We start from the raw sequence: 121896 nt of genomic DNA on the forward strand, positions 1-121896 counted from the left end.
ATGGGAATGCTCAGGAATGACTATGGTTTGTTAATTTTCTTGGGGTATGGTAGGAATATGTTGGAAGCAATGTAGCTATTTTAGGTTATTTGTTTATACAATGATTCAATAATAATCATCATCACTTAAATCCTAACTTCTCAGTTGCGAGCCCACTGACAGCACTGATCCCACCAGCCTTTCTGACTTGGAGTTGCTGGGATGTCCCTGCTGCCAGGACGTTTCCTTCATGGCTCCAGCAGGAACCTTCGGGAGCGATGCCTGGGCTGTGATAGGTGTGGGGAGCAGAACCTCTCAGCTTCATTTCTGGCCTGGGTTGCCAAGAGTTGGAAAGAAGCCTTGGGGATCCTTGGGAAAAAAAAAAAAAAAAGACAGAGGCTGACAGGCTGTTAAAAGAGAAAGATAAGTGTATTAAATGGTGTCTATAAGAAATGAACTTTAAAAATAAAGACAGGTTAAAAATAAAAGAATGGAAAAGAATTTCTTGCACAATCTCCACCATAAGAAATCTAGATTATGTATATTAATGCCAAACAAAATAGCCTTCAGAATAAAAGCATATTGCTGAAGATAGAGAGACATTTCATAATGATAAGTGACTTTATTAAGAAGAAATAACCATCTTAAATACATATGCACCTAATTACAGAACCTAACAAAACTGAAAGGAGAAATGGACAAATCCACAATTGGAGATTTCAATACTTTTTCTCAGTAACTGAATTTAAAACTCAGCAAAAATATAGAAGAGTTGATCAACACTCCCAAACAACTTAACCTAATTGACACTTACAGAGCATTCTACCCAATAACATCAGGAATCACATTTATTTTCAAATTCTCACAGAACACTCATTATACCAGAATATATGCCATCTCAATAAATTTTAAAGGATTGAAATCATATAGACTATGATCTATGACCTCAAATATATTAAATCAGAGCTCAATTTAAAAAAAATATCTGGAAAATCCCCAAAATATTTGGGATTTGAACCATACACAAAACAATCCATGGATCAAAGAATAAATCACAAGGATTATGAGAAACTATTTTGAAATGAATGAAAATGACAGATCAGCATACAACAATTTGTGAGATGCAGCTAAATTAATGCTTAAAGGGATATATGTAACTTTAAATGTTTATATTAGAAAAGAAGAAAAACTCAATGATCTAAGCTTCTACCTCAAGAGCAAACTAATCTCAAAGTTATTTATGATTAATTCCAAATTAATTCCAAAGTTTTAATTCCTTGAAAAGATCAATAAAATTGTTAAAACTCTAGTCAGACTGATCAAAAAAGAGAGAGAAAATTAAAAACTACCAATATTTGGAACAAAATAGGAACATCACCACAGATCCTACAAACATTAAAAAGTATAGTAAGAAGTGAAAGAAGATGGTGGCATAGAGAGGAGAGGATGTTAGTTAGTCCCCCGGAATAACTGATAAACAACCAGGAACAACTAGTAAATAATCTGGAATAACTGCAGGGGGACAAAAGGGACTGTCCACACATCATACACCAACCTAGATTGGGAGGAATGCCTGAGATCACAGCATAAAATCTTTAAGTAAAGACTGCAGACCCATGCCGAGAGCCCCTTCCCCATGGCAGCCTGAACTGCAAAACCTCACTGTGATAGAGAGAGCACTCTTTGAACAAGTGAATATACCTCAGTCCAGCTCCAACTGGGGTTTTGATTAACAAATGTGGACTGCTCAATACAAGCTCCAAATCGCCAACAAGTAGACAGAAGTTTTTAGTGACAACTGACCTTAAAGAGCTGACGGTCTTCTTTGTGCCAGAAGGGTGAGCCCAGAGGACCGGGTGTATCTCTGGCCAGCAAGTGAAGCTGGGGGGACTAAGGACTGGCCCTGAAGGGGGACTTTCTGTCCCTTTTTCTCTCTCTCTCAACCTGGGTGGCTCAGTGGAGAAACCCACAGCCATTTTCAGTGTGCAGCTCTCTGACACAGACAATGGTGGAGATAGCAGAGTCAGAGAGACAAAGAGCCTATTTAAACGCAAATGAAAACTCCCTAGGGGATGTATCTTCCTGTTCCAGTTTGCTAATGCTGCTGTTAAGCAAAATACCAGATATGGATTGGCTTTTATAAAAGGGGGTTTATTTGGTTGTACAGTAACAGTCTTAAGGCCATGAAGTGTCCAAGGTAACACATCAACAATCGGGTACCTTCACTGGAGGATGGCCATTGGCATCCAGAAAACCTCTCTTACCTGGGAAGACATGTTGATGGTGTCTGCTCCAGAGTTCTGGTTTCAAAACAGCTTTCTCCCAGGATGTTTCTCTTTAGGTTGCAGCTTCTCTCCAAATGTCGCTCTCAGTTGCTCTTGGGCATTTGTCCTCTCTTAGCTTCTCCAGAGCAAAAGTCTGCTTTCAAAGGCCATCTCCAAAATGTCTCTGTAAACTGCAGCTCATCTTTCAGTTCCTGTGCGTTCTTCAAAGTGTCCCTCTTGGCTGTAGCAAGCTTGCTCCTTCTGTCTGAGCTTATCCAGTGCTCTACTAAACTAACCAATGCCCACGCTGAATGGGTGGGGCCATGCCTCCATGGAAATTATCTAATCAAAGTTAACACAGTTGGGTGGTCATGTCTCCATGGAAACACTTAATCAAAGAATTACAACATGCCTCCATGGAAATTATCTAATCAGAGTTAACACTTACAGTTGGGTGGGTCACATCTCCATGGAAACACTTAATCAAAGAATTACAATCTAATCAACACTAATGTGTCTGCCCACACAAGACTGCATCAAAGACAATGGTGTTTTGGGGAACATAATACATTCAAACTGGCACACTTCCCTAAGAGGAATGAGGTGGTGCCCAGCCCTTCTACCGGCCTCCCATTCAGAACCAGTCCCCAGAGCCTGGGGGAAAACAGCCAAAACAGAAACTAAGGACTAAGGGGCCACACGTCCTTACACCAGTCAGAAACTACAGGCTGACAGGCGCAACCTGCTGGGCAGGTTAGGAAAAGCACAGTGGCCTGAGGCCTCACAGGGTGTGTCAATCTTCTAAGACACACCCTCAGGGAAACGTGATACTGAATATTGCCCTCTTCTGAGATCCGAGCCCATTCTGGTCTGCGAATACCTGATTGGAGTAAACAAGGAAACCAGATGCCTAGACAACAGAAAACTACAACCTACACTAAGAAAAACAAAGTTATGGCCCAGTCAAAGGAACAAACTTACACTTCAATTGAGATACAGGAATTGAAACAACAAATGCTAAATCAATTCAAAAAGTTTAGAGAAGATATGGCAAAACACATGAAGTGTATAATGAAAACACTGCATGAATATAAGGTAGAAATCAAAAATTCAAAAAAACTGGCAAAACCTATGGAAATAAAAGGCACAACAGAAGAGATGAAAGGCACAATGGAGACATACAACAGCAGATCTCAAGAGGCAGAAGAAAACACTCAGAAACTGGAGAACAAGGCACCTGAAATCCTACACACAAAAGAACATATAGGGAAAAGAATGGAAAAAATATGAGAAATGTCTCAGGGAATTGAATGACAACATGAAATGCAGGAATGTACACGTCATGCGTGTCCCAGAAGGAGAAGAGAAGGGAAAAGGGGCAGAAGCAATAATAGAGGAAATAATCAATGAAAATTTCCCATCTCTTATGAAAGACAAATTACAGATCCAAGAAACACAGCATACCCCAAACAAAATAGATCTGAATAGGACTAGGCCAAGACACTTAATAATCAGATTATCAAAAGTCAAAGACAAAGAGAGAATCCTGAAAGCAGCATGAGAAAAGCAATCCATCACATACAAAGGAAGGTTGATAAGACTATGCGAGGATTTCTCAGTAGAAATCATGGAGGCAAGAAGGAAGTGGTGTGATATATTTAAGATACTGAAAGAGAAAAACCACCAACCAAGAATCCTATATCCAGCAAAACTGTCCTTCAAATATGAGGGAGAGTTTAAAATATTTTCTGACAAACTGACAATGACGGAGTTTGTGAACAAGATACCTGTGCTACCGGAAATACTAAAGGGAGCACTACAGAGAGACAGGAAAAGACAGAAGTGAGAGGTTTGGAACACAGTCTTGGGTGATGGTAGCACAGCAATGTAAGTACACTGAACAAAGATGACTGTGAATCTGGTTGAAAGAGGAACGTTAGGAGCATGTGGGACACCAGAAGGAAAGAGAAAAGATCAAGACTGGAACTGTATAACTCAGTGAAACCTAGCATGCTCAACAATTGTGATAAAATGTACAAATATGTTTTTGCATGAGGGAGAACAAATGAATGTCAACCTTGCAAGGTGTTAAAAAAAGGATGGCTTTGGGGGGAAAATACAATCAATGCAAACTAGAGACTGTAAGTAAACAGAAACATTGTATTATGCTTCCTTTAATGTAACAAAGGCAATATACTAAAGCTAAATGCATGTAAGAGGGGGACATAAGTGAGGGGTGTGGGACTCTTCGTATTGGTGATGTTGTCTGACTCTTTATTCTACTTTAGTTTAATGCTATTTTTCCTTTCGTTGCTTATTAGCTGTCATGTTTTTTTCTCTATTTCTTTTTTCTTTTTCTTTTGTCTCTCTACCTTCTTTGACCCTTCCTCCTGTTTTATGGAAGAAATGGAGATGTCCTTATATAGATAGTGGTGAGGGAGGTAAATACATAAATACTTGACTATACAGGGAACCGTCAATTGTTTACTTAGGATGGACTATATGGGGTGTGAACAAAACCATCTTTAAAAAAAAATGGGTTGATGAAGAAACCCTGAGGACACTGTATTGAGTGAAGTAAGTCAGATATATAAGGGCAAATATTGCAGGGTCTCACTGAAATGAACTAATTATAATATGTAAACTTATAAATATAAGTTACCAGGATATAGAATGAGGCTAAAAAATGGGGAGCGGTTGCTTATTATGAGCAGAATTTTCAATTAGATTGAACTTAAGTGTTTGGAAAATGGACAGAGGTTATGGTAGCACTTTGTGAGAATAACTAACAGTGCTGAATGGTGTGTGAATGTGGTGGAAAGGGACAGCTCAGAGTCACGTATGTCACCAAAAGGAAAAGTTAGAGGTTAAAAGATGGGAATGTATAAAACAGTGAATCCTGTGGTGGGCAATGTCTGTGATTTACTATACAAATATTAGAAATCTCTTTCATGAACTAGAACAGATGTATGACACCATAACTAGAAGTTAATAATAGAGGAGAAAAGTATACCTATTGCAAACTATATACTACAGTTAGTAGTATTTTAACATTCTTTCATCAACAGTAACAAATGTGCTATACCAATACCATGAGTCAACAATGGAAGGGGTTGGTTAGGGGTTCAGGAAGATTTAAGTTTCCTTTTTGTCTTTGTCTTTATTTCTTTTTTGGAGTAATGAAAATGTTCCAAAAATTAAAAAAACAATTAATTGTGTTGATGGATGCACAGCTGTATGATGGTACCAGGGCAATTGATTGTACACTTTGGATCTTTGGATAATTGTATGGAATGTGAACAATCTCAATAAAAAAAATAAAAATAAATTTTAAAAAGTACAGTAAGATAATTTTATGAACAACTTTATGCCAATAAATTTGACAACTTAGATTAAATAGGCGAATTATTTGAAAGATATAAATTACCAAAACTGATACAAAACAGAAATTGAAAAATCTGAAAAACACTGTATCTATTAAAGAAAATCAAATCCTTCATTAAAAACCTTCCCAAAAAGAATTGTCCAGGCTCAGAGGGTTTCATCAATGAATTCTATCAAACATTGAAAAAGAAATATTACCAATTTTACACAAACTCATTCAGAAAATAGAGGAGAAAGGAATACATCTCAACACTTTTAAGAGGCTAGCATTACCCTGAAACAAAAAATAAGCAAAGACATTATGATAAAGATAGAGTTCATAATTTGGAAAAGCCAAGATGGCTAGACTTAGCAGGACAGAATAGTGGAGAGCAAAGTAGAAAGACCTCTGGAGTCCCACACAAGTTTCCTCTCAAGTATTCAGCTGAGTATTGATCTGTACATATGTGTGTGAGGAAACTACCCAAGAAGGGGAAATAAATACCAGAAAGGAGCATGCCAAACTCACACAAAGCTAAGTATAGTTAATGTTCCCAACATCTAGAGTGGAGAAATCATGGAATGCATAGAATATTGGGCTGAGGTCTCAGAAAGGCAATGTCTCAGCTGTGAGCCATTACAGCCCTGGACTAAAGGTTGCTCTCTAATCCTAACAAAGCTTTAAAACAAGCCTCAAAAAGATTGATCATTTTCCAGAAAGTTAACTGTGCAGAAAATTCAAAATCATTTAAATAAATACAAAAAAATCCAACAGCCTAAAATTCACAATGCCTGGCATTCAATAAGATATTATCAGGCATGCAGAGAAGCAGGAAAATATGATTGATAATGAGGAAAGAAACAATAGAAAGATTAATTAATGACACAGATGATAGAATTAGTAGAAAAGAACATTAAAACAGCTATTATAAATATATCCCATATGTCCTAGAAGGTAAAAGAAAACATGAGCATGTTAAAGAGAGACATGGAAGATATAAAACAGGCCCAAATTGAATTTCTAGAAAAGAAAAATACAATGTCTGATATGAAAAATGTACTGAGTGGAATTAAGATCTGATTTGACACTGCTGGGTATTAATGAACTTGAGGACATAGAAATAGAAATTACCCAAACTGAAACATACAGAAAAGACTGAAAAAATGAACCAGGCATCCTTGAACTGTGGAGCAAACTTCAAATGAACTAATATAAGTGTAATTAGAGTCCAAGAAAGGGGGATGGGCAAAAAATTTAGAAGAAATGATGGCCAAAGTTTTCCAACTTTCTTGAAAACTATAAACACATAGACCCAAGGAGCTCAATAAACCCCAACCACAAGAAACTTAAGAAAATTACACCACAGCACAACATAGGGTACCAATGCTTAAAACCAGCGGTAAAGAGAAAAGATTAAAAGAAGCCAGAAAAAAAGACATATTATGTGCAGAAGAATATAGATAAGAATGGCAGCAGACGTCTCATTGGAAACAATGCAAACCAGAAGACAGTGGAGCAACATCCTTAAAGTACTGAGAGAGACAAAAACTGTCAACCTAGAATTCTATACCCAGTTAAAACATATCCTTTATTTTGAAGGTGAAATAAAAAGTTTTCAGACATACAAAAACTGAAAGAATTCATCACCACATATTAGTACTACAGGAAGGTTAAAGGAAGTTCATCAGGAAGAATAAACATGATACCAGATGGTTGACTTAGAGGAGGGCACAGCTACCCCTTCAGTCCTTTCTTGACCACTCTATTGAGTTGCTCCAGGTGGGGACTCTGGAGATGCCTAAAGAGTCCTCAGAACTACCTCAAATTATCTCTGGGGCTCCTTCCAGGTCTCACCTTTTAAAATGACTTGATTATGGATTGTGCGTTTTCTTTTGGTCACTTTGCCTGTAATCAGAATGAACAGGCATCAAATAAATAGTAGTGTTTTGCAATGCAAAGGGTCAGGGATAGTAATTAAATTAACAAGGTGATTATCCAAAAATCACCCATTTTCCAGTACTGTTAATATATACAAAGAATTATCTTTAGCATCAACAATCAGAGGGTATGACAGAGGAAGTACAAAGAGGCATAATTTAAACTAGAACTCAAAGCTAGACAAAATTAATCATAAAAATCATGGTATATAGCAGTTGAAAGGATACTGAAGCGACTCTTAAGAAACCTGAGTGCTAAGTCAGCTCTGTAACTAGTTGTATAACCTTGAGACTCAGTCTTGTCTTCTGAATCTCAGTTCCTTCATCGTTATAACTTGGAATAATGGTTCAATGACTCTGAAAATTCTTCCAGTGCTAATTACCTGTGATTCTATGAGTGTGACTCAATTCAGACTAATATCATCTGGTCCTTCTCAATTTGACTAGTTACCAGCAGGGAAGTCCCCATAACCCCAAAATAACCATTAATTTTATAATTCAAAAATTAAAATGTACAACTCTTAAGTTTGAAAATCATTCAAAATCTTTATGTACTATAATGTTCCTGTAAAGGCAAAACTATGGGGACAGAAAACAGAGCAGTGATTGCCAGGGTTTGGGGGTTGAGAGAGGGGTTAACTATGAAGGGGTAATTTTGGGGAGTGATAGCACTGCTGTGTATCTTTAATAGATGTAAATACTCAGAACTGTACACCACAAAGTCTGAACTTTACTGTATGCAAATTTAAAACTAAATATTTTTTTAAATGAACAGGGCAGCAGTCTCAGTGGTGATTCACATCCCCTAACAAAAAAGTATTCATCATTTAATATTCTAGGTGATTTCCAAGTATTAAATTTAACTTATTTGAATATATAGTCTTAAAAGTATTTTGATGCTTAGCACATACTTTAAACACATACAATCTATAATGTAAAAGAAATACATCACTTTAAAAATAAGAGTGTGTGATCTTAAGTAACTCTTAAACAGATTTATTGAGATATAATTTATATACCATAAAATTCACCCATTTTAATATTATGATTCAATGACTTTTAGTAATTTAGAGTTGTGCAAGCATCACCACAATCCAATTTTAGAATATTCCAACTCCCCTTAAAAAAATCTCTCATGCCCCTATGCAATTTATGATTTTTTAAAAAGAGTGGCCAACTTAATGACAAATTTGCCAACATGGAATCACCATATTTTCAGTGTTGGAAAGCTCTTAAGGTTCAAACTTTTTACCCCGTATACAAATGCGTATATTACATGCCTGATGTGTTAGTTAGACAACATTCAGTGATAAGTTAAGTCATTACCATACTAACAACCCATTTCAACTTTGATGAGGTCTTTTTATTACACAGTCACTCCTTACTTTGAAACATTGAAGACTTACATGGAAAATTCCCCCATATGCTCTAACTTAACTTGGCTCACTAACTTCAGTAAATTATCCAGCAGTCGTAAGACTTTGTAAAAATCAGAAGTACCTCTGTTCTAGGAGGATGCTGGGAATCTTTGGGACTTGAGAATTACATCAGTATCCAAAAAAGATACCAGAAAGGTTTAAAAGGAATTTTTCTTAAATGCTTGAGATCTAAACAGAAAGCTAAAGTAAAAGAAGCCTGCAAGCTTCAAAGTAGAAGAGAAAGTGGAGGGTATTGAGCACAGTTTGAAGATGGGCTGGATCTGGAAGGTGGCTATAGAGCATTTCTGGGTTAGGGGACAAGAAGCAACAGAGTAAAAAGGTCAGGTTATGCCAGCAGAAAATGTCAAGGGACTGCTTAAAACCCTTCAAGGTATACAATCACTTTGGAAGACAGTTTGGTAGTTTCTTACAAATTTAAACATTAGCTTACCATATGATCCAGCAATCGTGTTCCTAGGTATTTACCCAAATGAGTTGAAAACTTAGGTCCACACAAAAACCTGCACATGAATATTTGGAGCAGCTTTATTCATAATTGCCCAAAATTGGAAGCAACTAAGATATCCCTCAATAGGTGAATGGATAAACAATCTGTGGTACATTGATACAATGGGATATTATTCAGATTTTTTTAATGAGCTAGCAAACTATGAAAAGACATGGAAAAACCTTAAATGAATATTGCTAAGTGAAAGAAGCCAGTCTGAAAAGGCTGCATACTGTATGATGTGTCTGTTACATTCTGTAAAAGGCAAAACCATAGAGACAATGAAAAGATCCATTGTTGTCAGGGGTTCAGGAGGAGAGGGGGAGGGATGAAGAGATGAAGCACAGAGCCTTTTTAGGACAGCAAAACTATTCTGTTTACTGTAATAATTGATACGAGACATTAAGCATTTGTCAAAACCTATAGAACTGTACACCACAAAGAATGAGCCCCAATGTAAACTATGGACTTCAGTTACCAGTACGGTATCAATATTGGTTCATCAATTATAACAAATCTATCAGGCAAAGGTAAGATGTTAATAAGAGGGAAAATTGCAGGGATGGGGAGAGGAAAGAGGAGTATATGGGAACTCAGTACTTTCTGCACACATTTTCTGTAAACATAAAGTTTCTCTTTAAAAAACAAAGTTTATTTTTTTTAAAAAAAAGAAAACCTTCAAGGCAGAATTTTGAAGTCATTCCAACCAAGAGACCTGTCAGTAAAGTACACAAAAACACTGCTATGTAATTAAAAATGCAACTAAAACTGACATTACTTTGTTAATATTACACTACCCCCCGGATTCTGTCACTTTTTAAGTGGACAACAATTTAAGTGACTGTTCTCTGTGTATTGCATTGGATGAATGGATAGATTGGAGGAGAGATCATAACCCTATAAGCCCTGTGGGATGCAAGGAAAGTGGATATGCTGGGTGTCTGGGAAATCACAGTCTGGAAACAAACCCATCTGGGCCAGCTACATTGGCATGAAATCTGTGCAATCACACAGGGCCTACACTTAGAAGGGGCCCATGTTTTGTTTAATACTCTGCAGTTGGCATCTTGAAATACTTAATAATTTTTTAACAAGGAGTCCTGCTTTCATTTTTTTTCTTTATTAAAGAAGTTTTAGGTTTATAGAACAATCATGCATAAAATACTGGATTCCCATATACCACTCTATTATTGACACCTTGCATTGGTACGGAACATTTGTTGTAATTGATGAAAGCACATTTTTATAATTGTGCTATTAACTATAGTCCACAGTTCAACTTAGGGGTCACTGTGTAGTGCAGTTCCAAGGATTTTTTAAAAAAATTCTTATTCTGTACCATATATACAACCTAACATTTCCCCTTTTAATCACATTCAGATATATATTTCAGTGCTGTTAATTTTGGTCACAGTGTTGTGCTACCATCACCATCATCCATTACCAAAAATTTCCAGCATTCCAAATAAGAACTTTGTGTATTTTAAGCCTTAACTTCCCATTCCCTATCCCCAGCCCATCCCCTGGTAACCTGTATTCCAGATTCTGACTTCATGAGTTTGCTTATTCTAATTATTCAAATGAGTGAGATCATACAATATTTGTCCTTTTGTGTCTGCCTTATTTCATTCAACATGATGTCTTCAATGTTCATCCATGTTGTTGCATGTATCAGAACTTCATTCTTTTTTATGGCTGAATAATATTCCACTGTATGTATATACCACATTTTGTCAATAATGCTGCAATATCTGTTCAAGTTCCTGCTTTCAATTCCTTCAGGTATATACCTAGTAGAGGGATTGCCAGGTCATATGGTTGTCCTATATTTAGCTTTCTGAGGAACCACCAACCGTCTTCCACAGTGGTTGCACCATGTCATGTTGCTACCAGCAATGAATGATTGCTCTGCATCCTTTCCAACACTTGTTATTTTCCATTTTTTAAATAGCAGCCATTTGGGTGTGAAATGATCTCTCATTGTGGTTTTGATTTGCATTTCCCTGATGGTGAATGATGTTAAACATCTTTTCATGTGCTTTTTGGCCATTTGTATATCCTCTTTGTAGAGATGTCTATTCAAGTCTTCATTGAGTTGCTTATCTTTTTTTGTTGTTAAGTTGAAGGATTTCTTTAAATATCCTGGATATTAAACCTGGTACTGTGACAAGGACAGACATATAGACCAATGGAATTGAATTGAGAGCTCAGGAATGAATAGTCACACTTACGGCCAACTGATTTTTGACAAGGGGGCAAAGACCACACAATTGGAGAAGAATAGTGTCTTCAACAAATGGTGCTGGGAAAACTTGACCCCCATTTGCAAAAAAAAAAAAAAAAAAAAAAAAAAGGAAGGAGGACCCCTATATCACACCTTATATACCTTATACAAAAATCAACTCAGAATTGTTCAAAGACCTAAATATAAGAGCCAGAACTATCAAACTCCTAGAAGAAAACATAGGGAAGCAACTTCAGGGCTGTGTTAGGAAATGATTTTTTAGGCTTTACACCTAAAGCACAAGCAGCAAAAGAAAAAATAGATAAATGGGACTTCATCAAAATTTAAAACTTTTGCACCTCAAAGAACTTTATCCTGATAGTAAAACAACAAATTACACAACGGGAGAAAATATTTGGAAACTTGCTTTCATTTTGCACCAGGCCCCACAAATTATGTAGCCAATTCTGAAACCTACTCGCACCTGTGGTTGGGGGCTGACGAACCATGCATCACATTTGCACAGCCACGTAAGGTTTCAAAGTCCTTTCAGACACACCTCACTTGACCCTCATAACCTCTCTATTAGAGAGGCAAAAAAGACGAAGAATTGTGGTTTGTCCGAGGGCTCAGAGTATTTTAGAAGAGATATTATCAATTGGTTTATCTCTCCTGTGCTCTCTTTTTACAAATAAAAAATCAGGTTCAGAGAAGTTATAAGACTTATTCAAGATCACAGTGAGTACAATAACAGGAAGCAGGTCTTTTCATTTCTACCTCAGTATTCTTTCCACTATACCATCTTAGCTCTAAGGAAGTTCTAGACTGTGAACTCCTTGAGGGCTGGGACCATGTGTCATTTGTTTTGGCAAGTCGTGCAGAAAATAGTGATATAGCTAGAGAAAGGGCCCCGATTTTCTTGCTTCCAGGGCCAGTATACAAACTTCTACTGTCACTACTCCTCTGGTTCTCTGTCCTAATTCACTGTTTGGTGCCTTGAATTATTCCCTTGTTCTCTCCAAAGTATCAGAGTCTGAGAGCCAGCTCTTGAAACAGTTACCAAACATGTAGCACTGAACAGGGTGGCTTGGGACAAGGCATCGAATGGGAACACAGCATCTGGGGGAGCTTACAAATTGCTATGAATGTAATAGTCTGCCTAGAACTAACCCTAGGAAGTTAAGAAACACTTAGTGCTGATTATACTTTAGCACTTTTTGTAATACCATTATTAATTTGTAAAATAACCACATGGAAACAATAAATGGGCAAGAAGAGAGAGAAGGTATACACTGTTAGTTAAAAAATAATTTCATTGTTCCCAAATTTGTACAGGAAACATTGATTACACATGGTGGAGAAAATAGTGGGAGAGTGACATACAACATAGGAATAGTGCAGATCAGTGGGAAAAGGTAGATTGTTCAAAAAATCACACTGGAACAACTGGACCCCTTACCTGACACCATATCAATCCCAGGAGGATTAAAGACTGAAATGTAAGAGGTGAAATTACAGATTTAAAGACAATATAAGAGAATATCTTCAGGATATTGGAGTAGAAAAGGACTTCTTAATCAAGACAAAAGCATTATTAACAATAGAGTATAATACTCATACGTAAAATATTTTTTAAAATCTGTTCATCTAAAGAAACCACAAAGAAAGGTAAAAGCCAAGCCATAAACTGGGAACAAATATTTGCAACACATATAACTGACAAAGGACTAGTATCCATAAACAAAATGAACTCCTATGAATCAACACACACACCCACACCCACACACAGAGAGACAAAAAATAAGAAAAGCAATAAAACGTAATAGAGGCAGACATGAACAGGCATTTCCCAAAGGTGAAATCCAAGTAGTCAAGCAACATTAAAAGATTGCTCAACCTCTTTAATAATCAGGGAAATGCAAATTAAAACCACAGTGAAGTACCATTACACAGTCTGCTTAAACCAATGTAAGAGAGGACATGCGGCAATGGAAACTTGGTGCAAGTTATAACTGCTGCGTGGAGAGTCATTTGGTATAGATTGGGCTTTTCTTCCACTCAGTAACTCTACTTGTAACTATATGATTCAGGTTTGGAGGAACTCCTGCTGTGTGTACCAGGAGACATGTGTGAGAATGTTCACAACAGTGTTGTGCTTAACAACCAAACCCAGAAACAACCCAAATGTTCTTCAACAGTAGAAAAAATAAATAAATTGATTTCTTCACATAATGACTATCATACAATGAAAATAATAGCTTCCTGTATCATTCTAGAGCAACCTCACAAATCTAACACCCAGTGAAAAAAGCAAGTTACAGAAGAGCATAAGCAATATGATCCTTTAATATAAAGACACAAAAAGCAATACAAAGCTATGTTTTTATGGATGCCAACATGGGTGTTAAACTATAAAAAAAGAACTGATAATCACAAAAGTCAGGATAATGCCACCTCTTGAAGAGAGGGAGGGGCTTGTATTGGGTGGGGCACAGAGAGAACAAAGTTCTATTTAAACTATGTATTGATTATACAGGGGTTTGCTTTAACTTTAAACTAGTTCATTTAAACGGTATATATTAAATCATGAAATTGACATTTTATGGGTCAACTGAGGAAATATTATTTCACATGGCTCAACATAAAGTATGTATGTGCTTATGTAATATGAGCTGAGTATCACATATTTCATAATGAACAAATGTAAAAAGGAAAAAATTAAGGATCACTGAATAGGAGGAACCAAGAAACTTAGGTTCTACAATGAATAACTGGCTTCTATTCTGGGTCTTACGCAGGAACACCTTGGTCCCTGTTTCTGTAGAGAAGCAGAGTAGAACTACTGAGTAAGCACTGGAGCTCTGGAGACAGGAAAACTCAGGCTTGAATTCCAGTCCTGCCACTCTCAAGCTGGATCACCTAGGCTTAATTACTAGGCTTATCAGGCATCAATTTCCTCATCTGTAAAGCAAGGGTAATAATAGTACCTATTCATAGAGTTTCATGAATATATATAAATGTAAGTATAATTATAAATGAAATATTATAATAGTGTATATAAATTGCTTAGCCCAATGCCTGCACTTTGTAAATAGTTGATAAATGTTAGTCATAGTACTGAGGCTTATTCTCTTCTGTCACATTTCTTCAGTTTCAAAATGGAGCTAAGGAAGAAATGTGTGAATATGCTTCAAAATAGCACAAAATTCTGTGCAGGGGCTATGACTATCACTTATTATCTACTCACACATCCACATTAGTCCATCATCATATGTCACAAAAGCAATGATGCTGCCTTGATGACATTAGAGACAAAGTGGCTGGCAGGAGTTAGGATAGAACCACCACCGCCCTCCACCCCATGTCGGAGATCAACCAACACCTGCGTTTCTCAAAGGAGAATTAAACACCATCCTCTTCCTAACCTCAACCTCCCAGTACAAAACTAAGATTCTTGAACTACAGAGGACAAAGATCACAGACTTTTCAAAAAGCCACCTAAAGGTCAGCCTGGGGATGAATCTGGACCTGGCCTTGTGGGATTGAGAATGTCTTCTTGACCAAAAAGGGGGAGGTGAAATGAAACAAAATAAAGTTTCACTGGTTGAGAGATTTCAAGTGGAGTCGAGAGGTCACTCTGGTGGACATTCTTATGCACTATATAGATAACACCTTTTAGGTTTTAATGTATTGGAATAGCTAGAAGTAAATACCTGAAACTACCAAACTCCAACCTAGTAGCCTTGACTCTTGAAGATAATTGTATAACAATGTAGATTACAAGGGGTGACAGTGTGATTGTGAAAACCTTGTGGATCGCACTCCCTTTATCTAGTGTATGGATGGATGAGTAGATAAATGGGGACAAAAACTAAATGAAAACATAGGGTGGGATGGGGGGGATGATTTGGGTGTCCTTTTTTACTTTTATTTTTTATTCTTCTTCTGATTCTTTCTGACGTAAGGAAAATGTTCAAAAATAGATTGGGGTGATGAATGCATAGCTATATGATGCTACTGTGAACAGTTGATTGTACACCATGGATGATTGTATGGTATGTGAATATATTTCAATAAAACTGAATTTAATTAAAAAAAAAAAAAAAATGATCAGCCAGCCCAACCCTTTCAAGTCACAGATAAAGAACCAAGGCCCAGACAGGGCTCTAAAACAAATCTCAAGTTGCCTTTCAGGGGTCATAGCTGTGCCGGTAAGGCATGATCACATGATCAGCCAAGCTGTCCAGGGCGCCTTCCCAAATGTGCAAGATCCCCTTTCAGATGAAGAAGCGCAGACTAGGGCGGATTTCTGCCTCATTAGAACAAACAGATGGCTTGGTTTTTCCACTCTGAAACTTTTTTTTTTTTTCAGTTTGAAGTTTTACAAACTTTTTCTATATAAGACATTTAAAAAGAAATAGGAAGTGGGAGGTATCTGCTGTGAAACAGGGTGGACCATACCACCCCACCCTCATTAGCCACACCACCCCTGTTATCAAGAGGCACCAAAGGCTAGAAGCTCATTTTAAATCTGGGACCAGAAGAACTCTTAAAAATCCCTGGCAGATCTTATATTCAGCCTCAACCAGGCATACCAGAAAGAAGGTGAGCTGTATAAAAATGTAAGAGTAGCATAGCACGGCTCTCTCATTCATAATTTCAGGTGAGAAGCTCAAGTTTTATAGTATAATTTGGCTAGTACTGCTTGAGCGAATTAAGAGAAAGCCATAGGCTTTCTAAGATTCAAATTAGAGTACCCAGTTATTCCCTTCCAAAAAATTCCTAAGATGCCCTCAGCCCATGATGTCATAGATATCCAGGTTTAATTCCTGAGCTACTGTTTTGTGGAGTTAATCCTTTATTGGAGTAAACTACCCTCAGCAATCCCCACCATAAGTTATGGCCCAATACTATAATAGAAACTAAAACAAAAGAAAACAGTATCCAAACACTGATAAAAAGTTCAAAATGAGCATAAATATTAAAACTAGTTTACACATTACTCTCCCTTCATTTAGCTAGCATTCTTTTACACAGAGGATGCGTTTTCAAGACTATGTTTGCATGGGTGGGTGTGACTCTAGCTGCAGTGGCTAGACTAGTCACAGATGACTACTTTCTTCAGGTAGTGATGCTGGTGAACCCTGGAAAGTGCGGCCCAGAAGCCAAAACCTGTCAATGATCTTGCTATTGTTGAGTTACCTTGTGAGGACTACCTTCAAAGGTGATCAACGTAGAAATACTGTATGGATTCTTCTCTGTCCTAGGCTTGCATGGAAATAGCCCTAGGTCTTCAGTTGCACAGGCCAAAACTCATCTTGATCCAGTTCCTTAGTTACTCACAAGCACCTACTCCAGTATTTAAAAATGAGTGAAGATTATGGCCTGGCTGCAGGCAATAGAAGCATACAAAGAAGGTTATTGTTTATCTATTAAATCCTGTTCCAGCCTGAGATTGTGATAGTAAAGCTAAAATTGAGATATCACCCATTAGTCATTTGCTGAGCTTGGAAAGGCATGTTGCAAATGAAGGGAAACCCAGTGATTCTTAATGACCTCTTATCCTCGATCAGTCCACTTCAGGGATCCCAAGGCAGTCTGTACTATTACTTTCACCTAGTCATCAGCTTGCAGGGGATGAGGGGCACAATGATAGCCAATTTTTTAAATCAAACACCAACCACTCCAGCCCTCCTTCTGGGATGCATAGCTCTTTTGCAGCTTATGATATTGAATTCCATGTGGTGAACCTGTTGAGATCCCAAGGGAACACCTTACTCCTTTGGGCAATAGTGAAAGTTTTCCTGGGGGAAGGCCTTGGGTTTGCTATGGGGAAGTTATTGGAAAGCTGTGAGTCCATTGTTGGGCCGGAATGGAGTAATGAGAGATGCCCATGTATCTATTTGGGGAAGAGGTATGGGTAGGTATCTGGAGTCAGGCTACGCAGTTCCTATGAGAACCTCCCTACATTGGCAAATGTCATTTTTTTAAGCAAGTCAACTGATGTCCTTACAACCAATGATGGAAAAGTATGTTGTGCTGTGGATTAAATAAAATAACATGAAAATGCTTTGGAAATTTAAAAGTGTTATTCAAATATTCAATTAACTTAAAAGGGCAATATTAAGTGCTTCGATTTAGTACTCTTTTATAAAGTCCTAGATGTTTGTTTCCGAATTCTCTATAGATATTAATTCATGGGATTCAGGAATGAGAAATAGAACTCCTGGAATTTCTGAGAAACCCCCAGTCATAAATTATTCTTTAACTACTTCCAACATTCTTCATATTCTTTTAGGGATAGCTAAAAAATGTGTTTAATAAGTAAGAAATATTAACCATGTCTTATAGTGAATATTACAAATTGGAAAACACAAGTGAACATTATTGGAGAATATGAGTAATGTAACATTTGAATTTCCTAGCAAAGTTAACAGCATTACCCAGAATCACACAGTTTTTTTGTTTAATATTTCATATGAATAAAATGTATAAAGGATAATAACAAACACCTATATGATCAGCACTTAGTTTAATAAATAAAATATTGCAATATAAATTACTTTTCCTTGAAAGTTTTAGACTGTACTTGCCAAATGTTTCAGTTTCCTGGCAGCTGAAGCAAATACCATGCAGCGGGTTGGCTTAAACAACAGGAATTTATTGGCTCACTGTTTTGAGGCTAGGAGAAGTCCAAAACCAAGGTGTCATCAAGGCAATGCTTTCTCCCAGAAGACTGTGGCTTTCTGAAGCTGGCTGCCAGCATTCCTTGGTCCTTGGCTTTTCTGTCACATGACAATGCACATGGTGGCCTCTCCTGGCTTCTACTTTCACTTCTGAGTTCCTTTTACTTTCAGCTTCTGGCTGCTGTCACTCTCCTGTGACCTTCCTATACGCCTGCAGTAAAAGGATTAAAAATTTTATTCAGCTGGGTCACACCTTAACTGAAGTAATCTCATCAAATTTCCTATTTGCAATGAGTTCACACCCACAGCAATGAGTTCACACCCACAGCAATGGTTTAAGAACATGTTTTTCTGAGTTACAAAGATTCAAATCACCACACCAAGTTCAACAAAATATAGTTGAACCCACCATGACTATTCTTCAAGAGTTCTCCCTATACCCAGGTATACCACTACCCTGAATTTGGTGCTTATCATTCCCATGCATTCTTTGGACACTGACTACATTGTACTCCCAAACAATAAAAGGTATTATAGTGGATGTTTTTAAGTTTAAAAATGATATGCTATATGTATTTTTCTGTAAACAATATTATGTTTAGGAGTTTTATTCATGTTGATTCACATTGCAGTTTGTTTTCACTGCTATATAGTATTCCACTATATGAATAAACAACAATGATGGATATTTAAGTCGGGTTTTTAAATTCATTTTGCTTGGTTTATTTAAAATAGAACTGAAATATACATCTCCTTGTGCACATGTTCAAACAGTTTCTTTAGAGCCTCTGCCTAAGAGTGGAATTGCAAGGTAGTCAGGAAGAGGATTCTTCAAGATTACTAAATGATATAAAATCATTTTCCAAGTCCTTGAAGCAGTTCTGACTACCACATGAAGGGTGCGAGGATTCCCATTGCTCCTCTCCTCGCCGTCTCCTGATGTTGCCAGACTTCAATTTTTGCCAATCTGATGAGTATAAAATGAACTTCCCTTGTGCTCTTTTATGTAATGTTTTATTAGAAAAGTTGTAGGTTTAAAGAAAAATCATGGAAAAAAGACAGAGTTCTCAAATACCCCACCCCTATTATTAACACCTTGTATTACTGTGAAATCATTCAAGTCTTCTATTTCCTTCCATATAGATGTTCTATCCATTATTTAAAATGAGTCTGTTGAAGTCTCCTATTATTAATATGTAAACATCTATTTCTCCCTTCAAGTCTGTCAATATTTTCTTCATATTCATATGTGTTATGTCTATATATATACAAATAATTCTTATGTATTCTTGTTGTTGAATTTACCTCTTTATCCCATTATTGCATTACCCATAATGACCTCCTTTGTCCCTCATAACAGTTTCTGACAGTCTATTTTATAGCTACCCCAGCTCTTTTTTGCTTACTATTTGTATGCTGATTTTTTTCATCCTTTCACTTTCAACCTACTTGTGTCTTTGAATTTAAGTTGAGACTCTTGTACACAGCATAGAGTTGGATCATGCTTTTTTATCTATTATGCTAATCTCTGCCTTTTGACTGGAGAATTGAATCCATTTACATTTAAAGTACTTACTGCTAATGCAAGACTTTCTTCTGCAATTTTGCTATTTCATCTTTGTAAATATTATACTTTTGTTGACCCTCAATTCTTCCATTAATGCCTTCTTTCATATTTATGTCATTTTTTATATTGTACCCTTTTGAGTTCCTTCTAACTTCTTTCTGAATATATTTTTCATATATTATCTTTGTAGTTACCATGGGGTTAAAATTTAACATCCTAAATCTATATCAATCATGTTTGATTTAATACCAACTTAACTTCAACAGCATACACATACACTGTCCCTGTATCCCTGTGTCCCCCCACCTTTTTATTGTACTTGTTACAAATTATATCTTTATACATTATATGTCCCAAACCATGGATTTATCATTACTTTTTAGGCATTTGCATTTTTGAGCCTGTAAGAAGTAAACAGTGGAGTTACATACCAGAATACAATACAATAGTACTAGCATTCATAATTACCCATATGGTTAACATTTACTAGAAATCTTCAATTATTATACATCTTGAATGTGAATATTCATGTTTTTCATTAATTTGGGGAGTTTTCAGCTATTATTTCTTTGAATATTCCTCCTGCCCCTACTTCTCCTTCTCTTTCTGGGACACCCAAAATATGTATATTGTACATTTGATGGTGTTCCACAGGTCTCTTAGGTTCTGTTCACTTTTTAAAATTCATTCTTTTTTGTTTCTGAATCATTTAAATTGTCTTGTTTTCAAGATCACTGATTCTTTCTTCTGCCAGCTCCACTCTGCTGTTGAAACCCTGTAGGGAATTTTTTCATTTCAGTTATTGTAGTCTTCAACTCCAGTATTTCTGCTTGGTTCCTATTGAGTACCTCAAAGTGATTCTCATATTGTACATTCATTGTTTTCCTCATATCCTTTAGTGCACTCTCCAAGTTTTCCTTTATCTCCTTGAGTATAGTGAGGATCATTCTTTTAATTTAATTTTATTGAGATATATTCACATACCATACAATCATTCAAAGTGTACAATCAACTGTTCACAGTACCATCATATAGTTGTGCATTCATCACCCCAATCTATTTTTTTAACATTTTCCTTGTGCCAAAAAAAGTAAAAATAAGAATAAAATAAAAAAGTAAAAAAGAACACCCAAATCATCCCCCTTCCCACCTTATTTTTCATTTAGTTTTTTGTCCCTATTTTTCTACTCATCCATCCATACACTGGATAAAGGGAGTGCGATCCACAGGGTTTTCACAATCACACTGTCACCCCTTGTAAGCTACATTGTTATACAATCGTCTTCAAGAGTCAAGGTCACTGGGTTGGAGTTTGATAGTTTCAGATATTTACTTCTAAGTATTCCAATGTACTAAAACCTAAAAAGGGTTATCTATATAGTGCGTAAGAATGCCCACCAGAGTGTCCTCTCGACTCCATTTGGAATCTCTCAGCCACTGAAATTTATTTCATTTCATTTCACATCCCCATTTTGGTCAAGAAGATGTTCTCAATCCCACAATGTTGGGTCCAGATTCATCCCCGGAAGTCATATCCTGTGTTGCCAGGGAGATTTACACCCCTGGGAGTCAGGTCTCACACAGGAGGGAGAGCAGAGTTCACCTGCCAAGGTGGCTCAGCTAGAGAGAGAGGGCCACATCTGAGCAACAAAGAGGTACTCAGGGGGAGACTCTCAGGCACAATTATAAGAAGGTTTAGTCTTCCCTTTGCAGTAACGAGCTTCATAAGGGCAAGTCCCATGATAGAGGGTTCAGCACATCAAACCGCCAGTACTCAATGTTTGTGAACACATCAGCAACCATCCGGGTGGGGAAGCCCAACACCTCTGCATTTTCCCCCAGTGAGGATTATTTTTTTAAAGTCTTTGTCCAGTATGTCCAAAGTCTGTTCCTCTTTGTTGATGGTTTCTATATTTTTATCTTGTTCCTTTGGATGGATCATCATTTCCTGTTTCTTTGTTTTTCTTGTAACCTTTGCTGTACATTATACATTTTAATATTTTAAAGTGTTGATTCTGGGATTTAGATCCTGAGGTGCCTGTTCTTTAAGTTTGTTTCTAGCCAGTTATATGACTGAACTTTCCTTGAGTGCCAGGAACCAAGAAAACAAACAAGCCAAAGCTAAAAGCACCTTTCACAGTCTTTGCAAATTGATTCTGCATTGGCTGGTGGTTTCCTTCAGAGCTTAGCCCCCCTACCAAGATCAGCCCAAGGTGAATGCAAAGTGCAGGGTGTTCTCTGTCTTATCTGAGCCTGCATAAAGCCCTGAAGCTTGGTTCTTTTCCTGGGCTTGTGTTTGTTTGTGGCCTTAGGATTTCACTCATGTACAATTTACAGGATTTTGATTGCCCCCTCTACTCCCTTTGAAATAGATTTTCACTCCCTCCTGGGTGCTCTATTTTATGACTTAATGCAGGTAGACCTTTGCCCCAGGCTGCTTTGACTTAATTGTTTCTTATACTGCTTAAGCTGTCTGCAAGCTGCCTCTCTGCCTTCAGGGCAAAGTCTGAAGCCGAAGACAAGGCCCAAGACAAGTTTCAGTCTTTCAGGCTTCCACTGGATAGATCGGCCCTGACATACAGGCACCCTGGTATGTGCTTAGGAATTACTCTGATCCCTCTGGAACAGGGCTTGTGATCCACACTGGAAGAACAGGCTGGCTCCATGCTGCATCAGGGGAGGGGTGACAGAGAGCCCAGCAAAGGCACCACAGGCTTTGCCTACTGTTTTCAGGTTGCTTTATCTTGATTCAACATCTACCCAGTACTGCAACTCTTTAACTGTCTTCCAGAGTTTTGAGGAAGATGGCTCTCCTAGTTTTTGCTTGTTGTTCAAAGATTCTGTGGAGGGATGGCATCCTGGAGTGGCTTGGTCAACAAAAATTTGTCTCATTATAGTGTGGCACATTTGCTATAATTGATGAAAGAATATTATAATTGTACTATTAACTATAGTCTATGGTTTACATTAGGGTTCACTGTGTTGTATGGTCCTATGGATTTTAAAAATTTTACTTTAGTAATACATATACAACCTAAAATTTCCCTTTTTAACCACATTCAAATATAGAATTTAGTGGTGTCGATCACATTCACAGTGTCAATCACATTTATCACCATCCAAAAACCTTTTCATCATCCCGAACAGAAATTCTGCACCAATTTAGCATTTACTCCCCAGTCCCTGCCCACACTCCAGCCCCTCGTACCCTGTATTGCAATTTCTGACTCTATGAGTTTGCTTATTCTAATTATTTTATATCAATGAGATCATACAATATTTGTTCTTTGTGTCTGGATTATTTCATACAAAATGATGTCTTCAAGTTTCATCCATGTTTTCACATATATCAGAACTTCATTCTTTTTTAAAGAATATACTGTTTTTCATCTATTCATTCATCAGTTGATGGACTTGAGTTGCTTCCATCTTTGGGCAATTGTGAATAATGTTGCTGTGGACATAGGTGTGCAACTATCTGTTTGAGTTCCTGCTTTCAATTCTTTTGGATATATACCTAGAAGTGAGAATGCCAGGTCTTACGGTAATTCTATACTTAACTTTCTGAGGAGCCACCAAACTGTCTTCCAGAGTGTTGCACCATTTCTCATTTCCATCAACAATGTGTGAGGGTTCTTATTTCTCCACACTTGCTGTTATCTCTTTTCTTAATAGTAGCCACTCTAGTGGTTGTGACATGGTGTCTCACCGTGATTTTGATTTGATTTTCCCTAATACCTGAGGTTAAGCCTCTTTTCATGTGTTTGGCAACCATTTATATATCTTCTTGGGAGAAATATTATTTCAAGTTCTTTGCCCATTTTTTAATTGGGTTGTTTGTCTTTTTGTTGTTGAGTTGTAGGATTGCTTTACATAATCTAGATAGTAAACCCTTACCAGATATGTGCTTTCCAAATATTTTCTCCCATTCTGTAGACTGTCTTTTTACTTTCATGATGAGCTTCTTTGATATGCAAAATATTTTTTTTTAAATGATGAAGCCCCATTTATCTATTTTTTTCTTTTGTTGCTTGTGCTTTGGGTTTAAAGTCTAAGAAACCATTGCCTCATAAAAGGTCCTGAAGATTCTTCCATATGATTTCTTCTAGGAGTTTTATAGTTTTCATTCTTATATTTAGGTCTTTAACTATTTTGAATTACCTTTGCATTTTGTGCAGTAGGGGGTCCACCTTCATTCTTTTGCATAAGTATATACAGTTTTCCCAACACTCTTTGTTGAAGATACTGTTCTTTCCCCCATTGACAAGACTTGGCTTTCTTATTGAAAATCAGTTGGCCATAGATGTGAGGATTTATTTCTAAACTCTCAATTCAATTCCATTGGTCTATTTGTCTGTCCTTGTGTTAGTACCATGTTATTCTGATTACTTTGGATTTTTAATTATAAACTTTTAAGATGAAGAAGTTTAAGTCCTCATACTCTGTTCTTTTTGAGATGGTTTTGACTATTCAGGGCCCTTTACCTTTCCATATACATTTGATGATTGGCTTTTCCATTTCTGCAAAGAAGGATATTGGAATTTTGATTGGGATTTTGTTAAATCTGTAAAACACAGAATTGACATCTTAACAATATTTAGTCTTCCAATTCATAACATGGAATGTCCTTCCATTTATTTAGGTTTTCTTTTATTTCCTTTAGCAATGATTTTTAGTTTTCTGTGTACAGGTCTTTTACATCCTTGGTTAAATTTATTCCTATATATTTGCCCCTTAGTTACTATTGTAAATGGAATTTTTTTTCCTTGATTTTCTCTTCAGATTGTTCATTACTGGTGTATAGAATTACTATTGAATTTTGCATGTTCATCTTGAATCCTGATATGCGGCTGACTACTTCTAGTAGCTTTGTTGTGGATTTTTCAGAATTTTCTGTATATAGGATCATGTCATTTGTGAAAGTTTTATTTCTTCCTTTCCATTTGGATGACTTTTTCATTTTCTTGCCTAATTGCTCTGGCAGGAACTTCCAGTACAGTATTGAATAACAGTGGTGATAGTAGGCATCCTTGTCTTGTTTCTGATCTTAGAGGGAAAGCTTTCTGTCTTTCACCATTGAGTATGATGTTAGCTATGGATTTTTCATACATGCCCTCTATCATAGTGAGGAAATTCCTTTATTCCTAGTTTTCTATGTGTTTGTATCAACAAGGGGTACTGGATTTCTGCATCAATTGGAATGATTATGTGTTTTTCCCCTTGGTTCTGTCAATGTGGAAATTTATATTTACTGATTTTCTTAGGTTGAACCATCCTTGCATAGGTGGGATAAATCCCACTTGATCATGGGATTAATTCTTTTAAAGTGTTTTGGATTTGGTTTGCTGGTATTATGATGAGGATTTTGCATCCATATTCATAAGGGATATTGGTCTGTCATTTTCTTTTCTTGTGGTATCTTCACCTGGCTTTTGGCATTAGGATGATGTTGGCTTCACAGAATGAATTAGGGAGTGTTCCCTCCTCTTCAATTTTTTGGAAGAGTTTGAGCAGGACTGGTGCTCATTTTTCTTGAAATGTTTGGTAAAATTCCCCTGTGAAGCCATTTGGTCCTGGGTTTTCTTTGCTGGGGGGGAGGTTTGATGTCTGATTCAATCTTTTTACCAGTTACTGGTCTGTTGGGATCTTCTATTTCTTTTTGAGTCAGTGGAGGTAGTTTGTGAGTTTCTAGGAATTTGTCCATTCTATGTAGATTATCTAATTTGTTGGCATACATTTGTTCATAATATCCACTTATAATCCTTTTTTTATTGCTGTGAGATCAGTAGTAATGTCCCCCAGTTCATTTATGATTTTAGTTGTGGCCTCTCTCATTTTTTCAGTTCAGCTAAAGCTTTGTCAATTTTATTGATCTTTACAGAGAGATAACTTTTGGTTTCATTGATTCTATTATTTTTTATCCTCTATTTCATTTTTCTCTGCTCTAATCTATATTATTTCCTTTCTTCTGCTCAAATTCAGTTTAGTATTTTCTTTTTCTAGATCCTACAGTTGTGAAGTTAGGTCTCTGATCTGAGATTTTTCTTCTTTTTAATGTAAGCATTTAGAGCTTAAAAAATTTCATTCTCAGCACTGGTTTTGCTGCATCCCATAAGTTTTCATATGTTGTGTTTTCATTTTCATTCGCCTCAAGATATTGCCTAACGTGTCTTGTGATTTCTTCTTTGACTCACTGGTTTTTAAAGAGACATTTTGTTTAATTTCCACATATTAGTGAATTTTCCAGTTCTCCTTCAGATATTGATTTCTAGTTCATCCCATTGTGTCAGAGAAGATACATTGTATCATTAAAAAAAATTTTTTTTTAGATTGTTTTGTGACCTACCATATGGTCCATCCTGGAGAATGATCCATGTGCACTAGAGAAGAATGTGTATTCTGCTGCAGTTGGGCAAAGTGTTCTACATATGTCTCTTAGGCCTGGTTGGTTTACAGTATCACTGAAGTCTTATAATCTTTTAATAGTTTACTGACTATTGGGTTCCCTCTTCTGTGAATTATCTGTCATCTCTTGGCCAATTTAACTGAGTTATTTTTCTTTTGACTTTTGATTTATAGGCGATCTACATATGTAGATCCTGTATAACAATACAAGTGTTTGCATTACAGGTATCCTCTCCCAATCTATGACTTAACTTTTTCATGGAACTTTTTGATAAAAGTGTGTTTTTTTTAATGTAGTTACATTTATCAGTATTTTCTTTTACAGTTTGTCCTTTTTTGTATCTTGGCACAAGGTATAAAACAGTGTAGGTAAAAGATGTTACTATTGTTTTCAGAGGTGGGTAGGGGAAGAAGATATAATTGTATTTCGTGTACATATAAAGAAACTTTGAGAGGATACATAAGAAATTCTTAACTACGGATATTTGGAATAGAAAGTAGTGGTGCAAGGATTGCACAGGAACAGAACTGAGTAGATTGGCGACAAATTACAATCTAGTTCAGAACTAATAAATGAAGTCAGAAGCAAGACTTTTTGACAGTTGGGCAGGGTGAGTACTGTTCCGCTAGAAATTTTCTTGAGTTTCATCAATTGTTGCAGATTTTATGGTCAGAATTAGAGCAGAAGGCCTGCCAGCTGTCCTTGTGGTCTCAGAGTACCATCAGGAACTTCCTATAAGTTGTCCCATAAGTCTGAAACTCAAGAGAAAGATGAACTGGTTGTTAGTTCCATGTTTAAGGAAAGACAGAGATTAATAGCAAGGGGCTATTTAAATGGGAGGGAATGGGTTCTGAGGCCACCCACCTGGGCCAAGCAGTGCAAGCCATGCTGGCCTTCCTAGCATGGTGAGTTACCTGAATCCTTGCGTGGTGAACTGTGGTACTGGTATATCAAGCTTGGCTATGCAGGCAACACTGAACCACAGTTCATTACACCTTCAAGTATTGCCATCAGAGAGTCAGCAAAGGTGGTCGACCAAGCCCAAAAGAGAGTATTGAGGAGAGTTGATGACCTTGACTTTTTCATAAGGGATAAAGCCATAGACAAGCCAACATATAATACAAAGTGGCCAATAAGACATGGTATAATTGAAGACTGAGATCTTATGGAAAGGTTCATGGAACAAGTGATTTTTAAATATCTTCAAGCTGAACCCAAAGATCATTATTTTTTAATGACGGAACCTCCACTGAATACACCAGAAAATAGAGAATATCTTGCAGAAATCATGTTTGAATCATTTAAGGTACCAGGACTCTACATTGCAGTTCAGGCAGCATTGGCCTTAGCAGCATCCTGGACATCTGGACAAGTTGGTGAATGTACATTAGCAGGGATAGTCATTGACAGTGGTGATGGAGTAACCCACATTATTCCAGTGGCAGAAGATTATGTAATTGGAAGCTGCATCAAACACATCCCGATTGCAGATAGAGATATCACATATTTCATTCAACAGCTGCTAAGGGAGAGGGAGGTGGGAATCCCTCCTGAGAAATCACTGGAGACTGCAAAAGCCATTAAGGAGAAATACTGTTACGTTTGCCCTGATATGGTAAAGGAATTTGCCAAATATGATGTGGATACCCAAAAATGGATCAAACAATATAGAGGTATCAATGCAATCAACCAGAAGAAATTCATTATAGATGCTGGTTACAAAAGATTCCTTAGACCTGAAATTTTCTTTCATCCAGAGTTTGTCAACTCAGACTTTATGGAATCCATCTCAGATGTTGATGAAGTAATACAGAACTGTCCCATTGATGCATGTTGTCTGCTATGTAAGAATGTTGTCCTTTCAGGAGGTTCAACAATGTTCAGGGATTTTGGATTCTGACTATAGAGAGATTTAAAAAGAATGGTGGATGCCAGATTAAAACTTAGTGAAGAGCTCAGTGGTGACAGAATAAAGCCTAAGTCTGTGGAGGTTCAGGTGATAACACATCATATGTAGCACTATGCTGTTTGGTTTGGAGGTTCCATGCTTGCCTCAACTCCTGAGTTCTTCCAGGTTTGTCACACCAAGAAGGACTATGAAGAGTATGGCCCTAGCATTTGCCATCACAATCCTGTCTTTGGAGTCATGTCAGTGTTTTCCTTGAAGTAGTCATTCAAGTCATGTTAGGTGGGTGGAAGAGTGTCTTTCTGAAACCAGAGAAGACTGTAGTTCCTGTAAATAATGAGATTTGGTATCACTGTCCATGGAGTGAGCTTGCATCATGTAGCACATGAGGCACAACTCAGAATCACTGCAATAAAAGTGATGTATGTGCCAACTGTATGATACCCATTCCTTCTTCCTTCACTGTTTCCCTTTTAATTCTCCTCATTTTCTCTCCTTCTCTCCACTTGAGCTTCTAGTTGACAAATACAATTCTGAAGGAATTCAAATGTTACTTTAAAAATTGTTAGAAAGATGGAATAAGATGGTGGCATAGAGTGGAGTGGAAGTTAGTCACCCCAGAGCAACTAATAAACAACCAGGAACCACCACTAAATGATCTGAAATAACTGCTGGGGAACAAGCATGACTGTCCACACATCATGCACCAACCTGGATTGGGACGAATGCCTGAGATCGCAGCAAGGAATCTGTGAGTAGAAACTACAGATGCAAGCCAGGAGCCCCTCTCCCATGGCAGCCTGAATTGTAAAACCTCACTGTGATAGAGCAGCACTCTCTGAACAAGCAAATGTACCTCAGTCCAGCTCCAGCTGGGCTTTTAATTGGCAAATGTGGACTGTCAATGCAAGCTGCAATTCCCCGACAAGCAGACAGAGGCTTTTAGTGATGACTCACCTTGAAGAGCCAGGGGACTTCTCTTTCCCAGGAGGGGGAGCCCAGAGGACCAGGTGCTACCTCTGGCCGACAGGTGAAACTGGGGGCTGTGGACTGACCCTTACTGGGGGCTTTCTGCCCCTTTTTCTCTCTCTCAACCTGAGCAGCTCAGTGGAGAAAGCCTCAGCCATTTTCAGCTTGCAGTGCTCTGCAATAGAGAAAACCTCAGCCATTTTCAGCTCACAGTGCTCTGACCCAGACAAGAGTGGAGATAGCAGAGTCAGAGAGACAAAGAACCTATTTATATGCAAATGAAAACTCCCTAGGGGGTCATATCTTCCTTAAGAGGAAAGAGGTGGTACCCAGATCTACTACCCACCTTCCATTCAGAACCAGACCGCAGAGACTGGGGGGAAACAGCCATGGGCCACACCTCCTTACACCAGTCCATAGAGACAGGCTGACAGGTGCCACCTGCTGGGCAGGAAAGCACAGTGGCTTGAGGCCTCACAGGGTGTACCAATCTTCTAAGACACGCCCTCAGGGAAAGCAGATACTGAGTATTTCTTCCTTCTGGGACCTGAGCCTGTTCTGGTCCGGGAAAACATGATTGGGGTAACCAAGGAAATCAGATGCCTGGATGACAGAAAACTACAATCTACACTAAGAAAAATGAAGTTATGGCCCAGTCAAAGGAACAAACTTACACTTCAATTGAGATACAGGAATTTAAACAACTAATGCTAAATCAACTCAAAAAGCTTAGGGAAGATATGGCAAAAGAGATGAAGACTATAAAGAAAACGCTGGGTGTACACAAGGTAGAAATGGAAAGTTCAAAAAAAAAAAAAAACTGGCAGGATCTATGGAAATGAAAGGCACAACACAGGAGATAAAAGACACAACAGAGACGTACAACAGCAGATCTCAAGAGGCAGAAGAAAGCACTCAGGAATTAGAGAACAAGACACCTGAAAGCCTACACACAAAAGGACAGACAGGGAAAAGAATGGAAAAATATGAGCATGTCTCAGGTAATTGAATGACAACATGAAATGCAGGAATGTATATGTCATGGGTGTCCCAGAAGGAGAAGAGAAGGGAAAAGGGGCAGAAGCAATAATAGAGGAAATAATCAACGAAAATTTCCATCTCTTATGAAAGACATAAAATTACAGATTCAAGAAGTGCAGCATACCCCAAACAAAATAGATCTGAATAGGCCTACGCCAAGACACTTAATGATCAGATTATCAAACGTCAAAGAGAGAATCCTGAAAGCAGCATGAGAAAAGCAATCAGTCACATACAAAGGAAGCTTGATAAGACTATGTGTGGATTTCTCAGCAGAAACCATGGAGGCAAGAAGGAAGTGGTGTAATATATTTAAGATACTGAAAGAGAAAAACCACCAACTAAGAATCGTATATCCGGCAAAACTGTCCTTCAAATATGAGGGAGAATTCAAAATATTCTCTGACAAACTGACAATGACAGAGTTTGTGAACAAGATACCTGTGTTACAGGAAACACTAAAGGGAGAACTACAGACAGACAGGAAAAGACAGGAGTGAGAGGTTTGGAACACAATTTGGGGTGATGGTAGCACAGCAATGTAAGTACACAGAACAAAGATAACTATGAATATGGTTGAAAGAGGAAGGTTAGGAGCATGTGGGACACCAGAAGGAAAGAGAAGGACTGGGACTATATAACTCAATGAAACCTAGAGTGTTCAACAATTGTGATAAAATGTACAAATATGTTTTTTCTTGAGGGAGAACCAATGAATGTCAACCTTGAAAAGTGTTAAAAATAGGGAGGTATTGGGGGAAAAATACAATCAGTGTAAACTAGAGACTATAATTAACAAACATTGTATCATGCTTCCTTTAATGTAACAAAGGCAATATACCAAGACTAAATGCATATAAGAGGGGTGTATAAGGGAGGGGTAAGGGACTCTTGGCATTGTTAATGCTGTCTCTTTATTTTACTTTAGTTTAATGTTATCTTGCCTTTTGTTGAACCTTCCTAGCTGTTGTGGGTTTTTTTTTTTTTTTTCTCTTTCTTTTTTCTTTTTCTTTTGTCTCTGTACCTTCTTTGACTCTTCCTCCTGCTTTGTGGAAGAAATAGAGATGTCCTTATGTAGATAATGGTGAGGGTGGTGAATACATAAATATGTGACTATACCGGGAACCATCGTTTGTTTACTTAGGATGGAATGTATGGTGTGTGAACAAAACCATCTTAACAAAAATGGGTTGATGAAGAAAACTTGAGGGCACTATATTGAGTGAATGAAATAAGTCAGACACATAAGGACAAATATTACAGGGTCTCACTGATATGAACTAATTACAATATGTAAACTGATAGACATGAAATATAAGTTACCAGGATATAGAACGAGGCTAAAGAATGGGGAGTGGTTGCTTATTATGAACAGAATGCTCAACTAGGTTGAAGTTAAATGAACAGAGGTGATGGTGGCACATTGTGAGAATAACTAACAGTGCTGAATGGTGCATGAATGTGGTGAAAAGCGGAAGCTCAGCATCATGTGTGTCACCAGAAGGAAAGTTGGAGGCTAAAAGATGGGAATGTATAAAACAGTGAACCTTGTGGTGGGCAATGTCCATGATTAACTGTACAAATATTAGAAATCTCTTTCATGAACCAGAACAAATGTATGACACTATAACTAGAAGTTAATAATAGAGGGGCATATAGGGAAAAAATATACCTATTGCAAACTATATACTACAATTAGTAGTATTTCAGTGTTCCACCATCAACAGAAAACAACTGTACTATACCAATACTATAAGTCAACAATGGAGTGGGGGTGGTTAGGGATATGGGAGGATTTGAGTCGCCTTTTTTTGTCTTTATTTCTGTTTCTGGAGTAATGAAAATATTCCAAAAATTGGAAAAAAAATTAATTGTGGTGATGGATGCACAGCTGTATGACAGTAGTGGGGGCAATTGATTGTACACTTTGGATAATTATATGGTATGTGAACAATCTCAATTAAAAAAAAACAAAAAAAGAAGCAATGAGAATGTTCTCAAATTGACTGTGGTGATGAAAGCACAACTGTGATTATGCAAGAGCCACCGATTGTACACATTGGACGAATTGTGTGGTGCGTGAATAAAACTTACTAAATTTTTTTAAAAAAATTGTTAGAAAAAATACTAGAAAATGGCATAAAATAATTCCTCCCTAGGAAAGGTGTAAACCCTTTCCTTCCCAGCCTATTTTTGTAAATAAAATGTTATAAACTTGAAATATCGACCAAGAACTGGGGGAAGAGATGATATTTCCTTATCATGGGTGGTGCTGAAGTCCTGCAACAGTTCTCTTCAGAATTTCCAATACCTCTCTGGTGCTGTACTTACTAGTACAGATGCTAATTCATCAATTTGGTCTGTCCTACCTGAAAGGTGCCTATACAGATGACCAACCCATTCCCAAACTAGACCTACTTGCTGCTATAAATTAATAAATTAACATTCTGATTGTATGTATGACTGCCTTAATTCCATGTCCAGAACCTAATTTGCTTTTAAGTAATTGATAAAAAGAGAGTGTCTGGACCAGTAATGATCTTCTGAGATTCTAACACCAAGTGGGGTCCTACCTGAAGCACCCAACAGGCCTTCCTGGGCAACTCTTTAGCTACAATATGTGCCATCCCAGGAACCCTAGAAAGCAAAGCTCCCATGTGATTGTTGAAAATCATGGGAAAATAAAATTCTGAGCTGAAAATGCTTAACTAGGAATTCTCAAGCAGTAAATACTGTTTCAGCAACTGTTGATACGTTTTGGCAAGGCTAGTTCAACAAAAACCCCACCCTCAGGAAGAAATGTGGCAACTGAGAAATAACAAGGATCTGGTACCAGCTCTGAGGTGTATACATGAGGGTTTCCACAAAGTTCCTCCTCTCTTTAGTACTGAACAATTGGTGTAGTACACCAAGTATATATAAGCACCGCATATTAGATGCTCCGATTCTTCCTCCCTCCCTTTTTATCTTATTCTTAGAACAAAAGTTTCATTTAGTTAACTTCTAGTTCAGTTGCCATAGCAGAGCCCTAATAAAATAATATTGACTTATTGCTCTAGGAAATCTACTGACAACTTCCTAAGTTCCACTGATTTTGACACTTCTTAGACAGCAATTTCTTGGACACAGTTTCTTTATTGAAGAGAAGGAGGAAGGTCTTTGTGGTTAAAAGTCTTTTGCATCCCACTCTTCCAAGCAGAAGAATTTCCATGGAGCTGAAATGACGTTGCCAAGGAAACTCTCTGACGGCCCTCAACCTCCCACCAGGTTAGGCTCCTATTATAATGTCCATATTCCCTAAACTGCTTTATTACATTCATCACAATTTGAAATTATGTGATCAATATCTGAGAACAAAGACCACATCTGTGTGATTCATTGTCATATCACCAATGCCTAGCATAGTTCCTAGCACATAGAAAAATATTCCTAGCACAAGTATCTGTTGAATGACTGATTAAAAATCACTGAACACAGATAAGACAGCTGCCAGCAAAGTCAACTATATGATTTTGAAGTCTTCACAGTAATCACAATGACTTAGGCAAAGAAACTTGAGAAGGTTTCTAAGTTAGTGATATATGATGATTCTAGTTTACTTTCATTCTATACCCATAGCCATTAAGTAAGTATGGACATATACTCAGGAATCTTATCTGGAATTCTCTAAACTTGGTGAAACTCCTGAATTTCCTCTATCTATTGCTCATGCTGGGAAAAGTTTCTGTCTGTAAGTTATTGATATTGTCTAAGCTGCTCCCTTATTTCTGGCCTTTGATGATAAAGTCTCATCAGCCTGGCTCTTTTTGTGTCATAAATGTCTCATTTGGATCAGTTAAGGATCATTTGGATCATTAAGCTGTTTTGCAGGAACTCCACATATAAGGTCATCTCACAGAATATCATTTGAGTCTCACTATATCACAATTCGATACAGATAGTACAATTCTATAACATGAGCACAATTACTTTACCAAGCTATTGATTACATTCATGGAAGTTAGATCTCTAAAAATTTTTTATCTCTTGAACCAAATATCATAGTGTTATGTAAGACATGTTTGGGTCTCGCCAAACTTTGTGGGTACAGTTTCTTTTAGAGCCATGTTTACTCAAAGGTCTGCAGAACAGCAGGGGCTGTAGCATCACCCAGGAGCTCCTTGGAATGGTGAATCTGGGCCATGTCCCAGACCTGTTGAATCAGAATCTGCATTTTTACAAGATCCCCAAGTGATCTGCACATGGGTTTAAGCACAAATGAAATCTGATAAGTTCTACTTTAAGGACTTACTTCAAAAGAGAATAAAAACTACCTAAACAGTTCATTCCAGGAAGCAGCTTGTCTGGCACAAAATTCTTCAATACACTCCAAATCAGAAGGACCAAATGGTTTATTAGTCCTTGAAAATGCAGTAAACCAGGTCAGCTTACCCTGCTTTCGTTTTAACTGGATTTCATCTTTGAGAACACAGGTGCCATGTTAGGATATAAGTAAACAGGCAGAAGACAAGCAGTCCTTCAACAGTTCTTCACTGGAGTAAAAATTATCCCAGTCAAACCCACCCTATAATCACACATTCATCTATCAAAAAGAATAAAACATTAACAGGAAAGGAGCAAAAAATCCCCACCAAGTTAAACCACACGTCTCCTGACCTATTTATGCCAGCTCATGCAAATTTTTGGTCACGGTGTTGATGAATATTGTGATCACCAGACCATCTTCTTCCTCTTGAGTTGTCTTTATCAGCTTTTCCAGCTCAGCTTGAGGGGTCCAGAGAAAATATCACTTTCACTTTCAACCATGTTTGCCGTGGGTGAAGCAGCAGCATGGACTGAGTGTGTCCAAAAGCAAACAGAAGGGACAGGACACAAAAGAGATACTCTTATACTCATTTTTTTTTTTTGGGGGGGGGGGTGAAAGTGATCTGCCTTGTACGATATCTAAGAATGCAGATGTCTCTTTTTGAGTGGTAACATCAAAACAGTTTACATATCAAGCTCAAAACACTCCCAGAGTGTTGGCTTCAGGCCGCTTCTTGCTGATGGTACTTACCACCTCTAGGAAACAGTTTATTTTCTTCAGTTGGCTACAACAGATTGCAAAATAATACAGTTTCCCAATTTTACTAGTAAAAGTCCCATTAACTCCTAGAAGACATAGCAAATTTTATTTAGCTTTGTATCTGGTGCCTAGCACACAGAAGTGTCCTCCAAAAATTTCTTGAGATGAAATGAGGGAAGTCAATGCCTGCCCAGGTTTCCCAACTATAAACCCCTACCTTCTCCCACTATTCAATGTGTACTTAAGTTTGGCATTTCCTCTTAAGAGCTACTAAGATATCATGTCTTCTCTGCCCTTTGCCTGTTGTTGGTAACAAGAGAAATGGACTCAGCTCTCAGCCTAAAGAAAAAATGGGAGCTGAATGGGAATAACTGTTTCCCAAGAACTTTCTACTATTTGGATGGTCCTATCCTACCTCTCTAGCATCTTCCGTGACTTCTTGTGCACTCATGCTGTAATGGTTTTCCAAAGGCTGACTTCACCCCACCCCAGCCTTCCCAGCAATTGGAAGAACATTTCCACTGCATGCTTGAAATGACAGATAAGAAGCCAGATGCTATTTTAAGCAGTAGGCTTCGTGTTCTGTAAAAGTCATTAAACATACCTAAACAAAAAAAAAAACAAAACTAATAGGGAATCACTAAGAACTGGGCCTTCTGTATCCTCACCCAGAGCTCCAGTCCCCAGTTCCCTTTCTTGGCTGCATTTAGAAGGCAGAGAGTAGAAAACCACATCCGGGCAATGATGTCAAGAAGTCCCTGGCATGAACTTGACCATCTATCTACCAAGCTGAGTTCCTGCCTTGAGTGATATGTGAAGTACTTCCATGGAAAACACACCCTTTCAGCCAGAAGTTACAAATGCCTTTTGTTATATGACAAATGGTTGGGGTTATTACTTTTGCTTTCAGCAAACTCCTAGAGAAAATATGTTCCCATAGATCAAATATTGAGATCTGGTATTAAATCTATTAATTCTTGGCTAAAGTTAAGAGAAGGGTCCGTGAGGTTAAATACAGACTCCTCAAGGGTCCACAAAAGGTTAGCTCAGAGAGGGAAGCACTGTGTCCAATATCTTTACCAACCAAAGCACCTTGGTAACACAGGCTGGGAACGTCACAGGCATTGAACAAAGGCATCCAACTAAAAAATATCTAACATATTTGGCCGATAGAAGCAAGAATAACTTCAGAGGCATGCTGGGGTGGAAATGTGGTCACAATAAGTCAAAAGTTGGCTTCGAGGTAAAGTACTGAAAACAACATGAGAACTCCCTTTCATAAGCCTGTTTACAAAAAGAAGGACAGATCCATGAGAAAACTTCAAGGGAAGTTTTTGGCTTGTTTTCGCATGAGAAAAATTAAAGTGCAATTTTAAATGAAGAAGAAGCAGGTATATGATCCCTTTCATATGCCCCTATCATATTGTTAGTTTTTGTGTTTTTTTTAATTCATTCAACTTATTGAGTACCAGCTCTAAGCAAGGAAATGTTATGGATGCTCAGGATACTTAGATAAACAAAATAGATAAAATCCCTTCTCTCATGGAGTCTGTTTTATCCCTCCTTGGTTCATAAACGCTCTAGATTTCTTGAAGGAGAAAAGCTCCCCGACCTCCTTGAAATCCAGGTGCAGCTTATCTCTACAGTCTGCCTGTGGATAGAGTCCATATAGCCATTAGGTTATTTGGTCTGTCGCCTCCTGTAGTCTGGGTGCTCCTCCAGGACAAGGACTGAGCTCTCTTATCTTTGCATCCACAGAGCCTGACAAAGTATGGGATAGAGGAGGGGTCAACTCCACACAGGAAAGTTTACTTTTGTTTGCTTTTAACCTTAGAAGGCCATTTACATGCCAAGCATTTTGCCCAAATTCACAGTTCCAGGCAGAGCTGGGAGAAGGACCCTTATCTCTTAATGATCGATGACAAGCACCACAATGCAAAACATTTTCATTTTAAATATACAACTGTTGCTAGAATATTCTTTTGTGTAGCATCTGTAAAGTCAGAAAGATAATGGATATATAACTTTATATATATATATGACATACTTAAGGAATTTTTCTTAATGAAATTTAATGAGCAGATCATGATTTATTGACTAAAAGAACTAATTATCCTCTGAGAAGCAACTGCTTACCTGAAACTCCTATGGTGTTGTGATGGTTAGGTTCATGTGTCAGCTTGGCCAGGTGATGGTGTCCAGGTGTCTGGTCAAGCAAGCACTGGCCTAACCATTACTGCAAGAACATTTGTGGCTGGTTAATAAACCAGAAGGCTGGTTTATTAAATCATCAGCCAATTGGCTGCAGCTGTAACTGGGCACATCAACAAAGGATGTGTCTTCCATAATGAAAGAATGCAATCCGCTGGATTTAATCCAATCAGTTGAAGACTTTTAAGCGGGACAGATAGAGGACCTTCACTTCTTCGGCTAGCCAGTGAAGCGTTTCCTGAGGAGTTCATCAAAGTTGCCAGTTCGTTCCTGAGGAGTTCATCAAACATGTTCATCGAAGTTGCCAGTTTGCTGCCTGAGGAGTTCATCGAACATCTTCATTGGCATTGACAGTTTGCTGCCTGCCCTATGGAATTTGGACTCGTGCATCCCCACAGTTAAATGGGACACTTTTATAAAATTGTATATTTATAGATATCTCTTGTTGATTCTGTTTCCCTAGAGAACCCTAATACAGGTCTCTTGCATCCTAATGATCCCACTCCAATCTCTCACCTGGTATACGAGGTTGCTCCAGAGGATCTGAGAAAAAACTTTCCTTCCTCTTTCCTCTTTTATCCTTACAACCACCCAGGGAGCTGCTAAGTAAGTCCTTATGTGCCTATGTTTCTCTCTCCTTAGAATCAAGGTTCAGAATAAACAATTTTCTTCTATATTTTCCCCATTTCCTTCCAACACATCCTGAGGAACGATGAAGTGAGGACAAGCTTACACTGCCCCCTCCTGGCCCAGCCGGCTCCCTGAAAAAGGAGCATATATTCACTCTTCCTTGCCCCTCCTTTGCTCCCACTCCTGTAAAAAAAGAAAAACAACAGAATGCCCCCACAAAAGTCAAATGTCTTTATTTTATATAAAAAAATTTATACAGTTTTAGTTCCTATGTTTAAGAAAAAAAAATCCCTAAATTTGCCATAATGTTTAGCTCCACTGCAAACTGTAAAAACAAGCTTTTTATATATTAAAAAAGAAAAAAACAAGAATTTACATTTTACAATTTTCTACATGCATGCACAAGATCTCAGCTCTGTAACCCAAAAAAGAAAAAAAAAAATCTAGATCCAATGGTGGAAAATTCTACATTTACAATCTCACTTGGAAGGGACTCAAGAAACCCCTTCCTTTCACACACAGAACAAATCACAACAATCACACACCAGGACCAAATCCCTCAGCAGACACTGCCCCATGAAGAGGGCAGAGGAAAGAGGAGAGAAGCACAAACCCCAGGAAAGAGATGTTTCCAATGAGCAGATTCCAGGATCCTGATGTCTCATCACAGATACTGTATCAGGGTTTGCAACAGGAATGGTGGGGGGTGGGGAGGGAAAAATTAAGGGCTGAAATGAAGGGGACTTGAAGAAGAAATGAGAGATTATGGAGAGAAATAAATAGAGAGAGCACAAAGACTAGTTTAGGAGAAGGGACCATTGGAGACAGTGTTGGAGTGGCGAGGTAGGTGAAGGACTGAGGCACGGTGTGGAGGGAAGGCGGGCAAGTGTCACACGGTGATGGAAAGAAACTCCTAAACAGGCATGTGGGATGAGCCAGGAGTCCAGGTAGAGAAAAGAGCACTGGAGAGGCCCAGCCTCAGCATTCCCTATGGTAATATGAGTTGGGGTGAGGAGGGGAGGTTTGCAATAGGAGGGAGCAGCCCCCAGTGGATGCTCAGGTGGAAGAATGGGACAATCCAGCGAGTGGTGAGACAGGCGTAGTGTGGGACACTGCCCATGAGACTGAGTCAGCTGCATACCCCACAGTGGTTCACAGCATGAAGCCAACTTCCCATATAAGAGAAGCAGAAGACAAACACACATCCATACACTCAGCCATTCACTCTGACATCTTAAAAATAATAATTATAATAATAATAATAAAAGAAAACAAAGATACCACAGTTCTGACGCAAAGGACGAAAACGCTACCATTCTCAGTCACAGCCCTTAGTGCTTAGAAAGATAGTTGGGGTGGGGGGGGGTGGATTTTCTTTCTTTCTTTCTTTCTTTTTTTCAGAAAAAAAGAATGAAAAAGTCACAGTGATAAAAAACATGACAGGTTCTCCAAAATAAACACTCCCCCACCCCTATGCTAGGGCAGCAACTAAGATCCCACAGACTTTCCCTCTCTCTACCCCAATCCACTCCCCACTCCTGCCCCACAAAGGCAGTGACTCCAATCACCATCCAGGCCCCCTTTTCCAGGACAGTGAGGTATTTATAAATGTGACCCAGAATTGACTCCTCTGAAACCAGGTTTTTGAAGAGAAGAAAAGATACCTTCCCAGGACCTCCCGGACAGAACATATTTCACACAGGCCCATCCAAAGACCCAACAGCCCCAGCCCAAAGCTGACCCCAACACCCTGCTTAAGTCAGCCCTGCAACCCACCCCCCATGGGGACAAGGTAAGCATTGGCTGCAGAGCCCTTCTCTAGTAAATGGTGGATGAACAGATAGGCCTGGTCCAAAAGGGCAGCAGGAGAAACCTGACCAGGGAGCACTGCCACAGAGAGTGAGAGAGGACATCTCCCTGATGATAGATCAGTGGGGGTCCTATCCCAGGGTCCCCTCCAAAAGGCAAGTACCAATGAGTTTTCCAGGGGAAACAAGGGCCTACAGAGGGGCACTGTAAGCTGCTTAGAGGACTGGCCCAGGTCCATGCTCTATCCCAGCCAAGGTCCTGCAAGTGATCCTGGCTGGATGTATATGGGTGTTTCCTATTTCTATACCTCTTGGCTAAAACTATGTAATTTTAAGGTGACTGGGCTCAAATTACACTGAAATATATATTAGAGGGCCAGTGAATTTTGCTCAAAATGAGAACTAAACTATTGAGACTCTGGATTTGGTACAAAGACTATGGAAGCTAAATGGGGTGAGGGGCTAGGTGCCCATAAAAGGCAGCAATCCTGGTCCCTCACAGTAATACAAAGGGAGCCCAGAGCCCAGAGAACCAGGCAGGGAGAGAAGAGGAGGGGACCCTGGAAGGCCAAGGAAAAGAAACCCCTGAGGCAAAGAACTGGACTTAAGGCAGGGGATGAGGAGGAGCTGCTGGCTCCTCCCATAAAGAGAGATGAGGCAACAGGTCCCCAGATGAGAGAAGAGACAGCGGGACTGGGGGTGGTTGGTGGGTGAAGGAAAGAAAAATGCTTGTGTAAGTCCACGAGGGCTGGGTCGGGGTCTTCAGGCCATGAGATCTGCACAGGAGTCCACACGCCATCCTTCACCAGGAAGGAAGAAACCAAAACCTGCCCCACCAAGGCAGGAATGAAGGGGAGGGGAGGTTCAGAGGGCAGCGGTGAGTGGCCTTCACAAGCCTCTCCAAGGCCCCAGGGATCCATCCTGCCTGTGCCCTCAGGTACTGCCTTGGAAAGATTCACTGGGAAAAGGTACCTACCTCCAGGAACCAGGAACAGTGGCCACAGAGGGTTTACACTTCAGATCTGCCTGTGGTTACCCATGACCATACAAATCAGAAAAGAAAAGGAAAGTGGGTAAAGGGTAGGATCTTCCCTTGCTCTAAATGTGTGTGGATGAGAGACGAAGGTGCTAGCAGCTAGAAGCAAATAATCTTGACAGGAAGATTCCTAACTTTGGGGTTATTGTAGGAGGACCCAGGAGTATCCTTGCCCCCAAAACTCAGGGTTTGTTATGGGCAGGGCATGTGGGATGTGGGAGCAGCTGTTGCCCTGGAGGAATTTGGCAGCATGATTCCTGGTGTCATGTCCCTGTCCCCCACCCCAGAGACCCTGTCAGGGGCTCCTGGAGAGAGCCACTACAAGAACCTGGGTTGTGAGTAGGGTTTCAGGTGAGAGACGGTATAGTCAGGAGGACCCTGCGTCCTTTAAGAAGAGACTATCATCCAGGAAAGTTTAGGGAACGGGGAAGGAGAGAGGCACTGATTCCTGCAGGCCTGGAGTAATACAAAAGTGAAGGAAAAACAAAAGAGGCAGGGTCTTCCCAGGTACTGTTGACAGCAGGACGGTCTCTCCAGGTTCACAAGGGGTAGAAATAAGGAAGAAGGGAGAAGATGGGGTGAGGGGTAAGTTAATTCAAGTAAAAAAAACAAGAGCAAGGGGAAGAGAGGTGGCAGGAAATCTGGTTGGCCTGAGAACCAGGCCCCCCACCACCACCATCAGGAGCCCCCAGAGTCTCCCACTCCCCCAACTGTTGCACAGTCACACCGAGGTCTCAGACTGCAGCCTCATGACAAACTTGTGCGACTTGGGATCCACAAATTCCTCAGAGAGTTTGAAGAATGGGACTTTCTTGGTGCTGACCACCAGGCTGAAGTCCTGGCGTTTTAAGAGGAAGACGATGCCATCCTTGAGCCCGTTGGTCACTGGCTCCTCGCTTACCAGTGTCCACTGTTTGGCCAGCCAGCGCTCTTTGTGGTACTGGATGGTGGGTCCAGCCACCAGGTACCGCTCCAGGAAGGCCTGAGGGAAGGGAGAATGGGCTGCCTAGGAATCTTTCCATCCATCTCACTCTCCTCCATCTCTGCAGCACAGCTTCTAAAGACAACCAAGATTCACCACCACCACCACCAAATCATTCTATGTACATGAATTAGAATGTTAGAATGTCAGAGCAGGAAGGCGCCTGAGATGTCTGCTTCATACCCTTGTTTTATGAATGAGGATGCTGGGACCCACGGAGATGATGTGTGGCTCAGCAGGGTCAGCACTAGAACTTGGGTCTCCCATGCCCTTCTCCCTACAGTCATCACACCATAACCTCGGCAAGCCCTCCTTAATTCTTCTTTCCTCTCCATAGAGCTGGTATGGTTAGTGCCAAGGTGGATGGCACCAGAAGGGAGCCAGAGTTGTTGCAAAGTGCAACATTTTTAGTCACCTGCTCACCAAGGATGACTCAGGAGAAGCAACTCAGCAAATAGCAGTAAGTTATGGGGTGGGCAATGGCTTAAAATGAGCACAGAGCAAAGATCATCTGGTGGCAGTGAAGGGGGTAAAGGTGGGACTCTGGGTCTGGATAAGGAACATGGAAATTCCAGGGCCCATATAGAGATGGGGAGGATAGGGAGGGGTCTCAGCCATCCCCACAATAGTCCTGAAGCCCCTCCCCCTTCCTTATCCACCTAAGAATTTCACCCCATGCAGAAAGAAGAAACTATAAGGAGGTGAAGAAGAGAGATAAAGATGGAGGATGAGGAAAGACATGAGAGAATAAGGGAAAACAAAGGTAGAAAAGAAGGGTGCCAGAAGATAGGGAAAGAGAGAGGATGCTGGGAGCAAAGCTGACCTACCTTGGGCGTCATGTCATGCGTGATGCAGAATTCAAGGTGCTGCAAGATGCTCTCCATGGTGTGGTAAGGCTGCTGCTTGGTGGTCCGAAGGTACTTCTGCATGGCACGGGCCATGGATGCGAAGATGGCCTGGGCTGCCTCCCGGGGGTCCATCACCTCCCTGGGGTTCTTCTGCTCCTCTTCCTGCAGCCGCTTAATGTGCGTGAAGGCCTCCTCCACTGCCACCACAAGCCTGGGGACAGGAGGGGTCTGGACCAGATACCCACCTCTCATCTGCCTCCCAGCCCCAGCCCTCCAATGGCCTCAGCAAGATCAGGCCTTTGTGCTCTCCCCAAAGTAACACAAGTCCACCTGGAAGGAGGGCTGGACTCCTGGGGGCTGTGTGTGTGTGTGTGCGCATGCGTGCGTGCCCGTGCGTGCACACGCATGGTGGTGAGGGAAGGAGGTTCTATCCCCCCAGGGATGGTAATCAGCTGTAGAGCTGAGGGAACCCAACCAAGGACTCAAAGAGGACATACCCAAACCCAGAGAGACAACCAGAACCAGACTACGGGAAAGACCAAGCATTCCATCAGACCTGGGAAAAGCCTTCTTAAATAAGACTTCAAAAGGTGAAAAACCAATAGATAGGAGTACATCAAAATGACACATTTCTACTCTATACACGATAGCACAGGCAACATTAACTGACATCTGATGGAAGAAAAGTATATGTAGCATCTAAAACCAACAAAGACTGATGTCTAGAATATACAAAGGATTTGCTTCAAATCAAAGAAAAAAAGACAAGACCCTATAAACAAATGGGCAAAAGAGGTGAGCAGACAACTCGCAAGAAGCCTGAATGGCTAATACATGAAGTATTCCATCTTTAGTAACTGGAGAAGTACAAATTAAAACACTAATAAGATATTACTTATCTATCAACATGGACAAAAATTAGAAAGGTGACTATAATCCAAATATCGGTGAGAATGTCAGGAGTATAGCAAACCAGATGTATATACAACAAGGGGGAAAACAGGAAAAAAGTAAATTTCCATTAAAAACATAGACACACTAACCAACCCTAACTTTTACAAGGATGCATACATGTTTTAGGGAAATCAGATGCTCAGAAGTAAGTATCTAAAATGTGGAGGTGAAATGAGAGTGGGGATTAGGGAAAAAAAGCAAAAGCCAAAATAAAAAATGGAGAGGAGCCCTGTGAGGACAATGTGTTAAGAACCGTGAAGTTCGATTAACCCAGTTCTGTGCACTGGAGGTCCAAAAAAATAAAATAAACCCCACCTGACCTAACAGTAGGAGACACTTGAGGTGACAGGAAAAGGAAAGGAAGTGAGGTCTTTAAGTCCAGGAACGCAGAAACCCAGGAACCTGGGAACTTCAATTAGCTTAGTATGGAATTCTGGGCTAAGTAAATGTGTGGATCTGCATGCATGGACATAGTTCTGCTTTTTATTCTTTTGCTTCCCCTGAGTTTCTCAGTAAAGTTCCCTTTGTCCCAGGTAAACCAAGGGAAAAATATTTCTTCTGATTACAACCAAGGTAACGGGGGAAGGAACGTGCAGCACAGGAGACAGGAGGTGAAGGGGGCGGGGGACGGCACCACTGGTTCCCTTCCCAAAGGGCCATTTCTGAGACCACTGGAGATAGACTGGCCTGTCATAGACATGGGGTTGCTGATCTCTGTCCTACTCTGTGACACCAGCGTCCTGTAAGAACAGGGTAAGAGCTATCTTCCCTCCCTTGAAGCTTGGAGATCATGTGGGAGGAGGAACAGGGAGTAGGGTGGATGGTCAAGTCCATGAGTGGGAAGGGGAAAGAAGCACTCTGCTCCTCCCCAGTGAAAATCCTGATAGACCCTGCAGGACCTGGAAAGAAAAGGCACTAAGAAAGATTCTTCAGACCTGACTTAAGTTCACTTAAAAACATGAACAGGGAGAAGGGAGGAGTGAGGACAGCATTTAAGAATTTATCAAGATATAGGTACTAGAACCTCATATCTTTTTTTGCAGGTAAAAAAGGCTCTATCTGCTGAGCCAGACTTCAAGATCTTCGGGTAGGAAGCGTAGTCTAGCTGTAGTCCCTGCTGTTGCAGGTGAGGCTCGTATCTCTTTCCTTGGTCCCTACCCCACTGTGATAGGAAGAATTCTAAAGATGCCCACCTCCACACCACAAGATCCTCATCCCCTGACAATTCAAGAATCAAGGTACACTCTGCAAATGTAAATTAAAGTCCCAAGTCAGATGACCTTAGGGGACAGATTATCCCTGGTGGGCCTGATGTAATCACATGAGCCCTTTAAAAGCAGAGTTTTCTCCAGCCAGTGGCAGAAGAAATCAGGGAGACGTGTTCCTGCTGGCCCTGAGGACTAAGTGAACTACCAGGCTGTGAACTGCCCACGGGGCTATGTGCCAAGGAATATATTCAACTGATTGTTGAATTCCACCAACAACCAGTGAGCTCAGACGAGAGCCCCAGCCTCAGACGAGAATAGTCTTGACCTCAGTCTGTGAGACACGAGCAGCAGATCCAGCTAACCTGGACCTGGTCTCCTGACCCACAGAACTGTGAGACAGTAAATATGTGTTGTTTTTCAGCTGCTGCATTTGTGGTAATTAGTTACAGTAGCAAAACAAAACTAATACACATACCTACCCATAGAGTCATGGCTCTTAGATTTTCAGCAGTTACAAAAGCTCCCTCCTGTCCTCAGCCTCTTCACACACAACAACTCACCCCCAGGCACCCCCTCCGGCTCCCCTTCTCCCGCGGGGACCCACCTGGCCCTTCGCTTGCGCACCCTCCGTTCGTGCTCAGCCTCCTCATAGTAGTACTCGTTGTGGCTGTTGTCCCGCCTCCGGGCTGCCGCTGCAATCACAGCCCGGGACTGGCCCGTGGAGTTATTGGTGCTGTTTTCTGTACAGGAGCAGGATAGAGAGAGGATGGTCACACTGGAGCATGGCTACTCCTCCCACTCCAATAGCTCCAGAGACAACAACCTGTCACCTGCCAGCCCAGAGGAAGCTATTCCCACCACCCAGCCATGCTTCCCATTCCCAACCCTCCTGGCCACCTCTGGGAGAGGCCCATGGGAAAGCAGTGAGGAAGGCGCTGGAAGGACAGGAGTCCTGCACATGTTCCTCCCCAGTTCCGGAGGTACTGGAGCTCAGACAGTCAAAGGGCTCAGGACCAGGGCAGGTGAGCAGACACAGAGAAGCTGGATTGGGGAGACACACCATAGCATAAAGGGACAGTGAGTGGAATCAGCACCTAAGACCAGCCACCTGGAGTCAAGGGAAATGACAGAACAGAAGGCGGGACACGGGCTGGGGAAGGAGAAAGCAAGGGAAGAGAGGTGAGAGAGAAACCAAGAGGTGAGAGCTTGGAGTCCTGTTTGGGAAGAGCCCAGGAGGGGTGGAGGAGCAGGGCCGCTCACCCTCTCCGAGGGAGTACACCTTGAAGCCAGACACTTTCTTGGCCAGGACGGACTTGGGCAGGTTGAGAAGGGCAGGGTTGTAGACAGGGAAGTCATGGTAATACTTCTCCAGGATCCACACTGCCACGCGCTGGATGCTGTGGGGGGAGACGGCAGGAGAGGGAGGGAGAAGGGACAGACAAAGGGTGCAAGGGAAGGGACACATCAGGGCAGGTTGGCAGGGCAGGAAAGGACACGGGAAGGAAACAAGGTGCTTCCAAGAGGCCTGGCTCAGGGCCTGAGGTCATTCTACTTACCAGGCTCCCAACTGGAGCCTTTCCCAGGGCTGGGCCTGCTAGTCCTTCCCTGCCGTACTGAAGCCCAGGGAAGAACGGGCATTGGGCCTGGGTCTCCAGCCAAGGGTCTCCCCAAGATTCTCTACAGGACCCAAGAGATGCTACCAATACACTGTATGCCCTGGGTGGGGAGGGGGCAACCCTGGGGGCTGTTGAGCCCACAAGTTTATGAGGAGCTGAAGAACTCCCCATTTCTCCTCTGGGAGCTCACGTGGCCCTCTACTCCTCATCTGGCCAGCTCATTCCACTGATCACTCTCTAAGGGCTCACAAGATGCTGTGACTCCAAAAAAGGGCTAGCAAAGAGATTCCAAAAAGCACCTGTTCATACCCCCACCTTTCTCCCCAATTTGGTCCAATCCTCGCTAAGATCTCCAATCTCTAATTGCCCATCCATCTGTTCACTTTCAACTTAGAACTCCATCTCATCTTGCCCCAAGTCCCTGCACATGACCCTCCCACCCAGCAGCAAATATTGGTGAGGACCTATTATGTGCAAAGTACTTAACTCCTTCCTGCACAGCCCCCCATCCCATCACCTCCAGGCCCACCATCAGCCTTTTGCCCTAACAGTCCCCTCCGCCTCCCCCATGCCCATTTCCTGCAGTAAGCCTTTTCCAGCTCCATTCTGCCCCCTCCTTGCTCCCCCACACCCCTACCTGAGATGGCCAACATTGTAGAAGCGGCTGGCCCCATCAGTGGAGCGCACGACCTTGAGCGTGAACTGAGGCTGGAGCTGGCGCAGCTCCAGCAGGACCACGGCCAGGTAGTGCACAAAGAGCAGGGCATCCACCAGCGACACAGCAAACTGCACCACGCCCTGGTAGCTGCGCTCCCGGGCGTCCAGGATGCGCACACCGTAGAAGAGCCAGTAGGAGACGACAAGCAGGAAGACGAGCACCATGAGCAGGGCGCGCAGCACAAAGACGCGGGGCAGCGAGGCCTTGGGTCGGCGGAAGAACAAAGCCCAGCTGCCCAGCAGCAAGATGAGCAGCTTGAAGGCCACGGAGATGAAGAGGCCCTCACAGGCCGTCCCGCACGGCTCCAGCTCCTCCCGCCACAGCAGCGGGGGCAGCAGCAGGAAAGCCAGTGGTGTGAGGAAGGAGAGCAGGGCCAGAGTGGCCCCTGCCGCCACACCAAGGTGTCGGGAGCAGTCCAGCGGGACACTGTCCTCCATGTCCTTGGCGATGCGCGTGAGGTCATCATGGGAGATGCTGTGCTCTGACGTGCCCGTGACTACCGTGGTCGTTTCCCCCCAGTTGTCATCCTATAGGCCAGGGGGCCACAACAAAGAAGGGGAAGGGACCGAAAGGCGAGGAAGAGGAGGGGAAATAGGAGAAAGGAGGAGCGGAGACAGAAAGGCATGGGAAAGGAGAAAGCAGAAAGAAGAGAGGGTAATCAACAAATATGCAACCACCAAAGTTTTTACTGAGCTCCATGTGTGTCTGAGCCTGGCCCCTGCAGGTGGTGGAAGGTGAGGCTTGGGACCTTGGAAAGCTTTTACACTGATCACTGAGAGAGAACGCAGGGAGGACCCTCAGAGCCGAGGGCATAAGATAAATGCCGAGGGAGCTGCTCAGTTCAGTCTTGCCAGGCAAAGCGGGCAGGATTCCAGGGAATGGTGGGATCTGAGCTGACCCTTGGGGGAAGGATCGGCGAAACTGCTGCAGCTGTGATGTGACATGAATATGTTGGGCTGAATTAGTGGTTCCCAGCCCTGCTACACGCATCAGAATCCCCCAGGGAGCTTGGAAAGAAATATTGATGTCTGGTTCACACCCCAGGGGTGGAATCTGGGTATGTATCAACCTTTTTTTTTTTTTTAATTAAACAAAAAAGCTTCCCAAATGATTCTACTGTTCACCCAAGATTGACAATCATTGGACTAAATGATCTCTAAGGGCTAGTGACTCAAAAGGCCATCGGCAGACCAACAGTGTGGGCATCACCTAGGAGCATGTTAGAAACACAGAATCTCAGGTTCAACCCCACATTTTACTGAGTCAGAATGTGCATTTTAACAAGATCCCCATGAGTGGCTCAAACATTAAAATTCTAGAAGTACAGTCCCGCGTCCTTGCAGTGTTACAGCATTCCATGATTTCAGCAGGAGCTAGAGAGAAGCATTCAGGGGCAGGGAGGGCATGGGCTTAGGCACTCAGAGGACTGTCAGCAGCTGATCCATGCACAGGAGCACAGCAAGGTGCAGCCAGGCAGGCAAGGGGGGCAGCAGCCAGGTCGAGCTTGCACAAGCCATGCTGCAATGCCAGGCTAAGCAAAGTGCATCTATTCTCCAGGCATTAGAGAGTCACTCAAGGCTGCTGATTAAGGAAGTAACCTGACAAAAGCAGCAATGGGGAGAGAAGAGAACACCAGAGAAAAGAGAGGGAGGAAGGTGAACGATTAGTGCAGGGTGTGGGAGGGACAGGTGCAGTCTTAGGGTCATCGGGTCTCTAATCTGCCCAGCCGGCTCTGCTTGGACCATTTGAATGCCCACAGCACAGAGGCAAGAGGGTGGGGCAGGCTGAAATCCCCAGATGCCCCTCTGGATATGGTCCACTTGAGCTGTTTCCCTGCAGTGGCTGGAGGACCATCCCACAGAGCTGTCCTAAGACCACCAGGGGCCTCCGGTGCCCATACTCTCCCTCCTGTCTAGCCTGGGCATATGGAGTCATATCCTGCCACCCAGGAGACTTCAGCTTCAGGACTGAGATACTGGGCATGGGGAGTGTAGGAAACAGGCAAGCAGGGTCAGTGATTAGGGAGGATCTCCCTAATCTCCTCCCCCACAGAGAGTACTGTCAGGCCCAGGCTGGGAGAAAAGAGTCTGATCTGAAGATAAAAACTGGATGACATGGCCACTTTCAGCTCAGGGAACTGGGCCCACTCCTCACCCTACTTCCCCCAGACATGCTGCATATGCTCTCCAAGGATCAAGGGTTTGGGACCTCTTCCCAACAACAGGGGGGGTTGATCATGTTTCATCGTCACTTTTAGAATTCAGGAGGCCAGGAACCAGGGAGATGAAGGGATTGAGAAAGAGGGAAAGACATTTCCCTCCCCTATGGATCTACTCCCATACCGGGGAACTCCCAATGTCAGTCACAGAGATTTGTTCTGAGTAAAAGGGAGCTGGGAGTCTCCTGCAGTTTAAGATGCTCCCAAGAAGAAAGAACAGGTGGAAGGAGACACGAGCAACTTCAGTATCATCTTAAAGCCTTCCCCTGCCGTATTCCAGGACTGTTCTGCTTACTGTCCTCCCTACCAGGCAAGCACAGTGGGCCACAGAGGTTAGAACAGAAACAACCTGCTCAGCCCATCCCAGGTTTCCCCTCCGTTCTCTAAGCCGCACTTCTTCTCCCTCCCCCTTTCTCCATCTATTCCTCCCACACCTTTCCCTGAGACCTAGGTGGTGTTATTCTACAGGTTCAGACCAGAGGGCACCTGAGTCTCCACTCCTTAAGGCTCAAGGAAAACTCCCTGGCTGCCCAAACCCCACTCCCAGACCCCACCCACCACCCTCCTCCCCCAGATTCCCAGCTGACCTAACTAGCTGGCATCGGCTCCGGAGGAACCAGCCAATTCCCATTATACTTCCCAAGTTAGCCCCATCTCTCCAGATATAAGGAAGGAAGAGGCTTAGCTTGAGATGCTAAGCAAGGGAAGAATGACACAATACAGCCTCCCTGATCTGGCCTCTGTCCTAAGAGACCAGGCTTCCAGGCTCTTCCCCTATCCTCCAAGGACCAGTCCAGACATTCCTGGTCTGGACCACTTCAGCCCCCAAATGCTCACCCGCTCATCCCCTCGCGTGGACTCATTGTCCAGCAGGGGCTCCCCGGGAGCTTGGATTGTCACCGACTTGTCTCCACGGCTCCCATCTCGGCTCTTAGAGCGGTGTCGGTCCCGGCGGTCCCTGAGCGGAAGGCAAAGGGAATAGGCACAGAGAGTCAGGGGGAGGAGCGGGGTCTTCTCAACCCCACCCCACCACCCTTGCACACACCCACCTCTCAGTGGCCCCCCAGCCCTCCCTTCACCACCTGTATCAGCCCCACACATGTGCCCACCTGTGCTTGCGGGAGCTGCGGGAGTGGCCTGACTTGTAGGAATAGCCCGAGTACTGGGACTCGGTGTCCATGGCGTCTGAACGCCGCGCCTTGTAGCGCTCCAGGGCCGCAGGCTGGGGCCTCTTGCGGGGCCCCACAGCCACCTCCTTCAGCACCGGCTTCTTCAGGCCAAGAGGCACCTTCAGGAAGTCAACCGTCACCCTGAGGGACTCTATCTTGCTGGACGGGTGGGCTTGTCTCAGAGAAAATCAAGCGACGCTCCTGATGAGAGGAAGCAGCTGGTTAGAGGTAGCTAGAGCTCCCTGTGGAGCAGAGAGGAAGACAATCTCCAAACAGCAGCCACAGGAAGCTCAGATTGAGCCTAGCCAGGGCCCGAGAATGTTTCACTCAGGTTCCTGCTCCAATAAATGGGTCCAGTTCCTCTTGCTCTGCCTCTCAGAAAGATCATCTCCAGACTCTGCCAAGGGTTCAGGAAGACCCACCCAGAATCACCCAACCCTGGACCCTCTGCAGAGGAGAGCTAGGGCAGTGCTTTCCTATTCTCAGCCAGGAGAACTGAGGCTTACAGGGCAAGTTCTGGCCAGGCCCACAGACTGAACCAACGGAGACTTTAGAGAAAGAAAGCAACTGGCTTCTGTCCAGAGACTGTCCCCAGGCCTCTCCCTCCCCTCTCTGCCCTCCCTCACACTTTCTGAGTGTGCCACAGGGAGCTGCCTGTGGCTGCTTCTCTTGGCATCATCTCCTCAGCTTCTGTGTCAAACACACCCACAGCTACTGGCGAGGTCAGGCTGGCTGCTCTCCTTGAGGCTTAGTATGTGTGTGTGCACATGTGGGTCTGTGTGTGCATCTGCACATGTTCTAGGGGGTTAGGGATGAGGGATGGAGACTACTGATAATGTGGTGGGAGTGGGAGTTAAAGGCAAATAGAAATCAGTCCCCAAAAGCCTAATGTCCTGAAAGAGGCCATGAGTTCCTGTGGCTACTGATGGACTGACGGGCAACATCTTTCTTCCACACTCTTACTTTCTAATTCTGCAGAGAAGGAGAATTCTCCTCCTCCCTCTTTCCCCAACCCCACTTCTCCTGATCATTCTTCAGTCAGGCCCTATCCCGATAGAAGCTCCCCATCTGTCTCGAGCACCCAATGCTATCTTCCCCCTCTGAACCTGACGCCACCAAGTCCTCACCATGCACTGAGCACTTATTTCCTACCTTCGTTCATTGATTCAACAACTCTTTAGAAGCACTTCCATGAGCCAGGCTCTTTTCTAGGCTTTGGTGGTGAATCATACCTGCATTTACAGTCTAGCCAAGACGATGCACATTAAACAAGTAAATAGGTAAGCGTATATGACTCCTTGCAGGAGAGACAGGAAGGAAAAGAGCAGGACAAAATGAGTGAGAACTATGGGAGCAGGGGCTGCTTTGAACTGAGAAGTTCTGGAAGGTCTCTCTGAGAAAATGACACCTAAGCAGAGACCTGAAGGAAGAGCAGGAGTTCACCAGGCAAAAAGTGAAGGGAACCACATCCACATGTACAGGCCTAAGGCAGGAAAGATGTATTCAGGAACAGAAAAAGGTCATTGTGGCTAGAGCTGAGGGAGAGGGAAGGTGGTAGAAGCTGAAGCAGAAGAAGCAGCCAAGGGCCTAGTTACTGCAAGACCCTGTGGGCCAGATGAAGAGCTTGGGTTTTATTCTAAGGGCAATGGGAAGCCATTCTAGCTATGCAGATACAGATGGGAAGGAGGGAAAAGTAGAAACAGGGAGCTCAGTAAGGAGGCGAATGAAGTATTCCAGGCTTGGATCAGGGTGGAGTCATGGAGGTGGTGAGAAAGAGATATGTTTGAGACATATGTTTGTGGTAGAATCACAGAACCTAAGGATTGGTTGAGGGACGTGGAAGTGTCAAGCAGCCCTGGCCCGAGCAAGGGGGTAGATGGTAGTGCCACGAATAAGGTAGGGGAGACTGGGGAGGAAGCCAGTTTGAGGAGGAAGACGAGGAGTTCAGTTTTCAACATGCTAAGCTCATGGCTGTGAGGCAGGTGGTCAATGAGCAGGCAGCTGTGTGCACAAACCAGGACGCAGAGGAGAGTCTGAACTGGAGGTATCCACGGGGTTCAACGTCATGGGAATGAATAAGATCACTGAGGCAGAGGATGTAAAGAAGAGAAGAAAGCCCAAGACAGATCCCTGAGAACTCCAATAAGCAAATATATCCAGAGGCAAAGGAGCAGGCAAGGAGCTGAGAAGGGGAGGCCAGAGGAGTAGGCGGCCCAGAGGGTGTGGCTGCATGGCAGCCAAGAACTTCGAGTGTTTCTGTTTGGGAGCAGGAATAATCAACCAGGTCAAATGCTGCTGAGAGGCTAAATGTTAAAAACGAAAATGGATTTGATTCGTAGAGTCGTTAACTTTTCTCCAACTAAACTAAATCATCAGCAACTCAAGAATAAGAAATAAGATCGATAAATTTGTTTGCATTCACCACCCCTCCCGTGGGCAGAGACCAAGTAACTGATACTGACCTAGTAAATGAATATGGCTCTCTGACTCTCAGGGAAACCATGACGACTGTAAGGAGATGAAATCAATGCTAAATCCATCTATTTATTCTCCTAACACAGTTACCTGGAGGCAATCCATGGGGTGAGTGATGTTTGTCAATATCCCCATGTCAAGGCAAAAGTATGTGATAGGAACACATTTAGGGGACAGAGACAGAATACCTTAACTCAACCCTAAGCCTTTGTCATTCCCCTGTCAGCAAATTACACAGGGGGCTCTTCTCTGTACCTCCTCTCTGAGAACCCACTCTCCTGGTTCACTCCTTAATATAGTTTGATGTCTCACCTGCATCTCTCTTGCTGTTTTTTCCAGCATATTCTTGCTAGTCCTTCTTTTAAAAAGTGAATTCCACAAGGGAGGCTCAAAGAGAACAAGTGGGTCACATAGTGAGGGTGAGGAAATAAAGGGGAAAAAACTGCCATGGATTAGTTCTAGACACAGATACTAGAACTCAGAATCACCTCCTCCTCGTTCTCACCCAAGTATACAAGTCCACCAGAGCCAACAGCAAAAGGAGCCTGGGATTTGCACCCAAGGATCTGGGCTCAAAACCTAGCTCTCCCACTGACTAGCTGTGTGACCATGGACAAATTACTTAGTTTCTCTGTGCCTTGTAGCCTGGTAAGCTCAGAGGTAAAATAGGGAAGATGATGATACCTACTTCATAGGGTTGTTTTAAGGATTATGGGGGTGAAAGAAGGGCTTTATAAACTGCTCAGCCAGTAATTAGTTAAGCAATTAATACCAGGATCCCCAGACACTTCCTCTGAGACTGGGGAAAGAGATAGTATAAATAAACCTGTTGTTTGGATGACTAAATAAAGAAGTCACACTAACACACACTTACAAACACACACACTATCAGAACACACCCAGGAGGGAAGCTGATGCCACTGTGTTTCCTCTACCGATAAATTTCAAACCAGACAAGGGTGCCAGTCCCCTCTGTTCTGAGCTGCTCAGCCTAGAGCCCCCTACCACCTCCCCAGCTACTTAGTAAAGGCCTAGCATAGACCCTGCTCCTCTGGCCTGCTTCTCCCACCCTTTCCAACCCAAGTCACGATGCTGAGAAAGCACCAAAATATGCTTTTCCTTCCTGCATGAAACACTAGGGGCCAAAAAAAGAATCAAATTTCTGAGACCCCTGTCTGCTGTCCCTTCACAGGGAACTGACCCAAGCATTGGGGAGGCTGTGGGAGAGGGATGGGAGATGAGCAAAGCAAAGGGCAGAAGTTCCGTTTATTTAATCAGGGGTTTGGAGGGTCTCCCGGGTGGGCAGCGTTCCCAGGGAAGAGCGTGGGGGGGAGGCAATCGCTGGATGAGATCAACAAGTGGAAATGTCAGAGGGATGACGAGAGGGGAGCGGGAAGGGAAGTCCAGACTTGGTGCCAGGCAGCAAGGGGCTGGGGACGGGGAGTGGTGGGGGCTATAAAAAGGGATTGGGTCCCATTGCTTTTCACCTTGTCCCCCACCCCTCAGGACACACAAACACAACATGCACTCAGTCCCCTGGTCAAACCAACCATGGATTATCTGGGGTTAAAAGGAGGCCAGAGAGGAGAGAGGGAGGGAACACAGAGCTGGTCACAAAAAGGAGACCCTTCTCCCCTCCAAAGTCCTTTCAGAAATAAAATTAATGGACTGTGTCTCAGTAACATCCCAAGGGGACTGGGGGGAAGGGCTGGGGGGAAATGTGGGGGCCTTTGTCCTGGCTGCCCAGCTTCTCCCACATTGATCACCATGGCAACCAAAGCCCCCTGTTGCCTAGGTGATGGCAGCTGGGTCCTGGAACCCATACCCAGCATCCAAAGCGAGGGAGGTTATGGAGGTGGGGGTGGGAGGGTTAGGGGATAGAGGGGGAGAGAATGGGGTTTCTTCTCTGGCAGCCCCAGCTTTTGTCTGAGCTCTGGGATCAGGTTTCTTCAGGAAACAATCAAAGGGCTCTGGAAAAACTACACTCAGAACCTGGCAACGGGCAGAGGCAGCAAGATCCTGGGGTATGGGAGAGGGGAGATTGATGGTGGCCAAAATGCAAACCAGGAAGGGACCCTTCCCCAGCCGCCCCCTCAGGGGACACAGCTCAGGTGGACAAGGCCTTGGACGGACACACACACACACACACACACACACACACACACACACGCCTTGGACGGACGGACGGACACACACACACACACACACACACACACACACACACACACACACGGGTGGGCACCCCCAGGTGAGGTGCGTCCTGAGGCCCGGTGGTCAGATGGCAGTCAGCTGTGATCATCACGCCCTTCTCCCACTGCTGTAGTCCTGGTCAGCCCAGCGCCAGCTCCTTTGGGCCTGCGGTGGAGAAATGAGGCAGAGCAGAGACAAGGGCAGAGCTGGGAGAGAGCTTTGTAGAAGCCAGGGTGACTCGGCTGGAGAAGAAAAGCTGGGGAGGGGACAGAACCCAAACATGTACCCAAAGAAGGGTGCCCATTTTTCTTCATCCCTACCAAGGTCATAACTGGAGGTACTTCACCTACAGTGCAGCAGAATGCACTTGGGTGTGATTCTAGAAAGGACTTCCAGTCAGAGGAGTGAAGATGGAATTGTGGACAAGTACCCAAATTTCTCCTCTGACAGGGGCAGATCTCTGAAAGGACAACATTTTAAACAAATGTCTTTCCTAAGAAAGGGTCTAGGGAAGGGTGATTCTGCCTGGACACAGGGAAATGGGCATGCTTACCTCTTCAGAGCCCTCCTGGTATGACCCTCACCCATTAAAGGTCTCTGATTCCTACACAAGAGCCTGGGTCTTACCCCATATGCTCTGCGCTCTCTGCCCCACTACAACCCAGGGATGGTGTGTGTATTTGGGCACCCCAGCCTGTTGACTCCCTAATCTTCACCCACCACAACCCCTCAAACCTGGGGAAAGTGGGGACAGTGAGAATGTCCATCCAGACAAGAATACAAATGCCACTTCCTATCTACCCCTCCCCGACGTCCAAGGATGTCGATGCAAGTGTGACTCACTGTGGAGTGTGGGTGTCCCACCTTCCTGAGGCATGGGGCAGGGTTGGGTGGGGGGGACACGAACCAAGCTAGGAGTCCAACCTCCTGGTCAATATCCAAAGAGCTAGGTGTCTGTCCAGAGAAACAGTCAAAAGGCTAGTATGGGGCAGAACAGAGATTAGAAGACACAGATGTCCCACTGCACAGCCCTTCGTTTTTTTCCCCTTTGCCATGTTACTCTCTTAGTTTCATAGATGTTCTCCATCCAGGCAGCCCTGCCAGGCATGGGTAGGGAGGTGGAAGGCATTTGGTGTGGGGTGACAATGTAGGCACCTAACCGTGCTTCCATGGAGGTGAGGGAGTTACCGGAACCTCCAACCATGAGCAGGTCATTCCCTGAGCTGCCCCTTCCCCTCTCGCTCCATGAGGAAACGGGGGGTTGGCCCACACACTTAGCGCATTCCAGCTCTAAGCTGGAAGAGGCCTTAGAGGTACAACCCCAAGTTTTACAGATGAAGAATGCTAGGGCCCAGAGAAAGAAGATGACTAGTCCATGGTTACAGGGCTACTATTTGAACACTTCCAAGGACAGGGGGCTCACTACTTCAAGGCAGCCCATTTTTGGCCTCCTCTCATTGTTAGGAAAATTTTGTTAGCACTATGACTTTGAGGTGTGCTCCTCTTGGAGTGAGATCGGGTTCCTCATGAGACTCCTTCAGGACTCTGGTTCTTTAAACAACCCTAAGTTTAAGAAGACCAGGATAGGAGAGAACGTGTTGACTCCTGCCCTACCCCCTCTTCTCACCAGTGACAAAGGGACAGAGACCAGACAGCCTAAATCATGAGAACCCCAAACTGAAGAGCCCCCAATCCCCAAAGGGATGGTTTCCTGCACCCACCCATCCAACACTCCTGACTGAGGACCTTGGTGCTCCTTCATTCATTCCCACCCAGCCCTGGCCCTGGAAGAGCCACCCATCCCAGGGGACCCATGCTGGGTTTCCCCATCACAAAAAGAAGTAAGGCACAGAGCAGGCAAAGGCCAGTTCCCGGCCTAGTCCAAAAGTGGGTTGGGGAGTTTGCTCCCACCCTTATTCCTGTACCCTGAAAAGGGCCCCAAGGTCCTTGGGTGACAGTGCCATCTGGGAGACCAGAGAGGATAGCCGGATCTCAGTGGACAGAGGGGTAGAAAAGCGTCAGGCCAGGGAGCCCGGGAGCTGGCACCCGAGTGCCCCCGCCCCTGCCCCCGCCCTGCTAACCAGGCTCTCTCCCAGGACAGCCTCAGACATGAGCTCACCACCCTCCCTCTGTATAGCCCCAGGGCAGGGGGGGCAGGATCCCTCTCCCCACTGAGCTGAGTAGCTGGCGAGGGGCCTTACATGGGTCACCTGGGTGTCTATGCTTCCAGAGCAGCCTCTCACCACCAGACCCTGGCATGGGGAATACCGCAGGGGAGGGGCCCTGGCCTGGCACCTGGCCAGGTTACCTGAGCTAGAATTCCAGCTGAAAAGGAGCTGATGAAGCCAGAGCCAAGCCCCTCTTCACCTACTTCCTTAATATCTCTCGGTCTAAGCCAAGGGGTGACGCTGGGTATCCTCCAAATCCACAGACACAGACACACTTGGACACACACACAGAGACATACACCCACACTCGCATTCCCCCTCTGAAACCTGGAATGGTTCCTGCCTGCCCCACCCAGCTCCAACCACCCTGGCCAGGCAGGTTCTGTAGAGACCTGCTCTGCTTTCTCTCTGGCACCTCTACACCCCCACCTCAGCTCTCAGAAGGTCCCTGCCCTCAACACACCACACGTAGATGCCAAGTGTACACATACTCATACACACACACACACACACACATACACACATACATGCTACAGGACCCCATTCCCTAGCCTCCCCAAGACCCGTTCCCAGTCGTCTGGCAGGAGACAATGGGAAAGGGGTGCAGGAGAAAGGGTGAGTAATCCCTCTGATAACTGTCCCAGGTGAGGGCCAGAAGAGGGTCGACAGGACACTAAGTGGCAGGAAGGTCACCAGGACTTCCAGGTGCCTGGATGTTCTATTTAATTTCCACCAATGGGAATTCCACTCACCAGGCTCCGAGCACCCCCGCCCCCGCCCCGCCCCCTTCAGCTGGGGCAGAGGACTGGCCCCTACCTGCCTACCAGGTGAGCTGTGGAAGAGTCAAAAAGGAAAATAAGCACCTCGAGTTGTCCTCAGGGTTGGGGAGAAGGTGGACAAGAGGAAGTGGACAAGCTGTGCTGATCCATAGGGCAACTTCCTGTGTACCCCATACTCCCACCCCCATTGAAAACAAAAATTCCTCTCTCATCACAGCCTACTGTCCGAGGTAGGTCCCAACTGACCCTGACCCCAAGAGACCCTCAAAGCCTGCTCACCCAGCTCCTTTCATGGACTTGAAGGAGATATAAGGCAGCTAACTAGGTGGGGGGAGTTAGCCAGCCTTAGGTTTGCATGTGGATGGGGAGTTGTACCATGGGGGAGGACCAGGTCGGGGGCGTTGTCAGCATATATATATATATATATATATATATATATATATATATATATATATATATATATGGGAGAAGCACTGGGGTGGGCCTGAGTGTGAGGCACAGTGTGATGGAGAGTGGGCGGGTGGCAGGTCCAAGTCTCCACATCCTGAAAACCTCCTCCTCCTACAGCCCAGGGCCTCAGATCTGGCAAATGAGCCAGCTCTTATCCAGGAAACCTGAGCCAGATGGAAAGCCCAAGTCCAGTCCCTACCGTCTCAACAAACCCACCCTCTGAAGTTTTCCTGAGGAGCCTTAACCACACCACCACCCCCACATCATTCCGCACATCTTCCACCTCCACTCCTGGAGTAAAGCAAGTGACAAAATCAGTGTTTCTGTTCACACTCAGTTGTTTTTTAAGTTGCCGCATTCACGCCTTGGGCTCAGCACCTGTTCCTCTCCACCCTCCACTTACCCTAAAAAGCCAGGGCCCCCCTCCCCAGACCCACACACAAACGCACTCTTCTGGTCAGGGTGGGGGAGCCAGGAACTCTGGTGACAGCAGGGGTCTGAGGGACATTGTTAGGGGGCTGCTGGAGAACCGTATAGAGAAGGAAGGCCAGGCCCCTCCCAATCACAGACAAGACCCCATGGAAATGATGGGCACAGCCTACAGTCATTGTCTCACACAGCCCCATCCCCAACAGTGCCCCCCACCCCCCACCCTCCCAGGGAAGAAGAGGCAGGCCCAGGAGAGGTTCTGCACCAGGTGGCAGTCCGGCCCGTAGCTTGTGACAATGAGGTGCTCCTCTTAGTGGGGAGACCAGCTTCCTCCATGACCCCAACCTCAGGGGGAGACTCTCCACCTGGGCTTCTCTGCTCCTCAAGCCAACATCTGGACTCATGTCTGCTTTTCACAGGGACAGGGGGATGAAAGGATGAGCAAATCTGACTGGAAGGCAAGTCAGGAAAGACAGAGAGAACACTTTGGAAAAAGGAAGAGCAATAAAGACAGATAGAACCCAGCACTGCTTCATATAAACTACATAATGTTAGATGAGTCATTTACCATCTCTAAATCTCAGTTTTCTGATCTGCAAAATAGGGCCTACTTCAGAAGGTTAAGAGTATTCAATGAAACAATGTATAAAGAATATCATGGAGTCTGGCACATAATAGATGTTCAATAAATGTCATTTCCCACTTCTTTCTCCTTTAGGGGGTACAAAGCCAATCTCCTCCCTTTCCTGTTCCCAAAGCTTTGTTGTGAGAAATAAGACCCCACCCAGAGTAAGATAGGATCACCCCAGCTCCCAGATGACAGCCCCTCCCTAACTTAGACCATACCCAGACTCTGCCTGAGAGAGCAGCCAGAAGGCCTCTTCCCACTCTCTGCTGCTTTCCCCAGGGGCTCCTGGATGTTCCAGCCTCTCTTCTCCCCTCCCTTCTTCCACACTTTCAGTGAGCCTGGGCCCCCATCACCTCCCACCCCTCTAGGCTATAGGCCCAGATGTGTATGGAGAAGCAGGGAGAGGGAGTCAAGCCTCCCACCCCACTCCACCCCACCCCAATCTTCAGTTCCTTCCCATTCTCCCTTCTCACTGCCCCACCCTGATTACCAGGATGTCCACAGCTCTGCTGATTCTGCCTGCTTCTTCCAAACCCTTTCCCAGTTGTCATCTATAATTACCAGCCTCACTGGGGTCATCAGACAAGCATGGCAGCACCTCCTTCCTAAAGGGCCATTATACAGGGCCTCTGTCTCTCACTTGGTACCAAGCAGGGCAGAGGAAAACGATGTAAAAGATTCTCCTTGACCCACCTCAGCTCTAACTAGATCACACTAGAAAGAATGTAACAGAGGGCTACCCCAGGCAGATCACCAAGAGACTGGATACCAAAGGGGAGGGCTCCTGAGTGGGGGGACACCACAGGTCAGTGAGTAGGATTTACTACCACACCCTTCCTTCACCTGTGCTGCCAAAATCTCATAACAGGGTTATTCACCTGGAGAGGGTGAGAGGAGAAATTTCAGGTCAATTCAGAGGGAGGGCAAATTGATGCCCAGAAAAAATGGGAAGATAGGTACCCCCAGGGATGAGGGCAGATACATACAGGAGGGAGATGCCCAGGAAGAAGGAGGAAAGAACAAGTTGAAAAAAAAAAAAAAATTCCCATCCCCAACATAGACCCTGAGAACGGATAACAACATTCTAGCCTCTCCCCTCCCCTAATAACTCCACGCCCAGCAATCCCAGAGACCAAGGAAGGAAAGGGATGATTAACCTCATTTTATAGTCAGGGAGACTGAAGCCAGATCCCCACTTCATAATTCAAGATCCAGTAATACCAAGCTGCAGGTGGTTCACCAAACACCCATGCCCCCTTTTGCTCAATCTCATCCTCAGTCCCCTCTTTGCCTACGTAACTCATCCTTTAAAATGCAACGAAGGGTACATCTCCTCCAGGTCCTTTCCCTGACAGCCCACCCGGGGCCAAGCACTCTTCCTCTGCTCCAGAGGCCTCCTGGACACACCTCTACCCTACACTCACTCAGTTACAGGGAGTCGATGTCTTTAGGCACCTCTCTGCTATGAAAGCAAGAAGCATGTCTTCTTCGTTCCTCCATCCCCTGGACTTCATGCACTGCCTGGCAGATAGTAGGCACTTGAGAGGAGAAGTGACTTACCGAACGGGGCCTGCCAAAAGGAAAGCAGAACCAAAACCTAACCCTCCTGCTCCGCTACCCAGGACTCTCTCCCTTGCAATAATCATCAATCAGAATTTGAATCCTAACAACTAACATTTACTGAGTGCTTCCTATGTGCCAGGCGCTATGCGACATGCTTTCTCTATATTATTTCATTTAATTCTCATAAACGTAAGAGGTAGGGCCTATTAACACCATTTTATGGGAGACGCTTCAAGAAGATGTCTGCTTTGTCTGAGGTCACAGAGCTAGGAAGTGGCAAAGCCAGAATTCGAAAGCAAGCTGAAACTCAGGGAAGGACAGGGGAACTGGGATTCCTTGTGGAAGGGCTCAGTCGGGGGTTGGAGCATGGTGCCTTAAGACAGCGATGAGGCTGAGGAATGAGGTCAAATAACTTGCCCAAGGTCACAGTTATTAAGTACTAGTTCCAATCAACTCCCCCCTTCAGCCTCACAGTCTGGGGAATTGTTGTGGGAATAAGCAAAGGAGAAAACTACAGATGAAGGAAGTCCCAGATCTCTTCCCTATTCCCTCCAAAGCTTCTGTCAGCCAAGTTCACTCCCCCTCTAACTGGAAGGATTTCTTGGCATTGAGATGAACAGATAAAAGAGTATCCCGTTCTAGGGTCAGAGAAGGTGGCCCCTTGGACCTAGAAGGATCTGAAGGAGCAGCAGGACACACACCACAGGGGCCTGCCCAGGAAGAATGAGAGGAAACAGGAGGCAGAAGCAAAACAATGGGTAGGAGGGGCCAAAGTGGGCACTAGTTCCCAATCTGGAAGTACTTGCAGAAATGGCACTTCCTATTGTCTGACCACAATTCCTCCTCCTTGTAATTCCTCCCCACCAGTATAACATATCATGCATGAGGTGAGTGTATACAGAGCAGACAAGGTATCCCAGAAGACCAGAGCACACCATCTTAGGTGCGAGTGACTTGCTAGCCCTGGGAGCCCTAACCATCCTACAGGTGTCAGGTTTAGGGGATCCTGCAATTAAAAAAAAAAAAAATCTAGTCTTTTTCTACTCAGCTCCCCATCCCTGGTACGGATATTTTCCAACCCCCACTACTCCACTACTTTTATCCCTGTGCCTTAGGAAGGGTGGGGAGCCCTAAGGTTGAGGACCAACTGCCCAGAGACCCTTAGTGGGGAAGTACAACACAGCCTTGGTTCCTAAATCAGAGTGTCTCGACCTAACCTCTGGCAGCAAGAAGAAAATGGCTGAGATAGTGGGGATGGAGGAACAAGCATGTGTCCTAAAGGAGATGGTCTGTCTTCCTTTCACCCCAAAAAAGAAAGGACAAAAAAGGAGAGAGGGAAAAGGGGTAGCTGCAGCTTCTCTATGGGAAGAGATACATCCACTTCCGGGATAGTTGCTGACTTCCCGGAGCACTATCATGATGAAGAGTACCACCTCTGGGTGCCTGCCCCTTTCCCAGCGCATGGACACTGCCCTTGCACAAGCTCAGCCCTATTCCTAACGCTCAGACCTTGCCCCACACCCACTACTCCATCCCAGTCATGTTTCTCTTCAGGGAGAAGGGAAACTATGTGATAAACCACACCCACCCACTTGCACAGACTCCTGAAGAAATACCCCCCACTGCCCCTCCCCAGGGCCCCCATGTCACCTTCTCAACCCGATGGATGGGGAACCCAAGCTTTTCTCCACCCAGTCTAGTCCTTCCAGGCATGCTCCTTCCTCCTGCCTCCATCCTGCACCAAAACCCAGTACTCCTCAGAAACTCTCAGATCCTAGAAGCAGACAGAGTTAGAGGGCTCTGAGGCAAACTCCAAGAGGGCTTTGCAACAGAACTGTGTGTGGCCTGAGGGGGGCTGAAACTTGGGCTGGGAAGCCAAGAATGTAGCCTCTCCAAGCACAAGAACCCAATCTATGAAGGCAGAGGCTGAAGTCCCTCTTATTCTTCTCCCTGACTCCTTCAGGCCCCCACATTCACCTAGGACTACAACCAGAACCTCTGCTCTCTATTCCCCACAACACACACCCTCTTTCAGAAACCCCATTTCCAAAAACAGGCAACCTCAAAAGACTGCCCACTCTCTCCCACCCATGGGTGTCAGAGACTTGAGGCATTACCCTTGAATCCAGGCAGAGCACTACCCTTGAATCCAGGCGGAGCCCTCCCAAAATCCTCAAGATCCTCCAGACAACCTCTCTTTGGGCTTCCTGCCAGGAAAACCTAACTGCAGAGACAAGAATTACCCCAACACACACTCAGAATTGCAGGCACCATCCAAAAGGCATGCACACACTGGACGTTTATCCATCAGCACAGGTAGGTAACATACATGAGAACACAGATGCACACACACCCCTTCCCAGTTCACAGGCACATACACGCACCTATCCACCCATGCCCCATTCTGCTCTTACACACCCACCTTACTCAGTAGCTCTTTGCCATAAACCCCTTTCCCAGTACATACACATATATACACACCCCTTCCCCTGAATGTACACATAAATACATATCCAAACACAGAGCAGATCATGGTCTGCCCTTCTCTAGGTGCATACACACTCAAGCACAGAGAAACACTTACACATCCAAACCCAGGAGCCCACCTGCAGGAATACCTAGCACGTCAAAGCGGGCACACACAAAAAAACAAAGAATCATGCACATTGCTCCTCCACCAATCCCTTAAAACTCACTAATGCAGGGCCCACTGCCCCCCAAATAGGTAAAAATGAGTGGGGAGAGGGATGCCAGTGCCTCTCCCCTCGGCCCCCATACCCAGTGCCCGGGTCCCCTGCCCTCCAGCCCATCCTCGGGCAGCACACATAGCCCCTCTTGACTCTCCCCGGCCCCCTCCCCTGACTCCACACTACACCGTGAGCGCATACCTGCCCCCGTCCTTCCTCATACCCCTGAGGTGTGTACGCACACCTAAACACCCCTCAGCTTCCAATACCTCCGGACTCCGGTCCTTCCACCGCCTCTCCCCCCACCTCCAACACACACTCCCCGTCTCCGGCTTCAACCGGTTCCCCCGAGACCATTAAGGTCCCCGCCCGGGTCCCGGGCCCAGGAAAGTCCCCGGCTCTCCAGGCCCCGGCTCCGCCCCCTCCCCACGCGCCCCTTCCCCGCCCCAAAGTTGGGGGGGGTACTCCGCAGTGGGATGGGGGAACGAACCGGAAGGGGGTCGCCCCGACCCCCCCTCGTCTGTGAGCCATCCCGCTCGCTCTGAGGCCAAGCACCCCCTGGACCCTTGCAAGCCTGTCCTCCTTTTTTGTTTCTTCTTCCTTTTTTGCAAACTTTACCCGCGCCCCCGCGGCCCGGCACTCACCCGCCGCTGCGAGCTGCCTGGTGGGCACCGCGGGCGCTCGGCTCGGCCCGGCGCCTTTGTATCCGCAGCGCTCTGGGTCGCTCCGAACTCCGCGCGGGCGATGAGGGGTGGGGGTCTGGGTGTTGAGGGGGGCTCCTCAGCCTGGTCACCCCTGCACCGTCCCAAACCGCTGCCTCTTCCCCCTGAAGGCCCCGGGGGTGGGGGGCCAGGGGGGATGGGGGTCGCTCAGGCTCCCATGACGGGACCAAGGATCCAGGAATCAGGGATCAGGAATCAAATCGGGAGCCGGCGGCGGAGATGGGGGAGGGGGCGAAGGGGGAGGGGACGAGAGCTGAGGGGGAGCGGGGGGCGGGGGAGCGCGCGCTCCCGGGTGCCGCCTCCCGGCTGTTCCTGCAGCCTCCGCCCCTCCCGCCGCCGCGTCCATTGTCTGCGGCCCAGCTCTTCCCTTAGTCCCGGTACCCTCGGCGGTTCGCGTCTAGGTGCTCCCGGATCCTGGGAATGGGTCGCGGGTTTCCGACCCCGGCCCCGTATAGTGGGGATGCGGGGGCCGGGATTCTTGGCCATGGCCCATCCCGCAGACCCTCCTGGGGCTATTTTACTTCCGACACCCTTGTCGGAGAGGAAGCCCCCAGACTCCCGACAAGACCACAGACCTGACTACAAGAATCCAGTGGAATCTGGGACATGGGAAGATTGATTTTCCCTTAGGGCTGCGAAAAGGGAGGATCCTCCCTGAGTTTAATTAGTGGCGAGGGACGCTCCCTTTTTCTTCCCCGTGTATACGGGGATTTCCCTGACACCATCACCACGACATCCTCCCCCCCCGCCTCCAAAAAACAATTTAATTACTCCGTGTTCTAGCTGCGAGCAGTGACCGCCCAGTCAGTCTGGGACGCTCCCTCATTAACACTTTTTTCTCCCCTCTGGTTTGAGAGTTGAGATTAATTACAAAGGGAACCTTGCCCAGGGGGAGCGGGGGAGGAGAAAACGGCGAGGACGCCGGGGAGTTTGGATGGGGGAGGAGAGGGGATCTTCTCCCAGGAAACCTCCAAGAGAAAAAATGTGTTGGCCGGTAGGGTCCCTAACCCCGAGCTGGCAGTGCTCGACCCAGGAGTTTTGATACCTTGGAGTAGAGGTGTCTACACAGGGACTGTAGAGAATCACAAAATATCCCACTCAATTGGGGCATTTCTGCCTCAGGGCACTCCAAGAAACCGATAGGAATCCATGAAGTGGGGAAATAAATCTGAACCAAGAGAGACCCCCCCCACCACTATAAGAGACTGGGCTGTGGGGGAAATCCACGTTCCCTTTGGTGTGAGTGAGTGAAAGCAAAAGAATTTTTATACTATCCTTAGTAGCACTACGGTGCAAACCGGCACTTACCTGGAATGGCGTCCCTTCAAAAGTACCTTTCACAAACTTCTCCCCAAGCAGAGAAAGGCCCTCTCAACATTTCTATACCCTGCCATTTCTAATCTCAGAGAAGGAGACTCCCAGCCTCTGCTCCTCACTTGTTTCGGGATTTCTGCACCTCCCTGATGAAAAAAATTTTTTCTGAGACCCGTTTCATCCCTTTTGGTCATCCATTCTATCCTGACAGAACATGGGGACAGAGCCATCTTCATCTGCATTGTGACAGAAAAAGTTAAGACACAGAAACTTAAGAAACACTTCCCTTCTCCTTCACCCAAACCTCATCCTCATCCTCTTTTCCCACATCAGGGTGGGATGTGTGACTCAGCTAATAAGACTGCATGAAATATGCAGTCATAATTTCAGGGACCTGAGAACCTGCATTCACCTATGCACTCATTCACTTAGTGCCTTCTGAGTGCCAGGCACTGTGCCGTACTGGGGGTCCTGACAGTGACCACAACCAGGCCTATGAGGACAAGTGGTGGGGAGCTGGAGAAGTATAAAGGGAGTAGGGAGAACTCCAGGTGTCCCAGCTCTGCCCAGAACACACCCCCAGTACCCCGCAGCAACTGTGTAATTTGACACAGTGTTGGGGCTGCCATGGTTACCATGGCCCCATCTGACTATCCAGCAGGGTTAGGGTGAACTATGCTCACAAAATGCTACCCTTTTTAACAGACCTCCAAAGGGCCCAACTGGAAATGGGGCTTCTGACTCCAGAATCACAGATAATTCTGCAGACTAGCCCCACCTAAAGTTAGAAACCTGAAGTGAATTGTCAACAGATGCAGCTTCAGAATTAACAGATATCAGGCATCAGGCTGAAATAAACTAAGTCCTTCCTTTCTCTTCTCTGAGGGTGGGATCAGGTGCTCTGTATTCTGTCTCTGCAATGAAAACACTGGATTACAGACAAGAGATCCAACATTAAATCTAATTGGTGTGATGTGTCCCATCCAGCAATTCTCTGGACTACCCTCCAACCTCATCCCTGGAATGGAACCCCATCTGGATTTCACACATCCTTAATTCACATAGAGGGAAAATGGAAACTCAAAGAGGAGGAAAATGGAAAATCAAGAGGCCTAGCCTAATTTTTTAGGACAGAGGAGGGCACTGAGGTGACTTCATCCAGCCACGATTTTCCCAAGGGGCCAAGCTACCATGACACAGGGAGGCCAGAGGCTCAAAGGACAAGAGTAGAACAGATTGGGCTTTGAATGCCCAGCTCCTAGCTTTGTGGAAATGGGTGAGTTTCTTAATTTCTTCAAGCCAAAAAAGAGACTAATAAGGTAACAGAAGAAACCCACCCCACATACCCATGGTGCCCCAGTCCATTTCTAGTCGAGTTTCCTCTCTCTGTTATGTGTCTAGAGGATTCCTAGTGCTCAGGGAGTCTTCCTCAGGGAAGGAGATTCCAAGCCAAAAGCCAGGTCCCTCAGTTAAAGCTCTACAACTCTATACCAGCTCTCTGGCCTGAGGCAGCAGGGATGGGGACCTCAGCAGACCAGTGACTTCTCAGTAACTCTGGGAGACTGAGTCTCCCTAGAAAAATGCAAGGGCTCAGGAAGTAGCAATGGATACCGAGTTTCTGTTTGGGATGATAGAAAAGTTTTGGAAATGGATGGTGGTAATGGTAGGCCTGGCATTGTGAATATAATTAGCACCACTGAACTGTACACTTTAAAGTGGTTAAAATGAGAAATATGTTGTATATGTATTACCACAATGAAGAAGAAGAAGAAGAAGAAGAAGAAGAGGAAGAAGAAGAAGAGGAAGAAGAAGAACAAGAAGGAGGAGGAGGAGGAGACGAAGAAGAAGGAGAAGGAGGAGAAGAAGAAGGAGGAGGAGGAGGTGGAGGAGGAGGAGGAGGAGGAGGGGGAGGAGGGGGAGGAGGAGGAGGGGAAGGGGAAGGAAGAGGAGGAGGAGGAGGAGGAGAAGGAGAAGGAGAAGAAGAAGAAGAAGAAAAAGAAAAGAAGAAAAGAAGAAATGGACTCAGTCCAAGAGAAGGCCCAGGCTACAGAGAACTGCATGCTTCCTGTACAGAAGTTGTCCGTGGCAGCCAGGCCATGACTACGGTGGCACAAGTTCGGTCTTCTGCTCTGGCAGAAGCAGGTCCTTTCCCAGCACCACTGCTGAGAAAGGTGAATCCTTATCATCTCACTCAAGCAGAGAAGCCTCACACCCTAGCAGGATGGTCATCAAAGCCACCTCCCAAGACCAGAGCAACCATTTTCTTGCAGCCTTGCTGATAAGGTTGGGAACACTCTGATCTTCCAGGAGAATCAAAGCTTTTTCCCTAACAGCCACCCTTCCAAGAAAGTCTACTCTTAATGCTTACAAAATTATTTCTAGATCCAGTCTATACTGTGAAATAATGTGATTTCTTTTTCACTAAAAATATGGGAAAAAAACATTTTTTAACCTCAATTGGTCAAGAACTCTGCTACTTCATAGGGTTTTTGTGAGGTATCTCCCTCTCACATAAGATCCTGACCTCTTTGAGGATACCGTCATTCATTTCTAATCCCTATTGTCTGGCACATAAAAGTCACTAAATTAATATGACTTCTCTTCCTCCTCACCTTACGTATCTCAAACCTTTACCACACCCTATTCATCCAGCCTTTATCAAGTGCAAGTTTTCTCAAATTCCATCCTATTATCACAAGTCTAGGAAGTTACCTACAATTAACCCTGTGGGTCCTAACTTTGACTGCAGATTTTAATCACCTGGGAAGCTTTGAAAACATACCAGTGCCCAGGATCCACCCTAGACTAATTAAACCAGAACCTCCTGAGGTGTGGGGCCCAGCTACTGGCTTTTTTTTTTTTTTTTTAAGTTCCCCAGGTGACTCTAATGTGAGAACCACTGAATTGAACTCTTCCTGATTTCCTTCTTCCTTTCTTAGAAGAATGAATCCTCCCCAACCCACAACCTCTTGCCCACGATTAATATCTCCAGGTGTGTATTAGATCCTACCCTTTCCCATTTCCATTTGTCATCTGCAGTCCCTCCTCTACCTAACTATATCTAACTCCTCTCCCAGCTGACAAAAAATAAAATAGCTCCTTCCACTCTGCATCCTCCTCTTGCTTCAGCCCTCTCCTTTCCTTTACATCTAACCTTCTCATAAGAGATTTTTCACTACTATTCTTCCCTCTTCTCCTCACTCCTTAGCCCCTTGCAACTCAGCCACTGTCTCAGTTTCTTTCTGCCTCCTGACTTCAAGTGTTATTTCCCAAAATGCAGCCTTTCAGAATTCAGGCCCCTTCACTCCTCTGCCTACTCTGCAAAGCGATGGTCATTCTCATGACTTCAATGCTTCCTTGCTAATGCCTCTAAATACAGCTCTCTCTTCTGAGTGATATTCATATTTCCAACTTCCTTCTGGACATGTTAATCCAGATATTCCTTGGGTGCTGTAAACACAATAGGTCTAAAGAGAACACATTATCTTCCACTCCACCCCTGTCTCCTTGACTGGTCTCATTCCCTTCCAATACAACCTCCTGTCTGTTGCCAGGGTGATTACTCTGAAAGAGAAATAAGACCGTCACTCCCTCCCCTGAAACAATTCAATGCTCCCCCACTGTCTACAAGATGAAGTTAAAACTTCTTGGCACTCCTAGACTCTCTCTCCTCTGGCCTTATTTCCTGTTGCTCCCCACTGTGCCTTCAAAACCCAAACATTCAACGTACATACATTCAAACTATGCCCAAATACTTACTGTTCTCCCAACTTGTGGCTCCCTTACTGCCTCTGTCAGAAATGCCTTCCTCCTCCTTCTCTGCCTTCCAGTTCCATTCATCCTTCAGAACTCAGCTGTGGCCTCCTCTGTGGCTCCTCACAAACTTTCCCAAAGAAAGTTATAAGCCCCCTCCCCCAGAAAGTCTCCTTTGTGCTCCAGGGCTCAGCATACCTCTGTGTGACATTTATGACATTGTGTGGTCATTTCTTGTTTACATATCTATCTGCTCGCTGGTCTGTGAGCTCCTGAAGTGGCAAAAACAGTGTCTCATTTATCTTTCTACACCCAGAACTTAGCTTAGGGACTGGCACACACAGTAAATGTTTGTCTAATGAAATAGAATAGAAAAGAGACAAAGAAGGCATGAACAGTGAAATATTTGACATTAAAGGAATCTGCTTGTAAATGATAAATTAACATTTTGAGGTTGCGAGAGATCTTTCTCCATTTTATGGAGGAGGAAACATACACAGAACAGGTAACTCATTGCCCAAAATCATACAGCTAATTAGTAGCAGCCCCAAAACTAGAACCTAGGTCTCCTGACTTCTTGGTTAGTAGTCTGTCAACTGCACCATATTAACTGAGCATTAATTGTTTCATTTGAAATAAAGATCCAGGGCAGTAGTCCTTAGTCTTTTGAGAACTGTGGCTTTCTTTAAGACTTTGATGAATGTTACGGGTCCTCCCCAGAAAAACATATATATGCCCAGAATTTCACATCCATTTTCAGGGGCTACAGGGAGCTAGTAGCTGAATGAAGGATGATTTGAAGGGAAAGAATCTAGAAGTGGAGCGAGCAGTGAGAAGGCTAATGCAACAGTCCAGGTGAGAAAGCAAGAGAGGGCTCCAAGACCATGGAGTTAAAAAAGAAAGCTCAAATTTGAGAGGTGACCTGCAGGTGGGATGGGCAGAGTTGAGGAAGAAAGAGTCATTTAAGATGATTCAGAGGCTTCTAGTACAGATATTAAGGAAGATGGTGATGCCACACATCAAATTAGAGGCTAGTGAGTGAGAGCAAGTTTGAAGGGTAGATAATAAGTTTGGTTTTGACAGGTATCTCAGGTGTTTGCATGTCATCCAGGTGGGGATGTCCATAGGAAGCTGACAATACCTTAAGTATCTTCAGTGACTCCTGTCAGTCAGCTTCAGGCCACCGGAACCATCTGTAATTCCCTGAACTAAACTCAGGCTGCCCTGCCTCCATCCCCTTTCTCATCCCATCTCCTCTATATAGAGTGCCTTCCCTGCACCATTGTTCATATCGAAATATTTCAAGATCCAATTCAAATGATATTCCCTACATTAAACTATCCCTGATACTATCAGTTTGACCTAATTGCTCTTCTCCAAAATCCCAAATCTTTTTCTGTCCCTCTATTACAATATTTTCTATTTTGAAATTCAGTTATTTGTTTTCCTAGGAAAAAAAGGCAGAAAAATAGGAAAAAAGAAACAAAGAACAAATGGGACAAATAGATAACAAATAGCAAGATGAAAGTATAAACTCAACCATATCAATAATCACTTAAATGTTAATTGTCTCAACACCACAATTAAAAGACAGAGTTTGTGACTGTGTTCAAACTTCAACTTCCATATGAGACCAAGGGAAGTGATGTTTATTTGGTGCAGGATCTATATTTTCTAAACAATATAACTTCTACAGTCAGTTTGTTCAAACACTACAATTAAATGAAACTTTGAATAGAAAGTGAACTATGGTAGGTCTGTATAGATTAGAATGAAATAGCAACACATCCTAAAGTAGTTTGGGTGGAGAATAAAAATATATATTCGGGGCCCCCCTGAAGAGCTGGGGGAGAATGCAGAGGTGTTGGACTTCCTCACCTGGATTGTTGCTGATGTTCTCACAAAGATTGGAGACTGACGGCTTGATATGCTGGGCCATGTGTCTTGGGGCTTGCCCCTATGAAGCTTGCTGCTGCAAGGAGAGGCTAAACCTGCTTATAATTGTGCCTAAGAGTCTCCCCCTGAGTGCCTCTTTGTTGCTGAGATGTGGCCCTCTCTCTCTAACTAAGCCACCTTGGCAGGTGATCTCGCTGCCCTCCTCCCTACGTGGGATCTGACTCCCAGGGGTGTAAATCCCCCTGGCAACTCAGGATATGACTCCTGGGGATGAATCTGGACCCGACATCATGGGATTGAGAACATCTTCTTGACCAAAAGGGGGATGCGAAATGAAACGAAATAAAGCTTCAGTGGCTGAGAGATTTCAAATGGAGTCAAGAGGTCACTCTGGTAGACATTCTTATGCACTATATAGGTAACACTTTTTAGGTTTTAATGTATTGGAATAGCTAGATGTAAATACCTGAAACTGCCAAACTCCAACCCAGTAGCTTTGACTCTTGAAGACGATTGTATAACAATGTAGCTTACAAGGGGTTACAGTGTCATTGTGAAAACCCTGTGGATCGCACTCCCTTTATCCAGTGTATGGATGGATGAGTAGAAAAATGGGGACAAAACCTAAATGAAAAATAAGGTGGGATGGAGGTTGATCTAAGTGTTCTTTTTTTCTTTTTCTTTTTTATTTTGATTCTGATTCTTTCTGGTGTAAGGAAAATGTTCAAAAATAGATTGGGGTGATGAATGGTTCTGTGAACAGTTGATTGTACACCATGCATGATTGTATGGTATGTGAATATTTCTCAATAAAACTGAATTTAAAAAAAAAAGTTTGTCAGATTGGATGGAAAAAACAAAAAGCATGACCTAACTATATGCTGCCTATATGAAACCTACTTAAAATATAAAGGACATGAATAGGCTAACAGTAAAAGGATGCAACAAGATATACCATGCTAACACTAATCTAAATAAAGCTGGAATGACTATACTAATACTAGACTAAGTAGATTTCAGGACAAAGAATATTACCTGGTGTCCCTGTTTGCTAAAGCTGCCATTATGCAAAATACCAGAAATAGATTGGCTTTTGTAAAGGGGATTTATTAGGTTACAAATTTACAGTTCCAAATTAAGGCATCAACAAGAGGATACCATCACTGAAGAAAGGCCAGTGGTGTCCAGAACACCTCTGTCAGCTGGGAAGGCACATGGCTGGCATCTGCTGGTCCTTTGCTCCTGGGTTGCATTTCAAAATGACTTTCTCCAAAATGTCTCTGGGCTTTTGTCTTTCTTAGCTTCTCTCAGCTCTCTGCTTGGTTCTCCTGGGGTGTTTCTTTCTAAGCTTCTGCAAGTACTCTCTTAGTTTCTCTGGGGCAAACTCTGGGCTTTATCTTTTAGCTTAGCATCTCCAAACATCCTTCTGTCTGCATCTCCAAGTGTCTGGGTCTATGTTGCTGTTCTAGTTTGCTAATGCTGCAGAATGCAAAACACCAGAGATGGATTGGCTTTTATAAAAAGGGGCTTTATTTGGCTACACAGTTACAGTCTTAAGGCCATAAAGTGTCCAAGGTAACACATCAGTAAACGGGTACCTTCACTGGAGGAAGGCCAATGGTGTCCGGAAAACCTCTGTTAGCTGGGAAGGCACGTGGCTGGCTTCTGCTCCGAAGTTCTGGTTTCAAAATGGCTTTCTCCCAGGACGTTCCTCTCTAGCAAGCTTGCTCCTCTTCAAAACATCACTCACAGCTGCACCGATTTCCTTCTCTTTGAGTCAGCTCATTTATATGGCTCCACTGATCAAGTCCCACCCTGAATGGGTGGGGCCACACCTCCATGGGAACATCTCATCAGAGTCATCACCCACAGCTGGGTGGGGCACATTCCAAGCAAATCTAATCAGCACCAAAACGTCTGCCCCACAAGACTACACCAAAGATAATGGCATTTGGGGGACACAATACATTCAAACCAGCACATTCCACTCCCTGGACCCCAAAATGACATTATCTTTCCAAATACAAAATACATTCATTCCATCACAATATCACAAAAACTTAAATCATTTCAGTAACAAAAGTTAAGTACAAGATCCTATCAAAATCAATTATAGGCGTGGTGGGTCCTAAGGCATAATTCTCCTTTAGCTTTGGATCTGTGGACTTAGAACAAGTTATATGCTTCCAATATACAAAGGAGGGACATTCATAGGATCTTGATCATTTTTCCCTCCCACAAGACATCACACTGGTTCATTATATTGATGATATCATGTTGATTGGACCTAGTGAGCACGAAGTAGCAACTACTCTGGATTTGTTGGTAAGGTATTTGCGTGGCAGAGGATGGGAGATAAATCCAACAAAAATACAGGGGCCTTCCACCTCAGTAACATTTCTAGGTGTCCAGTGGTGTGGGGCCTGTCGAGATATTCCTTCTAAGGTGAAGGATAAGCTGTTGCATCTGGCCCCTCCTACAACCAAAAAAGAGGCACAACGCTTAGTTGGCCTTTTTGGGTTTTGGAGACAACATATTCCTCATTTAGGTGTGCTACTCCGGCCCATTTACCGAATGACTAGAAAAGCTTCTAGTTTTGAGTGGGAACCGGAACAAGATGAGGCTCTGCAACAGGTCCAGGCTGCTGCACAAGCTGCTCTGCTGCTTGGACCATATGATCCAGCTGACCCAATGGTGCTGGAAGTGTCAGTGGCAAATAGAGATGCTGTTTGGAGCCTTTGGCAGGCTCCTATAGGAGAATCACAACGCAGGCCCTTAGGATTTTGGAGTAAAGCTTTACCATCCTCTGCAGATAACTACTCTCCATTTGAGAAACAACTGTTGGCCTGCTACTGGACCTTAGTAGAGACAGAACACTTAACCATGGGCCACCAAGTTACCATGAGACCTGAGTTACCTATCATGAGCTGGGTGTTGTCTGACCCACCAAGCCATAAAGTTGGGCGTGCACAGCAGCACGCCATCATAAAATGGAAATGGTATATACGAGATAGAGCTCGAGCAGGTCCTGAAGGTACAAGTAAGTTACATGAGGAAGTGGCCCAACTGCCCATGGCCCCCACTCCTTCCACCTTACCTTCTCTTTCCCAGCCCATAGCTATGGCATCTTGGGGAGTTCCTTACAGTCAGTTGACTGAGGAAGAGAAGACTAGGGCCTGGTTTACAGATGGTTCTGCACGATATGCGGGCACCACCAGAAAGTGGACAGCTGCAGCACTGCAGCCCCTTGCTGGGATGTCCCTGAAGGACAGTGGTGAGGGGAAATCCTCCCAGTGGGCAGAACTTCGAGCAGTGCACCTGGTTGTTCACTTTGCTTGGAAGGAGAACTGGCCAGAGGTGCATCTGTATACTGATTCCTGGGATGTTGCTAATGGTTTGGCTGGATGGTCAGGGACTTGGAAGGAACATGATTGGAAGATTGGTGACAAAGAAGTCTGGGGAAGGGGTATGTGGATAGACCTTTCTGAGTGGACAAAAAACATGAGGATATTTGTGTCCCATGTGAATGCTCACCAGAGGGTGACTTCAGCAGAAGAAGGTTTTAATAACCAAGTGGATAAAATGACCCATTTGGTGGATACCAATCAGCCTCTTTCCCCAGCAACTCCTGTCATTGCCCAACGGGCTCATGAACAAAGTGGTCATGGTGGTAGGGATGGAGGTTATGCATGGGCTCAGCAACATGGACTTCCACTCACCAAGGCTGACCTGGCCACAGCCACTGCTGAGTGTCCAATCCGCCAGCAGCAGAGACCCACACTCAGTCCCCGATATGGCACCATTCCCCGAGGTGATCAGCCTGCTACCTGGTGACAGGTTGATTACATTGGACCACTACCATCATGGAAGGGGCAGCAATTTGTTCTTACTGGAATAGACACATACTCCAGATATGGGTTTGCCTTCCCTGCACGACATGCTTCTGCCAAAACTACGATCCGTGGACTTACAGAATGCCTTATCCACCGTCATGGTATTCCACACAGCATTGCTTCGGACCAAGGAACCCACTTCACAGCAAATGAAGTGAGGGGATGGGCACATGCTCATGGAATTCTGTGGTCTTACCATGTTCCCCATCATCCAGAGGCAGCTGGGTTGATAGAACGGTGGAATGGCCTGTTGAAGACTCAATTATGGCACCAACTAGGTGGCAATACCTTGCAGGGTTGGGGCAGTGTTCTCCAGGAGGCTGTGTATGCTCTGAATCAGCGTCCACTCTATGGTGCTGTTTCTCCCATAGCCAGGATTCATGGGTCCAGGAATCAAGGGGTGGAAACAGAAGTGGCACCACTCACTATCACTGCTAGTGATCCACTAGGTAAATTTTTCCTTCCTGTCCCTGCAAGCTTAAGCTCTGCTGGTCTACAGGTCTTAGTTCCAAAAGGAGGAGTGCTTCCACCAGGAAACACTACAATAATCCCATTGAACTGGAAGTTAAGACTGCCACCTGGCCACTTTGGTCTTCTTATGCCTCTGAATCAACAGGCAAGGAAGGGGATTACTCTACTGGCTGGGGTGATTGATCCTGACTATCAAGGGGAAATAGCAGTGCAACTACACAATGGAAGTAAAGAAGAGTTTTCCTGAAATACAGGAGATCCCCTAGGGTGTCTCTTAGTACTACCATGCCCCGTGATTCAAGTCAATGGAAAACTGCAACAACCCAATTCAGGCAGGACTACCAATGGCCAAGAAACTTCAGGAATGAAGGTTTGGGTCACCCCACCAGGCAAAGAACCATGGCCAGCTGAAGTGCTTGCTGAGGGTAAAGGGAACATGGAACGGGTAGTGGAAGAAGGTAGTGATAAATATGAACTATGGCCACGTGACCAGTTACAGAAATGAGGACTATGATGACATGAATATTTCCTCCTCATTTTGTTATGATTATGTTTGTATTTGTCTATAAAGCAAATATCTTTGCTTTCTTCTCTGTCTTATCCCCTTATCAAATGGCATAAGCTGTAATGTTCATTTTGAAGGTATGGTTTTAGGTGATGTGTATAACTGCCAGGTTGACAAGGGGTGGACTGTGATGGTTAGGTTCATGTGTCAACTTGGCCAGGTGACCCAGCTGTCTGGTCAAACAAACACTGGCCTAACAATTGCTGTGAGGACATTTGAGGCTGGTTGATAAACCAACAGGCTGGTTTATTGGATCATCAGTCAATTGACTGCAGCTGTGACTGATGACTCATCAAAGGGCGTGCCTTCCACAATGAGAGAATGCAATTGGCTGGATTTGATCCAATTAATCAGTTGAAGACTTATAAGCAGGACAGATGGAGGACCTTCACTTCTTTGGCTGATCAGTGAAGCATTTCCTGAGGAGTTCATCGAAGTTGCCGGTTTGTTTCCTGAGGAGTTCATCAAACACGTTCGTCGAAGATCCCGGTTCATTTCCTGAGAAATTCGTCGAAGTTGCTGGTTCATTTCCTGAGGAGTTCATCGGACATCTTCCTTGGAGTTGACAGTTCGTTGACGGCTCCACAGGATTTGGACTTGTGCATACCCACAGTTGCGTGAGTCACTTTTACAATTTGATAATCAGAGACACCTCTCATTGATTCTGTTTCCCTAGAGAACCCTAACTAATACAGTTGGCTCTTAGCTTCTCCTGGGGGCAAACTCTGGATTACATATCTTCTCTCCAAAATGTCTGTCTCAGCTTCTCTGAGCTTCTCCTCTCTATGAGCTCTCTTGAAGTAGTCCAGGGAACTAACCACTGGATAGGTGGGGTCACATCTCCATGGAAATGACCTAATCAAAAGGTCTTGCCTACAGTTGGGTGGGTCACATTACCATGGAAACAACCTAATCAAATGTCTCACCCTAATCAAAAGACTAATAAGTCTGCCCCCACAAGATTGCATAAAGAACATGGCTTTTCTAGGAGATATAATAAATCCAAACTGGACAACTGGGATAAAAAAAAAGTTCATTTCATAATGATGAAGGAGTCCCTGTCTCATGCCATATACAAAAAAAAAACAAACAAAAAAAACAAACAAAAAAAAACCTCAAGATAGATCAAAGGTCTAAATATAAGAACTCAAACTATAAACTGTTAGAAGAAAAAGAGGGGAGAATTTTCAGGACCTTGTAGTAGGCCATGGATTCTCAGACTTTTCACCAAAAGCAAAAGCAACAAAAGGAAAAATAGATAACCTGGATGTCAGCAAAATTAAAAACTTTTGTACCTCAAAGGACATTATCAAGAAACTGAAAAGGCAATCTCCAGAACGGGAAAAAATAATTGCTAACCATATGTCTGATAAAAGTTTAATATTCAGGATATATAAAAAACCACTACAATTCTATAACAAAAAGACAAACAACCCAATTTAAAAATGGGCCACACAATATGCCATGCCTTACCAACAGTAGCTCTGAAATACCTAGGTCCCTACCTAAGATTCTATAAAAGATTCATTCACTAAGTTTTATCTCTCAGAAACTTAAATCCACCAGAGTGTTCCTATGCCAGACAAGTCCTAAAACCCAGAGGGAATAGCCTCTTTAAGAACAACAATCATGCATCTGCCTTCCTCATAGTGTCAACACCCTCTTTCAATATGAACAAGTTAGGGTGGTCACTGCCTAGACTCCCCTGAAAATCAAGAAAGTGATTAAACAAGAGGAAAGGGTAGCAACAGACAAGATAAGATTTAACAAAGGATTACAAATACTGAAACTTTATACACACACACACACACACACACACACACACACACACACATATTTAGATGCTGGGTTGATAGAATAGCTAGATGGAAATAATTGAAATGGTGGAACTGTAACCTATAACATTCTTTGAAATTTTCTCTATAGCTATTCGTTGAATTGTGCTTTGAAAGTTATCACCTTTCTATATATATCCCATACTTGACAAAAAGGAAAGAACTGAAATTGTGGAGCAGTAACCCATAACATTTTTTGAAATTACCTATGTAACTGCTTTTTGAGCTGCACTTTGAAAGTTAACACTTTTCTGTATATATGTTATATTTTACAATAATGGAAATAACTGAAATTGTGGAAGTGTAACCCATAACATTCTTTGAAATTTGCTGACTACTTTTTTTAAATTCAGTTTTATTGAGATATATTCACATACTGTACAATCATCCATGGTGTACAAACAAGTGTTCACAGTACCATCTTTTTTTTTTAATTTAATAGATTTTATTTTGAAATAAATTCAATCTTACAGGAAGAGTTGCAAAAACAGTACAAACCCCATACATAGAACTCCATCATACCCCGACCCCCTCCCCCGATACCCTGATCCACCACCTTTAACATCCTGTCACACCACCATGTCCTTCTTTCCCTCCCTCTCTCCCTCCCTCCCTATCATCCATCATTTATTGCTCTGTCCTCTGAACATATGAGAGCAAGCTGCACATATCTTTGAACAAACAACATAATTCACATATACCTTTCCCATGGACAAGAACATTCTTTTATGCAATCTCATTAAGTGCAGCTAAGAAGTTCAAGAAATTCAACATTGATACAAACCTTACATTCCATATTTCCTTTTGTGTGTGTGTGTGTGTGTCCCATTTGTGTCCCTTTGAGCCTCCTCTCCTCCATCCTCAGATCCCATCCAGGATCATCTTTGGCATTTAATTGTCATCTATTTAGACTTTTTTTTTTTTAATTGTTGAAACATATATATAGCCTAAATCTTCCCATTCCACCCCCTCCCTAGCATTCCATTAGTGGGATTAATCACATTTAGAATGTTGCAATGCTATCACCTTCCCACCATCCATTTCTAGAATTTTCCCTTCACCCCAAACAGAAACCCTATTCTCATTTCTTAACCCCCCATTGCCCCTTCCCCCACTTCTCAGAACCCCTACTCTACTTTTCATCTCTATGGTCATATTCTCTGATACTTTCTTTGTGTTTACCATGGGCTTAAATTTAACATCTTAAAACTATAACAATCCTGTTTTTCTTTGATACCAACTTAACTTCAATATGACACACAAACTATGTTCTTATACTCCATTATTTCCCCACCTTTATGTATTTCTTGTAAAAAATTACATATTTTACATTGAGTCCAAAACCACTGATTTATCATCAGTAGAAAAATGGGAGTAAAAACTAAATGACAAATAGGGTGGGATGGGGGGATGGTTTGGGTATTCTCTTTTCACTTTTATTTTTTATTCTTATTCTGATTCTTTCTGATGTAAGGAAAATGTTCAGAAATAGATTGTGGTGATGAACGCATAACTATATGATCATACTGTGAACAGTTGATTGTATACAATGGATGACTGTATGGTTTATGAATATATTTCAATAAAACTGAATTAAAAAAAAAAAGATAATTGGAGGACAGACAGTACCACAACATCCACTTATGAGATAGGAAACCCTCCTGATTATCGAGGGCAAAATTGCATGAAGAAGCATGATATTCCTATGAATCACGTGGCCCAACAGGTTACCAAAGAAGACTTTGCCACATTTCATTACATACTATGTATGGATGAAAGCAATCTGAAAGTTGAATAGAAAAGGTAGTGAAGTTAAAAACTGCAAAGTGAAAACTGAACTACTTGGGAGCTATGAGCCACAAAAACAACTTATTATTGAAGATCCCTATTATGGGAATGGCTCCGACTTTGAGACTGTTTACCAGCAGTGTGTTAGGGGTTGCAAAGCATTTTTGGAGAAGTCACAGTAAAGCTGCATCCATTCATTCCTGAAGGCCAACAATGATTCACATCTGAACAGTGATGTTCTAGGTTTTTCAGCCAATCAGTGTGTTAAAAGTGTAGTGCTTCATAGCTCAAGGCCACAACCTTTTTTTTCAATTGACTTATTGTTTTTTATCTTAAAAAATAATTGTAGATGGAAATCAATGTTGTGTTTGGTACAAGAGCTAATAAAAATCTTTGATTCGAAAAAAAAAAAAAACCACTGATTTATCATTACAGTTTATGTATTTTAGATCCTGTAGGAAGTAAATAGTGGAGTTATAAATCAAAAATGCAGTAGTATTGGTATTTATATTTACCATGTGATCTTTACTGGAAATCTTTATTTCTTCATGTAGTTTCAGTCGATTGTTTAGTGTCCCTTCCTTTCAGCCCGCTCAACTCCCTTTAGCATTTCTTATAGGACTGATTACTGGTGATGAAGTCCCTCAACTTTTGATCATCCGGGAATGGTTTTATCTCCGCCTCATTTTTATTCTCCAGGTATTTGTGAATTCTCCAAGTCTCTGATGGTTATTGACTTCTATTTGTATTCCATTGTGGTCAGAGAATGTGCTTTGAACAAATTCATTTTTTTTTAATTTATTGAGGCTTGTTTTTATGCCCCAGCATATGGTCCATTCTGGAGAAAGATCCATGATCACTAAAGAAGAATGTGTGTCCCAGTGACCTGGGATGTAATATTCTATATATGTCTGTTAAAATTTTCTATATATCTCTCTCCTTTCTTTGTTTCTCTGTTGGTAGGGCTCCCTTTAGTATCTGAAGTAGGGCAGGTCTTTTATTAGCATAATCTCTCAGCATTTGTTTGTCTGTGAAAAATTTAAGCTCTCCCTCAAATTTGAAGGAGAGTTTTACTGGATAAAATATTCTTGGTTGGAAATTTTTCTCTCTCAGAATTTTAAATATGTCATGCCACTGCCTTCTCGCCTCCATGGTGGCCGCTGAGTAGTCACTGCTTAGTCTTATGTTGTTTCCTTTGTATGTGGTGAATTGCTTTTCCCTTGCTGCTTTCAGAACTTGCTCCTTCTCTTCAGTGTTTCACAGTCTGATCAGAATATGTCTTGGAGTGGGTTTATTTGGATTTATTCTATTTGGAGTTCGCTGGGCACTTATGTTTTGTGTATTTATATTGTGTAGAAGGTTTGGGAAGTTTTCCCCAAAAATTTCTTTGAATACTCTTTCAAGACCTTTACCCTTCTCTTCCCCTTCTGGGACACCAATGAGTCTTAAATTTGGACGTTTTATTTTATCTATCGTATCCCTGAGATCCATTTTGATTTTTTTTATTTTTTTTTCTCCTTTCTTTCTTTTGTTCTTTCATTTTCTATTGTGTGGTCCTCGAGGAGGCTGAGTTGTTGTTCAACTTCCTCTAATCTTGTATTATGAGTATCCAGAGTCTTTTTAATTTGGCCAACAGTTTCTTTAATTTCCATAAGATCTTCTATTTTTCTATTTACTCTTGCAATTTCTTCTTCATGCTCTTCTAGGGTCTTCTTTATGTCTTTTATATCCTGTGTCATGCTCTTCTTCATGTCCTTTATATCCTGAGCCATGCTCTTGTTGCCTGTCTGTAATTCTTTGATTAATTGTGCCAAGTACTGTGTGTCTTCTGATCTTTTGATTTGGGTGTTTTGGTTTGGGTTCTCCATATCATCTGGTTTTATCATATGCTTTAAGATTTTCTGTTGTTTTTGGCCTCTTGGCATTTGCTTTACTTGATCCCTAATTTAACAGAACTGCAGCTTGGTGGCATACACTTTCTCTAACTAACCAGCAGATGACGTCCATGAGTCGCCTATTCCCCTCAAGTCGGTTCTCCCCCAGTTTGTCTTTGTGGTGTGTGGGGGTCTGATTCTCATGGGGTCCAATTGGTGCACCAAGTTTGGGTGTGTTGCTGGTGCTGTCCGCCCTGAATGTGGGGCGTGTGTCTGGGTGGTTAGGCAGGCAGGGCAGCTTTAATAATCAAACCTCCCGGGTGTTCCCGGAGATTTAAGGCTGTTCTCTGCCACTGACCCACAAGTCCTTGGTATTGGTGTAGGTTCCCTGGGATTTCTGAGCAGTTCCCCCCTCCCTGCTGTGCTCTTCCAGGACCTCTGCTGAGAGAGGGCTGTGCAACGTCACTAGTGTGCGCCAGCCCACCAGGGAAGCCCTGGGTTGCTGGACTGTGCAGGGGCGCTCCCAGCCCACTTCAAATATGGTTGAATGGGATGTGTTAACTTCTCCCTTTTCGCACAGCTCTGCCCTCCCAGCTCTGCGACAATCAGCCGTGGGTGTATTAAAGTCCACTGTCCATGGCCGATATTGTGGCTTGTGTGCAGTGCTGCAGGAAAGACTCCCCTTCATACTGGGTTTCTTGGCATGGCTCTGGGCTGCGGGTCTGGCCCCCGGCAGAAGCGTCCCCCGCCCGCTGTGGAGACGGCTGCAAGAAATGTGGTTTTTTTTCTCCTTTTGGCTCCCCTCTGCTCCTCTGGTCTTGAGACAATCAGCAGCAGGTGTCAGAAGGGGTATCCTCCATGCCAGACACCAAGGTGTTAGCCCAGCCTGCTCCCGCCATGCTTCACTGTCCAGCTCTCCCCATCGTATCTGCAGCCACTCCTGGGCTTTTTTTTTTTAAAGAACTTGTCCATCTCCAAATGCCAGCCCACCATTTCCCCACACCGCAGTGTGGCTGCCTGACTTTCAGCCGACTCACTCACTTGTTTCAGAATGCAGGCTCCTGGTTTCACCAAATGCACGTTCCCTGTGGATTTAGAAGAACTTGTCCAGCTGGTGCATCATTGGCAGTGGTGTTCTGGGTCACTTTCTGGTTTTTATCTAGTATTTTTCACAGAGGTGTTTTTTTTGCCCTGTCTCACCTAGCCTCCATCTTAGGTTCTTCCCAACAGTACCATCCTATAGTTGTGCATTCATCACCCCAATTTATTTTTGAACATTTTCCTTACACCAGAAAGAATCAGAATCAAAATAAAAAATAAAAATAAAAAAAGAATACCCAAATCACCCCCCATCCCACTCTATTTTTCATTTAGGTTTTGTCCCCATTTTTCTACTCATCCATCCATACACTGGATAAAGGGAGTGCGATCCACAGGGTTTTCACAATCACACTGTCACCCCTTGTAAGCTACATTGTTATGCAATTGTCTCCAAGAGTCAAGGCTACTGCGTTGGAATTTGGCAGTTTTAGGTATTTATCTCTAGCTATTCCAATACATTAAAACCTAAAAAGTGTTATCAACATAGTGCGTAAGAATGTCTACCAGAGTGACCTCTCAACTCCATTTGAAATCTCTCAGCCACTGAAGCTTTATTTTGTTTCATTTCATCTAACTACTTTTTAAAATGTACTTTGAAAGTTATCACTGTTATGTATATATGTTAAAGTTCACAATAAAAATGCATAAAAATTTAAAAATCTTATTACAAAGCTACGGTAATCAAAAGAGCATGAGACTGGCACAAGGACACACATACAGCCCAAAGGAATCGAATTGAGAGTTCAGAAATAAACCCTCACATCTATGAAAACAAAAAATGGGCCAAGACAATAGTGCAGTTTAACCCCAGGCCAGTTTTAGAGCCTCTGAGGAACCTTTCAGCAAACCCAGCCTGACTAAGCCCTGGCTGCCCCTCACTGCCTGCACAGGAGAGCTGCTCAAGTCCACTGTCAGAGTCTTCTTTAGGAAACAGTTATGACAGTTGCCCCAAATACAGGGCTGGCTCAAATGCCATCCACTCCTTATTTTGCTAGCTTTTTCCTCCAAAACTTCCCCAGACCTTTACCGCTTTGCAGCTCTGCCAAATCTGCCCTCAGGAGCTGCCTTCTTGACTCACAACATGGGGCTAGAGAGGGGTGTCTGCAGTGGTCAATTCCCTGAGCACTTTCCCCCAAACAGGGCTCCTCCACTACCCCTGAGGGAGAGCCACAGGCCCTGCAAGATGCTGACTGGCTGCTTTTCTCTGCAGAGTGCTTTATTTGGGCAGAAAGTGTCCTCCCACCCTGTTCTGCCCCTGTCATCAGGTGTCTTCTCTACTGCCTGCTGGAAGCTGCATGGAAAGGGACCCTTGCCATAAACAAAGACAGACTTGTAGTTTATTTGTATATTTTTAAAAATAAATATACTTTACATTGAAGAAAAAAATGGATCAAGTCTTGTGTAGACATTTCTCCAAAGATATATAATTGGCCAATAAACACATGAAAAGATGGTCAACATCATTAGCCTTCACAGAAATGCAAATCAAAACAACAATGAGATATCATTTCATGCCCAGTAGAATGGCTGCTATTAAAAAAAGAAAAGAAAAGAACAAGTATTGGAGAGAATACAATACAAAGGAATGGACTACTGATACTTTCAACAATGTGGATGAATCTCAAAATAATTAGTCTAAGTGAAAGAAGCCAGACAAAAATAGCAATATATTTTATGATTCCATTTATATAAAATTGTAAGAAATGCAATCAAATTTTCAGTAACACAAGGCAGGTGAGTGGTTACCTGGGGATAAAGGGGAGGGGAAGGCTAGAGGGAGGGATAATAAAGGACATGAGGAAACTTTTGGGGTTGATGAATATGTTCATTATCTTTATTGTGGTGATGACTTCACAAGTGTATACATATGACAAAGCTTTTCACATTGTGCACTTCAAATATGTGCAACTTATTGCATGTCAATTGTACCTCAATAAAACTTTTAAAAGAAATTCTATCATCTGAGAAAAACAAACACACATAAAAATTCCAGTTAAAGTCAGAAATAAGGAAAAGGCATCAACTATCACAATTGTTAGTCAACATTGTTACAATTATCCTAGCTAGTGCAGTACGACAAAAAAATGAAATAAGATAAAAAATATTGTAAAGGAAGAGATAAAACTGTAATTTCAATGGAAAAAAAGATGTATTGTTCAATAAATGGTACTGGGACAATTAGATAGCCATCTGGAAAAAAGTAAAGTTAGATTACAACCTCATTTCTTATACCTAATGAAATCTAGATAGATCAGAGTGTCAAAAGTAAAAAAAGAAAAACATCAAAAACTATTATAATGTAATTACTAGGAAAAGGCAGTGGAAGTTTTTGTTTTGTTTTGTTTTGTTGTTGTTGTTGTTTTATGGTCTTCGAGGAGGGAAAGCCAAGGTAGAGAATGGAAACACCATAGAAGAAAATATTAAAATTTTGACTAAATAAAAATTTAAAGTTTCTGTAAGGCATAATAATAAATAGAGATCCTACAATCAATTAGAAATTTCCAAGCAACCAGAAAGAAAACAGGAAAAGAATACCTACCACTTTATATCTACCTGACCAGCAACATTCAAAAATTGGATATCAAGTGCTAGTAAGATAGTGGATAAACAGAGATCATCATGAACTGCTCGTATCAATATAAATTGGTACAGCCATTGTGTAGCACAATTTGGAAGTGTCTAATAAGGCTGAATATGTGTATACTCTATTATACAGTTCTATTCCTAGGTATATATGTATTTTAAGAAATCCTGCAAAGATACACAAAACCACATACCGAATGTTGCTCCAATTTTTCCCAATTGCATCAATAAATTGGGGAAAAACTTATATGACTAATAGATTGTGGAATATGCATATGCTAAAGTGAGATAAAAGGAATCTAAGTGGTCATATATTGTGTTTTAAAATTCCATTTCACATATAAAGATCAAGCTAGAATTTTAAAATTCAGTATTTGTAAACAAACAAACAAACAAACAAAACAGAATAAAAACTAAAATATTTAGGAATGAGTTTAACCAAGGTGTAAAGGACTATACATGGAAAATTACAAATCATTGTTGAAAGGAATAAAGAAGACCTAAATAAATAAAAAGACCTCCTGTATTCACAGATGATTTCAATTCTACCCAAAGTTATGTACACATTCAACTTAATCTCAATCAAAATTCCAGCATCCTTCTTTACAGAAATGGAAAATCCAATCATCAAATTCATATGGAAGGGCAAGAGGACCCGAATGGCCAAAACATCTTGAAAAAAGAAGAACAAAGTTGGAGGGCTCACACTTCCTTATTTTAAAACATGTAACAAAACTACAGTAATAAAAACAGTGTGGTACCAGCCCAAAGAAGATAAATAACCAACACAATAAAATTGATAGTTCAGAAATAAGTCTTCACATCTATGGGCAACTGATTTTCAACAGTGTCAAGTCTACCCAATGAAGAAAGAATAGACTCTTCAACAAATAGTACTGGGAAAACCGGATATCCACCTGCAAAAGAATCACATTATATACAAAAATTAACTCAAACTGTATCAAAAACCTAAATATAAAAGTTAGAATGATAAAATTCTTAGAAGAAAACATAGGGAATATCTTCAGTACTTTGTATTAGGCAATGGATTCTTAGACTTTACACCAAAAGCATGTGCAACAAAAGAAAAAATGGATAAATTGGCCTTCAACAAATTAAAACTTTTGTGCATCAAAGGACATTATCAGGAAAGTGAACAGACAACCTACAGTATAAGAGGAAATATTCAGAAACTATATAGTTGATAAGGGTTTAATAACCAGAATATATAAATAACTGTTACAACTCAACAATAAAAAATAAAAACAATTTAAACATGGGCCAAAGTCATTGGCACTGATTTACACCCCATGCACAGATACCTAGCCCTGTTTGGGCTGGGAAATACTGGTGATTCAATTGTCAAAGCCATGTCCTAATACAAACCCAAACAACAACTAAATCCTGGAGGAGAGAGACACCAATCTTCAGAATAGACCCATCAAGATAATCAGATGACCAGATATCAGCAAAAAACCACAAGGTATTCTAAAACACAGGAAGATATGGTCAAATCAAAGGAACAAATTAAAAAGCTGGAGGAGACACAGAATTTGGAGCAACTAATTAAAGATGTTCAAACAAATCTCCTAAGTCAACTCAAGGAGATGAAGGAAAATATGCATAAAGAGACAAAGGATATTAAGAAAACACTAGGGAAGCAGAAAGAAGAATTTGAAAGAATAGGTAGAAAAATAACAGACCTCATGAATATACTGTAGGTGAAATTAAAAATATCCTAGAGCCAAACAACAGAAGATTTGAAGAGGCAGAAGAAAGAATTAGAGAGCTAGAAGACAGAACAACAGAATTCAAACAGACAAAAGAACAAATGGAGAAAACAAATGAAAAATTTGAGCAGGGTGTTCAGGGAAATGATTGACAACATGAAGCATAGAAACATTACTCCTCATAGGTGTCCCAGAAGGAGAAGGGAAAGGGGCCAGGAAGAATATTTAAGGAAATAATGGCTGAAATTTTCCCAACCATTATAAAAGACATAAATATGCAAATCCAAGAAGCCCAATGTACTCCAAATAAAATAAATCCAAATAGACCCACTCCAAGACACATACTAATCAGACTGTAAAATGTCACAGGGAAGGAGAAAGTTCTGAAAACAGCAGAGAAAAATGATTCTCCACATACAAGGGAAGCCAAATAAGACTAAATGCCGATTTCTCATCAGATACCATGGAGGTGAGAAGACAGCTTTATGATATATTTAAGTTACTGAAAGAGAAAAATTGCTAGCCAAGAATTCTCTATCCAGCAAAGCTCTCCTTCAAAAATGATGGGGAGTTTAGAGTATTCACAGATAAACAGAAGCTGAGAGAGTTCATTAACAAGGGAGATGCCCTACAAGAAATACTAAAGGGAACTCTGTCACCAAAAAAAAAAAAAAAAAAAAAAAAGATAGGAGAGGCCTTGAGGAGAGTACAGAAGTGAAGAGTATTAGTAAGGGTAACTGAAAGGATAAAAAGAGAGAAAAAAAATACATCTGACAAATAAAATCCATAGGATGCAATGGTTGAAGTAAGTATTACCTTTAGAGTAATGACACTGAATGCTACTAAATTCCCAAATCAAAAGACAAAGATTCACAGAATGGGTTAAAAAATATGATCCATCTATATGCTACTTACAAGAGACTCATTTTAGACCCAAACATGCAAAGAGGTTGAAAGTGAAAGTATGGAAAAATAAATTCCACACAAGCAGTAAACCCTCCCCCCCCCAAAAAAAGCTGGGATAACTATATTAATATCAGATGAAATAGACTGTATATGCAAAAATGTTATAAGACAAAGAAGGACATTATATAATAATAAAAGGGGCAAGTCATCAAGCAGAAATAACAATCATAAATATTTATGCATCTAATCAAATTGACCCAAAGTACATGAGGCAAAGCCTGGCAAAACTGAAGGGAGTAAATCTCTACAATAATAGTGGGAGACTTCAACACACCACTCTCTTCAATAAATAGAACATCTAAACAGAGGATCAATAAGGAAACAGAGAACCTAAATAACATGATAAATGAATTAGATCTAACAGACATATATACAATATTGTACCCCCAAACAGCAGGATATAGATTCTTCTCAAGTGCTCATGGAACATTCTCTAGGATAGATCACATACTGGGGCACAAAACAGGTCTTAATAAATTTTTAAAACATTTAAATTATACAAAGCATTTTCTCTGATCATAATGGAGTGAAGTTGGAAGTCAATAACAACCAGAGAATAGGAAATTTCTCAAATATATGGAGGTTAAACATCATGCTCTTAAACAATCAGTAGGTCAAAGAAGAAACTGCAAGAGAAATCAGTAAAATCTTGAGATGAATGAAAACAAGAACACAACATATCACAGGGAAGGTAGTTAAGAAGGAAATCTATAGCCCTAAATGCCTACAATTAAAAAGAAGAAAGAACGAAAACCAATGAGCTAATTGAACAACTGGAGAAACTTGAGAAAGAAAAACAAACTAATCCCAAAGCAAGCAGAAGGAAAGAAATAAAAAAGATTAGAGTGGAAGTAAATGTAATGGAGAACAACAACAACAACAAATAGAAAGAATCAATACAACCAAAAGTTGGTTCTTTGAGAAGATTAATAAAATTGACAAACCCTTAGCTAGACTGACAAAGACAAAAAGAGAGAAGATGCAAGTAAATAAAATCAGAAATGAAAGGGGAATCATTAGAAATAAAAGAAGAAATTTGAAAAATGAAAGAAATAAAAAAGATCATAAGAGGATACTATGAACAACTGTACTCCACCAAACCAGACAACTTAAATGAATTAACTAATTCCTAGAAATATGTGAACAACCTACACTGACTTGAGAAGAAATAGAAGACATCAACAAACCAATCACAAGTAAAGATACTGAATCAGTCATCAAAAACCTCCCAAAAGAATAGCCCAGATGCTAGGACTCAAAGACAGGTGGGCCATCCAAGAGTGGTGGAATTCAGCTGTTTAGAAAAGTATGCAACAGCTTGGGTATCTGGGCCATATTCTTGGGCTGAGAGTCCTAGAGCAAATTGAAAAAAAAAAAAAAAAAAAAGAATAGCCCAGAACCAGAAGGCGTCACAGGTGAATTTTACCAAGTATTCCAAAAAGAATTAATACCAATTCTGCTCAAACTCTTCCAAAAAATTGAAGAAGAGGGAACACTACCTAATTCATTTTACGAAGTCAACATCACCTGAGTTGGTTTGAAGCTGTTATGTACCTCAGAAAAGGAATGTTCTTTTCATCCATTCCCATGGGTACAGACCTATTGTGGATAGGACCTTTTTTTTTAAATTCAGTATTATTGAGATATATTCACATACCATGCAGTCATACAAAGTGTACATTCAATTGTTCACAGTGCCATTATATAGTTGTGCACTCATCACCAAAATGAATTTTTGAACATTTTCATTACCACATGCACAAAAATAATAAGAATAAAAATTAAAGTGGAAAAGAACAATTAAAGTAAAAAAGAACACTGGGTGCCTTTTTTTTTTTTTTGCCCCCATTTTTATACTCATCCATCCATACACTGAACAAAGGGGAGTGTGGTCTATATGGCTTTCCCAATCACATTTTCACCCCTCATAAGCTACATTTTTATACAATTGTCTTCAAGATTCAAAGGCTCTGGGTTGTAAGTTGATAGTTTCAGGTATTTACTGCTAGCTATTCCAATTCATTAGAACCTAAAAAGGGTTGTCTATATTATGTGTAAGAGTGCCCACCAGAATGACCTCTTGGCTCCTTTTGGAATTTCTGCCACTGAAGCTTATTTCATTTCCTTTCACATCCCCCTTTTGGTCAAGAAGATGTTCTCCATCCCACGATGCCGGGTCTAGATTCCTCCCCGGGAGTCATATTCCATGTTGCCAGGGAGATTTACTCCCCTGGGTGTCAGATCCCATGTAGGGGGGAGGGCAGTGATTTCGCCTACCCAGTTGGCTTAGCTAGAGAGCGAGGACCACATCTGAGCAACAAAGAGGCATTTGGGAGGAGACTCTTAGGCACAATTATAGGCAGGCCTAGCCTCTCCTTTGCAACAGTCTTCCCAAGGGCAAGTCCCATGGTAGAGGGCTCAGCCCATCAAACCACCAATCCCCTATGTCTGTGAGCACATCAGCAACCATCGAGGTGGGGAAGCCCAACACCCCCACATTCTCCACCAGCTCCTCAGGGGGGGATCTGCATATTTTTTTCATTGTTTTTTTTTAATTACCTCTTTTTTAAAAATTAGCTATTAAGTGTATCAAAAAATAAAAGAATACAGTAAAAAACATTTCAAACAAACCATAACAAGGGAGTAAGAAAAAGACAACTAACCTAAAATAATTACTTTACTTCCAACATGTTCCTACTCTACCCCAAGAAAATAACCTAATATGGCAACATTTCTGTGACCTTGTTCCTAGCGTACCCACCACAAATTAACAACCCATAGTCATTCCTGGGCATTCCCAGAACATTAAATTTACCCACGATAGCTTATCTGTTCTTATTGGGTTATCGTTCCCCCTTCATTAATTGCTCTCTATCGCTAGTTCCCCTACATTCTACATTATAAACCATTTATTTTACATTATTCAATGTTCACATTAGTGGTAGCATATAATATTTCTCTTTTTGTGCCTGGCATATTTTGCTCAGCATTACGTCTTCAAGGTTCATCCATGTTGTCATATGTTTCATGACGTCATTCTTTCTTACTGCCACGTAGTATTCCATTGTGTGTATATACCACATTTTATTTATCCACTCATCTGTTGAAGGCAATTTGGTTTGTTTCCATCTCTTGGTGATTGTGAATAATGCTGCTATGAACATTGGCATGCAGAAATCTGTTCGCGTCACTGCTTTCATATCTTCTGGATATATACCAGGAAGTGCAATTGCTGGATAGAAGGGTAACCATATATCTAGTTTTCTAAGGATGTGAGTAGGACCTTTTGATTAGGTTGTTTCAATTGAGATGTGGCCCACCCAATTCGAGGTGGGACTTAATCCTTTGCTGGAGTCCTTTATGAGAATAAAAGACAGAAAAAGGTCAAGGGAGGGAGGGAGGGAGGGAGAGAGAGAGAGAGAAACATCCAGAGAGAGAACTCACAAAGGGACAAAAGCCCCAGAGATGCTAAGAGAGGACCCACATATGCTCAGAAAGAAAACCACGGGAATCAGAAGGTGAAATCAATGGAACCCAGTAGCAAAGGAAGAGCATATGCTGGCCATGTGCCTTCCCATGTAACAGAGTTGTCCCAGATGCCGGCAGCCTTTCTTCAAGGTCCAGGTATCACCCTGTTGATGCCTTAATTTGCACATTTTCATGGCCTAAGAACTGTAACTTGTAAGTTAATAAACCCCCTTTGTTAAAAGCCAGTCCATTTCTAGAAATTGCATTTTGGCAGTTTTAGCAAACTGAATCACCTTAATACCAAAGCCTGATAAAGACACTACAAGAAAGGAAAACTACAGACCAATCTCTCTAACGAGTATACATGCAAAAATCCTTAACAAAATACTTGCAAATTGAATCCAACAGCACATTAAAAGAATTATGTACCATGACCAAGTGGGTTTTATTCTAGATATGCAAGGGTGGTGCAATACAAGAAAATCAAATCAATTAAGTCACATACCTGATAAGGGTTTCATATCCACAGTGTATTAAGAAATCTTACTACTCAACAAAAAAAGACAAACAATCCAATTTAAAACTGAACAAAATGTTGCTGTGAAGGAAAGGCTAGGCCTGCTTATAATTGTGCCTAAGAGTCTCCCCCTGAGTACCTCTTTTTTGCTCAGATGTGGCCCTCTCTCTCTCTAGCTAAGCCAACTCAGTGGGTGAAATGACTGCCCTCCCCTCAATGTAGGATCTGACTCCCACGGGTGTAAATCTCCCTGGCAATGTAGGATATGACTCCCGGGGATGAATCTGGACACAGCATCATGGGACTGAGAACATCTTTTTGACCAAAACGGGAATGCAAAACTAAACGAAATAAAGTTTCAGTGGCTGAGAGATTGCAAATGGAGCTGAGAGGTCACTCTGGTGGACATTCTTATGCACTATATAGATAACCCTTTTTAGGTTTTAATGTATTGGAATGACTAGAAGTAAATACCTGAAACTATCAAACTGCAACCCAGTAGCCTTACCTCTTGAAGATGACTGTATAGCAATGTAGCTTACAAGGGGTGACAGTGTGATTGTGAAAGCCTTGTGGATCACACTCCTTTATCCAATGTATGAATGGATGAGTAGAAAAATGGGGAAAAAAAAACTAAATGAAAAATAGGGTGGGATGGGGAGGATGATTTGAGTGTTCTTTTTTTACTTTTTTTTAATTCTTATTTTCACCTTTTATGGCACAAGAAAAATGTTCAAAAAATAGATTGGGGTGATGAATGCACAACTATATGATGGTGCTATGAACAATTGATTGTACACTTTGGATGATAGTATGGTATGTGAATATATCTCAATAAAATTGAATTTTAAAAAACTGAGCAAAAGACATGAATAGACATTTTTCCAAAAAGGAAATAAAAATAGCTAAAAAGCACATGAAAAGATATTCTGCTTCACTAGTAGTTCTGGTTTGCTAATGCTGCTGTTATGCAAAATACCATCAATAGATTGGCTTTTGCAAAAGGGATTTATTGGATTACAAATTTAAGGTTCTAAGGCCATAAAGATGTCCAAACTAAGGCATCAACAAGAGGATATCTTCACTGAAGAAAGGACAATCGTGTGCAGAACACCTTTGTCAGCTGGGAAAGTACGTGGTCAGCATCTGCTGGTCCTTTGCTCCCCAGTTGTGTTTCAAAATGGCATTCTCCAAAATGTCTCTGGGTGTCTTGCTTTCTCTCTCTCAGCTCCTGTGCATCCTTGCTTCTTTTCCTCAGGATGTTTCTCTCTGAGGGTCCTCTCTTAGCTTCTCTGGGGCAAACTCTGGGCTTCATCTCTTAGCTTTTCTCTGCATCTCTAAGTGTCAGCAAACATCTGGGTTCTGTGTCAGCTCTTAGCCTCTCTTAAATACTCCAGTGAACTAATCAAGACCCACCCCCAATGGGTGGGATCCACACCTCCATGAAATAATTTAATCAGAAGTCTTACCCACAGTTGATTAAGTCACATCCCCATAGAAACAATCAAAAGTTTCTACCCAACAAGATTGGATTAAATGATCATGGCTTTTCTGGAGTCCATAACAGTTTCAAACCAGCACACTAGCTATTAGGGACATGCGAATCAAAACCCCAATGAGATATCATTTTACACCTACTAAAATGGCCACTAGTAAACAAACAGGAAACCACAAGTTTTGGAGAGGATGTGGAGAAATAGGAACAGTTATTCACTCCTGGTGGGAATGTAAAATGGTACGTCTGTGGAGAATGTTTTAGCGTTTCCTCAGAAAACTAAGTATAGAGTTGCCTTATGACCTGGCAGTCCCGCAATTTGATACATACCCAGAAGATCTGAAAGCAGGGATGCAAACAGACACACACTGATGTTCATAGTGGCATTTTTCACAATTGCCAAAAGATAGAAATAACTCAAGTGTCCATCAACAGATGAATGGACAAAGAAAATGTGGTATATACATACAATGGAATATTATTCAGCAGTAAGAAGGAAAGAAGTCCTGAAGCACATGACAATATGGATGAACCTTGAGGACATAATGTTTAATGAAATAAGTCAGACAAAAAAGGACAAATATTGTATGATCTCACTAATGTGAACTAATTATTATATGTAAACTCATAGACATAAATCTGTAATATAGGTTACCAGGAGATAGAATGACACTGGAGAATGGGGAGCAGCTGCTTAAAAAGTGCAGAATTTTTAACTAGATCAAACTTAAATGTTTGGAAATGGATAGAAGAGATGGTAGCATATTATTGTGAGTATAATTAGCAGTGCTGAATTGTGGGTGAATGAGGTGGAAAGGGGAAGTTCAGAGTCATGTATGTCACCAGAAGGAAAGCTGGAGGTTAAAACATGGGAACATATAACACAGTGAATCTTGTGATGGATGATGACTGTGATTAACTGTACAAATATCAAAAAGTTCTTTCATGAAATAGAATAATTGTATAAAACTGTTACAAAGAGTTAATAACAGAGTGATATATAGGGGAAAATGGACCTATTGCAAACTATGGACTATAGTCAACAGTAACACCTTAATATTATTTCATCAACAGTAACAAAGGTACCACACCAAATACTAGGGGTCAATAATAAGGGAGGATAAGGGGTGTGGGATATTTTGGATTTTCTTTTTTTGTATTTTTTTTCCTTTTTTTTTTTTTGAAGTAATGAAAATGTTCTAAAATTGATTGTGGTGATAAATGCACAACTATTTGATGATACTGTGAGCCACTGATTGTATTCTTTGGATGGACTGTCTGGTATATGAATATATCTCAATAAAATTGCATTTAAAAAAATGGGCCAAGGACTTGAATAAACATTTCTTCAAAGAAGATATACAAATGACCAATAATCATACGAAAAGATGCTAAAAATCATTAGAAGTAGGGAAATGCACAACAAAACCACAATGAGATAGCATTTCATGCATACTAGAAAGGCCATTACCACACACACACACACACACACACACACACACACACACAGAAAAATACAAGTGTTGGAGAGGTGCAGAGAAATAGGAACACTTATTCACTGGGGGTGGGAATGTAGATCAGTGCAGCCACTTTGGATGGCAATTTGGCAGTTCCTCTGGAAGCTAAGTATAGAACTTCATATGAACCAGCAATCCTGTTACTAGGCATAAACTCAGAACTGAAAGTACAGATGTGAAAAGACATTTGCATGCCGATGTTCATAGCAGCCCTATTCACAATTGCCAAAAGATGGAAACAACCCAAGTAACCATCAACAGATGAATGAAGAAAATGTGGCATATACATATGATGGAATATAACTCAGCAGTAAGAAGGAATGAAGTCCTGAAGCACATGACAACATGGATGAAACTTGAGGACATTACATTGAGTGACATAAGTCAGATGCAAAAGGACAAATATGGTATGATCTCACTAATACGAGCTACTTAAAATAAGTATACTTATAAAGTTAAAATTTTTACTTATTATTGACCCCTAGTATTTGGTGTGGTACCTTTGTTACTGTCGATGAAATAATATTAAGGTATTACTGTTGACTATAGTTGATAGTTTGCAATAGGTCCATTTTCCCCTATATATCACTCTGTTATTAACTCTTTGTAATAGTTTTATACAATTGTTCTATTTCATGAAAGAACTTTTTGATATTTGTACAGTTAATCACTGTACAAATAGGTCACCAAGAAACAGAATGTGAGTAGAGAATGGGGAGTGCATACTTAATGTGTGCAGAATTTTTAACTAGGATGAATTTAAATGTTAGGAAATGGGAGGCTCCAAGATGGCAGACAAGGAGAGAAGAGCAAAATACTTCTCCATGAAAACACTAGATAGAAGACAGAAAGTGCTCCAGAAAATCAGTTCCAGGGTTATACTGGCTGGACAAGGTCTGCTACATCCACAGTGATTGTGCACTGGGTGAAACAGAGAGTCTGCATTCAGAATCAAATGAGTGAGGCTGCTGGGGAAACAGCAGCTGCACCATAGTGGGGAGAAACCTAGGGTCAGCATTTGGAGACAGGTTAGTTTTAAAAACCTGGAGAGCAGCTGCAGATCCAGCAGTGAGATCTGTGTGGTTGAGCATGGTGGGGGTGCCTTCCACAACCCAGGCACCTGCCTCAATATCTGGCATGGAGGATAGCCTTTTGCACACCTGCAGCTAATTGTCCCAGAGACAAGAATGGCTTTCTGCAGCAAGTGGAGGACTGCGGAAGTGGGAAGTTACCATGCCCCATGAAGCCAGATTTTCAGCAGGCTGGGAGATGTCCCTTCATGGTGCCATGGCCAAGAGCTTCCCTAGTGGATTCTGCTTGCCTGTGATGTTGTGCAGTCTTCCTCCATGGAGGCCTGTGGAGAACACAGCTTAGAGGCGGGGTCCCACCAAGAAGTCCCAAGACCCCTACATCAATCCCAGGGACTTGTGGGCCTGTGGCAGAGAGAGACTGTGGGGAATCTGAGCTGAAAGGCTGGACCCCTGCAACAGCTTTAAGACTCCAGGAACAGCTGGGAGTTCTGGGTCTTAAAGCAATCTTCCCTGCCTAACTGCACAGGGCACACCCCTCACCATCAGGCTGGTGGCCCCAACTGCACATGGAAATTTGGGGCACTGATTGGACCTCCACAAGGTTTGGACCCCCACTTGCCACACAGATGAAGTTGGAGAAAACTGGCTTGAGGGTAATAGGTGGCTCGGGGGCACCATCTGCTGCTAAGTCAGGGAAAGTGCACTCCACCAAGCTATAGTTCTCTCAAACAATAAATAATTGTTCAGATAAGCCTGCATATCCTAAAAGAACCTATCAAGATAAGCAAATGACAAGAGGACAAAAACAACAGAAAATTTTAAAGCATATGAAGAAACCAGAAGATATGGATAGCCCAAATGCCCAAATCAAAACACCAGAGGAGACACAGTACTTAGAGCAATTAATCAAAGAAGTAATCACAAACAACAAGATCATGGCTCAGGATTCAAAGGACAGGAAGAAGAGCCTAGAAGAGCATAAAGAAGATTTTGCAAGTGTGAATTAAAAAATAGATGAGCTTATGGAAGTAAAAAGTAACTGTTGATCAAATTAAAAGATCTTGGAGGCACATGGAAGCAGATTAGATGAACTCAAAGAATGAGTAGGCAAAATGGAAGAAAATGTTTTGGAAAGTGAAAGCACAAAAGAACAAATAGAGAAAAAATTGGAAAATTTGAAATGGATCTCAGGGACATGATGGACAACATGAAGCGCACACTTATAAGAATCATTGGTGTTCCCGAAGGGAAAGAAAAGGTAAAAAGGTCTAGGAAGAGTATTCAAAGACATTGTTAGGAAAACTTCCCCACCTTTCTAAATGACATAAATATGCAAATCATAGATGCCCAATGAAGTCAAAACAGAATAAACCCAAATAAGCCCACTCCAAGACATATTCTGATCAGATCATCAAGTGCTGAAGAGAAGGAGCAAGTTCTGAAAGCAGCAAGAGAGAAGCAATTCACCACATACAAGGGAAACAGCATAAGATTAAGTAGTGACTACTCAGTGGCCACCATGGAGGTGAGAAGGCAGTGGTATGACATATTTAAAATTCTGAAGGAGGAAAATTGCCTATCAAGAATCCTTTATCCAGAAAAGTTCTCCTTCAAATTTGACAGAGAGTTTAAAATCTTTACAGACAAAAAAATGCTGCAAGAATTTGCTAAACAGAGGCCTGTCCTATAAGAGATACTAAAGGGAGCCCAACTGGCAAAGGAAAAAAGAAAGAAAAGAGAGGTATGGAGAAGGGCTCAGAACTAAAGAGATTTAGTAAGGGTACTGTCCTAGTTTGCTAATGCTGCCAAATGCAAAACACCAGAAATGGATTGGCTTTTGTAAAGGGGGTTTATTTGGTTACACATTTACAGTCTTAAGGCCATAAAATATCCAAGGTATTGCATCAACAATCGGGTACCTTCACTGGAGGGTGGTCAACGGCATCCAGAAAACCTCTGTTAGCTGGAAGGCAGGTGGCTGGCATCTGCTCCAAGTTCTGGATTCAAAATGGCTTTCTCCCAGGATGTTCCTCTCTAGGCTGCAGCTCCTCTTCAAAATGTCACTCTCAGTTGCTCTTGGGGCATTTGTCCTCTCTTAGCTTCTCCAAAGCAAGAGTCTGCTTTCAACGGCCATCTTTGAACTCTCTCTCATCTGCAGCTCCTCTCTCAGCTCCTGAGCATTCTTCAGGGTGTCCCTCTTGGCTGTAGCAAGCTCACTCCTTCTGTCTGAGATTATATATGCTCCAGTGACCTAATTCAGACCTACCCTGAATGGGTGGGGTCACACTTCCATGGAAATCATCCAATCAAGGTGTTGTCCACAGTTGATTGAGTCACGTCTCCATGGAAAACACCCCATTCAATAGGAATTACAATCTAATCAACACTAATAGGTCTACCCACACAAGATTACATCAAAGATAATGGCATTTTGGGGGACATAATACATTCAAACTAACATATTCCACCCTCTGGACCCCCAAAATGACATGATCTTTCCATATACATATACACTCATCCCACAACAATATCACAGAGACTTAAATCATTTCAGTAACAATAGTTAAGTACAAGATCCCATCACAATCCGTTACAGGCATGGTCTGTCCAAAAACATAATTCCCCTCTAGCTGTGGACTTAGTACAAGTTATGTACTTCCAATATACAAAGGAGGGACAGTCATAGGGTAAACATTCCCATTGCCATAAGGAGAAACTGAAAGGAAAACAGGGTTAATAGGACCAAAACATTTCCTAAAACTCCCTTAGATTTCAAAGTCTGAGAGTCATTAACAGAATGATGTTGTATCCTTGGGGCTTGAGAGAGCGGGAGTCTAACCCTTCCTAAGGGCCTTTGTGGCAACCCTTTTCTCTCCAAATGCTGGGGTGAGTGCTCCAACATATCCTCACACTGGGGAGACCACCTTCTCGGCACCACCCTCCTCAAACAACGGGGCAGCACCTGGATTCTCTTCCATCTCTGGGGCACATGCTCAACCCCCTCAGAACAGTGGGGTGGTGGCCAGGCTCTCCCCAGTCCCCTGGGAATGTGCTCCATGCTCTTTGAGGCCTGAGGTGGCAACACTTTTCCTGAACATCATGGTGGATGGATCACCCATGACCTCCGGGGCAAACTCACCCTTTCCGTGTGTATGGACCACTCTGCTCTCCCAGCCTGAGACCTCTTGACTCCAGACTTCAACCTCTGTGACTCTGTCTTTGAAGAAATTTTTCCTTCAATTTGTTCTTTGTCTGTCTCCTCCAGTCCAGACCAGCAGTGGCTCTGTCTATAAAGAGCTCACAAAAATTCTGTTGACTTTGCATGAAGCACACAGGGGTCAAAGCCATCAGACAATAGGACTTTCCGCAAATCCTTTCTGCTTAACTCTTTCTCCAATCTTGGCTTGTACTGAAATGGCAGCTGGGTTCCATGTTTGGTTACATCCTCACATTGGGCTGTAGCTTCTGGGGTTTCACCCACTGGAAGCCCAGAGGTTTTCAGGCTATCAATTTCTGGTTTCTTTGAAACCAAGAGTTCATTTCTCAGCTTATCTCTGTCCTCTCACATTTTACTATAAGCTGCAAGTTAAAGCCCAGCTACTTTCACATTTTGCTTGGAGATCTCATCAGCTAAATATTCCAGGTTATCGCTTTCAAATTCTGCCTTCCATGTAACAACAGGACTCAATTTTGCCAAATTCTCTGCCACTTTAAAACAAGGATCACCTCCTTCCAGTTTGCAACAACACATTCATCATTTCTGCTCAAGGCCTCATCAGAAGTATCTTTAGAGTCCATATTTCCACAAACAGTCTCTTCAAAGTAGTTTAGGCCTTTTCTATTAAGCTCCTCACAATTCTTCCAGAATCTTCCCTTTACCCATTTAAAAAGCTGTTCCAATATGTTTGGTATTTGCAAACTCAGCATCACCCCACTCTCAGTACCAAAATCTGTTCCAGTTTGCTAATGCTGCCAAAATGCAAAATACCAGAAATGGATTGGCTTTTATAAAGGGGGCTTATTTGGTTACACAGTTACAGTCTGAAGGCCATAAAGTATCCAAGGTAGGGTATCAACAATTGGGTACCTTCACCACTGAAGGATGGCCATTGGCATTCAGAAAACCTGTTAGCTTGGAAGGCATGTGGCTGGCATCTGCTTGCTCCCAGGTGGTGTTTCAGAATGGCATTCTCCAAAATGTTGCTCTTTGGGTGTTTTTTCCTCTCTTAGCTGCAGCTGCTCTCCAAAATGTCACTCACAGCTGCTCTATTCCTTCTGTCTGTGAACTCCTTTATAGGACTCCAGTGATCCAGCTAACACCCACCCTAAATGGGTGGGGTAACACCTCCATGGAAATTGTCTAATCAAACATTTCACTCACAGTTAATTGAGTCACATCTCCATGGAAACACTCAATAAAAGGATTTCAATCTAATCAACACTAATACGTCTGCCCCCACAAAATTGCATCAAAGATAATGGCATTTTGGGGGACATAATACATCCAAACTGGCACAATGACCAAGTGGGGTTCATTCCAGGCATGCAAGGATGGTTCAACACAGGAAATCAAACAATGTAATATAACACATTAACAAATCAAAAGGGAAAAATCAAATATCATCTCAGTATATGCTGTTCTAGTTTGCTAATGCTGCCGGAATGCAAGTCACCGGAGATGGATTGACTTTTATAAAAGGGGGTTTATTTGGTTACACAGTTACAGTCTTAAGGCCATAAAGTGTCCAAGGTAACACATCAGCAATCGGGTACCTTCACTGGAGGATGACCAATGGTGTCTGGAAAACCTCTGTTAGCTGGGAAGGCACGTGGCTGGCGTCTGCTCCAAAGTTCTGGTTTCAAAGTGGCTTTCTGCCAGGACGTTCCTCTCTAGGCTGCAGCTCCTCAAAAATGTCACTCTTAGTTGCACTTGGGGTGTTTGTCCTCTCTCAGCTTCTCTGGAGCAAGGGTCTGCTTTCAATGGCTGTCTTCAAACTGTCTCTCATCTGCAGCTCCTCTCTCAGCTTCTGGGCATTCTTCAGAGTGTCCCTCTTGCCTGTAGCTCCTCTTCAAAATGTCACTCACAAATGCGCTGAGTTCCCTCTGCCCGTCTGCTCATTTATATGGCTCCACTAATCAAGGCCCACCCAATGGGCGGGCCAACACTCCATGGAAGTTATCCAATTAGACTCATCAAGCCCAGTTGGGTGGGGTGCATCTCCACAGAAACACTCAAAAGAATTACAATCTAATCAACACTGATAACGTCTGCCCACACAAGATTACATCAAAGATAATGGCGTTTGGGGGACACAATATATTCAAACTGGCAAAGATGCTGAAAAAGGATTCAACAAAACCCAGCATATTTTTTTGATAAAAACACTTTAAAAGGTAGGAATTGAAGGAAACTTCCTCAATGTTATAAAGGGCATATATGAAAAACCCACAGCCAGCATAGTACTCAATGGAGAGAGATTGAAAGCCTTCCCTCTAAGATCAGGAACAAGACAAGGATACCTGCTGTCACCACTGTTATTCAACATTGTGCTAGGAGTGCTAGCCAGAGCAATCTGGCAAGACAAAGAAATAAAAGGCATTCAAATTGGAAAGGAAGAAGCAAAACTGTTGTTATTTGCAGATGATAAGATCTTATATCTGGAAAACCCTGAGAAATTGACTACACAGCTACTTGAGCTAATAAACAAATTTAGCAAAGTAGCAAGATACAAGATTAATGCACATTAAGTCAGTAATGTTCCTATACATTAGAAATGACCTAACTGAAGAAACACTTAAGAAAAAGATTCCATTCTCAATAGCAGCTAAAAAAATCAAGTACCTAGAAATAAACTTAACCAACGATGCAAAAGACCTATATATAGAAAATTACATAACTTTACTGAAAGAAATAGAAGGGGACCTAAAAATATGGAAAAATATTCCATGTTCATGGACAGGAAGGCTGAATGTCGTTAAGATGCCAATTCTACTCAAACTCGTCTACAGATTCAATGAAATTCCTATCAAAATTCCAACAATCTACTTTGCAGACTTGGAAAAGCTAGTTATTAAATTTATTTGGAAGAGAAAATGCCTTGAATTGCTAAAAACATTCTAAAAAAGAAACCCAAAGTGGGAGGACTTAAACTCCATGACTTTGAAGCTTATTATAAAGCCACAGTAGTCAAAACAGCATGGTACTGGCACAAAGATAGACATATTGATCAATAGAATGGAATTGAGAATTCAAAGATAGACTCCCAGATTTACAGTCAACTGATCTTTGATAAGGCCCCCAAAACCACTGAACTGGGACATAACACTCTATTCAACAAATGGGACTGGGAGAGCTGGATATCCATATCCGAAAGAATGAAAGAGGACCCCTACCTCACACCCTACACAAAAATTAAATTGAAATGGATTAAAGACTTCCATATAAGAGACAGTACCATAAAACTCCTAGAAGATAATGTAGGGAAACATTTTCAGGACCTGGTATTAGGAGGTCACTTCTTAGACCTTGCAACCAAAGCACAAGCAACAACAAAAAATAGATAAATGGGTGCTCCTCAAACTTAAAAGCTTCTGTACCTCAAAGGAATTTGTCAAAAAGGTGAAGAGGCAGCCAGCTCAACGGGAAAAAATATTTGGAAGCCATATATCTGACAAAAGACTGATATCTTGCATATATAAAGAAATCCTACAACTCAATGATAGTACAAACAGCCCAATTATAAAAAGGGCAAAAGAAATGAAAAGACAGCTCTCTGAAGGGTAAATACAAATAGCCAAAAAACACATGAAAAAATGTTCATCTTCACTAGCTATTAGGGAGATGCAAATTAAGACCACAATGAGATATCATCTCATACCAATTAGATTGGTTGCCATTAAACAAACAGGAAACTACAAATGCTGGAGAGGATGTGGAGAAATTGCAACTCTTATTTATTGTTGGTGGGACTGTATAATGGTATAGCCACTCTGGAAGACAGTCTGGCGGTTCCTTAGAAAACTAGATATAGAGCTACCCAGCAATTTCACTTCTCAGTATTTACCTGGAGGATCTGAAAACAGTGACATGAACAGATATTTGCACACCGATGCTCATAGCAGCATTACTCACAATTGCCAAGAGATAGAAACAATCCAAATGTCCTTCAACAGATGAGTGGATAAACAAAATGTGGTATATACACATGATGGAATACTATATGGCAGTAAGAAGGAATGAGGTCGTGAAACATATGATGACATGGATGAACCTTGGAGTCATAACGCTGAGCATAATAAGCCAGACACAAAAAGAGAGATATTGTATGTTACCACTAATGTGAACTCTGTGAAAAATGTAAAATAAATGGTTTATATTGTAGAATGTAGGGGACCTAGCAATAGATAGCAAATAGTGAAGGGGGAATAATAATCTAATAAGAACAGATAAGTTATGGAGGGTGTTCTAGTTTGCTAATGCTGCCGGAATGCAAAACACCAGAGATGGATTGGCTTTTATAAACGGGGGTTTATTTGGTTACATAGTTACAGTCTTAAGGCCATAAAGTGTCCAAGGTAACACATCAGCAATTGGGTACCCTCAATGTAGGATGGACAATGGTGTTCGGAAAACCTCTGTTAGCTGGGAAGGCACGTGGCTGCCGTCTGCTCCAAAGTTCTGGTTTCAAAATGACTTTCTCCCAGGACATTCCTCTCTAGGCTGCAGATCCTCAAAAATGTCACTCTTAGTTGCACTTGGGATACTTGTCCTCTCTCAGCTTCTCTGGAGCAAGAGACTGCTTTCAACAGCCGTCTTCAAACTGTCTCTCATCTGCAGCTCCTGTGCTTTCTTCAAAGTGTCCCTCTTGGCTGAAGCTCCTCTTCAAAATGTCACTCACAGCTGCACTGAGTTCCCTCTGCCTGTCAGCTCATTTATATGGCTCCACTGATCAAGGTCCACCCTGAATGGGTGGGGCCACGCCTCCATGGAAATAGCTCATCAGAGTTATCAACTACAGTTGGGTGGGGCGCATTTCCATGCAAACAACCTAATCCAAACGTTCCAACTTAATCCCCACTAATATGTCTGCCCCACAAGATTACATCAAAGAATGTGGCTTTTTCTGGGGAACATAATACATTCAAACCGGCACACGGAATGAAACTATTTTTTTCAATAGGCCAAATATATGACCATGGTGTATAATTATTCTAATGTGCTATTGTATTATTCTGTTTGCTAGTATAATATTAACAATTTTGCATCTATATACATAAAGGATATTGGTCTGTAATTTTCTTTTCTTGTGATATCTTTATCTGGCTTTGGTATAAGGGTGATATTGGCCCCATAGAATAAGTTAGGTAGTGATCCTTCCTCTTCAATTTTTTGGAAGAGTTTGAGCAGGTTTGGTTTTAATTCTTGTAATGTTTGGTAGATGTGAAGCCATCTGGTCTTTTCTTAGTTGGGATGTTTTTTATTACTGATTCAATCTCTTTACTTATAACTGGTCTGTTGAGACCTTCTATTTTCTGATGCAGAGATACTTTGTTAATGAAAAAGTAAGTGGCAGTACATATAAAGTATGATTTTATATTAAGTAAAAGAAGTCAAACAGTATATGTAAACTAAAATTTTAAATATATACACCTACATATTATATATATTTGTAAAATGTAAAGTCTGGAGGGATACAGACCAAACTGATACTAGGGATTACTTTTGGGGAGGGGTGTGTGATTAGCAAGTTGGGATCATACAGTTACTTCTTTTTTCCAGTGGGAAATAATTTTAATCAAAGAAGTATACATTTTCTTCCCATGAATCCTGCTTTGTATCAGGAAATGACATTGTGATCTATCCCACTACAAGTAAAATATTACAAGATATTTTCAAGAAAATATTTAAAATAATTCAAACACAAAAGCCAAGATGGATGAAATAAACCAGTTCCTCAGAAATCTTTACTCCAGTGCCCACAGCACGCAAGAGAGGAGAGTGATAGAAAATAAGTAACTAAGATTCCCTGATCACATGTTTCAAAATAATTGAAAAAGGGGAAGAAATGGGATGGAAATGGTGATATGAACGGGAATGGCTGTCAGCAGCACTACTTCAATAATCAATTGATTCTGAATGAAATACCCCCTCTTATATGCAGTAAATTCTCACCAAGGCTAAGCTTTAGGATATTCTTTGCACTGAAACTGGAAAATACCCTGACAGTGGAAGTAGCTTTCACCTAACCTTAATAAGAGCCTCTTTCTCCATGAACCATTGATGTGAAAAGAAACCTGTTATGACACCAAAAGCTGTCACAGTAGCCTTTCTCTCTTTCATGAAAGCTTCATACACATCATCCTTAGTTTGTACTGAGACAGGAACAGAAGGACCACATTTGGAGGCTACTTTGGCAAGAGGAACAGCAGAGTCATCCTCTGACTTTCTTTGGGGAGTAATCATAGCCCCTTTATTTTCTCGACATACCCTCAATGCAGCGGACACAAATAGCGTAATCTCTGCTTTGGGATTAGCGATCTGTGGCCTGGCACTGATGGTTGCTGTGGCTTTCTTCTCAGTGGTGGGCTGTGCTTGTATTGCCCACCTTGGGGTCACTGAATCGAATTGAGTGGGGCATTTAAAAGCCCTGGAAGAGCCCAAGTGGGGCAGGTCCATGTGGAGGCACCAAAGGTGGGCATGTCATGCGAGGACAAGGTGGAGGGTCACCTGAGGTGCAGGGGGAGGTAGTTCTGGTGGAGATCCTGAGGAGGAGGGCCAGGAGGTAGGCCTGGAGGTGGACCTGGGTGGGGGAGGGGGGCAACGAGTCAGTCTGATGGTGGTCCTGGAGGTAAAAGTCAGTGTAAAGTCCTTTGGAGTCCTGGCATTTGAGGTGGTCTCTTGAACGGAGGAGCTCCTGAAGGTGGCCCAGGAGAAAGACTGTAAAGTTGGTGCAGGTGGTGATCCAAAAGGAGGTGGTCCTGGCATGGGAGGTGCTTGTATCTGAGAAGGAGGAACAGACTGTGGCGGAGCCTGCTGGTGAAGAAGCTGTAGATATACCATCAGAAAGAGATTCTTCTTTATGCCGTCTTTGTGACTGCTTTTATGCTTCAGAATCATCAGACTCATCTTCATCATCATCCTCTGAAAATTCCTCTACTTCTTGTCCGTGCCCTGGGATGTCTTGACTTTCCATTTGAAGCATCATGGCTTGAAGAAGAACCAGTCTCTTTGTGGTGTTCTTTTTTTACTTTGATTTTCCAGGCATATCTGTAAATAGTACACTCAGATATTCATTATTTTCTCTCTCACTGTCATCACAGTTCACAAATTCACATCCCTCACTTTCTCCATCTGATCTGTCAGTGTCACTGTCATCAGTGCTGTCATCATACTTATACTGATCCATGACCTCAGGAATGGAAACATCATCATGACCTTGCTGAGCAAGTTCAGGACTACATGACTTATCTTTACCTCACCTACGAGCAGGAAGATCTAGGGCAAAGCCCACTTTATGGCCATACATCTGCAAGACTTAAGGAGGAGGTGGACCAGGGGGAGGACTGGCAGGTTTTCTGTCGGGGACAAACGTGGAACACCGTGTCCAAGAAAAGGAAGTACAGAAAGTGCCCGAGCTGGAGGTCCTTCAGCTGAAGTCTTTTTAAGGATGGAAGGTGGCTGGGCACCAGAAAGTGGAATGTCTTGGATAAAGATGTTGGAAGGAGCATGAGGCATATATGGCAAAGGAATGCTCTCAACTTCTATTGGCTAAATTGAGCCCTCTTCTGTTCATATTCTATTTCTACCTTTATTAATTCTTTGTAAATCTGTGGATTATCTTTTTCAGAGTTGTAGAATACACTCAAAGATTTCACTCAGCTTTTTGTCTGTCTTTCAGCACCTTCTTATTTAACTATGGCTGTTGCATGGGGTTAAATTCCATTTCATCCATTTTATCCCATGTCCCAGATAATCTGCTTGAGATCTCTTTTTTTAAAAAAACTGCAGCTCATACCATCATTTACTGCTTTTTGTTCTTCTTTAATTCTCTTTTCCAGGTTTCCTTCTGAGCCTGGTCTGTGGGGTTCATAAATTTTCTACTCTCAGTGGATGATGTCCCACATCAAAAATTTGTATTGTTTACTTGTTCATTAAAATAAAACACTTCTGCTGGGTTTCTAAGACTGTGAGAAGTGGGGTGTGGGCGATTCCTGGCCTCTTTTACTTCATAGGGACCTTCTCCTTGGCCTCGCAGTCAGCCATTCAGCCACCGCCATCTTGAAACCTCGTGCCCTCCATACATTTACTGCTAACTCTAAATATTTCAGTATTTTTTTAATTTTTTACAATAAACATATGGTACTTTGGTGATTTTTAAAACACTTTTAAAAAACGAGTATCCTTATGGCTTCCAATGAAGTGAAAAGATCAAGCAGAGCTCCTGGAGGGAAATAACTTATGAGAAACCCATCTGGAATATCAAATGGATTGGAATATTTGAACAAATCCATATTCTCAAGGTGAATGGCAACAGGTGAATTTGTGGCAATACAGCAAACTGAAGTGGGAGATAACAATAAAAGCATTAATTATCCTGATATAACCAACATTTATTGTTATGCACTAGGCATTGGGTTAAGGGGTTTACATGCTCAAAGAGTTTAAATAACTCACCCAAAGATCACACCAAAGCCCATGTCATGGTAGAGAGGTGATTGTAGTGAAATCCAATGTGGTGAGGGCAATCATAAAGATATGCATAGAAAGTTAAGAGAGCACAGGGGTAGCCAAGCTTGGAGCTAGAGGAGCAGGACACACCAAGTCAAGGAAGTTTCCTGGAGGGGAGAACATCAACATTGTCATCAAGGATGATTAGGACTTAGATAGGTGAAGCTGGAGAAGGAACCGCATAAGCCAAGGCACAGAGGTAGGGAACAATATGGAGTAAGCCAGAGAACATTGAGCTCCTTAGAATTGTTAGAACATAAAGTATGAAGGATGGAATGACAGATGGGGCTGGACACACTGTGAAGAGACTTTCATGCCATATTAAAGAATTTGGATTTAATTCTGGAAATAATGGGGAGCCATTAAAAGAGCCATTTTGCATGGGTCACCCTGAAGGCAGTCTGGAGGGTAGATTTAAGAGAAGGAAGCCAAGGGGCAGGGAGATCAGCTAGGCAACTACAATAACCCAGGTGAAGGAAAACAGAGGTAGTAGTGGTGATAGAATCAGCTTCAAGTCATGTTTAGAAGGTAGAATGAATAGATCTTGGTGATGGATTGGAATCCATTGGGAGGAGACAGAAAGGAAAGCATAATGGCTAGGGCAATGAATGTTGATGCTACATTTATTGTGTGGGGGATTCCAAAGGAAGAGAAGGGTTGAGGGAGAAGGTAAGGAGATCAGTTTGGGGTATGTGGAGTTGGAGATTTCTGGGAGATGCCTAGTAAAGAAGTCCAGCTCTTAAGCTACAAACCCAGAGAGCCAGCTTCCTTCTTGAAATCGCCTTGGGAAGGTTCCTCACACAGCTCTCGTTCAGGTTGTCCTTATTCTGACACCACCACTGACATCATTGCCACACAATTCCCCCAAAGCCTTCTCCACCTGTATCATCTATTTTGGAAGGTGGCACCACTGTTCATTCAGGCTCCCAAGCCAGAAACCTAAGAGTCCTCTTCTAGCCTACCATAATGGATAAATCCCCAACTCCTGTTGAATCTACCATTTAAATAGCTCTCCTAAATCTGTCCTTTCTTCTCCATCCCTACTGCCTAAATACAGAACCTTATCTTCTCTTAGCTGACCTTGCAATACCTCTTGAAACTGTTGCCTGCATAGATCTCACCCCTGCTCCAGTCAGTCTTCAGAATTGTCCTTAAAGTGACCTCCTAAAAGGTAAACCTGATGATCTCTATCTACCATACTAAAGAACATCCACTGGTTTCCCTTCACTGTGTGGTAAAGTCCAACCTCTATTGCATAGCATACAAGGCCTCTCCCAACCCGGCCCCTGGTTGCCTCTCCAGGCAGCTCTCCATCACTCTTCTGTCTCACCAGTCCCCAAACTGCTTATACTGTGCTCTCACCCACCAAGCCTTCCCAGGCCTCCATGCCTTCCTACCTACCTGGAATATCACTCCCTTAGGTAGGGTTCCTGGGAAATAGATTCCTTTAACTCCGAGATTGTATGCAGGAGAGTGCTTTCGGGTACATCTGTTAGGAATGAGTGGAGCAGGATTAAGCAGAGAGAAAAGCTGCAGTGCCAGGCAATTGCAGCAGAGACCTCTGCCAACCCTCTTGGGGCTCTTAAGCTGGGATAATGCTTCATGGTTATCACCGTACTGGGACATCGTGACCCCACACCAACCAGTCACTGGATGCAGAATGCCCTAGAGAAGGAGTGTAACCTTAAGCAAGGCAATTTCTTCCTCCAAAGGCAATTCCTAGAGAGGGATTTGGCCCTGAGTCAACACTCCCGGCAGATGGAGGAATGAGGGCCTCTGTCCCATGTAGGGAGAACTGGGAGAAGGAGAATCTGGACAGCGCACCTAAGCGTTCACTACAAGTCAGAGACCCGCAAACCCCTACTAGTCTTCAAAACCCAGCTCAGACTGTGCTTGCTCTCTCCCTCACCAATGCTCCCTCTGAGTTAATTTTTCCCTTCTTTGCACTACTTCTATTCCTTGTATTAGTTTTTCACTGTTGTGAAATTGATGTGTTTACATGTCTGTCTCCCCACATGCCCTCTCCAGTAGGTGGGGCAGGAGTCTGAGTCTGTATTTTAGAACATAGAACAGTGTCTAGCATGCATCAGCTATTCAATACATATATGTAGCACTGGATTATATGGAATTTACCAAGCTTCAAGGTTATAAAATGAGAAGGGTGGTCTAAATGAAAATAAGGATCAAGGGAGGCAGATGACAGAGAGACTCTGATTTCAGGGCCCTTCCTCTCCACTCCCTTCACTTGGGAACCATGCTGGAGACCCTGCTTGGGCTGCCCAAGAGTTCCAGCTTAGAATTGGGCAAAGCTCTGAGCTTGGAACATCTAAAGTGGGGCAGGACCAAGCAAAAGACAGTAACATGTAAATAAACATGTGGCTGATGGAGCTGGAAGGCAGAGGTAGAAATCTAGAGGGAAGGAAAGGACTTCTAGGGGAGAGAAAATTAAACAGCTTCATGCCTGTGCCCTGTATCTGACAGCTGTCACTCAGATCCTCCATAAAAGGGCACAAAAATAAGTACACAGATGCAGACATGTACAAAAAAACACAGAAACAGGTGGACATTATGAGATACAGAACACATACATACAGACACACAACAGTCATGAAAAAGTTGATCTGAAAATTAGAGACTATTAATATATGTAAATAAAACACCTACAATTCTAGTATCTATTCATCTCTAATCAGCAATCAACTCTCCTTCACCTTCCAGAAACCTCTGCCTATACTAGAATTCAGGATTGAAGGTCCTGCCACACTTCTTTCACCTTTATCCACTAGTCTGGTCTTCTCTTCCAATTTCTTAGCAGCTCCTAGCCTGAGAGAGAAGAGTGAGAACATCTCCGCCTGTGGGCAGCAGGGGGCAGTGCTCCACAAGCAATTATCAGATCGGGCTTCCAGCAGCTTGCTTAAGGGAGGGGACAGAGGATGTGGGAGCAAGAGAAGGAGGTTCTTAAACCAAACACATCACTCTGTTCTCATCTCCTGACTCACACCTCCCTCCTTTTCTGCTTCTTCAGTTCCCCTCTTCAGTTTCAGTTTCTCCCTCCTCAGTTTAGCAGATTTCATGGCTTAGCTATTTCCAACTTCCCAGAGAAGAATGAGCTCAGGGATCTCCCCTTTGGCATCTCCATATTCTCTTATCCCCTCTCACTCTATCTTGATTTCCAAGGTGGTCAGGACTCCTGAGTTTTCAGTTGGACTCCTGACGAATATTCAGGAGCCTGCATAGGAGGTCTTGATTTTCAGGACCACCACTAGCCATTACCTCGGCACCTCTGCTGAAAATAGGAAAGGGAAACTCTCTGGAGGGATGCATTCTCGCTGTGCACCGCTGGTCGGTGGAGGAAGGGCTGTTTCGTTTTCCTGGCCTGGTGCCTTGCACTGTGCAAAAGCTGTACAACAGCACAGGTTGGCCCTGCAATTTACTGCCCCTCATTTAATGAGCACTTGTGCTAACCACTGCCACAATGATCTAACTTGATCCTCATAACACTCTTGTGTTCCGAGTTTTATTTTCTTCCCCATTTTACAGATGAGGAAGTTGAGATCCATGGAGAGCAAGTGGCACAAAAAGTAAAGGTGGATGTGGAACTAGGATAGAAGTCCTCTGGCTACCAAGCATGGGCTTTCTCTCTCCTCTAGCACAATGTCGCTGCTGCTCACCTTTCTCCTCCTGTCTTACATCCGGCATGTCCGCTCAGTTCCTTCTCCTCTCCCTGCACTGACATTCTATGACTGTGACTTTCCTGCTAGCCTCTTTCTTCTGCCTTACCCAGTTAGTTTTCAAGAGCCCAAAAAAGAACACAAGAAAGCAAGAAAGAAGCAGAAAGATAAAGGAAGGAGAGGGGCGGGGAGCAGTGTAAGGGACCTTCCAGATAGCGGAAGAAGAGAAGGTAAAGAAGACAGGCACTGCCTTGGGAATGGAGAAAGAAGTGAGGTAGGTGAAATGAGGGAGAGGACCCTCCCTGCTCATGCCCAGACTGGGAAAGGGGCACCGGCAGGCCCTCCATTGTGTGGGCACAAAGGGGCCATATGCCTGGCAGCCTATGATAATGTGTGTGGAGTGGGGAGTGGCTAAGAGCAGAGTCTCCCCCCACCTCCCAGTCTCAAACCCCTGGGGCCCTACCGTCTGCTCTGTCACTGGGGGTGGGTTTTGCTGAGAAAGAGGGCAGAAGGGAGTAATTATGACAGACAGGACTGCAGGGTCAGAGGCCTGCGGTAACTATAGAGGGAAGAGGGCATGGACAGCTGGAAGGGGCCATGCCATGGACGGGACACTTGGGAAGGGGCTGGAGGAGGAGAGGGAGCAGCGAGGCTCTAGAGGCCCACTTGCCTGGTTCCCCCAAACCTCCCCATCCACTTCCCTGTGGCACTCTTGCTGGGTTTGAGAGAGATGTGAAATGAGGGTCCTCAGATGGCCTCCTCTTCTAACAAGCTCTTTCCTCCCTTCCTTTCTCCCCTGTCAACTCAGAGCTCCCACTTTCCCCTGAGCCTGGGGACTTTCATCTCCCTGACCATCTCCTCTCCCAGCACCTTGCCCAGGCTCCCCCTTCCTCCTCCCACCCCCCATCTCCTTCTTCTCCTGTCCTGCTGAGCAGAGGAGCAGAGCAGCAGCCGAGGACAATTGATTATCTGAAGAAATTCGGAGCTAGCAGTAGAACAGCTGCAGCTGCCCCCTCTCACCACCTCAGGCTCTGAGGGATCCCTGAGGGGCGGGGTCCAGTAACCCCTTCTGGTCTCCAGTCAGAGCAGAGAGGGAGGCAGGGAGCTCAGAGGACTCTGACTGCTGAGCCTGGGAAGGCACAAAGCATTCGGGGCCAGGCATGGAAGACTTGGGTTTTAATCCCAGCCTGTCATCATGGGTGAGTCACGTCACCTTTCTGGACAGCAGTTTACCTGCGTTAAAAGCAAAGGTGCTAGATTGGATGATTTCTATGCTCCCTTCCGACTCTTGCATTTTGTAGTCCTCAGGTTCTCCCTGGCCTCAGTTCGGCCATCCCTCTTGCCAGGCTCTGGGAAGAACACATTTCATCCAGTTCAGACAGGGAAGGGAAGATGTCAAAACTTTCCTGTCTTGGAGTTCCTTCCTAAGTCTAGCTCAGACCTCTCTTGCTGTTGATGTCATTCTTTGTTCTGCAGAGACGAAACAGCACCCTTCAGAGACTGAAGGATATCTTGGCTTTTCCCTCCCCATGTTTGCATTCATCCTTCTCCTATGACCTTGGTTTGGAAAGGATTTTAGAGTTCACCTAGCCAGTCTTCCATCTGAAGCAGGAATGTTCTACGATATCGCTACGTGAGTTGGTTACCCAGCCTCTCAATTTGGACAATTCCTTCTTGAGGCAGGCTCTTCCATCGCTGGACAGCTCCAAGGGTGGCAAAATTTTTCTTGGAGTTAAAATATGCTTTCCTATAACTTCCAGTCACTGGTCCTGGTTCTGCCTTCTGGGAGCACACAGATTATCTGGTTTTGTTTATTTTAATATTTGAAAATGGTTATCATATTGCTTCTAAATCTACTCTCATAAAGACATGTATCCTCAGTTTTTCAACTGTTCCTTCTATCAGTTTGTCTCCAGACCTTTTGCCTTCTTGACCATACAATTCTGAATACTCTCTAGTTTGTCAATGTTCCTGTTAAAATATGGGGGGCAAAATTGAACAGCTGCTAGGCTGGGTCATCTCAGGGAGGGAGAGGGGAGTTGGCAGCATAGGGAATAAGAACTTGGATTTGAGCCTTATTTCTGCCCTCACCTAGCTGTGTGACCTCAGGCAAAGCCCTTCCCTCTCTGGGCCTTGGTTCCCTAATCTATAAATTAATTTTAGGGTACCTCCCAGGATTCCTTTGATGTTTCTTCAACACTCTTTTTAAAACTCTCTCCCCATTCCTCTGATAGTCCCAGGTCCTCCTTTGTGTTCTCCCCAGTATCCTAAGGCTGGGGGACCCAAAATGGTCCCAGAACTGAGATTGCAAGGAATTGTGACCCAGCCTAGAGACTTTAATGGGGAAGGTTGTGTCTCAAGTTTCATGCCATGGCTTCTCGCAGCAGCTTGGACCCACAGACACATGTTTAACTTGGGTTCCACAGGGATGCTCAGCTCCTCTTCAGACTCGCAGACAGCAAAAGCAGAAGCACAGCATCAGAGAGGGCAGAAAGTGTCATTCAGTGAGTGCCAAGGTGGGGGATATGGGACTTTAGGTGGGGAGGCTTTAGGTGGGGAGGTCCAGGACCTGTGTGTTACACTCTCCCTGAACCTCCATACCCTTCTCCCTGTCTTCATTTACTCCTCATGCTGAACTCTCATGCCCTCTACCCCATCGGAGGAGCCTTCAAAGCCTAGGACCCTCAATGCCCACCCTACCATAACCTGCATGCCAGCTCAGCTGCGCAAGCCAATTGATTGAGCCACAGCCATGCCTGGTGCTAGAACGAGGTCACTTTAATTTTTCTTTTTGTATGAAATCAGAAATGCAATAAGAGGGAATCACACACGGCACAGGTCACAGACCACTGGGGCCTGTTATTGGGGGTATTAGGAAAAATCAAGGGTCATGATAGAGGGCCAAAGAGAGAAAAAAAAAAAAGGGCAGCTGGGAGTGGGGTGGGATTGTCTGGGAATGGAGGGAGCTGGGGAAGGATAGCCAAAAGCATCAGGGTGGGGGAGGGGTACTATCCCAGAGGACTGGGGTGTCAGGGCAGGTGGATCTGAGAAAGGGATCTGAGCAAAGGGGATACCACACATACCTGGAGCTGCAGAAGGAGCAAGAAAGGGAAAGGAGTAACCAGGAGGGAAATAAGAGACCTGGCTAGAGCTGCTGGGAGCCCCCTGACTCTACCCCAAAGTGCACAACTTGGCAATAAATAGTAACATTTATAAATAAATAAGTAAATAAATAGATGAATAAATAAATAAATACATAAATAAATAATATCCTTGTAGAACTAGGAGTTTGGTGTGAGGGAAGAGGGAGCATGGGAGGTGCAGTGAGTATTTTTCTTCTACACAGGTCCTAGGACCCTTCAGTCTGCTGCTGTGAGCGGCATAGTGAGCGGGTGGGGTCAGCAACATGGCAGGGGAACCAGGGCCACAGAGAGCCACGAGGTTTGGGGCTGGAGAGTCTTTTCCCTTGCCGAAAGCAGAGGAAGGAGGGAGGAAAAAAATTGTAATAAGCAGACCCTAGGGTAAGGAGAGCTGAGCATTTCCAGCAGGCAATAGGGCATCCTTCCCATATCTGAGAAAAGAAGTGCTGGATTTTGCACATTTTCAGGGTGGGCTAGGATGGAGGAAGCAGAAGGGGAACTTCTGCAGGTACTCTGGACTGAGTTTGGAGATGTCATCCCCCACCCTGGGATACAGGTTTCCCTTTCTCTAGCTGCACATGGTGGGAAGGGGTGGGGGTGGGGGAGCTAAGGCAAGGTGGGGGAGGCAGGGGTTAGGGAGGTGGCTAAATAGCTCAGAGAGGGCAAGGCACTCACTACCAAGTAAGATCTGAGGTCTATAAATGTTAAGCCTCAGGAACAAGGTGGACAACAGAGTTTCCATAATTCCAGGCTACAAGATTCCCCTCACGGGAGTCATCATCCAACCCTGCCTCCCAAGGGCCTGTTTCCCCCACCCCCATCCCCCCCACCCCACCCATGGATAAATGAGATTTCTGAGGAAGAAGCCCAACCCCGGCTCTCACCCCAGCCCTCCCCACTTCATGTTTTGATGCTTCCTCCCCATCAGGGGCAGAAGCTAGAACAGGGTAGAAAGATGAAACACTGAGTCAGGCTTGGGGGGTGTCTCTGAAAATTTGGTCATGAGGGTAGGAAATGCAGCAGCCCATGAAGAGAACTAGGGGAAGACTCCAAGTATAGTCAGTTTAGTAAGTCCAGCACGGACTCTATACCAGATGCCCTAGCAAACATTTCCGACCAGCTGGGCCCACAAACCCCACAAGGTACCCAGAATAGCCCTCACGGTGCCAGGGTCAGTAAAAGAAATTCGTCCTCATGCCCAGCGGTGGGCACACTGCCTAGACCCTGGCCTTTGGGATTCCATGCCAAGGTACAGGGACTCAGGAGGAGACGGCAATTCTAAGTAGTGAGTAGTGAGAAGGGGCCCCAAAGAGGCCCCGGGAGGAGGGGAGGACCCCGGGTGGGAGGCAGGCAGAGTTCAGACGTCCAGCACGTGGTTCAGGTAGGAGATGTAACAGATGGCGAGGCGCAGGATCTCAATCTTGGAGAGCTTCTTGTCGGGGGGCAGCGTGGGCAGCAGCTTGCGCAGCTCGGCGAAGGCCAGGTTGAAGGCTTCCACGCGGATGCGCTCCCGCGTGGCGTGGGCCGTGCGGTACTTGGCTGTGGCTCGGCGCCGGCGCCGGCGCTCCTCGCGGCTCAGGTGCTGCAGGTCTTTGCGGCCCGGCTCTCCGGGCTCCGGGCCCCGGGCTTGGCCCCCTCCAGGCTCCCCGGGCCCAGCACCATCGGGCCCCGCCCCTCCCCCACAGTCGCTGAAGCCCGACTCGGTCTCCGAGTGGGTGGGAGGCAGGTCCAGCTCCATGGGGTCTGAGTTGAGCATCATGATGGAAGCCCCCTGCCCTGTGAGATCAGGATCCCCTCCCCACCCCTCCCGTTGGGAGCGCGAAAGCTGGTTGTGGGAGGGGCAGGAAGGGCCTGGGGTGGTGGGGTCTGCCACTGAGCTCTGGATGTCGGGCCACTTCAGGGTTCCATGATCAGGGCCCCCTCCAGAGCTGAGCCTGGAAGAGAGAAAGGAGAATTGACAGGAGCAGAGGGAGAAAGGAGGGGACAGCTAAGAGGTGGAAAGGGAGAGTGGAGGGTTTGAGAAGGCCTGGGAAGGAGAAGGAACTAATGAATGTGAGAGAAGAACAGCAGCAACATGGCATGGGAGGTGGGGGGAGAGCCAGGCAAGTGGATATGGTGGAAAGGACTAAGGGAAAGATAGTAAGAAGGGAAGAAAAACCAGAAAGGGAGCAACAGGAAGGAAGAAAGAAAAGTGATGAGTAGGAGGACACAGGGTGGGATAAACAGAGCCAACACTGGAGCAGCAGCTCGAAGAGAGGGCTGGCTGGGACTCGAGAACTTTTCCAGTTATCCTTGGCCCTGCATTCCCTTCCTTCTCAGGGTGTACTCTTCACCCTTGCTACTTTGGGGTGGAGGTGAGGGGCAGAGGAACTGAACATGTCGACTGCCCACTTTGTCTATTGTAGAGTGGACTGAGACACATAGCTGGGCACAGCTGCCCCAACTCAGCCCCTCCCAGCCCTCCAGTCCCTTCCAACAAAACAACCACAGACCTCAGATCCTAGAACCAGGGAAGATGTCTCTTCTTGTCACAATCCCCCTGGCCAGGACCAGCCCTTCCTCCAGCTCTGTCTCCAAGCCCTCAGCCCTTGCCAATCCCTGTCCCTTTTTAGTGATGCTGCAAGGAAGAATGGGGAATGGGAACATAATCGGCTTTCCACCGCTGCACTCTCCAACAGCCAAGAGTAGAGGACATGCTGAGGCAGGCATAGACAACTTCTTGGGGCCATCATTGTGACACTTTGCTCATGTTTGCTTACCCCTGGTACCAAAGGAGGTCAGGGTGAGGCAGCAGGAATATGGCCTGGACACTGGAAAGACTGGGGAAAGGGCTTTGATTGGGGAGAATGTTAAGGGAGAACAGAGGACCCCTCACTGTGAACTCAGCTTTAAAGGACAGAACCCGAAGCACCAAGGCTCCTTCCTGGTCACCATCTTCCCCATCCCCCCACTACCCTCCCTCTCCACCCCTCCTGCCTGACAGACATCCTTACATGGGTCAGGATCCCTCAGCCCTGCCCCGCCCCACCACACAGAAGACAGGCTCAATTTGAGTCAATAAACACTTACTAAGCGCTGAGGGAATGCAAGGTCATCAACATCAGATAGAGGAGAAGACAAGTATGCATACAACCAAAACACAAAACAGGAGGCTAGTGCTGAAATTTAGAATGCACTCTATATTCTAGGGTCCAAAGGAACAAGAGGGGATGGGAGTAGTTTGGGAGGCCCCAAAGTCAGCACCTCCCAGTCCATGTTTAGTGCCCCCAATTCCCCAGTGCCTCTGCCCACCCCCATGCTTGGATTAGGACCCAGCTGTGGGGTTCTCAGGACATTCATCACAGCCTGATTCTCCCTTTGCCTGGTCTGTGTATTCTTTCATCCCTGTTCACTTTCATTCCATGCCCCTTCTTCCCCTCCCTATGTTCCCCAGTCTAGCCCCGGTTCCATCTCCACCTGGCTTCACTGCCCTCCCCAGCTCCAGTCCTGGCAGCAGCCTCTATTTTCCCATCAAGTCCTCACCCCCAAATTCACTTCTGGTCTCAAAGTTCCAGGCTCCGAGGGTAGGGGAGAGAAGCAATTCCAAGCAACCAGGATAGGACTTCCCATTCCACTTTTGCCAACCCCACCGGATTGGAGATAGATCAGCACAAAGAGTCAAAGGGGAAAAGTGGGAAAGAGGGAGATGCAGAAACAGAGAGACACAGCATATGAGAGAGAAGAGCTAGAGGGTGGCTCTGGCAGGGGACTTGAGCCAGAGAGGGGGAAGGACACACCCACCCCTCCCTGCCCATGGTTCCCCTTTACCTAGGAGGACCCTGTCAGGGGATCCAAGCCGGCAGGACAGGGGGCAGCGTTGATAGCCCCAGTCTCCTCTGGCTGCTCTGGGCTCATCCGTCTGCAAAGTTAGTGAACCGCTTTCTAGAGCTCTCAGGGGCAGCGTGGTATGGCCGTACAGGTTCCAGGGCAGATGAGATGGGTACACATTGTGGGGAGATGGGGCCCAGGTGGAGGGGTGAGCTTGGCCAGGTACTGGGTCCACCCACTCACACACACTCACAAATACATACACACCTGAGCTGGCCCAGCCCTATGTTTATATATGGAGATACACACACACACCCCCAGCTCTCCATTGGCTGGCTGAGGCTCCCCCCCCTCATCAATATTAAACAGCCAGGCAATGCAGCCATTGGCAGAGGGATCTGGGATCCCCCTCGGGAGCTGGGGGTGGGGGGCTGGGCCTGGGTGGGGCGGGGAGTGGGGGAGCAGGGACATCTGTTCCCCATGCATATTTCATAAGCAAGAAATGGAGAGCTGGGGAAGGGGTGGGGCTGGGGCGAGAGCTAGGGCAGGATCACAGATGAACCCCCTCAGTTTCCCACACCAGAGGTAGCAGGGAAAGAGGCCTCCAGGAAGCCAGGTTTAAGTGCCATGGTTCAATTCTGAGTCCGACTGACTCTGACAGCCCCCTCCCCATGTCTCTTTTTCCCAGGGAAGAAGACTCACCAAGGTACTAACAGGGAAACTGAGAAAAGAGCAAGTGGACTGCAAGAAAACACGGAAGAGGATCCTAGAGCCCTCGTCCTCACTCCCTAAGCTCTTACCCTTCGTAAAGCTGGTGCCCATCCCTTGCCAGGCTGCCAGTGGCTACTGTTCAATCACCCCACACTCTCTTATCCCAGTCCCCATCTCCCCCCTACCCCATCACCGGGGGACAAGCAGGGTCAGATTCCTGACACAGACTCCACAAAGAGTTTTTCTAGGCTGGCTAGCCCAACCTGACCCATTGGGAATAAGGGGCTCCTTGGAGGAAAGAGGTAAGGGCTAAAAGGCGAGGAATGGCAGAGTGCCAAAAGAAGGAGAACCAGGATTGGAAGGACATTGGGAGGGCAGGGCAGGGCAGTCTAGGCAGACTTTGAGTATGCTGGGGCATCAGATGAGCAATAAGAAACTAGATACACAATTATATGCAAATGAGTATTGATTAAGTTTATATCAGTAGCTCAGCTGCCTCTAGCACATGTGTGTGTGTGTGTGTGTGTGTGTGTGTTTTGCATGGTGACAGCAGCGGTGGGAGGGTGAGGGTGAGGGTGGGAAGTGCTCACGGGTACCAAGGGAAGCACAGAGAGGCAGTGGGCTGGAGTTTTTATCCCCACTCAATTCTTCTCCCCCCTCAGCTGCTGAATGTCTTCACGGAAACTTTGCCTCATAACTATAATGAACCATGGTTGGAGAGGACTCCAGAGGTTGTGTGGTGCAGTGGAAAAAGCTCTATCTATCTGCTGTGTGACCTTGGACAAATAACTTAAGCTCAACATCCTTTTCTGAAAAATGGGTTAGTTGTAGCTGCTTTTTAGGTTGCCGTGGAGATACTTGAGATAATGCAATGCAAAGGGCCTGGACCTTCATAGGAGTACACCCCACATTCAGGCTGTTGGAGTGATTTGCCATTTCCCTGTTGCTGATCAGTCTTTTCTAGGATTTCTCCAGCATGAGACATTCCCTAAGGGGAGTCCCATAATTCTTCCCCAAGCTCCTCCATCCCTCCCCACCCCCAGGTCTTGGAGGTGCCAACTCCCACCTGGGCAGGTCCAGACAGGTGCCCAGGCCCCAGCAGATGGGCAGAGCTGGAGGGGAAAGGAGGCTTGAGGAGGGGATGGGGTGGGGGGGGAGGGCAGGGGATCAGGTGGCATCTCAGTTCTTGCATCATCATTGCCATGGTGCTGATTAAAAACCAATCTCCACCTAATGAGCCCCCAGCAACAACAATTCTACCTCCCCCACCCTCCTGCTCCACCCCATCCAAGAAATTGGGAGACAGACTCAGGAGAGAGTACATGGGGGAGATGTGAGACACAGAAAGAATGGGAAACAGAGAGGAGACAGAGGAAACAGGGAAATAAAAGGCGAGACATGAGAGATATTGAGGTCTAGGGAGAGAAAAAAAAGATGAGAAAACAGAATTGGGTAACAGACATGGGGAAGGCATAGAGAAATGGGGAGACACTATCACAGAGGAAAAGAGACACAAGAAAGTCACAATGGGAGCAGAATTGCCAGGTTGCCAAAGATTTGTGGAAGACACAGAGATGCAAGACATGTAAGAGGGAAGACAGAGATGAGGGGAGAGAACTGAAAAGAGGAGACTGTTAGGGTGACAAAGATCTAGGGGAAATACAAACATGGAGAAAACACATACTTGGGGATGAAGAGATACTAATTCTGAGAGAGTCCTGAGAGAGGCGCCAAGACAGGATGGAGACATAGAGACAAGGGGAGGTAGAGAGCAGTTATGAGGAAAGAGGAAAAAGCCTTGGAGCCAAAGAGACAAGGTAGGGAGGCAAGATAAAGAGAACTTACGGGCATGAGGGGCTTACAGATATGAGGAGGCCCAGAGATCCCAAAGGGACAGACATTGGGAAAATCAGAGACCTGGAAGCACAAAGGAGTAATAGATAGGAGGGGAGGGAAGGAACTCAACTCTTGTTCCCAGCAACCCTCCTCTTTTAAGCTGTTTAGCTCATACTTCAGCCTTACGCCCTTCATCTTTGAAGCACCCATCCCGAACTGTACCCATTGAAAGCTTGGGTTTGATGGCGAAGGAGGGTGAGAGAGTGCTCTGGGGACCACCTCTTCCTCCTCTGCATTTATCATCCCTGAATCCTGGACTCGGGGATTCATTTTTGCCCCTCATGCTAAAAAGAACATAGGTAGGTATGATAAAAAGGAGCTAA

General features: G+C 43.5%; 2 protein-coding genes and 2 pseudogenes across 2 annotated transcripts; 1 reads left to right on the forward strand and 3 right to left on the reverse strand.

The window, feature by feature from the left end:
* Positions 1-27518: 27518 nt before the first annotated feature.
* On the forward strand, positions 27519-28523 carry LOC119512468 (annotated as a pseudogene).
* Positions 28524-38398: 9875 nt separating this feature from the next.
* On the reverse strand, positions 38399-65106 carry VANGL2 (VANGL planar cell polarity protein 2). The gene is made up of 8 exons (XM_037825575.1): positions 64746-65106; positions 50673-50933; positions 50401-50521; positions 47265-47872; positions 46272-46408; positions 45616-45751; positions 42829-43060; positions 38399-42001 (listed from the first exon to the last, which is right to left on the reverse strand). The coding sequence occupies exons 2-8, from the start codon at positions 50741-50743 to the stop codon at positions 41741-41743; spliced, it is 1566 nt and encodes a 521-aa protein (XP_037681503.1). The 5' UTR covers positions 50744-50933; positions 64746-65106; the 3' UTR covers positions 38399-41740.
* Positions 64436-112047, reverse strand: LOC119512473 (annotated as a pseudogene).
* Positions 112048-116516: 4469 nt separating this feature from the next.
* Positions 116517-116918, reverse strand: NHLH1 (nescient helix-loop-helix 1). The gene has a single exon (XM_037813424.1). It carries the CDS (start codon positions 116916-116918, stop codon positions 116517-116519), a length of 402 nt encoding a protein of 133 aa, XP_037669352.1.
* Positions 116919-121896: the final 4978 nt, after the last annotated feature.

The sequence above is a fragment of the Choloepus didactylus genome, chromosome 2 (assembly GCF_015220235.1).
Source record: "Choloepus didactylus isolate mChoDid1 chromosome 2, mChoDid1.pri, whole genome shotgun sequence".
Classification (NCBI taxonomy): Eukaryota; Metazoa; Chordata; class Mammalia; order Pilosa; family Megalonychidae; genus Choloepus; species Choloepus didactylus.

Coding starts and splice junctions, on each gene's coding strand:
- VANGL2 (XM_037825575.1), bottom strand. CDS start 50,743: ATGGACACCGAGTCCCAGTACTCGGGCTATTCCTACAAGTCAGGCCAC. Junction 50,522..50,672: donor CGCAGCTCCCGCAAGCACAG/GTGGGCACATGT, acceptor CCTTCCGCTCAG/GGACCGCCGGGACCGACACC. Junction 46,409..47,264: donor TACAATGTTGGCCATCTCAG/GTAGGGGTGTGG, acceptor CTCCCCCCACAG/CATCCAGCGCGTGGCAGTGT.
- NHLH1 (XM_037813424.1), bottom strand. CDS start 116,918: ATGATGCTCAACTCAGACCCCATGGAGCTGGACCTGCCTCCCACCCAC.